This window comes from Thrips palmi, unplaced genomic scaffold (assembly GCF_012932325.1).
Source record: "Thrips palmi isolate BJ-2018 unplaced genomic scaffold, TpBJ-2018v1 HiC_scaffold_16, whole genome shotgun sequence".
NCBI lineage: Eukaryota > Metazoa > Arthropoda > Insecta > Thysanoptera > Thripidae > Thrips > Thrips palmi.
Window position 1 is genome coordinate 4702072 of NW_023144625.1, and position 140810 is coordinate 4842881.

General features: G+C 45.9%; 9 protein-coding genes and 2 long non-coding RNA genes across 19 annotated transcripts; 4 read left to right on the forward strand and 7 right to left on the reverse strand.

The window, feature by feature from the left end:
• Positions 1-6440: 6440 nt before the first annotated feature.
• LOC117642916 (antileukoproteinase) lies at positions 6441-10513 on the forward strand. Its single transcript, XM_034381553.1, has 4 exons — positions 6441-6548; positions 7121-7315; positions 9596-9713; positions 10362-10513. Exons 2-4 carry the CDS (start codon positions 7202-7204, stop codon positions 10511-10513), a joined length of 384 nt encoding a protein of 127 aa, XP_034237444.1. The 5' UTR covers positions 6441-6548; positions 7121-7201.
• A 978-nt stretch (positions 10514-11491) lies between these two features.
• Positions 11492-12140, forward strand: LOC117642614 (allergen Cr-PI-like). The gene is made up of 2 exons (XM_034380933.1): positions 11492-11563; positions 11655-12140. The coding sequence occupies exons 1-2, from the start codon at positions 11507-11509 to the stop codon at positions 12123-12125; spliced, it is 528 nt and encodes a 175-aa protein (XP_034236824.1). The 5' UTR covers positions 11492-11506; the 3' UTR covers positions 12126-12140.
• Positions 12141-12413: 273 nt separating this feature from the next.
• On the reverse strand, positions 12414-13539 carry LOC117642613 (cathepsin L1-like). The gene is made up of 2 exons (XM_034380932.1): positions 13089-13539; positions 12414-13011 (listed from the first exon to the last, which is right to left on the reverse strand). Exons 1-2 carry the CDS (start codon positions 13533-13535, stop codon positions 12451-12453), a joined length of 1008 nt encoding a protein of 335 aa, XP_034236823.1. The 5' UTR covers positions 13536-13539; the 3' UTR covers positions 12414-12450.
• Positions 13540-16281: 2742 nt separating this feature from the next.
• LOC117642256 (2-acylglycerol O-acyltransferase 1-like) lies at positions 16282-29070 on the reverse strand. 3 transcript variants are annotated; one of them, XM_034380247.1, is made up of 7 exons: positions 29008-29070; positions 26306-26501; positions 22816-22954; positions 18404-18533; positions 18035-18203; positions 17250-17428; positions 16282-16879 (listed from the first exon to the last, which is right to left on the reverse strand). In XM_034380247.1, the coding sequence occupies exons 1-7, from the start codon at positions 29036-29038 to the stop codon at positions 16725-16727; spliced, it is 999 nt and encodes a 332-aa protein (XP_034236138.1). In that variant the 5' UTR covers positions 29039-29070; the 3' UTR covers positions 16282-16724. The 3 variants fall into 3 exon arrangements, with proteins under 3 accessions (XP_034236138.1, XP_034236140.1, XP_034236139.1); XM_034380248.1 differs by having other exon boundaries at positions 16728-16879; positions 18013-18203; XM_034380249.1 differs by lacking the exon at positions 17250-17428 and having other exon boundaries at positions 18013-18203.
• Positions 29071-40799: 11729 nt separating this feature from the next.
• LOC117642917 (zinc finger BED domain-containing protein DAYSLEEPER-like) lies at positions 40800-43511 on the reverse strand. Its single transcript, XM_034381554.1, has 3 exons — positions 43377-43511; positions 42466-42740; positions 40800-42387 (listed from the first exon to the last, which is right to left on the reverse strand). Exons 1-3 carry the CDS (start codon positions 43509-43511, stop codon positions 40800-40802), a joined length of 1998 nt encoding a protein of 665 aa, XP_034237445.1.
• An 8668-nt stretch (positions 43512-52179) lies between these two features.
• Positions 52180-54023, reverse strand: LOC117642846. Its single transcript, XR_004587595.1, has 2 exons — positions 53973-54023; positions 52180-52394 (listed from the first exon to the last, which is right to left on the reverse strand). It is a non-coding gene; the product is annotated as an uncharacterized LOC117642846 (long non-coding RNA).
• A 13199-nt stretch (positions 54024-67222) lies between these two features.
• Positions 67223-79810, reverse strand: LOC117642546 (proclotting enzyme-like). The gene is made up of 9 exons (XM_034380814.1): positions 79632-79810; positions 78632-78790; positions 77776-78011; positions 76640-76838; positions 76103-76281; positions 74628-74798; positions 72105-72391; positions 69692-69845; positions 67223-67743 (listed from the first exon to the last, which is right to left on the reverse strand). The coding sequence occupies exons 1-9, from the start codon at positions 79646-79648 to the stop codon at positions 67544-67546; spliced, it is 1602 nt and encodes a 533-aa protein (XP_034236705.1). The 5' UTR covers positions 79649-79810; the 3' UTR covers positions 67223-67543.
• Positions 79811-95712: 15902 nt separating this feature from the next.
• Positions 95713-101553, reverse strand: LOC117642853 (zinc finger protein 383-like). 5 transcript variants are annotated; one of them, XM_034381449.1, is made up of 3 exons: positions 101392-101553; positions 99701-99758; positions 95713-97132 (listed from the first exon to the last, which is right to left on the reverse strand). In XM_034381449.1, exons 1-3 carry the CDS (start codon positions 101543-101545, stop codon positions 96610-96612), a joined length of 735 nt encoding a protein of 244 aa, XP_034237340.1. In that variant the 5' UTR covers positions 101546-101553; the 3' UTR covers positions 95713-96609. The 5 variants fall into 5 exon arrangements, with proteins under 5 accessions (XP_034237340.1, XP_034237341.1, XP_034237342.1 ...); XM_034381450.1 differs by lacking the exon at positions 101392-101553 and adding an exon at positions 101027-101069; XM_034381451.1 differs by lacking the exon at positions 101392-101553 and adding an exon at positions 100098-100167.
• A 94-nt stretch (positions 101554-101647) lies between these two features.
• LOC117642852 lies at positions 101648-104795 on the forward strand. Of its 2 annotated transcripts, none has more exons than XM_034381448.1 (4): positions 101648-101803; positions 102445-102735; positions 103129-103419; positions 104452-104795. In XM_034381448.1, the coding sequence occupies exons 1-4, from the start codon at positions 101753-101755 to the stop codon at positions 104719-104721; spliced, it is 903 nt and encodes a 300-aa protein (XP_034237339.1). In that variant the 5' UTR covers positions 101648-101752; the 3' UTR covers positions 104722-104795. The 2 variants fall into 2 exon arrangements, with proteins under 2 accessions (XP_034237339.1, XP_034237338.1); XM_034381447.1 differs by having other exon boundaries at positions 101722-101803; positions 102442-102735.
• Positions 104796-114018: 9223 nt separating this feature from the next.
• On the reverse strand, positions 114019-136947 carry LOC117642851. Of its 2 annotated transcripts, none has more exons than XM_034381445.1 (7): positions 136792-136947; positions 134930-135005; positions 121838-122004; positions 119770-120053; positions 117871-118043; positions 117097-117321; positions 114019-115690 (listed from the first exon to the last, which is right to left on the reverse strand). In XM_034381445.1, the coding sequence occupies exons 1-7, from the start codon at positions 136869-136871 to the stop codon at positions 115415-115417; spliced, it is 1281 nt and encodes a 426-aa protein (XP_034237336.1). In that variant the 5' UTR covers positions 136872-136947; the 3' UTR covers positions 114019-115414. The 2 variants fall into 2 exon arrangements, with proteins under 2 accessions (XP_034237336.1, XP_034237335.1); XM_034381444.1 differs by having other exon boundaries at positions 119770-120128.
• On the forward strand, positions 124629-126988 carry LOC117642854. The gene is made up of 6 exons (XR_004587596.1): positions 124629-124910; positions 125515-125772; positions 125877-126065; positions 126144-126319; positions 126401-126467; positions 126549-126988. It is a non-coding gene; the product is annotated as an uncharacterized LOC117642854 (long non-coding RNA).
• Positions 136948-140810: the final 3863 nt, after the last annotated feature.

The window sequence follows — 140810 nt, forward strand, 5'->3', positions numbered from 1 at the left end:
ACTAGAGAACCGCCTTTTGAAACAAGCCAAACAATTCAACGTCAGCAACAATGGCGGGGCAGTTTTAACGCGCGACTACTCGTGTTTTCGGCTTCGCTATTTTCGCAAGGGCGCAGTTGCCGAGAAGATTGTTGCCAACCCGCGAAAATTAATTTACTGCCTCCTTTCCCCCACGAACATTTTAATAATGATTGACTTCAAAGATGTTCCACTGTGGAATACGTTAGCATTGGAATTTTTCGAATTTTACGGCATTTTGATTTCTTTTTGTTGCCAAGTTTAAATTTTGACGGGTGGCACATCGACCACACTGGTACCACTGCCATTCGTAAGGGAGAGTGGGGTAATTCCGGACACGGGGTAATTCCGAACACTTCGATTTTCACTGGGTTTGAGTGAAGATAACCCAAAAGCCCGCCTAACAGACGAAGATAATAAGTTTAAAAGGAGAATTCCAAATCCAAAGTAAGTAGGAGGTCAAACCGTTTGCCTGTGGTCGCTTCACGAAATTTGAGTACCATCAAAAATAGGCAAAAGCTGCATCTTTCCCTCGTATTTCCATGTACTTATCGTACCTTACCGCCGTTTTCTTACAGTTGAACATCAAAGGTTTTCACTACCTGTGGGGTAAATCCGGACAATAAGGGTTATTTTCTTCAATTTCCCGCATAATGTTAAGGTAGTGGGTTCAAAATTGTGGACATGCATCCCCACCGTTAAGAAGGATAAAGAAAGAACGAAAAATAGCATTGCAGCTATGTTTAAGAGCTTTACTCAAGACAGTGTTGTCAATTTAGGGGTTTTGATAGAAATTATTCCTTCTAATATGCTTTGAGTAATAATCAAACACTTCAGTTCGCAGCAAATGTCCTTGAACGCCTTCTAAAAGCATGCCTCACATCAAAACAAGCGATAGTAAGCTCGAGTAGTGTCAAATTTTAAGGTCGTCCGGCATTGCCCCATAGGTCGTCCGGAATTACCCCAGGCTGGGGCAATTCCGGACACGTGCAGGGCTTTTGTTAGGCGCCTATATCTCCCTAACCGTTGCTGAGATTTGGCTTTCATGTATACCATTTTGAAGGTAAAGGTCCATAGTTTACTCTCCTGTCATAACATTTAACCCAAGAAGCATATTCAAGCTCAAAGACCAAAAAGAAAAAAAGCGTCCGGAATTACCCCACTCTCCCTTACCCAAACCACCCTCTATCCCTTTTACACAACTTTTTGGCCCGTCCCGTTTATTTTTTGTAAAAAAATGACGGAGGGACGGGCATATAGTATGACTCGCTTCGCTCGCTGGGGGGCTTCGCCCCCCAGACCCCCCGTGCGTGCCTTCGGCCCGCTGAGTGCGGTCTGGTTAGCGATAGTAGGACCTAGCCGCCTGTTAATCGGGCGGTGTACGCCGCGGTCAACAATTCCAGAAGCTGTCTGGTACACAATGTTTCGTGACGAGTGAGTCAAAAGGGGGTGGCATTGAGTCAAAGCGTCGAAAGTCGGGCTCCCCTGGAGTCGTTGTCCTGGCCGCAGTCAGCAGCTGATGTGAAATGACTTTGCCGTCTTCAAACCAGCAGCGCCTGTCATCTAGCCTGAATCGCACTGCTCACCAATTACAGCGAGGAGCTGTGATGGCTAGTGGGGTGACGAACGCAGCAGCCCTTCATTCATCAGCAGTGACAAAGTACAAATGGCCATCGTTCCTGAAGAGAAGATTTCTATTGAAGAATTTTTTATCTTGACAAACGAATTAATGCGTACCTGTCAAGCCGTATAGCTATGTATACAAACTATAAATGGACCCTGACTGTCATAAGCAGTGCCCTACAATCTAAAATTCTACCCAAAAAGTTTTCTGTTAAAAATGGGCTAGAAAGCAATAAAAGCGGGAATTCACCTTTGCCACCATGAAGACGGACCTTGTGTTTTAATTACGCTGTACTTAACCATTCCAAGATAGTTTGTTTTATTAAAAGTTGGAGCCCCTGGAAAGTAGGCAACCTCAAGGGGATTAAGTTATCAGGGCCGGTTCTCTAACACAAAAGTTGTAAAATCGGAGATGTTTGCTGTCCTTGATGGGGCCGTAAAAAGCGAAAAACCGACGACCTTGTGAAAAGGGGATCATAGTGTATTTGTCTCGAACATCAAGTGAGCGCCCCTGCAAAGAAGGCATCTTGAGGAAGCAAAATCTTGACAACCGTTGCGCCTAGAGACAGAAATAATCGCCCATTCCTTATTAAAAAGTAGAGTCATATAGAATTTTTCTGACCGCTCTGGAAAGCAGTCTTGTGAGAAATTAAATGCCCCTGCCAAGTAGGCAACCAGTGACAGCGGAAGGGAAGGAAAGTGGGTAAATTTAGAGAACTGATGGTTCTTGAGATGACGGTCGAAGAACCGAAACTATGTTTTAATAAAAGTTAAGTTATCATACCCAGCCGATAGAAGTCTCGCATGAGAAGGAAGAGCCCCCGCGAGGTAGGCAACCAGGGGGAGTCGCAATATCAAGAACCGTTCGTCCTACAGAAAAAGTAACAAAAGCAAAAATGTTCCTCGTAAAAAATAAGGGGTAGCGTACGCTTTGATGAGGTATCTCGGAAGTCGTCTTGTACTCCAAACCAGCCACGGAAAGAAAAAGTAGCGAAAATTCTGCCGCTTTTTAGGGAGGAAAAGGTCAAAGCTGGAGAACGGTGGGTCGCATCGAGACGGGACCAAGTTCAGCAGATAGAAAATTAAATTTGAGGGGTAGCGTACGCTTTGATGACCCATCTGAGACGCATCCTTCTAGGTGAAAGTGCGATCGGCGAGTCGCGGGTGCCGGCCGGGGGGCGCGGTATTTTCCCCCACCCCCTCACTGCAGGCCTTATGGGAAATGAGTTTTCCGCGTTTAGCAGGCAAAAGGTTGAGAAAAAGTAAATTATAATATTTTTTCGCTTCCCAATTATTGAAATAACGAATCGTTTGACTCTTAAACGAAGAAAATCGATCGGCCACTTTTCGCTGTGGTTAAAAGTTGTATGTCACTCAATCAGTCAGTCGTGGGGAGGGGGAGTATCTTTTTTGGATCCCTGCTGTGCGTCCGTTCGTTCGTTCGTCCGAGGACTTCCCGTGGTCCGATCTTGACCAAATTTGGTATGCAGCCTCCTTGGGTGACCCTAAGAACCGCCCGGTGGCAGCAAATCCGATCCGAGCCCCGGGGGCGCTGCTGCAGGTGCATCATGGTCTACAGGGGGTCGAGGAGGATTTCAGCAACGGATACAGCTAGGAGGGCATGTAGGTGTATTTTTGGAATCGGGGCCACGAAACAAAACCAACGGTGCCAGTTTCAAGCGAATCGGAGAAGTTTCGACCCGGGTTCAAATCCCAGTGGGGTATATTTTAGACATTCTTTTTATTCAAATTTTTGCATTGTTTCTGATGTTTTTGAGGGCGCTGATGACGAAAATACCATTTATTTTGACCCCAGACTCAGGTTCAAATCCCGTCAGGGTTAAACATAGGCGAAATTCGCACATTCCCTGATGAACGGGACGGGCCAAAGTTGCCGATGTATATCGCTACTTTTCCTGTTATTTCCTTTCTCCACACTCCTACACAATAACCATGTTGACTTCGGGACTCCTAGGATTTCTTGAAATCGTATTTTTTTTTTAAATTAATTTTGGGTCAGTTTTATTTTTAAATCTATATTTATAGAGCCCAGATTTTTAACTGGTGGTTTTAACTGGCGGTCAAAGTAGCTTCAAGGCGTTTTGATATGACCCCTTAACTACGTAACGAACCGCAGTGACCCCTTCCATCATCGTCTTATCGGCGTGAGTGGTATCTAATTCTGCTTCCCCAATTCAATTTTGGCCAAAACAGCATTTCTTTATAGCCGTAGCTCAGTAAATTAGGACAAAGAACACTCCGCTTCAAAACACAGTGAAGGGATCATATTTAAACGTCTCAACGTTATTTGGCCAGCACTTTAAAATTTAGAGTCGGCACAAATTAAAAATAAGTAAAACATTTTTTTTCTTTTCACATATTTTAACGTACTTCGAGCCACTTGAAGAAGGCAATGAAAAATAAACAACAAACACAAAGTTGTAAGTTTTAAAAAAACGTAGACAAACGACTTCTAAGAGAAGTATCGTAATTATTTGTGACGCGCGAGGAAGGTCCTAATTGTTTTCTCCACCTCGCGACTTCAGACACCTGTAGCTTTTGAACCAGTTGAGCGTTATATTTTGTCACGCACGCTTCAACGTACGATGTCACGCTCCTGGAATAAAAGTGCAACGTTCAAATTCAAGAGCGTCGTACACTTTTCAACTCGACAGATTCAACACAACAAACCCCTCTGCGATCCAGAGCGCCTGCGAACTTAGGGTAGGCCACCCGTCGAGATCGGCTGTGTTGCGGGCGGGCCTACCCTTCGTTTGCAGGCGCTTCGCTCGAAGTGGCAGGCCCGCAGTTCCTCACTTGCGTACAGTACCTTAAGATAGACAAGATACAGAGGCAACACTGTAAATCCAAAGGCAATACTTAAGTACCTTTTGTGGCGATACAATTGAGTATCGCCAATAAACGGCCGTACGGAAAAGTATTGCCTTCAAAACGGCGATACTCGAAAGTATCGCCAAAATTTGGCGATACTTTGGAGTATCGCCCTGATTTGGCAATAAACGTCGAACAAATCAAGGGGAGAAGACCTTGGTTTAATGCCGTGGTTTTCGCAATACCCAAAAGTATCGCCAAATTTTGGCGATACTTCTGTGTATCGCCGTTCTGAAGGCAATACTTTTCCGTAAGGCCGTTTATTGGCGATACTCAATTGCATCGCCAAAAAATGTACTTTTGTATTGCCTTTGCATTTGCAGTGAAAACAAGTCCCCGTCCCCTAATACACTATGAAGACCCTTGAAACGTACACACCATGTATGATCCAGGAAGCGGAAGAGGGTAATAACTTGACTCATCTCCAAATCGGGGTTTTATTTTATTGGTGAGCCTCAGGATGGTTTGCATCATTGCACAAAATTATTTGACTCAATTCTCAACTTGACCCCTTTTACTGTCTTTATTTCATCGGAAAATAGAGATAACTCAATCGAAGTCCACATGAATTCGTGAAGTAAATGGCAAGGAAGCCTCTATGAAGTGTCAATTCAACTTCACTCCCCTTTTATTATAGAAAACAAACATTGGGAGAAACAGGTAGCTCGTAAAATGTACCACAGCATACGCGGACCTCAGCTCCAATTCAATTATCTCCGAATTCCACCTCGTTTGGGGGAACCAATTGAACATTATTCCATTGATCCATTCGAACGCAAAATTTTCAGTTATTACTTACGCTTTTGACAAACATCAATTTGCATCATTTATTTTTTAAGTTTTAGTTTTCCTTTAAAAAAGTTCTTTTTGTTGATATGACGATAATGGTGATACTTGAGTAGTCCCCGTCTTCTGATTCATGGATCAAATTCCTACATAGTACAATTTGACTAGCTTACACAGAAAAGTGGACAATGAAGGTTCCGGGCGCTGTCAAGGGAGTCTTTCTTGAAGCTCCTCGCGGTGAGTAGTGGGTTCTTGTGCCGAGTAAGCGAAGGACAGAATTCGCACGCGTCGTCGGCCGTCCTCGAGGCACTTCCCCGCGACCAGTAACACGCTCGATGTTCCAGACAAGTCGATTGACCACTGAAGTTCCTCCGTTGACAGTTGCCTGTCAAATCAGGGCGCCAGTGCGGTGGTGATTGGAGCGTCTGAGGCTGTCCAATTCGAATGAGTCGTGAACTACTCAGTTGTCAATCCAACTCTTTTCAAACTTCTTTTTTCGGGACACTAACCGTTTTGCCAGTGATCTTATTTTCGGCTCTTCGCTCTCATCTTAGGAAGAAACCAAGGACATCGCACAAGCATGATACAAACTACAATTACTTCGTATTGCGAAGGTATATCTTTATATCTTGCAATGAGGATACAAAAAAATCGTTTTATATCAATAGAGATATTGCTTCCTATTAGACAGATGAAAATTCTGTCGTAACTTAGCGACACATTTATTGCTAATTTCTTTAGTCACGAGATTTGTTGTGGAACGAATAGCCTGCTAAACCCCTTCATTTATCTTCGAGCCATTGGGTAGTCAATGCGAGTCCATGATTGTGAAAAAATGGAGTTCTCTGGTCACAATATATGGTTGGGAATGCCTGAACCTTTAAAAGAAGAAATCAAATCACATGGAACGGCAGAAATCCAAGTAACACAACTTAGATCGATAATGACAATATTTCCTCGCATTGTCACCTCAACGAGTCACGTTTAAGTGGTCGCCAAAAGACGGCTTCTTGGACGCATCGTGCATCGACCTGGGTGAGGCTCCTTCCTGGCTGGAAGGGGGAGAGAGGGGGGAGCCGCGTTCCGGCAGCAAGGACACCAGTTAAGCACGTACAGTCCCGTCGCCGCCATCTCTCTGGTCGGACCCAGGTGCGCCCGGCGGTGTTGCAGTCGACTGTTTGTTTTTGTTGTTTGCCATTCGAGGTGGAACCGGGAGGTTACTGCCAGCGGTAAGTTTACTTGCTACATTTGAGTGGTCATCTGACATAAAAACTTAATGTTCACAGGGGATCCCATAGTAGATGCGCAGTTATGTCCGACAGCTACAGATTTGGCAAAGCCATTTTAAATGCCCAACATTGACGAGCTTGGCCCAGAATTACTCCCAAGCTTGCCACAATTTGGCAAGCTTATGAAGGTTTCGGGTCGAAGCTTGACTACTAATTTTGGCATTCAACATGGCTCGCCAAATTTGTGGCAAGCAAACTGACCTCTGGCTTTACAGTGATATCCGACATTGTTCAAACAAACGTGCACTCTACATGTTATGTACAATGTTGTACGAGACATCACTGTTTTTTGTGCACACGAACTTTTCGTACAAATTTTGTACGAAAAAATGCACATATTTGCACATTTATGTGCAAATTTGCGTACAAATTTGCACAAAAAGTTCGTGTGCACAAATGTCTGCCGGTGCACACACTGCAAAACTGTCCGCAGAAGTATAGGAACGTAAAAGGATTTCGTCAAAGACATGACCGTTTGTTCTTGTTTGTTGTTAATTCAAATTGAACTTAAGTTTACAGACGAGAGAACGGTTCTTATCGGCGGGTACTCCCTTTGCTTGGAACCCCATTCGTCCTGCAGCTCCGAGTCCAAGATGCGCTTCGGCGTCGTGCTGTGCTGCCTGCTGGTCGTTCCCGTCCGAGCGGCCTACATGTCCGGCTCCTGCCCGCCGGCAGTCGCCTTGCGGCAATGCGCGCCCACGTGTCAGGTAGGAAAAGGGGCAAAAGCAACCATGGAGTCGGGGCATTTTTTCAGAAACGCACTTCTTGGGTCGATTCGCTGCTTGCGTATTCGGAATGCCCTCTCAATTTTGCACTCAGTGATCAGGCACCGCTCCAGGGGGAGGGTATTGGAGATAATTACTCCAGTTGGGTACTAGCCAGGGCGCATGCTCTCAAAAAGTTGTGTTGTCAAGATTGTCTGTATATGGTGAAATTGTCTGGTGGTGCAGCTGAGATGATAACATAACATTGAGAACTCACTGTACCTCATAGATGGTTTCACGAATTTCGTTTGTATTATGGACAAAATCTTCACCATTATATGTTGGTCCAGCCTTCCACCATAATACATTTAGAGTGTGGAAGGAAGGCAAAATGTTCTTTGTCACTGCAAATGCACCAAATACACTATTTCACCCTCCCCTTATCCAAATTCTGGAGCCGCGCCTGTAAGGGGCATTATTTTAATATTATAATTCAATAGAAAAAATTCCTGAGCACCACAGTTACAAACAAAACAATCGGGCAAAACGACTTACGGAAAGCCGAATACTTTGATTGCTCAAAGTTTTCGTTACAATTGGCCTAGGGAGCTGAAATTTTGTCGCAGTACTAATGATAGATGGGTAATTCGGGCAAAAATTAAAGTAAAATAGTCAATGGCCAACTTCGACCTGCTAATCGGCGCGATGCCACCGTTAAGATTTATCTGATCCCTGTCCCTTGCACAGAATTGTCTAATACTCCTCTGGCCTCGTATTCGGGTATATCTGTAGCTTTTTTCATTCCTGCGAAAATATTTGAGAGTGGAGCTCCTGGAAGGTGCGGCTATGGGCGCGTGGATCGTCAGAACCGACTTTGCGAGTCATCGTGAAGCCTGACGTAGACTAGTCCACCTACACTGTAAATGTCTTACGGTGAAGGGCTGCACCAACATAATATGGTGGAGATTTTCTCCATAATACCAACGAAATTCGTCAAAATCTCTATAAGGTATAGTGAATTCTCAATGGTATGTTACGAAGTCAGCTGCACCACCATAATATGGAACATTTTCACCATAATATGGAGAATCTTCACTGTAGAACATTTAGAGTGTACACGGCCAATCCCAAGAGAACGCTTGTCTCATATAAAAGCATTAGCCCACCTCGCCTCACACGCCAAGTACGCCCCCTGTGAATAAATAGGCCTTCGCTTAAGGGGAGGTTCTGGTGAAAATGCTTTTTTCTCCTAAATAGGTCTCACTGTGAAAATTTGTTAAAAATTTGATGTCTTACCAAGTAATTATTAAAATTTTTCAATGGGGAGGCACATTATTTGCGCTGAACCCAGTCGCAGAGCCTTTTTCTCCTATTTAGGCTAGGCTGTAACTTTAAAAATCTTCTTGCGCATACTATTTTGTCGTAAAAGGTTGGCCTTGACATTTTTCACTTCTTCGATTTATTTTGAAAAGATGCCGGCATGCAGAACTCAAAGCGTTAATCACATTTTTATTCGCAAGCTTTCTAACCAAGCATTTCACTATAATTGACCAAAAATGTACAAAATAGACAAATTTTAGGGACTTTTCAGCTTAAAAAGCTCATAATTAATAATGTAATGGACATTTTGAGCTATGCATGCCGGCATCTTTTCAAAATGAATTGAAGAAGTGAAAAATGTCAAGGTCAACCTTTTACGACAAAATAGTATGCGCAAGAAGATTTTTTAAGATACAGCCAAAACAGGCTCAAAAAGACTCTTCGGCTGTGTTCAGAGCCTGGCATGTGCCTTCAAAAGTCTAATTTTAGTCTCCTCGAAGAAGGATTTTATATTCCGAACAAACTGAGACTGTGGGATCCATTTGGAAAATAGCAAGATTTTCACCAGAACCTCCCCGTAATTCGCAGAGGTGGAACAGCACAGTTTAAAACTAATAGCCGCGGTATATACGGTAAAAACGGAGCCTGGTTTTCCCAGGAAGCCCACACTGTAAAAAATTCCGTACTTTTGCACGGAAATGGTACAGGAAAATATAGTACGGAGGTACGGAGAAAAGTACGGAACGTTCCGTACTTGCTCCAAATGAACCCATGTAAATGGGTACGGAAAAAAGTACGGAACGTTTCGTAGTTGACAAGCACGGACGGTCTAGGCAAATTATTGACCAGACATGTTCCGTACTTTTTTCTCACAGTGCATAGGCGATTTCCAGGGGGTTCCTGAAAAACCAGGTTCCGTTTTTACCGTGTACAACACACAATGCATTGTAATGATTGTTGCAGGACCACGTGGAGTGCCCCGGCGCTCTCCTGTGCTGCGACACTGTTTGCGGGGGCACCGCGTGCGTGCGGCCAGTCACGAGTGTGCGAAAAGGGCAACGAGACCAGGGCAATGGACCAGGTGGGGCACAAACACGCTCCATTGGCGTTTATGTATAAGGTGTCCACACCCTTAAAACCTTACGAAGTATTTTGAGCATACATACGTACAAACTAATTTACCTTGTTATGCGACGAAATACAGTAGTTCGTAAATTACGAAGCATTTTCTTTGAAAGCTTATGTACGCTCAAAATAGTTGGGTCTAACAAACTGCTTTGCTTTGTAAGGCCTGAAATAGTTTGTAAGGTTTTCTCAGTGCAGGTCTGCAAACTGCACATTTCGAATCATAAAGCTTCATCTTCGTAGCTCATAACAAAGGCAGTCGAAAATAGATTCATAATTATTCATTTATTTAGTATTATGTTTGCACAATTATCGCAAGGTAGAGTAAGCTTTTGTTTGAAGCGCCGAAAAAAGTGTGTAAGCTTTTGAGTTTGTTTTTTGGGGTGCACAGTAAAAACTCTACGAAGAATCGCTTCGTAGTACGAAGGAAATGAAGGCATTGTTTGAAATGCTTCGTATTATGAAGCAAAATCCTTCGTAATACGAAGCATTTCTTCACAATATGGAGCAATTCTACAACGCCTTCATTTTCTTCGTAGTTATGAAGCAAATGCTTCGTAGGCCTTTAGGAGTGTGTGTGATGGCAGGGAGTGCTGTGTTTCAGAGTGCTGCCCGAAGCCCGGCCGCTGCCCCGACGTCGTGGAAGGCAGCTGGATGTGCAGCACGCGCTGCAGGGGCGACTTCGACTGCGACGGCCCGACCAAGTGCTGCCTCAGTCGCTGCGGTGCCATGGAGTGCGCCGCGCCTGTCCTCTGAGCCGAGTGTCGGGTATACTACACTCTAAATACGGAGGTGGTACACTCTCAGGGACTGAGGGATAATTTCACAACGACAAACTTGCAATAATGCACCAACAATTACACATCCGACAAGTATTGAAAGTCCAAAAGAAATTTTGTAATGTCAGCGACAATATTCATAGAGTACTTTTGTCGCTAAATTTAATTTGCATGTTTTTTTAAACAATAGTAATTTTCCTATGACTTAGAAGAACAAAATAGTAGATGCTTATTCATAATATGCTTTAATTGAGCAGATAATTGCAAAAGATGTTGCTTCCACACAAATTGTATCGTAAAGAGTGATAACAAGAATTTTGTTCTTCAACGACAAAATGTCGCTTACTAGACTCAACGACATTTGTTTCGCTTTGGTTCAAGATGAAATTCTATGTTTTGGAACGACTAAATTTTCACTCATCTGATTGTTTCCGTACAACCATTCGTCATGTGAAGTAAACCTCATTGAGAGTGAGCTGAGAGCAAGCGGCGCGGCGGTGGCTAAGGGCCTGTAAAGTTAGCGCCGCGCGTGAGAGCGGGCGTGCGGACGCGCGTGGACGAGAGCGTCGATCAGCGCTCACGGACAACGCCGGCTGCCCGGAGGGTCCCCGGGACTATTCGGGACCTGTTCGGGACCACCCGAATGGTCCCGAACGGACTCCGGGCAGCCGGCGTTGTCCGTGAGCGCTACGATCGACGCTCTCGTTCACGCGCGTCCGCGCGTCCACACGCCCGCTCTCACGCGCGGCGCTAACTTTACAGGCCCTAAGTCCGCCAGCGCAGGTCCACAAAGACACCACTGACCAAGTATAGATCCAACGTGATGTTTCTCTGGCCAAGTGGTATCGCTCCCGACTCCTGACTTGCAGGTCGGTGGGTCGAATGCCGCCTCCGGCGCGCGGCTTCGTTTTGCCGCGGCCCGACCGTCCCTTTAACCTGTCTTTTGGGTATCTTTTTTTTCGGCCAAAAAATGATAGATAAAAGGCCATTCAAAGACTCCTGGAAGACACCCACAAGATACATTAAGGTGACTTTTCTCTGTCTTCTGTGTATCTTTCAGCAGTCTTTTTGCCAACTTTTTCGAAAAGATAAAATAAAGATGAATTTAAGTGCTGCAGTTCTACGCGGGCAGCACCGTCGACCTGCAGTGCGGATTCCCCGACCGCCTCGTCCTGCCCATGGGCCACAAGGCCGGCATCCCCTACTCCCTCTTCGTCATGGTCAACCCCCACGGCGGCGCCGACGAGCACGACCACGCCGACTACTACCACTCTGAGAAGGTCAACTACCAGGCCGCCGTCAAGGACATCTACTCCTGCAACGGACTCATGACCGTCGTCGACAACCGCCCCCTCGGCTTCCCCTTCGACCGCCAGATCGACAACTTCGGCCGCTTCTACATGCCCAACATGTACTTCAAGGACGTCGTCATCTTCCACAAGGACTCCAGCGCCGACTCCGTCGTCTTCAAGAAGAACGTCAACGACTTCGACGCCGTCAACGCCCAGGCCGGCCGCAAGCACATCCCCAGCCACAGGCTGATGGACGAGATCCTCCGCGAGGACGACGACGTGCGTGCCTTCCTGTAAGCCGCGTCAAGCTGAAGCCGTGCCTGTGTCATCAGTCAATAAAAACACCTTGTCGCACACAATTTGCATTGTCTAGTGTTGGTTTCCTTCCCTGTCGCCTCCAATGACCACTCGTGCACTCGTGAAAGACATGCATGAGCTGCCAAGAAAGTACACCGACAACTAGGCGGTTATCTAGATTCCAAGAACTGTGGGTTGGGTTGGTGGGGTCGTAAGAAGACAATTGAACAATCGACCATTTCTTGTTTATGTTCAAAAAACCTAGATTTTATTTGGTCTTTTGTTTTTAATCAAGTTGCACTTGCAGAACAGTGAGCCTGGAACTTTAGGCCTTGGGGTAGCTAGCCTCGGAGGCGATACCGCAGTGGTTCTTCTTGTTGCGGGCCATCCTGATGTAACCCTTCTCACCCCAGGAGGTGCCCCAGGAGTTCTTGACGATCCAGTAGTCCTTGTTGCGGCCGTCGCTGCCGTAACCGACGGCGAGGACACCGTGGTCGAGGGAGGTGCTGGAGCAGGAGGGCTCGTAGTAGAGGCCGCTGCTGTAGAACTGGAAGGACCAGTTGCTGGCGTCGATGGCGACGGACACGGGGCCGACCTTCTTGACGGCGTCCTGGAGGTCGCTCTCAGAGAACTGCTTGATGTCGACGAAGCTGGATAGAGTGCCGGCGTTGTTGTCCTTGGAGAACTTGCAGGAACCGTCCACACCAGTGTAGGGGTAGGAGTCCTCGGTGTCGATACCGCCGTTGCTCTTGATGTAAGCGAAGGCGTAGTCCATCAGGCCACTGACGCAACCGTTATTCTCGGTGGAGCAGTCGACCAGGTTCTGCTCGGAGAGGGAGACGAGCTTCTTGTTCTTCTTGAAGAGAGCACCCTCGAGGGAGCCGGTCTGGAGAGCAAAGGAGGGATGGCGTTAGTGAGACTTGTTGGCCCGGGGCGAACCGCCGTTCAAATTGTGATACTTACGGTGGAGAAAGCCCAGCAGGAGCCGCACTGGCCCTGGTCCTTGACGTCGGTGACGTATCCCTTCTTCCTCCAGTCGACGCTCTTCTTCCAGGGCCAGGTGAAGGCCACGGGCTCGGACACGTTGTGCACGGCGCGGACGGGCTTGTTCACGGGGGAACGGTAGCCGTTGAGCCTCTCAGCAACCTCGTGGGTGTGCAGGTCAGCGTACTTGTTGATGGCGACGGTGAAGGTGACCTCACCGGCGTCGTAGCGAGCGTTGTGCTTGGCGACCTTGATGGCGTTCTCCTTGAAGATCTTCATGCGGTGAGTCTCCTCAAGCTCGTTGACGTAGTTCTTGCCGTGCTCGGCCTTGAACTTCTGCCAGTGGTTGGCGAGCTCATCTTCGGAGGGGATGGACCAGCAAGTGGCCACCGCCACGAAGGCAGCGAGGAAGATGAGGAACTTCATGGTGCTGAAACGGAGAGGGCAACACTGCGTTAGGCCGCCTAGGACGCGTCCGGCAACCGGGCTGGCTCAGCACCGCTCAGCACGTGCCCCAGATCCGTCGGTGGTCGTCCCTCTACAGGGGGTCGCTACTCACCAATCAAAAGCTGATGAGCTGAATGCTGCCCAGTTTGAGCGTCCTTTCCGCGGTCCTTTCCCTTTTATACTCGGCCTTCTCGCCTCGCCACCGTGCACGGGTCAAGTACACTTCACATGCTTGCAAAATGCCCTAATCTCATGTGCTTGCTGTAATTCATACTCAATCGTTTATCTTGTAGATTGGTGCTAGAAACACATGATAACGGGGCATCCCACGTCAAACCATCATGGTCCAGACAGGCCTCTTCAAAAAGGGCAAAGTAGGCCGGCCGCACTGGCCGAGCTCGGCCAGCGAAACATGACCAAAATAAGGCAAAATGTTTCAAATTTGAAGAAAAATAAAAATGGGCCTGGTGAAATAGCTTTTACAGCCTCTTCTAGACTGATATTTTCAAATTTGCCCACCCTATCTTTTCCCCATGCAATAATAGATATACTTGTCCGAATCTGAAGACTGGGTAGCAAATCATTTGTCATGAGGAGAATTTGGGAGAAACGACTAAGTTAACGTAAATATCCATAACTCAGAAACTAATAGGAGTTGGGGCTCCCAACTTTGGAAATAAATTCACCTGGTAGTGGTTGAATTTTGACCACAAAATGAACTTCCTGTGACAAATACTTTTAGGACATTCTAGTTTCACTTGACAGTATCCTAAATCTAGAGATGTTAGGTGGCCTTTGCAGTACCCTACTAAGTCATAAAATAAATAAATGTACAGAGCTAAAATCCTAGCGGCACGGGGTATCGCCGCACGCTTCACGGGGCATGATGGGTTGCCTACCCACTGGGCAGATTCCTGTTCCAGCGGAGCCCACCTAGCGTCAAAGACATCATCAATGATCGTCACAGACCCACTTTTCGGAAGACAATAGATTTTTTTCAACCTGGATACGGTGCGACGTCATAGTAAAAACGACAGCACTGTTAAATTAATCCAGAAACATCCTTAATAAATTAAACAAATGCTTCAAAATTGTAGCTTATTAAGCGACATAGAGGAAAATTTGAAACATAAATTACAAATATGTGAACGTAGGAGCCCTTTGCCTCAGCCTGAAGCGGTAGCTTTTCCTAGTATCGTTAATTTATTTGGTATTGTTTGCACATTTATTGCAAGACATGTTGAGTGTGCTTTTTGTTTGAAGCGCCAAAGTATGTAAGCTTTAGAGTTTGTGTTGTGTGTGAGTGTGAGTGTGTGATGGCAGAAAGTGCTGTGTTTCAGAGTGCTGCCCGAAGCCCGGCCGCTGCCCCGACGTCGTGGAGGGCAGCTGGATGTGCAGCACGCGCTGCAGGGGCGACTGCGACGGCCCGACCAAGTGCTGCCTCAGTCGCTGCGGCGCCATGGAGTGCGCCGCGCCTGTCCTCTGAGCCGAGTGTCGGGTATACTACACTCTAAATACGGAGGTGGTACACTCTCATTCCAGGAACGTGACATCGCGTTAAAACGAACGTGACAAAATGTCAGGTTCGTTTCAACGTGATGTCACGTTCCCGGAATGAGAGTGATACCGCAGTATTTATTGGCGATGTGCACATTGGCTATCGCCAGCAAACAGTCGTACTGAAACGTCTCTCCTTTCATGAGTCGATTAGCAAAAGAATCGCCGAATCCTTGGCGTTTGGTTTCCAACAAATCCAACAATTTTTCATAGTCCATGGGAACGCATAACAATTTGCAATTGGTTTTTTCAATAGGGTACTTCGGAGAAACCCTGGACCGGAAGTCAGCGACAGAACGGGAGAAACAAAAGAGCGCCGTGCAGCCGTGCTGAACGGTGGTGGGGGTCGAAATCGACGGAGTGGGGGTGAAGGTGGCGCGCGCATGCTACCCCCACTCTGCCCATTCCGGCCCCCACCACCGCTCAGCACGGCCGCGCGACGCTCTATTGTTTCTCCCGTTCTGTCGCTGACTTCCGGTCTAGGTTTCCTCCGAAGTACCCTATTCCTCTGCACAGTTTTTGCAAGTGGTCTCACACAATTTAACACACTTGTGGACAAAATTTCAGTCAAACTTCTGCCGAGTTTGAGTAAAAGTCGCACAAATAAATTTCACGTGCACAAAAGTGTACGAATCTATTTATGGTGTGGAGTTGCAACTTATATTGGGAAAAAAAATAAAATGAATACAAGGCCAGAAACGGCGAATATTTTACTGATAAAAATTTTGTTGTAACTTAGCGACACATTTATCGCTAACCTTTTTAGCGACAAGATTTGTTGTGGAACGAATAGCTTGTTAAACTGTAGTCGTATTGGAACTAAGGGATAATTTCACATCGACAAACTTGTAATAATGCACCAACAATACGACAAGTATTGAAAGTCCAAAAGAATTTTTGTAATGTCAGCGACAATATTCATAGAGTACTTTTGACGCTAAATTTATTTTGCATGGTTTTATTTAAACAATAGTAATTTTCCTATGACTGAGAAGAACAAAATAGTAGATGATTATTCATAATATGCTTTAATTGAGCAGATAATTGCAAAAGATGTTGCTTCCACACAAATTGTATCGTAAAGAGTGATAACAAGAATTTTGTTCTTCAACGACAAAATGTCGCTTACTAGACTCAACGACATTTGTTTCGCTTTGGTTCAAGATGAAATTCTATGTTTTGGAACGACTAAATTTTCACTCATCTGATTGTTTCTGTACAACCATTTTTTAACAGTGAATTGTTAAAAACCTAAACCGTTTCAGGTGAATGTGTCGCATCTCATTGGCTTGCCAGCCGACCTGGCAAGAACATGCTCACCACGTGTGGCTTCCTCATGGATGTCAGTGATCAAAACATCAAAGACAACCGCTCACCGCCCTGAAAAACCAAACGTGGTCTAGACAGACCACACCAACTGATGTGGTCAAAATGGCACCCATCTGACCACTCCAATTGTTGCGGTCTGGACCACGTTTGGGTTTTCAGTGCGGCACTTTTGAGCCCGATGGCATTTGTCGTGCGGTAGTAAAGCCAACTATCTGTCTATCACATCAAATCAAGAAGAAAAACTACAGATCATCTTGGCACGCAGTGTACAACAAATAGTTTTCAGCGTTCTATTATTAATGGCTGACTTCCTGGAAAAAACTTTGGACTGTATTCCTTGTACAGCCGCTCAATGGCTGCCGCGTGCTTCGCATGGAGGTCTTCAATCTGTGCCTTGGTGGGACTCCGGACCTTTTCAACGTGCAGAGGTGCGCCAACTGAAACAAATCCATGTCAAGTACATGCACATGACTGGGAGAATGGGTGAGAAGAGGAAGATAAAATTTCAAGTTGCTAATGATGCAATCTGAGCACACGAGCCACCTAATGTAACAAGGGAAGACCATTCTTGTCGTCAGCGAGTGAAAAAAAAAGGCCCAAAACAGGAAACGGCAGTGGAACGATAATCTTGCACACCCGTTAAAGAGTCTTCCAGAGCGTCACTCTTTCAACAGCAATTAAGCCTTACTCAAATACTTTTCAAAGGAAATAAACGTAATTGCCGACATTTCTCCTTTGAACCGGGCTACTCATGATCTGGTTTCGTGCTCTTTCTGATACTGAGTGCGGCAATCTTTAACGACTCACCAACAAAGGTGTGAGGCACTCTGTGAGGCAGGTACCCAATAATGGTCTCGAAGAGGCCCCGCCCCACTGGGAACATGACCCACCGCCCCGTCACGCGGTGCACCCAGTCCTGGAGCCACGACAGCGGCTGGCTGTAGGCTCTGTTCTTTCCGAGGATCAGGATGGGGAGGAGTGACGCTCTGGAACGCGAGAGGCAAATACAAGCATTGGTAAAGTGGTGTATGGCTGCAAAGGTTAGCATGCCTGTTTCACTCTCCTAAAAGGGAGAGTGTTGTTCGTGACACGAGGACAGCTCAGCTACTGATGATTGAGTGAAACCATTATCATTATGGTCGATATTCATGTCTATTTCAGAGAACGCCAAGATTTCGAGTGAACTCCATAAGACGTTTCCACTAAATTCGACGCCTCCTGATAGAATAATCCTGTCAGTGCTGGTGCAAGACAATCGTAACTGTCAGCGCAGATTGTACGACGTAAAAAGCTATTTTTTTTAATAAAATTCTGTGACGCCAACATGTTGCTTCAAATTTCTTGGCAATGGACTTGTTAAAAAGTATAAACCTTGCATATAAACGTGGAAGCTGTATTTCAGTGATATCATGATTCGCTGCTTTGGACTGAAAAGAGCTAATGAGCAGTTTTAGCCTCCTCTGAAACCTCTGAGCAGTTAAGATTGTCTCGGATCAGCACTGACAGTTAGGATTAATCTGTTAGGAGGCGTCGAATTCTTAAGTTTCTACGTAATACTTTTCTTGCGTACCAGAACCACCTTTGATGCGTACCCTTCTTGCAGTGCGAGACGGCAGAAGCCTCTCCGCTTGAGGTACACGTGGAAAACGTCTGGGCGCATCCGCAGCGTTTCATCGGCACTGCCACTGAACAACAGCACTGCAGTGCCCTGCTCGCGGCAAAGTACGTGCCGAATACTGCGCTCGGACACGGAAATCAAACCTAGACAAAACCGCGAATGCAGTAAAGACACTGTCAGAAGAAAAAACTGCAGCGGAAATCATGACTTATTCACACCCTGTAATTCAGGAACAGGATTAACTTTTATCTTGGACAGTCTCTCCCGTTCGCTAAAATGGTTCATATAAAGCCGATAACAAAGAGAAATATTTTTTCCCAGTGCTGCAACATGTTTGACGTACCCCAGGCCAGCGCCAACTCACGCACAACAGGGATCACGAAGTACGCGCGAACCGCGGCTGTCTTGAACGAGATGCCGGGAAACGCTTCGCCCAACGCGTCGCCGAACAAGGTGGCTGCCATTGTTGCAGTCTGTTAAAGTCACCCTAAATGTTACTGTCAAATAGTAGCAGATTCCGTGGACAACACGGATAAAACGGTTCATGGTTTTCCCGGAAAATTCCTGGAAATCCCCAGTGTCTCTACACTGAGAAAACAAATGCGGAGGATTCCGCACAATCTGGTGCGGTGTAATTTTCTATCAATTTGACCGCACTAACTGATGCGGAGAAGATTGACTTCATTTACTCATGCGGAGTGTGCCAAATTGATGCGGTCTCAGTTTTGACCGCATTAGTTTAGGTGGATTTCAAGATCCCACGATATCTACAGCAGTGGCAACTTCCCTTCCCAGTAGCGGTTACATTTACTTGGCCATCTCATTTACTTCTTAAACAATATTATTTGGGAAACCAGTACATACCTGTCATTCTGTCATGTAGATGTTTGTAACGCTGAGATGAGCGTAAAGTTAACAGCGATCAGCCTCATTAAAAAGCAGTAGTTTTTTTATAAAAACCAATGATTGAAACTGCATATTGTTAGCGATGAATTGTCACACAATTTGAAAACACAATTCAAAATTATTTTTATCTTTCAAGTCCTCGGCAATCTTCGGTGAGAACAGCACTGAGGTATCCAATGCTGTCCAGCCCAGGGCTAGGTTGAGGTTAAGTGACCGGGTTGCTTTGGCAGAAATATTTTCAATACTGCAATATAGAAGCATGTCAACACATGCGAAGCACTACAGTACAACTGTATTTTAGTAATATTCATAATTTTATGCTTTGAAACATCCACAACTATTGAAAATTCGTTTTTTTCACACAAAGAAAGTTCAAGACACACACTTTCATAGTGAACAACAAAACAAACCTAACAACAAGAAGATGGTAGGGCCAACCTAAGATCTTGAGAACGTGCTAGCGTTAAAGTAAAGCCAACTTTGGATGTATATTAGGGATTTTTAAGGGAATGGTATGTTTATTAAAGCTTAAAATTTGATGAACGACTCACACAAAAGAACAACTTTATAGTTTACTTTCTGACTCATATGATGTTATTTTCTTATGTTGGCACTCCTTTGTTTTTGTTATCTTATTTATTTTGTTGTTGATTGTGTGTGACAGTGTCAGAGTATGATTTGAAAGATTATTCCTTTAAAAACGTTCTTACAATGGTTTGGAATGACTCAGACCCTGAAATTATGAAATAACCTCAATCAAAGAAATGCTGTAGTGCGTCTTGTGCGTTGACTTGTTCAAATACAGCAGCACAGACAATTCTTCAGTCAAGCAGCCGGTGGGTTTAACCTTACCAGCATACAGCATAGCCTGGCTCATGGAAACTAGTAATGCTATCACCAAGAAGTTTGAGGCTAAATATAATTTAAAGTGATGAATAACAATAGTTTGATACTGCATTTGGAACAATATCCAGTGTCAATAACATTTTGTACAGACAAAATTATTATTCCGTGGCTTGCTGTTTCAAACACAGGATATTTACTCATCGCAGCGTTACAAAAATTAACGTCAAAGGTATGTGTTGGTTAGTCAATGATAAGCATCAGAAGTAAATGAGAAGGCACAGTTCATGCCATCCTTTTCTGGTTGTCCAGTAAGAGACGGAAAGTTGGTAGCAGCCGCTAGCTGTTTAGCTGTCATGAAATGTAGGACTCCGCATCAGTTCATGCGGTCAAAATGGAAACCGCATCAGGAAATGCGGTTAAATTTTACACTGCATGACTCCTGCGGTGAAATTGCATCAAAATCCTGGCTATTCAGGTGACCGCATCACTTCATGCGGTCACTTACTTAAACCGCATTTCAAATGCGGAATTCTCCGCATTTGTTTTTTCAGTGTAACTATAGGGTATCTGGCAAAACCAGGAACCATTTTAGCCGTGAAATTCAAACAGAAATAAACTAACCACATACGTGCAAATGGTAAAAACCGGAGCCTTTTAAAAACAAAAACTTTCTCAAGTTTGCTTTAAAATTTTAACATACAGGGTGAGTTTTTACAATGTGTCAATAATTTGTAGGTAGCTTGCGCACCTCAAGAGGATCTCTTTTCACCAATGAACTAGTGGGCACAAACGTCTAGGTACGGAGATAAATGATATTTAGAAATGGGCATTCGCACCTGCCAGATACACACCTGCGGCCACTGAGGATCTCAAGACCTCACGAGAAGATGTCGTGGGTCTAGCGGGGATGCAACGAAGGTCGCAGGGGTGCGGCGGACCTTTCAATTGACTTTTCAGAGGGGTTGCCGAGGGTCTCAGGTGACTGTCGTGGTGGCCTGCGTAACAGTGGATCTCGCGGCTGTCTTCGCGAGGGTGGCAGGACTCCACGGTTTCTCCGTGAAGACAGTGGCACTCCCTCGAGTACTGCGAGTCCCATGACACCCACACTGTAAGTCGTGGAGGTGTAAAGTGTCATTTTGCCACCCATCGCACCCTCATAGTACACCTTCTGGGGGTTAGAATGAAGTTGGAGGGGTCAAAATACAGCACGGAAAAAAAAGATTTCGCTAATCTAGCGAATTTTTTGCTATTTCAGCGAATTTTTGTCACCTGCTAATGGCGCAAAGAATTTGTTTGCTATTACAGCGAAAATTTTTCACCTACATTTTGTTTGCTGGGATAGGTAACAATTTTCGCTGATATAATGACCATGATTTCGTAGTCTTGTCACAAAAAGATGGTGGGAAGACGATTTAGAGCGGTCTTCCACCCTCAACCAGGATACAATTATCTTCTCTCGCCCACTCCGAGCTGGAATCGAACCTTCAACTTACAGGTTCTGAGATTCGTGCTGTACCCCCAGACCACCAAGACATACTGTGGGAATAGGCTAGAGTCCTCCTCTTGGCTTAGAAAGCCCCACAAGGTACAAAACACGCATGAATCCAATGTTGGCGAACACTTTTAGCATATCTAGCAAACATGTTCGTTGCGTTAGTAAGGAAAAACTTATCGGTAGAACAGCGAACAAGAGTTCGCTACATCAGAGTCCTAAATGCCCTGAAATAGCGAATTTGCTCGTTATTCCAGCGAATTTTCCTTCAGCAAACAGATGTTCGCTAAAATAGCGAAATATTTTTTTTCCGTGAGAGTGCCTCCATAAAGGTGCTGTTCTACACCCAATAGGGGGAGATCGCACTGCCCGGAGAAGACTTCACACCCTTCCTGGTGCACTTACGCACCCCAAGTTTTGCCCTCCTACGGGTGCTGTTTCTTTTACTTTTTAGAGGTGCGATGGGGTGTAATATCCATCCGCGGAAAGGTGTGCAGGGGTGTAAAGGGACTGAATGGAGATTGCCACTTTCTTGGAGTGAATACGCACCCCATGAGGTGTAAGTTGTTGCCTGGAGTGGGTGTAAAATGTATCCCTGTAAGGGTGTGCCCTTGCCCCCACAGAGGGGCACCCTGGAGCTGCGGCGGCGCGCTAATGTGTGCGTTGCGGCACGGCCTGTCCCTCAGAAAGTCCTGTAGTCTCGGGGTAAGCGTCCGCGCTACGATTCCACAGGATCGTGGTTCGATTCCTCATGGCTGCCGGCGCTTCGGCGCTTTCGGTCATTGAGGCATGGAAGGTGAGGACGGAAGGCGGAGTCCCGGTGGGCGGAGACCTCCTTCCATCTCAAACAAATCTTTCTTTTTACACCCTTCGTGGTGGGAAAAGACACCCTCTTGGGTAGACAAATCACACCCCTAGAGGGAGAGTTCTTACACCTTATGGGGTGTGTATGCGCCCTTGAATGGGTGCGTAAGTGTGCACCCACATAATGCCAAACAGCTTCTTTTGCCACCTTTTTTTGCACCTTTTGAAGGTCAGAATGAGACTTCACACCCTCGATTATGGGTGTGAAACTCAGGTAGGGTGGCAAACGGTGGTACACCACGAAGGTGTCACAAAATGACCCCTCCCAGGTTACAGTGCACTCGTGAGGTCCCACCACCCTCAGTGGCGGCGAGAGCCTACCTCGTGGGCGCGGAGGTAAATTACAAAACACTTATTATCTCAGTAACTAGACGTTTGCGCCCACTAGTTCACTAGCGAAAAATGATCCGCTAGGGGTAAATAAACTTCCTACAAATTATTGACACATCGAAAAAACTCACCCTGTATTCATTTAGTTTCCACTACTGTTCTGTGGAAATTGAGAGGTATGCCTATAAATTTACGAGACAGTATGAAATAGGTAGACAGCGCAGCTACCCTTTCCCCGTGGAGCACGCCCCTTCCTACCAAATGAAACTGGACGAACATACGTGAAATTCCTTTTATCACCAAACAGTTCAACGCACCTGGAACGGGCCATGTGGATGGGTATCGGCGATGTAGTTTCTCCTTGGATCGAGGGAGGCGCCGTCCGCCTTGACCACTTTCAACGGGAAGTAGTTCGTCACACAACGGCCGACAACCGAACCGCCATACTGGTACCACCTGAATGTGCATGAAAAAAAATGTATCTTGAAACCTTTTGAACTATTACAGGGGAGAGAAAAGTGCCAATTTTCACGAGCTATTTTAAACAAATTTTCAATGAAACACTTTGCACAATCAACGACGTTTTCTTCTTATAACAAGGCAGATAATTACTATATGTTTGCTTCGAATACTTCTCAATGTTAGAGCAGAAGCCCCAGTCAACAAAACATAGTCCCGGTCCGGGACGGACCATCGGACTATCCCTATAGTGGTCCCTGCATAGTCCCCTGGGAATGTCCCTCATGTACCTCCCAGGGATGTCCGCTCGGACCACCCGGCCGGTGCAATCGGCGGGTCCAGCCGACAGTAGACGTCCGCCAGAGGTCCGGCGGATGTCCCAGCGGGACCCGTCAAAGGTCGCGAAGGGCTAGTTCCGGCTGACGTCCCTGGGTCGTCCCAAGGACCTCCTTTCGGGACATGGCCCCGCGGTGCTTGGGCAAAACGCCGATGAACCAGTGGTCCGAGGCCTGTCCCGCCGGGCTAATCCCGGCGGATATCCTTTGCGGACGTCCCAAGGACGTCCTATTGGGACATGGCCCCTGGCGAGGCAACACGCCCGACTGCCAGTGGGGTCATTCCATCCTACTTTTACATCCCGTTACATCGACCCCCTCCGATTTGCTCCAAATTTTGGTCACATGTTACCTACCTATAGATAAGTCGTCCACCAAAAAATTAGACCTCTACGATGCATGGTTTGGCTAAAATCGCATTTTTTCATTTTGACCATTTTTTCTTATATTAGTGTAGGTTTTTACGAAAACGGCTATAACTTCCTTTCTAATCGCAAGACTCCGTTCAAACTTGGTGCTCCCACTCAAAATTGAACAAGGAATCCAAATCTGCCGTCGGAATCGACCTAGGGTCACCCAAAGTTGGTCAAATGTCCAAAATGCGAAAAAAATTGACATTTTTGCCAATATTTAGCTGCAACACTTACAGGGCTCCTGGACAGCTCAAAATCTTCAGAAAATTGCCCTCTTTAAGAATCTGAATGCAGAAGTCCCAGTATATGCTTCCTAAGGGTCAGTTTTTGACCAAAACGCGAAATACCGCCCAAAACCGCTTGTTTCACCCTCCCACGGACGCCACCTGGGCGGCACGGGTCCTTCCGCGTGTTTGAAGGACTAGCTGGGTCATTTTGGGGTGCAGGTGGGCACCCCGCACTGTAAAGTACTCTAGAACGAAGGCCCACGCGCCTCCAAGGTCACACAATTAGGCGAACATCACGTATTTTACCTAGATTCGGAATGAGCAGCGGAGCGCCTGGAGGTAGGCCATCCCGTCGACCTCTGCAGTGTTGTTGGTGGCCTGCCCAGGAAGAGTGCTTCTGCACTCTAAATGTCTTACAATGAAATTTGACCTATGTTATTCGTATGTAACAGTGAATTCGGCGCAAGCATAATACGTAGCAATATTCCTTCGTGATACGAATCTTTTTAGCTTTTTCATTGTAAGGTACAAAGAAAAACCTTCGTAATACGAAGAAAAACCACCTTCGTATTATGCTTGCGCCATTTCCTTCGTGAAATGGGAAATTTCTTCGTAAGACATTAAGAGTGTGGTCGCCGGTGAGAAGGCTGAGAAAAATTTGATGGGAAGGGTAATATTGAAGAACAGAGAAGTGTCTCTTTTGTTTTTTATAAATATTCAGATTAATTTTGTACACCCTCTATTTTCTACGCAGCAATTGTTGGCGGCTCCTGGCACGCAAATTTAAACTATGAACTACGAATGTTGGCAGTTCAAATTGAACATCATTTAACTCAATCAAGTTCACTTTACACAAAACTTCAGTGAAAGGTGCAACGTACTCCATATAATCAGAGGGCCAGCTAAATTTTGTCGATGGAAGGGATGGCAGTAAGAGAGCTAGATCCGAATTCCGAATCTAGGCAAAATACGTGATGTGCGCCTAATTGTGTGAGGAGGCGCGTGGGCCTTCGTTCTAGAGTACTTTACAGTGCGGGTTGCCCACCTGCACCCCAAAATGACCCAGCTAGTCCTTCAAACACGCGGAGGGTCCCGTGCCGCCCAGGTGGCGTCCGTGGGAGGGTGAAACAAGCGGTTTTGGGCGGTATTTCGCGTTTTGGTCAAAAACTGACCCTTAGGAAGCATATACTGGGACTTCTGCATTCAGATTCTTAAAGAGGGCAATTTTCTGAAGATTTTGAGCTGTCTAGGAGCCCTGTAAGTGTTGCAGCTGAATATTGGCAAAAATGTCAATTTTTTTCGCATTTTGGACATTTGACCAACTTTGGGTGACCCTAGGTCAATTCCGACGGCAGATTTGGATTCCTTGTTCAATTTTGAGTGGGAGCACCAAGTTTGAACGGAGTCTTGCGATTAGAAAGGAAGTTATAGCCGTTTTCGTAAAAACCTACACTAATATAAGAAAAAATGGTCAAAATGAAAAAATGCGATTTTAGCCAAACCATGCATCGTAGAGGTCTAATTTTTTGGTGGACGACTTATCTATAGGTAGGTAACATGTGACCAAAATTTGGAGCAAATCGGAGGGGGTCGATGTAACGGGATGTAAAAGTAGGATGGAATGACCCAGTGGTCCCCAGCTGGTCCTAGCGGGGTAGTCCCGGGGAAGGTCCCTTGAGGACGTCCCAGGTACATACTGTTCGGACATGGCCCTTCGATGAGATGACAACACTTTGAAGGAAAAGTCCAAAGTCATGTCTCACTTGGTGAAACGAGACATGCATATGGTCCCGGGCATGGTCCGCGCGGGACCTCCCAGGGACCTCCCCAGGACGTCCGACGGGGACATCGCTACGGTGGACGCGACGTATCATGTAGTCGAGACACTGCACGTCATGTTGCATGAGAGCGTCATGGCACAGTGGATAAGCGCGCTGCTTCACAACCTGAAGGTCGGAGGTTCGACTCTCCCCGAGTGCAACGAGTTTTCATCGCCCGAAGGGAAAGGTGAAGGGTAAGGATGGTCGGGAGTGGCAAATTGAGGTCAAGCTAGCACACTTGCGTTCAAATTTTTAACCAAAATTTTTAACGCTGAACATGGGACGTCCTTCGGTGGTCCGAGGGACGTCCGTCGGGATAGTCCTTACGGACGTTCTGCGGCGGACGTCCGCGGGACGTCCACCCGGGACGTCCGGTTCTGCCATCCGGACTAGCCCACGGGACGTCCGGCCGGGACGTCCCGGTGGTCCCTGTCGGACGTCCGTCGGACGTCCACGGGACTATGTTTTGTTGACTGGGGCTGTGCCTTTGACTCAACGTTCAGAATGCGTATTATTTTTGAAGCATTTGTTGATGCTAGGCGAGTGTTTGTACCTGCGGCCTCCAGTGCTGGAGGTGTGTCTGTCGTAGTAAGCCCAACAACACAACAGTAATGGTAACCAGGCTGTGTCCACTCGTAGGGCCAGAATGGGCAGAAGCAGGAGCACGAGCACGGCCAGGGGCAGGAAGAACCATATGGAGACGAGCCCCGCCATCGGGAGAACTTCCAACAGGCCCCACCACCACGTGCCTGCAAGGAATACAGAGTGAAAGAAATACTGCAAGAAATAACCACAGAAAAAGTATACAAATTCCTGACAAATTTTTTTATCAGGAATTAATTGTACTTTCCAAGTACAACAATTGTTGTACAAAGTACAATTGAACCGGCATGACGAGTGCTGTGCAGTCCAGGCCTCGCTGTGGTTTGTACACTTCTCGTTGCACTTTGAACAATCCCTGTTGCACTTTTACTGTACAGTATTTGTTATACTTTTGTTGTACTATTCACACTTTTTCTTGCAGTGCTCAGCGACTGGGGCATTCAAATTACAATCCACCGTCTAAATTTTTGGCTGAGCGATAGCGAAGCCCTTGCCGTGTTTGGGCGCTCCGAAAAGTGACTGGTCGTGCGTCTGTCTGTCTCTCTGTCTGTATGTAATCACTCACGTTTCTCAGCAACTACTGAACGAATAGTATCCAAATTTCACACCTGATGTCTCCTAAACATCCTACAGGGGGAGTTTATCTTAGATTAACAATTATCATCGTTTGAAATATTCAAAACATCATTTTGAACTTGGTAATTGGCGTGTTTAGGTTGGTAGCAGCGTGTGGCAGACCAATTTCTCATACCGGCTGCCGCGCTTGCAAGCCGTCTGCAAGACGGGACGGCACTTATGCAAATAAACAAACTAAAGAGCAAAGGGGTTCTCAAATAGGTACTGAGATAGTTTTTTAACATTCTAGAATGATTGAAACCCTTCCGGGGTGTCAACAGAGGAAAATATAGAAACTAAATGTGAGAATGGTTTACGTGTTTCGTTCCCCTCTTCCCCCTCCCCCGTCACAGGAGAACAGGTCAGTGCAGTGTAGTTGTGGATTGTAAATAGAATGTTTTCTTTGCCTTTGTGTGCATCTACTGATTTTATTCTCTCTGATACTATCCTAATTTTTAAATTTCATAGTAAATAAAATCAGGTAAATGCATGAATAACTTCTGTTGAAATTAGAAGACATGTTAATTGTCTTGGTTTGTCTCGGGGAAATGACACTCTATTGCAATGCTGCAAGCTAACATAAATATTCTAGTACTTACATCTATTGATTAAAAGAATCCATAAATAGATGTATTTTGTGCAATAAATAATCCATATATTTAGTGCTAACAGATTTTGAACTGATATTGGGTTCAATGAGACGATTCAGGTTTTGAGCGGTGGGTGACTTGGTAATTGCTTTTAATGGGACGATTCCTTTAACTTCACCAAAGCTTGTGTCCAACAGCTGGAACCAAGTATTGGTAATGATTTAAAAGCTGGCTTTCTTAATGTAAGCCCAATGTTAATGCTACACTGTATTCTTTTACTCTAAAGATAAAATATCACGAGGCATGAATAAGGTAAATTAAGTTGGCGTATTGAGCAACAAGTGGCCTCTGCATTTGACTTCATGAGACGATTCACTGAATTTGACACAACTTGTTCTCCGTCAAATGCTTCAGATCAGCCTGCCCTAAACTGAGTCACTTAATGAAAACTATGATTACATATTCCATTCTGTATTGTTTATTTCACTGGTTTTAAATGAAAGAATGACAAAAGGCTTCTCAAATATAACTAATAAATTTGTGAATTCATTAGTTTGAAGAAAAAGATGTATCGAATAGTGAGTCAAGCAGACGAGTAGCTAATTAAGCGATTCAATGCTGGCAATGGAATGTTACTCGACTGAAGGAATCGCATTGGTGTGGCATTAGGGTATTGGTGACGACAAAGGGTGATCCATGAAGACCAACCAAGACCCATTCTTTACCGATTATTGATCAATTTGATATCGATATTTTTCAATCGAATCTCATATTGCTTCTTGGAGTTTTTCGAGTGCTGATTATGAAAACCCCTTCCATTTCTACTCCAGACTTATATTTTCATCTCAAATTAGGTCATTTCGGACCAAAATTTTCAGGTCGAGTTTTATATTGTTTCCTGCAGTGTTTGATGAGCTGAACTCAAAAATAACTTCCAAATTTTTCCCAGACTCACGCTTTACCTAATTTTGACCAAATTTGGACCAAAATTTTTGAATTGAGTTTGATGTTGATCCCAACAGTTTTTTGTGTGCTGATAACGAAAATCACCTCCATTTCGACTCCAGACTTATATTTTCATCCCAAATTAGGTCATTTTGGACCAAAATTTTCAAATAAAGTTTTTTATTGTTTCCTGTAGTTTTTGGTGCGCTGAACTCAAAAATGACTTCCAAATTTTTCCCAGACTCACGCATTACCGAATTTGGACCAATTTTGGACCAATATTTTGGAATCGAGTTTGACGTTGATCCCAACAGTTTTTTGTGTGCTGATAACAAAAATCACTCCCATTTATACCCCAGACCTACATTTCACTCAATATGAGCCCACAAGCTGCAGTCCGAAGTGCACAAATTCGCATCGCTCAGCCACACTACGCGCCCACACAAAACGGCGCGTACCCCTAGTTAAATGAATGAGGGATTCTCAACCATTAACGCCTTACCGTACACCCCACAAGTATGCTGCGGGTTCATTGTAACTGGGCTGTCTGGCGGGGAGTGAGGAGGCCTCAGGACGCAAGCAGCGATAAAAGTCTTGTTTACACGCTGAAAGGCATCGTCTTGCCAGGTGTAAGCAGATACAGTCAAAGCGTAAATTAACTTTGACGGAAATACAATGCTTTATCTCACTGATACTTTGACATAGTGACAAATGTCCAAATTTTTGATACATTGAGAAGAAATACATTGAGAAGAGGCTGCTTTATAGAACTTTTGATTTACTATCGCCTGGTAAAAAGCATGTATCGATATCTGTACTAGATTCGGCGCAGGAAATTACTTCAAAATGACGAAAGTCCGCCGTACTTTGACAAAGACGAAAGTCCAACCGTAAGGGAGTATGGGGCAATTTGTAACAGGGGCGATTCGTAACAAATGCGTTTATTAATTTGAGTGGAGGGAGCAGAGGAAAATCTGAGTTTGGCCCCTCTTTCGCTTCAAGTACAGGGTCCTTGAACAATCGAAGCGGATGTGATCGGTGCTCAGGTATAGTTTTGGAGGGCGTCTGAAATATAGGGTACACCGAAATTTCGGCAAACAGGCAAATCTTTTATTTTGAGTTCTAGGAAGTTTCTGTCTGAGGCTCCCCAGGTATGAATCACCATCGAAGTACCGTTGGGGCCTTGAAGCGTGACCCCTTTACAATGTTAACACGTGGCATAAGTTGCTTTTACTTTGTCCAGTGATAGTTAGGGACGGATTTCTTGCGTATCAGGCATTTGGGGTGATTCGTAACAGACCCGTATAAAAACAAGAATGTAAGTAGTTTTTGCTGTTAAATGCTTGAATTATTTCTCGAATCATCTGCTGTTTTATTCCAATACATTAACACAGCTCGAAATGCATTTTAAAGCGAGTTATTCTATGATTTCCTCTAAAATTGAAAAAAGTGAGGTTAGGATCGACAAAGCCTATCAGTTAATGCTCAGGCGGGCAACGGCATCTTGTAATGTAGATTTTTAGACGTCCGCAGGACACCCGAAGAACAACTGGTGGAGGAGATACCATTCCCGACGATGTTTCATTTAATGTGTAGGATGTTATGAAAAGCCCCATGGCTGTTACAAATCACCCCATGCTGGGGCGATTCGTAACAGCATGCAAGGGTTTGGAAAACGTCTTAGATTTCAAAGATTACGGACTTCAGATTGATCCAATGGAGCTGCACAGTCTAGATGAAGGGCCAGACTGCTCAACTGGCACAAGTTTGACACCGATATGCAGAATGTTCTTAATTTTGTATAGGGAATTCCGAAATCTGTTACAAATCGCCCTATACTCCCTTACTTTGACAAAATGACGTCCCAACTGCAAAAACGGGTATAGTCTATCAGTGCGTACCCAATAAGAGGAATATACATGAGATCAGTGCCGGCATGAACATGGAACATGCCCGGGTTAAAAACTTCCATTTATTTTGTGTCATCAGTAAAGGTGAACTTTCGCCATTCTGTCGAATTGCTCATGGACTTTCGTCGTTTTGTCAAAGTACGTTTGGACTTTCGTCGTTTTGTCAAAGTATGGTTGGACTTTCGTCGTTTTGTCAAAGTGCGGTTGGACTTTCGTCCATTTGGCCTCATTTTCGTACGCTGAGACATGACGAATGTCCACATCTCGGGAACCAAGCTGCCGATTGCAACGGCTCTTGAACCCAAAGAACACTTATCCTTCAGGATTCTGTGGTATAAAATTCTACCATCAAATCCAATACCTCTATCTTGCAGCTCAATTTTTCGACTTAATTTGGCTCTCCTGAAAAATCAGATATTGTGGACATTCGTCACTGTGTCAAAGTACCAGTGATCTGTTGGGTCGTGAATTTGTAAATATTAGCGCCGTGCGAGGGGGGAAATGGGTGGGGAGGGGGAAGCTCCTGGACCAGGGTAAGAATTCCAGAAAAAGTAGCGATACAAATGAGTCCTTTCCCGTTCATTTCTTCATCAGAAGGCTGGCACTCCCGATCAAACATCAAACCAATTGGCAAGCAGCAGAAAGCGCTACAGTGGCAGTGGTCAAGTGACAGTTATTGCAGTGACAGCTAGTCTAATATTGAATTGACTTGAGGATGCTGCAGAGCGATTCTTACGTTTCGGGGTAGTTCTGGCGGATTTGCCGAAAGTGAGAAATATTCAATTAAGTTTTTCTGATTTTTGGGGTCCTGGATGATACTAGAGTTATGGCAATGGTATTTATAGTAAAGACCTTGTACTACCTTCCTAAAAACATGAGCCATAAGGTATTCCCATACGTTTTAGTGGGTGTTTTGATCACGGAAATTACGTTATCACGGAAGTTACACTGTTATTCAAACTGCGATAACCACTGTCTATATTTTGCAATAAAAAACTTATCACATTTTTTTGCTATGATGACAACTAAATATCTGCAATAAAAAAATTTATAGCTAAATTTTGCAATAAAGTATCACACTTTTGCGATAATGACAACAAAGAAAACGCAACAAAAAGTTATCGCAGAAAAAAATGTGATAAAAGTTACTACAAAACGCTCTATTATCGCAAAAATTATGGGGTGTTCATTGCAAAAAAAGTGCAATAAAAAAATTATCGCACTCCAGGATGCGATAAATCGTGGGAATCGCAAACTGGGGTATCCCCAACTGTCCACCAATCCAACTTCCCCCCAAGACAAACTATCCACCAATAAATCTGTTCCCCATTTAAAACGGATTATTTGACAATTTATTTAATTTTTGGTTCCTCCATTTAAAACTAAATAATAAGAATGAAAAATGCAAAATAAATGAGCTGAGCTCACTACTTTCCGTGTAAGTTGCCCTAAATAATTTTTAAAAATTATCAAATAATTATAAATAATTTCTAAAAATTATTTTAAAAACGTGGGGGCATAAATATGCTGCCGTAATGTCACTGTGGACACTATGAAAAATTTCCAAGGCTTAAAACCAGGTGACAGGCTGCCTCTAAGCTAGAGAGCCATCTAGGCTCCGTACTCTTGGCCGAAAGGTTCCGTCACTATGAAAAAGAGCGCAACCAGTCCCAGGCAGACCGCGCAGTCACGGTTACGGTGAGCTTGGCGTACTCCAGGTTGTGAGGCCCTTGAGTCGTTCAAGCACGCCGAATAGGCCGCGCCGCAGGTAGCGTACGGTTGAGGCGTGCTTGGCGGCCTCCAGGTTGTGAGGCCTTTGAGTGGCACTTGGCACTAGCACGCCGCCTAGGCCGCGCCGCAGCCAGCGTGTCCTCCAGGCGCGCCGCCACCACCGTTGAGGCGTGCTTGGCGTCCTCCAGGTTGTTGGGCCCTTTAATCACGCTAGCACGTCGCCTAGGCCGCGCCGCAGCCAGCGTGTCCTCCAGGCGCCCCTGTCATTCGTGCCGCATTCAGCCTCACCACCTGGGTGACGGCGTTCATGGCCTCCGATGGCATGCATAACCTTCAGTCGTGAAGCACGCCACCGCGGACGCGCCGCAGCCAGCCTAGCCTGTCCTCCATGCGCTACGCCACCACTGTTGAGGCGTGCTTTCTAATTGCCTAGTTTCTACCGAAACTGGCATGTTTTGTAATATTAAAAATGCATCCATGGGATGTGCGTCCGTGAGTCCACGTTCCTGCCTTTAGGGTAGTATAGAAAGAGTGAAATTTCAAAAAGATTTCAAAGATTCAACAGTGAACAGGGGAAAAGGAAGACGACTCAGCAATAAATGTTTTCAAAAGAACTTGCAACTCGTCGGGAACCCCTGCACCCCCTGTGCGTCGTCACTCCATCTCCCTCACACCCCCATGGAATGTCTCGCGAGTGCGAGAGAGACGGAGTGCCGATAGGCACTAGCGGGTGCAGCCGGCCCCGGCTGCTGCTGCGCGTCGTCGCGCGCATCTCAGCCGAGGCCGCCAGGTAGACAGGGAAGCATTTCAGATATCTGCAATGCGAACGGCGGTTTGTGCTACAAATTGGTAACCGGCCGTTTTAGACTAATTCGACCCCGCTGAACACGAATTGCCCGGTTACCAAGCTCGATTTTTTCATTTAAGCCCTTAAATCCAAGATGGCGGCCAAAATGGCGCCCAAAATGCCCGAATCGCAGTTCTAACGCGCTGTGAAGCCCACACTCACGAGTTGTTGGTTGGTTTTCAGTTAGATTACCATTCAAGTAACGTGATGGGAGATTTTAGAGCCATGGGCATGAGTGTTGGGGGCCCAAATGCGAAGATGGCGTCCGAAAACTTCAAAAATCGCTTAAAACGTCACATTTTGACCGTTTTTGCGATAATTTGCTGATTCTGTGATTGTTTTGGGTCTTCCTTCGACTAGATAAACCAGATTTGAAGTTTGCATGACGTGTTGTCACATATGCTAGGGGCCAACAGGCCAAGATGGCGTCCGACAACGTCAAAAATCGCTTAAAACATCTTATTTTGACCAATTTTGCGGTAATTTGCTGATTCTGTGAGTGTCTAAGGTCTTCCTTGGACTAGATAAACCAGATTGTAAGTTTGCATGACCTGTTGTCACATAAGCTAGGGGCCTAGAGGCCAAGATGGCGTCCGGAAACCTCCAAAATCGCTCCAAAGTACACTTTTCCTATTTTTGGCTATTCAGCACGTTCTGTATCTCCCGTATCTCCTCGATCCTAAAGCCTGAATGGATCAGGGTGGCATAAGGCGTATATGGAATGTCAAAACCAAATCAAATCGTAAAAACAAATCAATGTTCTATTTTCTAATGTTTTAGAAAAATAAGGTTTCAAATGAGTAGTTTGTTAAGTGTTCTAACAGCAACACTGGAGTTATAGTTTCATTACCTGAAATCGACAGTGACCCAAACGGCGACGTGTGATGATCCTCTTTTAAATTTCTTACTCCACTCTTAATGTCTTACGATGAAATTTTACCTATGTTATTTGTATGTTGCAGTTAACGAAGCGATATTCCTTCGTAATACGAATCTTCTTAGCTTTTTCGTTGTAAGATACGAAGAAAAACTTTCGTAATATGAAGAAAAACCACCATCGTATTATGGGAAATTTCTTCGTAAGACATTTAGAGTGATCCTTAATATTTTCTCTATTGATACTTCTGGATTTTATCTCCGTATCTCGAATGTTAAATTTTTTGTGACTTTCACTTCATTGGCTGAGCGATAGCGAAGCCTGTTACTCCAGTGGGGTTGAAAAGTTTTGTCTGTCTGTCGGTCTGTCTGTCCGCACTACTCCTCCTGAACGGCTCGGCCGATCTCGGTGAGATTTTGCACACTTCTTAGGTATGTCCTTGGCTCGGCACACGCGAAATTTCACCATCCTAGTATTTTCTCTATTGATACTTCTGGATTTTATCTCCGTATCTCCAATGTTAAATTTTTTGTGACTTTCACTTCATTGGCTGAGCGATAGCGAAGCCTGTTACTCCAGTGGGGTTGAAAAGTTTTGTCTGTCTGTCGGTCTGTCTGTCGGTCTGTCTGTCCGCACTACTCCTCCTGAACGGCTCGGCCGATCTCGGTGAGATTTTGCACACTTCTTAGGTATGTCCTTGGCTCGGCACACGCGAAATTTCACCATCCTAGCTCAACTGGTTCAGTTTTTATAGCCGAAAAACACCTAAAAAATGGCGAAAAATCGAGTTTTCTGCAGGCTGGTCACCTCTGTCTTGAAGGAGGGGGGGGTCTGGGGGGGCGGAGCCCCGCAGCCTCGACAAGTAAAACAGTTACAAGGGTCAAGATCGTGTTATCTGTAGATGAAGCAACTCTATCTAGAATGAAGGGGGGTCTGGAGCCCCCAGCATGCACCAAGTTAGGAGTAACCGATGATGGACAAGCCATTGCCTGCCGAAGACAGGCTAGCGCCGCAGGCCAAGGTAGGTACGCCAGGCGCGGATTGGAGGAACAGGCAGCGAGACATCGCGAAGCCTGTTACGACAAGACGCGGTCTGGCGTAAACCTACCTTGTCGGACATTAGAAGCGTGTCGAGCTTTAACAGGCTTACCAAATAAGTCTTCATTGGCTGAGCGATAGCGAAGCCTGTTACTCCAGTGGGGTTGAAAAATTTTTCCTGTCTGTCTGTCTGTGTGTGTGTGTGTGTGTCCGCACTACTCCTCCTGAACGGCTCGGCCGATCTCGGTGAGATTTGGCACACTTTTTGGGTATGTCCTTGGCTCGGCACACGCGAAATTTCACCATCCTGGCCCAACTGGTTCGGTTTTTATAGCCAAAAAACACTGAAAAAACGGCGAAAAATCGAGTTTTGTGTACGCAGATTGCTTCTGTCTTGAAGAAAGGGGGTCTGGGGGGCGGAGCCCCCCAGCCCGGACAAGTGAAAAAGTTACAAGGGTCAAGATCGAGTTATCTGCAGATGAAGCAACTCTACCTAGAATGGAGGGGGGTCTGGGGGGCATAGAGCCCCCCAGCACGCAACAAGTTAGGAAAATCGACGATGGAGAAGCCATTGCCTGCCGAAGGCAGGCTAGCGTCGCAGGCCAAGGTAGGTACGCCAGGCGCGGATTGGAGAAACAGGCAGCGAGACAACGCGAAGCCTGTTACGACAAGACGCGGTCTGGCGTAAACCTACCTTGTATACTTACTAACGAAGATTAACATGTTCAGCATTCAACGTTTGTAATCACTGTGTTACAAAGATTTTACCGCTGACGACAGTAGGAAAGGTGCCCGGCCACCTTTACTACTAACGACACTTTATAAAAGAAACCGAAATTTTAGGTATCCTTTGTCAAGGATTATTTTGTATTCCTAATCCATACCCTATCTAGTGACGACGTTTATCTGCCACTATCAGTAAAATAAATCGTCACCGGGTGATTCTGTGCGTAGGAGGTCATTTTGGCTGTAGCTAAAAATAAAAATAAGTTCACCTTTTTGAGACAGATTTGGTCTGGACAGTACTCCTCTGAGCGTGGCAACGCTAGTTGACTTTCATTTTCACACCCTATGAAATGCGGCGGAGCTTTCAGAAATCATGACGGAATTTACATATGACGGAACTTACAAAGCGAAGTGTTTAATCAGCTGACCCGCTGCGATACAAGATAGGCAAAAACTGTTGACGGTGTCTTTTCGAGCATCCGAAACATCGCTTTTTAGCGAAGGTTGTGGCAACTTTGTCTCTCGGAAGGAGGGAGCTATGGTCCGAAACGGAATTTACATCTATTTGTACACCCTACCCGTTAAACATTTCTGACGGGCTGGAAGCGTTGTTTGGCCGCCCCAGGTCCCACGGGCACGGGCTTCCGGTTGTGTTTCCTATGTTCTTTCGATTCCAAGCGGTCGGGGGGTTCTTAAACGAAAAGGAATCCCAGTGGAACGTCAGTCGTGAAATCAGCTTAGGTGACGTGGTGACACGCTTGATATTTTCCGAAAGGATGTTTCGAGTTCAACAAATGATGACACAAAGGTCACCTTCCGTAGTTTTGTGAAGAATAATAGTAACTACAGTATGGCAAAGTTGTTTAATAGGTGTTCCTGACCATGATGGGACTTACAAAACGACACTTTAGCAGGATACAAAAACTAGAAAAACAAAAGTTAGATCGATGTTGTCACTTGTCCACACGAGGACATGGTCCTCGTTCACTAAAACAGAATTGAATTGCCCAAGCTACCCATTCAACCTCAATTCAGACGCAAGGCCCGAATGACCTGAAATGACCGCCTATGCACGGAATCACACCACCTACATAATTCCTCCAGATTCACGGAAAATGAGGCACTAAATCCGCAGAAAGCGCAAGTTTTGACTCTTTCGGACGCCATCTTTGACTGTGGACCCTCAGTTCACGTGACAGAAGGTCATGCAAACTTACAATCTGGTTTATCTAGTCGAAGGAAGACCTTAGAAAATCACAGAATCAGCAAATTATCGCAAAAATGGTCAAAATGTGATGTTTCGAGCGATTTTTGACGTTTTCGGACGCCATCTTGGCCTGTTGGCCCCTAGCTTAGGTGACAACAGGTCATGCAAACTTAAAATCTGGTTTATCTAGTCGAAGGAAGACCTGAAACGGCCACAGAATCAGCAAATTATCGCAAAAACGGTCAAAATGTGACGTTATAAGCGATTTTTGACGTTTTCTGACGCCATCTTTGCATTTTGACCCCTAACACTCATGCCCATGGCTCTAAATTCACCCATCGCGTTACTTGAATGATAATCTAACTGAAAACCAACCAACAACTCGTGAGTGTGGGCTTCACAGCGCGTTAGAACTGCGATTCGGGCATTTTGGGCGCCATTTTGGCCGCCATCTTGGATTTGAGGGCTAAAATGAAAAAATCGAGCTTGGTAACCGGGCAATTCGTGTTCAGCGGGGTCGAATTAGTCTAGAACCGCCGGTTACCAATTTGTAGCGCGAAACGCCGCTCGCTTCGATTTAGAGAGCCTTTTTCAGAAATGCTTCCCTGTCTAAGGTGCCAAGGCCGCGAGGGCAGGGCCCGGTAACTTAACAAATGAGCGTTACGTTACAAGTTACACTGTGTCCCAAGGCAACTCGTTACCTCCCCAGTTACGTTACAGTACATGTAACGTAACATACCGTTTGATCTGAAACGTTACAGTTTTAAAACGGATTTAATGGTACTGCAAAGTGGTTACAATTGCAACGTTACAGGGAAGTTACAATGAGGAAACGTTACAAAAATTGTAACGTAACGAAAATTCTGCGACGTTTTGTTACAAATGGAACCGTTTCCTCCCCAAAATCTTGTGTTGTTCCGAATCGTAGCAGGTTATAGTAACGTCACACAAGTTAGAACGCACGAAACGTTACACATGTTACACGCTTCACGCGTGCAACGCAATAGCTGTTCGGTTAGTAAAAGTGAGTGTGAAAAAAACGTTAACGCTAACGCTAACGTGAAAGCAGATGATACTTATGAGAATGTTTATTGAAATGTATGAATGTGACATTTTGTCAATTTCTTTCAAAGAGTAAACACTCGGAACTTTTTTTTTTCACAAATTTCTAACACATGATAATTCATGTAAATGTCAATTTTAGTATAACTTTTGAATATCCTAACGTGCCATTGTTTTGTGTTAAACATTTTCGCAATGACGGTGGGACACTCATATGTCCGATACCACTTGTGTTGGGTATCATTTTCGTTGTTTCAACGTGAGGATGCACAATTTGGTGGCTAATCACATAAATACTCAATACCCGTAAAAGTTGTGTTCGGTACTAGGGCAAGGCGCCTTGCGGCACGCGGCGTGTCAGCCACATCTCCAAGCGGGGCCGGCCGGCCGGCGCGCCAACCGAACCCGACCTCAAGATAGATAAGCAAGAGTGGCGCACACCGCCGACTGCCGACGCGCCGCTTCTCGAGAGGAGCAGGGGTTCGGGGGGGGCGCTGCACTATGCGTTCTACGCACTCAAGGCTCAAGTGCGTGTGTGTGTAGACTGCTGCGGGGTGTGGCGGGGCGCGGCGGGACGTGGCGTCTCGGCAAGGGAATGGGCGAGGGGGGCAGCTACGCGATGCGTGCTAGCAGCGTCTCGTAACGACGCGCTACGCGAGGGACGCACTTCATGAGTACTAGAGAGCTGGGTGTCGAGGTTATACGCCGCGCGCGCAACCCGAGCCCCCGCAGGCGCCCCGATCCATGTGCGGCGCGCGGCGCGGCGCGGCGCGGCGCGACGGCGCGGCACGCTGCGGGCCCTCCGCTCATAATCTTCTAGGCAGGCCAGCCAGCCGCTGCCTTGCCAGCGAGGCGCTCGGCCTCTTCTAGGCTTGCTAGTCAGGCAACGAGGCAACTGCTGCCTGGCTAGCCGGAAACTCGGTACTCTCTGCACGAGAGTACAAGCACGCTGATACGTGAACGTATCATCTGCTAAAAAGAAGTGAGCCTCGGCTTGAGTTTTGCGGATTTCCCTCTGAGGACATGACATCGACAGAGCCAGTGGTATGCAAAGCAGAAGGATGAAGTCACCATCCTCCGTTGGCCCAGCCGAGCGATTCGGAAGAGTCGTTTCGTCGCTCTGTCTCTGTCGCACTCATGGGGCTCTGCATAAGGGTGCGAGTGGGTGCGAGAGAGACAATGTCAAACCGCTAATCGCTCGGCGCATCTCCGTGAGCATCAGCCTCCCCCCCCCCCCTCTTCCCTCCTCCCAAATCCGCTGGCCCCAGCGAGGCGGCGAGGAGCGGAGGCTGCCTTGTAGAGATGAGGGACAGGCAAGCTCAGCGCGAGCCCAGCCGCTGCCGACTGGCACGGAACCCAACCCAACTCGGCTTGCCCATGGGTTGGGCTGGACCGGCAAGCGGCTTGGGCGGCTTGCTCTCCGGCCCGCAGGTGAGTGTGAGAGAGAGACAGACAGCGTCGCTTTGACTGTGGCTGGCTGGCCGCTGGCTGGCCGACGGAGACGACAGCTAGCCGAACCGCCTTTGTCGTGGCGTGGCGTAGCGCGATCAGCCGAACGGCGTATGATGTCAAAGTTTGACTATTTATGCTATTCCGTATGTGTGCATACCCTCCCCGACTTTCTTTAATGTGTTGATTATTGTTTAATGAGGGCACCTGCCGTCGGTTGCACTATTCAAATCGAGCCAAACCGACTCTACGCACGCGCGTAACGGCAGATAGACAGACGCGGCTGCCGGCCGTCGCCGCCGTCGGTCGCCCGCCCAGCCGCCCAGCCAGCGCAGCGAGCGACCCGGAGCGCGCCGCTTTGCCCACTCCACCCACCCAGCCGGGCAGGCCAGGCAAGCCTTCCGAACCCATGGGTTCGGAAGCATTCGGGTGGACCCAGCACCTTCGGCAAAGAAGGTGCGCTACCGCCGCCGCCCGCTGCGGTAGCGGCGCTGGCTTGCTGGCTTGCCCGTCCCTCATCTCTACTGCCTTGCCTGCCCCTGCCACAGACGCCGCCGCCACCGCCGCTACCACCGCTGCTGCCACCGCCGCCGCTGTGGAAGCTTGCACGCCCGCCGAACCCATCACCCATCCCCGTCCTCCCGTCCCTCAGTATGTACAGCGTCCCAGCGTTCGCACACACACCTCCCGATTTTGAAACTCCCGCGCTCTCCTCGAGCCACGTCCGGTCCATCTCTGCCCGACACTCGGCCCGTTCTCGTTTCTCGTCCTCGCTTCTCTCTCCCCGGCGTCGTTGGCCGCGGGCCGCGGCACGTTTCCATGACGCTTATGTATTGTGGGATTGCTGATTTTTTTGGTACGAATGAAATGGATGTGAATTTTGACAGCCCAGTAATCTTCTTTCAAAGCTTTCTTTTTAAATTTCTAAGAATCAAGAAGTTTGTGTTAGAAATTCGCATTAGAGTCAGAAAGCAACAAATGTTCAGGAGAAATGCGAAGAGGTTATGTTACAACCGTAGGCTGCTTTTGAGTCTTTCTAGTTTTACTAGTCAATGAGATGCATCTCGGGGCTGCGAGGGGAGTCGAGGAACAGCAAATTATTCAGCATTTCACATTTTGAGGTATGAATCGTTTCTTTATTTATATTAATATTTAATATTAATATCTAGGATCTAAGTAAATATCACATTCAACAACATTGTGTTGTGACTCAGAGTAAATTTACCATTCAGTTACGAATAAGTCACCGGTTAACAATCAATACCTTAAATAAATGTCAATAATATTCTTTGTTGTAAATTAAAGGAACTTTGTAACCAAATCACAACAATACTTGTCTCAAACAATCAACGGTGCCTAAACTTAAAAATAATCTAACAATGTCAACATTTTTCTCTTGCAGCTACAACATTGAAGAAAATCACACATCACTATTGAGGTTCAGTGACTAAGCAGATCCTGAGTTGGAGGTGGAAGTGGACATGTCCATTTCTTCAAATTCATCATCGTCATCTGAAGCGACACTTTCAATCAGAGAAAGTACATCCTCCTTCATGAGGTTGGAATTGCTATGGATCAAAACTAGATCTTCAATCATGTCTGAAGACAGCCCTGAGCGTAAGTAATGCATGATGAATCTCAAAGCGGAAAATAGTCTTTCAACACTAACTTGAGTGGCGGGAATGGCATGCAGAACACAGGCAATAAGATACAATTCTGGGTATGCCAGTCTGTGCTTCTCCCACCAATTCAAGATGGAGGTTTTCCTGTCCTTGACACGGGCTGTTTCCCTGTAATACACTTCTAGCTGAGTTGATATGTTAACTCTACTCACAGAAGCTGTTGCGCTCCTTTCCAAGTCTTTAGCCCTCAACATAGCTTCAATTTCATCATCGCTGTCGTTATTCTCTTCATGAGGTTCCGCCTCTTCTTCAATTTCTAACTGTGGATTTCGTTTCTTCTCTACTGTCTTCCAGAGTTTCCGTATGAAGGCCTTGGCAGATACCACCTCACTATCATCAAGGCAGGAGAAATATCTTGGGTCAAGTAAGATGGCGGCCTCAAACCCTGGATATTCAAACAGGGCTGGTACCTTCTCTTGGCCAGCAAGTGCGCTTCTTGGGGCGTACACTTGACGCCTCTCCCTAAGCTCCATGTTTTCTACAATTTTCAATGACAAGGGTGAGTTGACTTTCTTGAGTTTAGCCTTGCATTCAAGCCAAATACCAAACATGTCTCCCAGAGTAAGCTGTTCTGATTGAAGAGCTTTTGTTGCAATCATGGCAGGTTCAAGTGACTTCATTAGATGCTGCATGTTAGACCAATCTTCCTTAGAAATAATTTCTTCTGTTTCCAGGAAATTTTCTATCCGCTGCAAAGAAGCTAGCATGGCATATGAAGTGTTCCATCTCGTGGCATTGTCAAGAACAGGAACTGCCAGGAACTCTCTCTTCAATCTTTTCCGGTAAGTTTCTGTTCTCAATAACTTAACCGCATCTCGAGCTTTCTTCAGTAGTTCCACTTCAACTGGTGATTTTTTCAGGCTGTCGTCCATCACCGCAAGCTGAAGCGTGTGGGCAGCACACTTAACACTTGAAAGCTTCAGAGAGTCATCTTCATCGTCCCTTAGTTCCAAGTCCAAATCCATCTGAATTTCATCACAGAGGTCTTGAGCTTCAACTTGTTCTTCTTTTAAAAGATCTGCAGCACGAAGCATGTTTGCCCCATTGTCACAGGTAAACGACACCAGGCTAGACACTTCTATGTCATACTCCCGCAGGATCGTCATTATTTCATTCTTTAAATTCTCTGCTGTTTGTGACAAAAAGAGACGCTTAACTGCGAGGGTCCTTAGCTGTGTTGTTCCATCTTTGGAAAATTGGATGTTGACTCCAAAGTAGGGTTCACCATTCTTGGTAGTAGAGTCCACCTTCAGAGAAACTACCTTTCCCTTGATTTCATTCTTAATGAAGTTTCTTAGCTCCTTAGCAGAATCTTTAATCATGTTGCGTACTGAATAGTCGTTGATAGCAAACCTGCAAAGATAAAAAAAATGTTAGAACTAATTGAATATTTTCGATATTTTATAAAAAGTGTTTTTATAACTCTCTTACCTTTCCCTTGCAGGCATGGCGTCTATCATGGGACGTACGATGTCTTGAAAAGCTGGATCATTCATCATTTCTATGGGCCGCCCATGCACTGCTATCAGGCGCACACAAGCTAGTTTTAGCTTACGAGCAGACATAGCGACATGGAGTAACCGTGTCTTCTTTGATGGTTTTTTCTTGCGTCGCCCATTCCACTCTGAGAGATCACTTTCAAGAGATGGAATCTTGTCCTTGTGCTTACGCCTCAAGTGCTTTTCCAAGTTTCCAAGGTGGTTGCCCTGAAATAAAAATAAAGGTAAGAAAATATCCATAATAAATCAAAACAAAAAAAGAATCCTATTATTTATGTTCCTCTCACTATGCTTTACGAGTCAATTTTCACATGAACAAACATGTAAACATTTCAAGTTATTGAGAAAGGGGGCCAGGTACTGGCCCCGCCCCTGTAGAGTCAGAATCGTATTTCTACTCTGCATTGTTACAGCCTTGGTGGCAACAGTCAGAACGGGCGAGGGCGCGCTCGTAAGCATTATGCTGTCAGATTTAGAAGAAATTCAACAACCAAGTAGCACAGTCAGGAAATATGTAGTGATGGTCAGCACATGGTCGGCTAGCCCATACGAACTTTGCATAAGGGACACACTGTTGCTCGCACACACGTGGTCCCTGGCTCCACGTGGTCCCGGGCCACACGTGGCCAGTCAAACCAAATCACCTTACCACTATAACCGCTGCCCTAGCGCCAGAGTGCTAGTGCTTGTACATTGATCAAATTGCTAACTTATGCACTAATAAAGTTGCTAACTCATATGGAGGTCAAAACAAAAGCGCTGCCCTCAAATTTAGGTTTAACAAATGGTGGCATGGAAACTTAACAGCTGTCGTAAAACTATCCATCAATTCATCTTACTTACGGGAACTTTCTTCCTTTGGCAGGTGGCGATAACACATCGAGACTCATCCAGTACAGAGTCGTAGTTAAAATACTTCCGCACTGGGTGCTCTGGCTTCTGGGGGCCCGTCGGCGCAGCACCTGCACCATTCTCCATGGTCGTTGACTAGCAGCTTGTTCTCGTGAACGGTTTGGAGCAAGTGGCTGACTGTGCTTCACTGTTACCTTCTCTTCCCCCTTCCCTGCCTTCTGTTGCAGTGTTGCCAACCATTTCTTTTTATGTGTATTTTACCTTATTTTATTAAAAGTTATCAAAACTCAGTGCTATCAATTCACGCTTAAAAGTTTACAATTAGATGAACTTTTCTTTGAGTCACTTTGTATTTTTTTAACCAAAATTTTGTTGTTGAGTAGCATGCTTCATGTTCTGAACAGGTGGTAACAGTTCTTTTATTTTTTTGTCCTTTTTTTCTCCAGTTGTATATAAAATTTACAATAAAATAAAATGTATTTGAACCATGCAATTCGTTACTCTTTTTTGTGGCAAGAAAAAATTCATTGTTTGTTCATTTCTTTCAAGAAGTGTGCGTTTCACAAACCTGAGTCTAAGTCCCAATTTGAAATACCCGCCAAGCCCTGCGCGCGCACTGGGCCCGAACGCCTGTGAACACGAGGGTAGGCAAACCCGCAAAACTTGCAGTCCAGTGTGATGCCTACCTTACAGGCGGGGTGGGCGGACGGCGCGGCCCCTCTTTTCCTGTTCCTTCTAATGGTTAAAAAGGGTTTGGTAACGTTACTTTTTCGTTGAAACTGTAACCTGTTTGAGTTATTGTCACAATTAAATCGTTACGCACGTAACGTTACCATGTGACGTAACTCTAATGAGTACCATAGCGCACAGTACCGTTCTTAGCGTACAGTAACCACAAGCCTAATGTTAGACGCCTCCGTTCTCTGAGGAACGTTACATTAGTAACGTTACAGCAACCTTTACCCAGTTGTAACGGTACTGAGTAACGGAACGGAATTCGGTTTGTAACAGGTATTTGTTCCTCTCGAGTAACGTTCCGTTGCCGGTAACATTAGGATGGAACGTATGTTTCGGTACACGGAAAGTAACGTTATCACTTCATTCTCGTTCCACACTACAGTTCCACGTACCGTAACAAATAACGTGAAGCTAGTAACGGTCATTTTGTTAAGTTACCGGGCCCTGCGCGAGGGTGGCGATGGTGCTGAACTCAGAAAATCGGAGCACACGCTGCACAGTAAAAAAAGATTCGCTGTTTTGGTGGTCGTTCTATATCCAATCTCACCGAAACGGGTACCCCCACAAACCCGGCGACAGTCCGTCACCAAAACGGTGACCTGCGTCACCAGGTGGTGTTCCGCCAGAGAGGTTAGGATGACCACAACAACTGTTTTTGAGCTGTCTGTGCATATTTGTGCGTGCCCGCCGGCAATGTTACGCTTTGATGAGTCACGCGAATGATTACTGACAGCCCCTGACTTGTTTTGTGTCCTATTTCACATTGATACGACGATCAAAAGTCGCTGGCAGGAGGGTGACTGCAGTGCCGTTCTGGTGAGGTGGCTGCTCCGGAACGGACCGAGCGCCACCGAAACTAGACCGAGCGTCGCCGAAACGAACAGAGGGCCGCCAGAACAGTTTGAGGGTGTCGCTGTTCTTGTAATATTCTCGTTTTGGCGCCCAGACGTCACCGAATCGGCGAATCTTTTTTTACTGTGTGGCTGCGGCGCGGCCTAGGCGACGTGCTAGCGTGATTCAAGGGCCCAACAACCTGGAGGACGCCAAGCACGCCTCAAGCGCCCCCGTCATTCGTGCGTCACGCAGCCTCGCCACCAGGGCGTCGGCGTGCTTGGCCGCCGGCATGCAGAGCCCTTCAGTCGCGCACGACGCCGCGTACACTCTACCAAAAATGTCCTGTCAATGCCGTTAATTTATTACCAGTTTCCACTGTAGGTCAATTCACAGCGTTTACTGTGATCTGGTCACGCGATTCACTGTGATCTTGCTCGCGGTGTTCACTGTGATCTGGTTTACAGCAAACACTGTGAGTTTGACGCCGCTGAGAACCGAAGTGCTGCAAATCAGGCTCCAATTCACGGCGTTTACTGTGGCCAGATCACAGTGAACACTGTAACCGAGATCACAGTGAACGCTGTGATCTAGTTCACAGCAAACGCCGTGAATTGCATAACAGCAAACATTGGTAATAAATCAACGGCGTTGACAGGACATTTTTTGTAGAGTGTAGGCCACGTGTCGTTGAGGCGTGCTTGGCGTCCTCCAGGTTGTGGGCCTTTGAGTCACGCAAGCACGCCGCCTAGGCCGCGCCGCAGCCAGCGTGTCCTCCAGGCGCGCCGCCACCACCGTTCACGCTGGCTGCGGCGCGGCTTAGGCGGCGTGCTAGTGCCACTCAAAGGCCCACAACCTGGAGGACGCCAAGCACGCCTCAACCGTACGCTACCTGCGGCGCGGCCTATTCGGCGTGCTTGAACGACTCAAGGGCCTCACAACCTGGAGTACGCCAAGCTCACCGCAACCGTGACTACGCGGTCTGCCTGGGACTGGTTGCGCACTTTTTCATAGTGACGGAACCTTTCGGCCAAGAGCACAGAGCCTAGATGGCTCTCTAGCTTAGAGGCAGCCTGTCACCTGGTTTTAAGCCTTCGAAGTTTTTCATAGCGTCCACAGTGACATCACGGCAGCATATTTATGCCCCACGTTTTTAAAATAATTTTTAGAAATTATTTATAATTGTTTGATAATTTTTAAAAATTATTTAGGGCAACTTACACGGGAAGTAGTGAGCTCAGCTCATTTATTTTGCATTTTTCATCCTTATTATTTAGCTTCAAATGGAGCAACCAAAAATTAAATAAATTGTCAAATAATCCGTTTTAAATGGGGGACAGATTTATTGGTGGATAGTTTGTCTTGGGGGGAAGTTGGATTGGTGGACAGTTGGGGATACCCCGTCTAGGGAATTGTACATATAGCATAGACCTTTTATTCGTGGCATATGAACAAATTTCTAAGTATTATTGTTGCGTAAAAAAATTCATATGCTACTTAGGAAATGTTGCTGCTGCTATGAACAAAAAGTCAATATGGCTCTGAGTCTGAGAGTGTAGTTTCTGATTAATTGAAGTTTATGTAACAAATTAAGTCGTTGGCCCTAAGTCTCCTTGCAAAGAACCAAAAGTTGTCGAGACCCAAATATTTTTTTTACAAGTTCTTACCAAATACCTGCATACCAAACACACTATTTGCTACCCCAAATTTACACAGTGTGTCCCAAAATACCATAACAGGTTATTGGCTGAGCGATAGCGAAGCCCGTTACTCCAGTGCGGTTGAAAAGTTTTGTCTGTCTGTCTGTGCACTGTTAGAAATTAGCTCCGAAATTTTGTGGAGAAAAACCCTATAATCACGTACATGGAGACTCCATTCATTTTCCATTTTTTTTCAGAGAGATTTTCCCAGGGCTTAAACAGATGTTCTTCGGAGCATTACTTGGGTCCTGATGGGAGGTAAAATGCATGTCTTTTCTCAGAATGGTTAAAGAGGGCTTCGCTGAAGCGTTCTTTAGTCTGAAATGGTCAAAGAAGGGACAATCTTTTTCGAGATCATTTGACTTATATCCTGTAGCTTACCCTTAATATTATGAAAACTGAGGTAAACAAGTAGGGGTTTACCTTTCCCTCATTTTTTAACTGGTTGCAAACCTTTTTTCGTGATTTCGTGATAGTGAAGCATGCATTTATGTTCAAAATTCCGAAAATTTTCGGGAAAAGCCCGGAATTTGCATTTATGGAGAGCTCCATGCAAAAGTTTCGGAAAAACTCCATGATTTTTCCATTTTTTTTCGGAATTTTCTGACAGTGTGTGTCCGTGTGTGTGTGTGTGTGTGTACACTACTCCTCCTGAACGGCTCGGCCGATCTGGCTGAGATTTTGCAGGCTTATTAGGTATGTTCTTGGCTCGGCACACGCGAAATTTCACTGTCCTAGCTCAACCGGTTCAGTTTTTATAGCCGAAAAACACCTAAAAAACGGCGAAAAATCGAGTTTTTTTTGCAGGTAGATCACCTCTGTCTTGAAGAAAGGGGGTCTGGGGGGCGGAGCCCCCCAGCCTAGACAAGTTAAAAAGTTACAACGGTCAAGATCGTGTTATCTGTAGATTAAGCAACTCTTTCTAGAATTAAGGGGGGTCTGGGGGGCGGAGCCCCACAGCATGCAACACGTAAGAAGAAACCGACGATGGACAAGCCAATGCCTGCCGAAGGCAGGCTAGCGCCGCAGGCCAAGGTAGGTACGCCAGGCGCGGATTGGAGGAACAGGCCGCGAGACATCGCGAAGCCTGTTACGACAAGACGCGGTCTGGCGTAAACCTACCTTGTTTTACATTACATTGTGGCATAATGAGCACCATGTCTATTGCTGGAGCAATAGAGCAGCCCAACTCCTTTTGACGGAAGCAAATTAATTTTGTTCACCTACTTGTGAAGGATGAATTGTTTTTATCAAATTAGACAGGAGCTTTCAGTGACAAATAGGGAAATTAATAAAGAACTTGTAAAAAAATATTCAGGTCTGGACAACTTTTGGTTCTTTTGCAAGGAGACTTAGGGCCAACGACTGAATCAAGAACCTATATAGCCCCAATCCGACTGACTCACTGACTGACTGACTCACTCACTCACTCACTCATAGAAATGTTTGGGGTCAAGGAGTGGTCGTAGAGACATGCGGTTTTTTCCATTCGATTCCAAATTTTATGGGAAAATTGGGAAAAATCCCAAAAGTTGAAAATTCCTAACCGTTTCCGAGCAAACCTACTTAATCTTCAAAAAAGCGGACTAAATTCCTCACAGTTTCCGAGCAAACCCACTCAATCATCGAAAAAGGGGACCGACCGACTAAAAATTTTTATTCGCCCCATCGGTAGGTCTGGTCGAGACATTTCCGAAACTGTGCCGCAATCGGGTCCCCGTCACCGGCAACATCCCAAAAAACGATATTAAAAAAATATAAAAATAGGCCTAAATTCAACAAAATCCACTCAATCTTCAAAAAAGGGGACCGACCGACTGAAAATTTTTATTCGCCCTATCGGTAGGTCTGGTCGAGACATTTCCGAAACTGTGTCGCAATCGGGTCCCCGTCACCGGCAACACCCTCAAAACGATTAAATAGGCCCAAATTCAACGAAATCCACTCAATCTTCAAAAAAGGGGACCGACCGACTGAAAATTTTTATTCGCCTAATCGGTAGGTCTGGTCGAGACATTTCCGAAACTGTGCCGCAATCGGGTCCCCGTCACCGGCAACACCCTCAAAACGATTAATTAGGCCTAAATTCAACAAAATCCACTCAATCTTCAAAAAAGGGGACCGACCGACTGAAAATTTTTATTCGCCCTATCGATAGGTCAAGTCGAGACATTTCTGAAACTATGCCGCAATCGGGTCCCCGTCACCGGCAACGTCCTCAAAATCATCAATCAAGAACCTACATAGCCCCTAAATCCGACTGAGTCCCTCACTCACTTTTTTTGGGGTCAAGGAATAGTCGTAGAGACTTAAGGTTCTATCCATTCGATTCCAAATTTTATGGGAAAATGGGATAAAATCCCAACAGTTGAAAATTCCTCACCGTTTCCGAGCAAACCTACTCAATCTTCTAAAAAGGGGACCGACTGACTAAAAATTTTTATTCGCCCCATCGGTAGGTCTGGTCGAGAATTTCCGAAACTGTGCCGCAGTCGGGTCCCCGCCACCGGCAATGGGGTAAATAATCATCAATCATCAAGAGCCTATATAGCCCCAATCCGACTGACTGACTCACTGACGCACTCACTCACTCACTCATAGAAATGTTTAGGGTCAAGGGGTGGTCGTAGAGACTTCCATTCACCTCTATCCTTGTCAAAGTAGTCTTAAATATTTTCCGGACCTTGTATGCACCCATTGACTGCCACAGTAGCCAAAGCAATACAAGCTATCTATTTGGGCAGTAAAAGTATAGCTTAATTATATGGTCAAAAGTTGTTAAATAGACCTTTCAAAGAAGCAGTACATTTACTTCCTTGGAAAATTTGCCTTTGGTCACCTTGGACGTACTGAAAATACTTCGGCACGCGCCCCACACATGCGGGGGTCTGGGGGCGGAGCCCCCAGCGAGCAGCGCGAGTTTGTTAAGTAAACTTCAATTTTTCAGATACTAAAGGGAATACAATCATGATGCCGCAATTATTTTGGAAAATGATATTTCGCATTTTTTTTCACCTGACATGACATTTTATGATATTTTGGGACACAGTGTGTAAATTTGGGGAACCAAATAGTGTATTTGATACGCACGGAGGTTCACAAAGTTAAAACATCTTCAGTTTGACTCGGAGGAATAGCCAGCAGTGCGCGGCATGCTGAAATTCTCATACTGTTCTGGAGCCAGGAGGGTTTGGAAATACGCGGCCCCGAGCTCACGAAAAGCTGGCGATCTGCTCCGTGCGGCCCAGGCCGAGCCCCGTGTCGGGGTGTCATTCACCCGCACTCCGGCAGGCCGGCCATAAACAGCCGGCCGAGGGTGCATTGTCTGCGAACCAGGTCTACGGGGCATCGGGACCCCGGCCTCAGACAACTGCGGATGCACCCGAAAACGCTCTCGGATGCTACCATTCTCAGAGTAGTCACCCGCTCCTACGCCCTTAAGATTTGCGAAACAGTTGAAACTTTGGAATGACTGCCTCAAATTTCTTCTTTGATGAAAGTATTATATTCACGCTAAAACTAACCGATCTAACGTTTGTAGTCTGAATTTCGGAGCCAATAACCTTGTTACATAATAAACAAGTGAACTTAAAATAAAATAAACATGAGCCCTCTAGTCAAGGCAGCAAGAGTCGAAATGTCAAGGCAATGATAGAAAGCGGCAAGTTAAAGCCACTTGATAGCTGCATCCCTTGCCGTTGTGTGTCAGCGCAGCGGCAGCGTGAGTCACCGGCTCGCTGGCCGGAGAGAGACACGGCTTCCCGCTCCACTGTCTCGCAGAGCGATGCCGTGGTGTAATGGATAAAGGGCAATGGCAGTGATCAAAAAAACTCGGTTCGAGGCTCGTCTCGGCGACCTTTTTTGACGGCGGTCGCACTTAGTTCGCACCAAAGTCGCACCAGGTGGAGGGCGGAAATCGATGCGAAAAATGAAACCTTTTCCTATCAACTTCGCACTGCCGAACCAGTGCGAAAGAAGGTTGATAAGAGTGCGACCGGACTCACTAAAATCTCACTTCCATTTTTGGTAAGGGCAAACAACTCCTACAGCATTTCTACAGCAGAACTCCAGAGAATTCGTCTTATTGCAGAAATAAAACGTAAAAATCTCCGAAAGAAATAAAAAATCTGAAAATGGCCTTGGCATAGTTGAATTATAGTACTTAATGTACCTCAACGACCACTACGAACTGCCTGCGCCGCTTCAAATCTCTTACCCTCCCCATGCCCCAGCCTGTGACCCCCTACCCCTTTTCCCCCCGCCTGTAACATCTCTGTAACATCGCGGCTGTCATCGACGCGCACCCGAGTGCTAAGAGAGCCCGCCGCGGCCAGGCTAGGCCTCGAACACCGTCGATGGCCGGCCTTACCTGGACGGGATGGCCGCGGGTAAAGAGGGGGGCAGGGGGAGAGAGAGAGAGAGAGAGAGAGAGAGAGAGAGAGAGAGAGAGAGAGAGAGAGAGAGACTGCCATAGCTGGCCGACCGAAGGGGCCCGAGCGCCTGTGAAGTAGGCAAGACCGGTCGGCGCACGGGCGAGCCATTTGGGTTGCAGGCGTTCCCAGCTTTCGTTTTTCGTGGATCCAGGACACTTGTTCGAACAATATCGATTGCATTGTTCAAATGGGGAACCTTAAATCTTCAACCAAGGCCAAAAAGGGGTATCTGAACAATGCTACCCATGCCGTGTGGAGCCTGTTCAATAAAAAACTGCCCGCGTGCACTTTGGCCAAAAACAGAATTTGACCTATTTTTATGAATTTTCAAGTCGCTGCAGCTCCGAAACTAGACCCACACCCAACAATTCCGAGATCGTAGCGTGTTTGGGCATGGTATGGACTACTATTTCCGCTATTCGGTTTGGATTTTCACGATATGGGCATAGGCCGGAAAACTCACTGAAAATTGGTCCAAAAAAACAAATTTTCTCCGATTTTTCACACTTTTCACCACCTTTACCTAGGCGCATCTCAAATCCAAGTACATTTTCTGAATCCTCACAGTATTCCCTATCAGAAACCGTGCTGGGAATCATCGTAGCTTGAATAGTGACGGAGTTATCGGCCAAAACGTGAAAAAGTGCGAATTTGCTCAAACCACCTAAATGAAGTTTTGACTAAAACTTTGAGGGCGCTTTCCTCAGGAACTACTGGACCGATCTGGCTGAGATTTTGCACAGAATGTTTTTTTGATAAGGTCTACCTACCAAAAAATTTTCATCATGATCCGAAATGGTGACCTACAAAAGTGGCCGATTTGGGATGGAATGCCCCTATTTGATTAGTCCGCACCCCAAGACTGGGCGTCAAAGGTACCCAGAAACTGGCCGACATTTGACACCCTAAAAAGTGGGGCGGGCGACAAAGGCGCCCAGTTTCTGGGCACCCCATATGTAGAGTGTAGGCGATGAACGGGGAGTTCGGAGGAAAAAAGGAACAGTTTTCGCCAAGTGGGTGCCGGTTGCAAAAGTATTTCGATTAATTTTTTTTCAGAAAGACGGGCAACGGTGGAGACAAAGAAAGTAAGTATTTCACCTAGAAGATTTTGTTTATTGAGGACATGGTATGAAGTGCCGAGTCACACGGAAGCTTTAGCCACGACTCTTGGCGCTGAACGACGACTTGGGTGATCCCTTCGATGACCCGGAGCTTGAGCAAGCTGGTGAGCTGACGCCAGAACCGGAGGAGTGGTACGACCCCTGTGGAGTCATGACCCTCTGCCTTGAGAGGCAGGGCCCCGCCATCTGAAAGGGTTCAAGACGTGCCTTCCGTTATCGTTGCAAAGTTTTTACTGAAAATGGGTGCACTGGAGAGAGGGAGCCCACTGAGAGAAAAAAGTACAGAGAAGTACAGAACATGTCTGGTCAATAAATTGCGTGGACTGTCTGTACCTGTCCAACTATACTGAATTTGTGTTTCTTTTCGGTACCCGATTACATTACTTTATATGGCACTAGTCTGGACGTTCCGTACTCTTTTCTTTACTTCCGTACCGTAAATGCGGGTAATGTGGACCACCCCTGGAATTCTTCTAATTGTTCGGTTCGAGCCAAGGTACTTATTAGTTCGGATGCCAGTGGCCGAAACAGTTTTTGATGCCAACGGTAGGCGGCATCACCGATCATATAGTGTTTTAGGGGTGGTCCACATTACCCGCTTTCACGGTACTATATTCTTCTGAATATTTTCCGTAAGGGAAGGTGGGGCTCAATGGGACGGATTTTTTCTTGGCGCTCTACGTCAGAGGGCTTTCGAGCTATAATGGTCGGGGCAGGCCTAAATTGTGCATTGACATCTAGCCTATCATATCCTGAAGCATTCAAACTTATTTCGATACGTTTTTAGGCAGGAGAGATATTTTTCGTAGAGTCTGCACTTGTCCCAATGTGGACAGTACCGGGGCACATTGGGACAGATCCGGGGCACATTGGGACAGCAATGAAAAAAATGTGGATCTAAGTCGTGCATATTTTTTCGGACCGCCAAGTTGTAGAAAAAGTTATGCTGAATACAATGAGCGCAGACTCGGATCTCTGAATCCAAGCGTTCGGAAGATACGCTGCTTTCAATGGAATAGTACTATTTTTCGTGTTTTTTCGCCCTCCCTACTCGAGAAAACCCTGAAGTAATGACTTTAGAGACCACATGCATAAGATATCTTTTATTTGTTTGGACGAGACAAGACAATTACGATTCATGTATTTTTGGTATCCACATGGCCCAGTAGCCTCACCCTGTCCCAATGTGAACTGAGCCATTTTAAAACGTCAACTCGGTCTGTGGCCCTTGACCTCAAGACCAAGCTGCGCGCGTTGACCCTTTTTGACGCCCATTGCACCAGGGAAGACATTGCTAACCTCGGTACAATCATCCGACGTGCATTTCAGACGCTAAAAAGAAAACAAAATTCAAAAATCGTGCTACTTTTTCATCGTTTTTCGTGGAATCGAACTTCCAACCCACGTTTCTCATTCAGAAAGCGCCCAGTTCTGTCCCCTAGTTGTGAAAACAGTAAACCAAATAACGCTCTATCATGGTCAATTTTTCGGAGAACCTGACATAACTGGAAGTTGGAAATATTGAAGGTGTCCCAATGTACCCGGTGTCCCATTGTACCCCACCTTCCCTTACAAAAGTACGGAATGTTTAACAGTGGGAGAGAGAATCTTTTTTAAACGGTCTTTACCGATTGCAATCGAAGGTTTTTCCTTAAATCTTCAATGAAAATCCAAGAAAGATCCGTAGCAGAACCCTTCGTCTTGTGCGTGCGCTGAAGCCGTGGTAACATTGAAACAATGCCATCGTATTCAGAGTGTACTCACCGCCCAAGAGAAGAGCGTCAGCAAGGCCACCAGAAAGAGGCACGTCCTCATTAGACAGGGAAGCATTTCTGAAAAAGGCTCTCTAAATCGAAGCGAGCGGCGTTTCGCGCTACAAATTGGTAACCGGCGGTTCTAGACTAATTCGACCCCGCTGAACACGAATTGCCCGGTTACCAAGCTCGATTTTTTCATTTTAGCCCTCAAATCCAAGATGGCGGCCAAAATGGCGCCCAAAATGCCCGAATCGCAGTTCTAACGCGCTGTGAAGCCCACACTCACGAGTTGTTGGTTGGTTTTCAGTTAGATTATCATTCAAGTAACGCGATGGGTGAATTTAGAGCCATGGGCATGAGTGTTAGGGGTCAAAATGCAAAGATGGCGTCAGAAAACGTCAAAAATCGCTTATAACGTCACATTTTGACCGTTTTTGCGATAATTTGCTGATTCTGTGGCCGTTTCAGGTCTTCCTTCGACTAGATAAACCAGATTTTAAGTTTGCATGACCTGTTGTCACCTAAGCTAGGGGCCAACAGGCCAAGATGGCGTCCGAAAACGTCAAAAATCGCTCGAAACATCACATTTTGACCATTTTTGCGATAATTTGCTGATTCTGTGATTTTCTAAGGTCTTCCTTCGACTAGATAAACCAGATTGTAAGTTTGCATGACCTTCTGTCACGTGAACTGAGGGTCCACAGTCAAAGATGGCGTCCGAAAGAGTCAAAACTTGCGCTTTCTGCGGATTTAGTGCCTCATTTTCCGTGAATCTGGAGGAATTATGTAGGTGGTGTGATTCCGTGCATAGGCGGTCATTTCAGGTCATTCGGGCCTTGCGTCTGAATTGAGGTTGAATGGGTAGCTTGGGCAATTCAATTCTGTTTTAGTGAACGAGGACCATGTCCTCGTGTGGACAAGTGACAACATCGATCTAACTTTTGTTTTTCTAGTTTTTGTATCCTGCTAAAGTGTCGTTTTGTAAGTCCCATCATGGTCAGGAACACCTATTAAACAACTTTGCCATACTGTAGTTACTATTATTCTTCACAAAACTACGGAAGGTGACCTTTGTGTCATCATTTGTTGAACTCGAAACATCCTTTCGGAAAATATCAAGCGTGTCACCACGTCACCTAAGCTGATTTCACAACTGACGTTCCACTGGGATTCCTTTTCGTTTAAGAACCCCCCGACCGCTTGGAATCGACAGAACATAGGAAACACAACCGGAAGCCCGTGCCCGTGGGACCTGGGGCGGCCAAACAACGCTTCCAGCCCGTCAGAAATGTTTAACGGGTAGGGTGTACAAATAGATGTAAATTCCGTTTCGGACCATAGCTCCCTCCTTCCGAGAGACAAAGTTGCCACAACCTTCGCTAAAAAGCGATGTTTCGGATGCTCGAAAAGACACCGTCAACAGTTTTTGCCTATCTTGTATCGCAGCGGGTCAGCTGATTAAACACTTCGCTTTGTAAGTTCCGTCATATGTAAATTCCGTCATGATTTCTGAAAGCTCCGCCGCATTTCATAGGGTGTGAAAATGAAAGTCAACTAGCGTTGCCACGCTCAGAGGAGTACTGTCCAGACCAAATCTGTCTCAAAAAGGTGAACTTATTTTTATTTTTAGCTACAGCCAAAATGACCTCCTACGCACAGAATCACCCGGTGACGATTTATTTTACTGATAGTGGCAGATAAACGTCGTCACTAGATAGGGTATGGATTAGGAATACAAAATAATCCTTGACAAAGGATACCTAAAATTTCGGTTTCTTTTATAAAGTGTCGTTAGTAGTAAAGGTGGCCGGGCACCTTTCCTACTGTCGTCAGCGGTAAAATCTTTGTAACACAGTGATTACAAACGTTGAATGCTGAACATGTTAATCTTCGTTAGTAAGTATACAAGGTAGGTTTACGCCAGACCGCGTCTTGTCGTAACAGGCTTCGCGTTGTCTCGCTGCCTGTTTCTCCAATCCGCGCCTGGCGTACCTACCTTGGCCTGCGACGCTAGCCTGCCTTCGGCAGGCAATGGCTTCTCCATCGTCGATTTTCCTAACTTGTTGCGTGCTGGGGGGCTCTATGCCCCCCAGACCCCCCTCCATTCTAGGTAGAGTTGCTTCATCTGCAGATAACTCGATCTTGACCCTTGTAACTTTTTCACTTGTCCGGGCTGGGGGGCTCCGCCCCCCAGACCCCCTTTCTTCAAGACAGAAGCAATCTGCGTACACAAAACTCGATTTTTCGCCGTTTTTTCAGTGTTTTTTGGCTATAAAAACCGAACCAGTTGGGCCAGGATGGTGAAATTTCGCGTGTGCCGAGCCAAGGACATACCCAAAAAGTGTGCCAAATCTCACCGAGATCGGCCGAGCCGTTCAGGAGGAGTAGTGCGGACACACACACACACACACAGACAGACAGACAGGAAAAATTTTTCAACCCCACTGGAGTAACAGGCTTCGCTATCGCTCAGCCAATGAAGACTTATTTGGTAAGCCTGTTAAAGCTCGACACGCTTCTAATGTCCGACAAGGTAGGTTTACGCCAGACCGCGTCTTGTCGTAACAGGCTTCGCGATGTCTCGCTGCCTGTTCCTCCAATCCGCGCCTGGCGTACCTACCTTGGCCTGCGGCGCTAGCCTGTCTTCGGCAGGCAATGGCTTGTCCATCATCGGTTACTCCTAACTTGGTGCATGCTGGGGGCTCCAGACCCCCCTTCATTCTAGATAGAGTTGCTTCATCTACAGATAACACGATCTTGACCCTTGTAACTGTTTTACTTGTCGAGGCTGCGGGGCTCCGCCCCCCCAGACCCCCCCTCCTTCAAGACAGAGGTGACCAGCCTGCAGAAAACTCGATTTTTCGCCATTTTTTAGGTGTTTTTCGGCTATAAAAACTGAACCAGTTGAGCTAGGATGGTGAAATTTCGCGTGTGCCGAGCCAAGGACATACCTAAGAAGTGTGCAAAATCTCACCGAGATCGGCCGAGCCGTTCAGGAGGAGTAGTGCGGACAGACAGACCGACAGACAGACCGACAGACAGACAAAACTTTTCAACCCCACTGGAGTAACAGGCTTCGCTATCGCTCAGCCAATGAAGTGAAAGTCACAAAAAATTTAACATTGGAGATACGGAGATAAAATCCAGAAGTATCAATAGAGAAAATACTAGGATGGTGAAATTTCGCGTGTGCCGAGCCAAGGACATACCTAAGAAGTGTGCAAAATCTCACCGAGATCGGCCGAGCCGTTCAGGAGGAGTAGTGCGGACAGACAGACCGACAGACAGACAAAACTTTTCAACCCCACTGGAGTAACAGGCTTCGCTATCGCTCAGCCAATGAAGTGAAAGTCACAAAAAATTTAACATTCGAGATACGGAGATAAAATCCAGAAGTATCAATAGAGAAAATATTAAGGATCACTCTAAATGTCTTACGAAGAAATTTCCCATAATACGATGGTGGTTTTTCTTCATATTACGAAAGTTTTTCTTCGTATCTTACAACGAAAAAGCTAAGAAGATTCGTATTACGAAGGAATATCGCTTCGTTAACTGCAACATACAAATAACATAGGTAAAATTTCATCGTAAGACATTAAGAGTGGAGTAAGAAATTTAAAAGAGGATCATCACACGTCGCCGTTTGGGTCACTGTCGATTTCAGGTAATGAAACTATAACTCCAGTGTTGCTGTTAGAACACTTAACAAACTACTCATTTGAAACCTTATTTTTCTAAAACATTAGAAAATAGAACATTGATTTGTTTTTACGATTTGATTTGGTTTTGACATTCCATATACGCCTTATGCCACCCTGATCCATTCAGGCTTTAGGATCGAGGAGATACGGGAGATACAGAACGTGCTGAATAGCCAAAAATAGGAAAAGTGTACTTTGGAGCGATTTTGGAGGTTTCCGGACGCCATCTTGGCCTCTAGGCCCCTAGCTTATGTGACAACAGGTCATGCAAACTTACAATCTGGTTTATCTAGTCCAAGGAAGACCTTAGACACTCACAGAATCAGCAAATTACCGCAAAATTGGTCAAAATAAGATGTTTTAAGCGATTTTTGACGTTGTCGGACGCCATCTTGGCCTGTTGGCCCCTAGCATATGTGACAACACGTCATGCAAACTTCAAATCTGGTTTATCTAGTCGAAGGAAGACCCAAAACAATCACAGAATCAGCAAATTATCGCAAAAACGGTCAAAATGTGACGTTTTAAGCGATTTTTGAAGTTTTCGGACGCCATCTTCGCATTTGGGCCCCCAACACTCATGCCCATGGCTCTAAAATCTCCCATCACGTTACTTGAATGGTAATCTAACTGAAAACCAACCAACAACTCGTGAGTGTGGGCTTCACAGCGCGTTAGAACTGCGATTCGGGCATTTTGGGCGCCATTTTGGCCGCCATCTTGGATTTAAGGGCTTAAATGAAAAAATCGAGCTTGGTAACCGGGCAATTCGTGTTCAGCGGGGTCGAATTAGTCTAAAACGGCCGGTTACCAATTTGTAGCACAAACCGCCGTTCGCATTGCAGATATCTGAAATGCTTCCCTGTCTACATGGCGGTGCCGTTGCGGAATGGTTTACAGAGAAACCGCTGCGCTGCCTTTGTGACTGTTGTTCTGACTTGCCCTTTTAAGGCCCTCACTTCTAGCGCGACACGATTCCTATTCGGTTGTGTTTGACGTCAAAGACGATGACTCACTGTTAAAAACTAGGAGTAAGGGAGTATGGGGCGATTTGTAACAGATTTCGGAATTCCCTATACAAAATTAAGAACATTCTGCATATCGGTGTCAAACTTGTGCCAGTTGAGCAGTCTGGCCCTTCATCTAGACTGTGCAGCTCCATTGGATCAATCTGAAGTCCGTAATCTTTGAAATCTAAGACGTTTTCCAAACCCTTGCATGCTGTTACGAATCGCCCCAGCATGGGGTGATTTGTAACAGCCATGGGGCTTTTCATAACATCCTACACATTAAATGAAACATCGTCGGGAATGGTATCTCCTCCACCAGTTGTTCTTCGGGTGTCCTGCGGACGTCTAAAAATCTACATTACAAGATGCCGTTGCCCGCCTGAGCATTAACTGATAGGCTTTGTCGATCCTAACCTCACTTTTTTCAATTTTAGAGGAAATCATAGAATAACTCGCTTTAAAATGCATTTCGAGCTGTGTTAATGTATTGGAATAAAACAGCAGATGATTCGAGAAATAATTCAAGCATTTAACAGCAAAAACTACTTACATTCTTGTTTTTATACGGGTCTGTTACGAATCACCCCAAATGCCTGATACGCAAGAAATCCGTCCCTAACTATCACTGGACAAAGTAAAAGCAACTTATGCCACGTGTTAACATTGTAAAGGGGTCACGCTTCAAGGCCCCAACGGTACTTCGATGGTGATTCATACCTGGGGAGCCTCAGACAGAAACTTCCTAGAACTCAAAATAAAAGATTTGCCTGTTTGCCGAAATTTCGGTGTACCCTATATTTCAGACGCCCTCCAAAACTATACCTGAGCACCGATCACATCCGCTTCGATTGTTCAAGGACCCTGTACTTGAAGCGAAAGAGGGGCCAAACTCAGATTTTCCTCTGCTCCCTCCACTCAAATTAATAAACGCATTTGTTACGAATCGCCCCTGTTACAAATTGCCCCATACTCCCTTACGCGCCGTTTTGTTTGGGCGCGTAGTAGGCGAGCGATGCGTCTGTATTCTTGTAGAAGATGGTGAAGAATATATGCAAAGTAAGGCCAATACAGGGTCAATGTGAAACTCAATTTTAAAAGTTTGGTCACAAATTGGTAAATTTTGGGGAAAGTAAAGGTCTGGGATGAAATTGGAAGTCATTTTCGTGATCAGCACACCAAAATCTGCAGGAAACTATGTAAAACTCGATGTAAAAATTTTGGTCCGAAATTGGTAAATATTTGGAAAAGTATAGGTCTGAGATGAAATTGGAAGTCATTTTCGTGATCAGCACACCACAAACTGTAGGAAACTATGTAAAACTCAATGTAAAAATTTTGCTCCGAAATTGGTAAATATTTGGAAAAGTAAAGGTCTGGGATGACATTGGAAGTCATTTTCGTGATCAGCACACCAAAAACTGTAGGAAACTATGTAAAACTCGATGTAAAAATTTTGCTCCGAAATTGGTAAATATTTGGAAAAGTAAAGGTCTGGGATGACATTGGAAGTCATTTTCGTGATCAGCACACCAAAAACTGCAGGAAACTATGTAAAACTCGATGTAAAAATTTTGGTCCAAAATTGGTAAATATTTGGAAAAGTAAAGGTCTGAGATGAAATTGGAAGTCATTTTCGTGATCAGCACACCAAAAACTGCAGGAAACTATGTAAAACTCGATGTAAAAATTTTGGTCCAAAATTGGTAAATATTTGGAAAAGTAAAGGTCTGTGATGAAATTGGAAGTCATTTTTGTGATCAGCACACCAAATACTGCAGGAAGCAATGAAACACCGAGGAAATCTTGGTCCTAAATCATGTAATTCTAGTTGAAAGTATGGGTCTTAAGTTGTTAGGTTTTTTAAGAGCGTTTCCTGTTCATGGTGTCATGCCATGAACCCTGACCCTGTTACTCAGTCGAGTAACATTTAACAGCCAGCATTGAATTGCTTAATACGATTCACAAATACTTCAATTACCATTCGATATCTCCTTGTTACTGAACTTATGAATACGCAATGTTATTAGTAATACCTAAAAAGCCTTTCTCCCTTTTAGTTTAAACTAGTGGATTTAACTATATTGATTTATCTGCATTAATTAAAAAGAGACATATTTACAGGCAGGCTGATTTCAACTACTGTACGGAGAAGACCTTCTGTCAGATCCAATGAATTGTTTCATAGAATCCAATGTCGAGGCCACTTATTGCTAAACGCAAGTTTATCTCATTCATAATGATAGTCATGGTGTGTTATTTAATCTTTGAAACAGTTTAGCAAAAGTATTTACCTAAAATTCTGAGTAAATTAAAAAAAAAAGCCAACTCAAACCATGACCAACACAAATTACCAGTTGTCGCAGACAATGTATGATTAAGTTAAAATTAAGAATCGTCTCATGAAATCATATGACCAAGTCAGTGAATCGTCTCATTGAATCTGATGTCAATGTCAAACCTTGAATGCGCTACACTCACTCATCATATGGTTTTCTTTAAGGTTAGTACTATAGTAAACTCACAGCATTGCAATGAAGCCTTTTCCCAGAATCAGTGCCAAGAGTCAGCAAAGACTATTTATTTTGGCAAGATTAGCATCTGGTTTGTACTCATAGAATGTATAAATATATTTTCTAACTGTTATTGAGCAAAGCAAACAACTAAAAAATAAAGTGTCTGAGAATATAAATGGAAATACACTCACAAAGGTTAAAAAGACCAAATCATTCTTGCAATTATCAAACACACTCCACTGACTAAAACATTTCCCCTGTAGCGGGGGAGGGGAGGGGGTGGACGGACGGACGAAACGCGTAATAATTGTCACTTTCATTTTCCGTATTTCACTGAGTTGACACTCCGGAGGGGTTTCAATCATTCTTAAATATCGAAAAACTATGACCGTACTCACTTCTAAGCCCTTCTGCTCTTTAGTTTGTTTTATTTGCCAATGTTTTGCCAGGTCCCGTATTAGAGAGTCGCGGCCGCAAGTATGAAAAATTGCTACGACCTGCCAACCACTGCCAACCTAACCACGCTAAGAACCTAATTCAAAAAGATGTTTTGAATATTTCAAACTATAGTAATCGTGAATATAAGACAAGGTAGGTTTATGCCAGACCGCGTCTTGTCGTAACAGGCTTCGCGATGTCTCGCTGCCTGTTCCTCCAATCCACGCCTGGCGTACCTACCTTGGCCTGCGGCGCTAGCCTGCCTGCGGCAGGCAATGGCTTGTCCGTTGTCGGTTATTTTTTAACTTGTTGAATACTGGGGGGCTCCGCCCCTCAGACCCCCCTACATTGTAAATAGAGTTGTTTTATCTACAGATAACACGATCTTGACCCTTGTCACTTTTTAACTTGTCGAGGCTGGGGGGCCCCGCCCCCCAGACCCCCCTTTCTTCAAGACAGAAATGGTCTATCTGCAGAAATCTCTATTTTTCGCCGTTTTTTAGGTGTTTTTCGCCTATAAAAACTGAACCAGTTGAGCTAGGATGGTGAAATTTCGCGTGTGCCGAGCCAAGGACATACCCAAGAAGTGTGCAAAATCTCACCGAGATCGGCCGAGCCGTTCAGGAGGAGTAGTGCGGACAGACAGACAGACCGACAGACAGACAGACAGACCGACAGACAGACAGACAGACAAAACTTTCAACCCCACTGGAGTAACAGGCTTCGCTATCGCTCAGCCAATAAACTCCCCCTGGGGGAGATTTAGGAGCCTTCCGGTGCGAAATTTTGAAACTATTTGTGCGGTAGTTGCTGAGAAACGTGAGTGAGTTACAGACAGACAGACAGACAGACGCACGACCAGTCACTTTTTGGTACCCCCAAACACGGCATGGGCTCGCTATCGCTCGCCAAAAAGTCGTGTTTTGGGCCGATTTTAAGCAGCTACTGCGTCCGATCTGAGGCGGGCCTTCGTATTTTCTCAACGGTCATTTGATCTTTGGACCTTCCTTTCGCATGCCTTTGTTGTGGAGTGCGATTATATGCCTTAGTTTGGGAGCAGTATTGTCTCAAAGTTGATCAGAACGGTCAAAAACGCCTTTGATAAATCGTGTTTTGGGCCGACTTTAAGCAGCCACTGCGTCTGACCCGAGGCGGGCCTTCGTACTTTTTCAACGGGCAGTTCGTCTTTGGACCTTCCTCTAGCATGCCTTTGTTACGGAGTGCGATTATCCGCCTTAGATTGGGTGCATTATTGGCTAAAAGTTGATCAAAACGGCCAAAAATGCCTTTAAAATCGGTTCTGATCAACTTTGAGCCAATACTGCACCCAAACTAAGGCGGATAATCGCACTCCGTAACAAAGGCATGCTAAAGGAAGGTCCAAAGACCAACTGCCCGTTGAAAAAGTACGAAGGCCCGCCTCGGGTCAGACGCAGTGGTGAGTGGCTGCTTAAAGTCGGCCCAAAACACGATTTATCAAAGGCATTTTTGACCGTTCTGATCAACTTTGAACCAACACTGCTCCCAAACTAAGGCGGATATTCGCACAGGGAGGACAAAATACCGCCTCGGATCAGACGCAGTAGATGCTTAAAGTCGGCCCAAAACACGATTTTTCACGGACATTTGTGACCGTTTTGATCAACTTTGCGGCAGTATTGCTCCCAAACTAAGGCAGATAATCGCTTTCCGTAACAAAGGCACGCAAAAGGAAGGTCCAAAGACCAATTGCCCGTTGAGGGAGGACGAAATACCGCCTCATTCCCCTTTAGGGCCTTTAGGACTCTAGCTCGCTGTCATGCGCATCACAGATTTTCATACCTGTCGACCCATACGGACCCGCGAGCCCGCGAACCATTTAAATTTCTACCGGAATCGCGAGAAAATCTTGTCGGAATCACGTGGGAATCATTGAAATCACGTGGGAATCATGGAATCAGATGGGAATCTCTGAAATTACAGGAATCATTCTGGAATCTTCAGGAATCTTCAGGAATCTGGGAATCATTTTGGAATCTTGGGAATCTTGAAATTGGGAATCGTGTGTACGCGAAAATCGGGAGTGGGTAACCCCTCGAATCGGGGCAACAAGACAAAGGCAACGGTGCTAGTTTGGAGCGTATTTCTAGTGTTTGGGCGAGTCGATCAAGTTCCCCCCGACTTGCCCCCGAGTTACCCCTGAGTTACCCCCAACTTGCCCCCGAGTTACCCCCAACTTGCCCCCGAGTTCCCCCGGACTTCCCCCGGACTTCCCCCCGAGTTCCCCCGGACTTCCCCCCGGACTTCCCCCCGGACTTCCCCCCGGACTTCCCCCCGGACTTCCCCCCGGACTTCCCCCCGGACTTCCCCCGGACTTCCCCCCGGACTTCCCCCCGGACTTCCCCCCGGACTTCCCCCCGGACTTCCCCCCGGACTTCCCCCCGGACTTCCCCCCGGACTTCCCCCGGACTTCCCCCCGGACTTCCCCCCGGACTTCCCCCCGGACTTCCCCCGACTTCCCCCCGAGTTCCCCCCGAGTTACCCCCCGAGTTACCCCCGAGTTACCCCCGAGTTACCCCCGAGTTACCCCCGACTTCCCCCCGACTTTCCCCCGAGTTACCCCTGAGTTGACCTGGCCCTCAGTTTGTCAGGGGTGTTCAATAAAAAACTGCCCGCGTGCACTTTGGCCAAAAACAGAATTTGACCTATTTTTATGAATTTTCAAGTCGCTGCAGCTCCGAAACTAGACCCACACCCAACAATTCCGAGATCGTAGCGTGTTTGGGCATGGTATGGACTACTATTTCCGCTATTCGGTTTGGATTTTCACGATATGGGCATAGGCCGGAAAACTCACTGAAAATTGGTCCAAAAAAACAAATTTTCTCCGATTTTTCACACTTTTCACCACCTTTACCTAGTCGCATCTCAAATCCAAGTACATTTTCTGAATCCTCACAGTATTCCCTATCAGAAACCGTGCTGGGAATCATCGTAGCTTGAATGGTGACGGAGGTATCGGCCAAAACGTGAAAAAGTGCGAATTTGCTCAAACCACCTAAATGAAGTTTTGACTAAAACTTTGAGGGCGCTTTTCTCAGGAACTACTGGACCGATCTGTCTGAGATTTTGCACAGAATGTTTTTTTGATAAGGTCTACCTACAAAAAAATTTTCATCATGATCCGAAATGGTGACCTACAAAAGTGGCCGATTTGGGATGGAATGCCCCAATAGTGACTGGCCCTCTCCCATGGTAGAGCATGCACAGGTGTCTACTTCCTGGGCGACTAAGCTGCCTAGATTCTGGGCATCTTTGGCACCTAAGGCGCTGCTGAGCCATGGGTGAAGGCGGTCCCTTGATGGTTTATTTCCCCCTCGAGAGTAGGCGAAAAAGGTGCCTAGAAACTGGGAGACATTTGGCACCCCCAAAATTGGGGCGGGCGACAAAGGCGCCCAGTTTCTGAGCACTCCAACTTTAGCGTGTATGTCTGTACTAGGCTACCTGAGGAAACCCGCATCGGTTTTTACCGTAAAAATTTTCGAATACTTGAGCCTTTCTCAGTTTTACTTGGAGAGTGTTCACTCGTACGTGCACCTGTCTGCGGCGTCAGCACAGCATGAAGCACGATGTGGCAGCTCGTGCTACACTTCAGCGAGAAACGCCTATAAAGAATGAACCACAGCACCACGCAGTAGTCTGAGGCCAACATGCGACTTCTCCTTGTCCTGTCCCTGGTTGCGCTCCTCGCGGTAAGCGCAATTTCCAAGGACCTGGACCGGGTTCTGTTCTATGATCGTAAACTCACTGAAAATCAAATACCGTGTAGTGCCGCTTTCTACGGCCTACATTTGTATCATGCTTTCGCCGTTTCCTTCATACTAAGGGAATTGTTTTCGTAAGACACTTAGAGTGTAGTCGCAACGGTAGTCAATGGAAAGCGAATCGTTTTGCAACCTGATTTTTGTCGCAGGCGGCGGTCGTTGCGACCGGGACCCCCGCAGCGGCAGTAGGAGCGGACGCCGCGAACAACGGCGAAGGCGATGGCTCCGAGACCAGCGGACCGTCGTTTACAGTGAACCCCACGCACCCCGACCCTCGCCTTAAGAAGCTGTATCAGAACGCCAAGAAAAAGCTCCACAAGGTTTTATCCATCTTCCATGGTTGAACATTGCCCACCAAATACAAACACAACAGATTAAAAAGGATATGCTGAGTCGTTCGTGTACTTTTTCCGTGCATCGGCGTGGGCGATAGGGGAGGTTTGAGTAGTTCGTAAGAAACGCCCAAAATTATGCAATGGAGCCAAGGGAAAACTGTGGCCAAATTTGTACAATACTCACCAGACAGTAGAAATATACTAAAATTTATTGGAACTTTTCTTCCAAAAATTCAGTTGTTTTTGCCCGAAAATCAAAATCAAGTGAAATTCCATTAGATTTGTACACTGAAAGTCACAATCATTTCCCCTTAAATTGGGCCTCTCCAAGGTAATATGAGTATGAATCGTCTTCTATCGTGAGGGTCCTTTAGATTTACAACCGACACGGTCGTGACAGGTGCAGTTCAAAGGCCTTAAGGGGAGGTTCTACTGAAAATCTTACTTTCTTCAAATTGAGTCCCATTATCAATATTCATTGTAAATTTAAAGTATTTCATAGTAAATAGTTAAATTTGAAGTTTGGAGAGCAATACCTAGCCCCCAACCCAGTCGAAGAGGAATTTTGTGCTATTTCCAGTCGTAACTTGAAAAATTCTCCTACGCAAAGTATTTCAACGTAAACTGATGTTCTGGGCATTTTTCACTTCTTTGGTTCATAATTGATAAACCGTGGCATTAGTAAGATACTGGGACCATTACAAAACCATAAGCTGTGTTTTTAAGACAGCATGTCAATAAAATTTCAAGAAAATGTTAAAATTTCTGATATTTTAGTGACTTTTTTTCTGAAAAGCAACGACAAAATAAATTTGTTGGGTCCCATGTCTTGGTGATGCCACGCTTTATTGCATATGAGCCAAAGAAGTGAAAAATGTCCAGAACATCAGTTTACGTTGAAATGCTTTGCGTAGGAGAATTTTTTAAGATATTGCTACAATAGGCTGAAAAAACCTCTTCAACTAGATTTGGAGGGAGGTATTGGGCTCTAAATTTCATGTTTGACCATTAACTATGTATTACTACACATCTGCAACAAATTTTTACACTGGGTCTCAATTTGAAAAATGCAATATTTTCAGTAGAACCTCCCCTTAAAAGGGTGGAACTTTCCACTTCTGTTACGAACTGCCCCCAGAACTGCCCCGCCCTTCCTTACGTTTTTTACACGCTGGCAAAAGTGGAGACGCTGTCCACGTCGCAGCGGCGCAACACATGCGCCTTGAAGTAGGCTTCCCTTCCGGCGCCTGTTGGGCTGCCTATCGTCAGGCGTATCTCATGACTCGGTGGAAGCTAGCCTCGGAGTTGGAGCCCAAACGACTCGTTTCTTAGCAGTATGTGACCCTTGGTATATCGCACCTGATTTCTGAGGTCCGATTTCGGACGACTGGTGCTGTTTAAACCAAGGTTTCAACCCACAGCTGTCCCAGAGGGGTAGAAGTACTCATGCAGGCATCAATATTGGTCGGTTTTTATTGATAACAAAAACAGAGTCTTACACAGAGGTCTTCACTTCAAGTTTAAAGCATTTTCCTGCAGCAACCACCGTTCACCGTTTATACATAGTATACGTCACCGGTTCACCACAACTGTAACGAATTTGGAAGTCACACGACAATTTCAAGGCTTATTTTTCCTCACAAGGATGTTATAAAACGTGTTGATGACGTCGTTGTCACGCTCATGCCTAAGCGTAGGGGCTGGGATGAAATCAGCATGAATTTAAAGTGATGAAAAGATCATCTTCAATTTCGTCATGAAGTGACAACCCATCTTTACAGTGTGGGGTGCATCTCGTCGTAGAGCCAGGGCAGGAACTTGGACACGTCCGTGAACACGGCATAGTTGTACGAGTCGCAGCTTTGCTCGTTGACGCTGAACATGGACACGGAGACGATGCCCCGGATGCGCCAGCGACCGTCTGGCTCCTTGACGAACAAGCCGCCGCCGGAGTCCCCGTTGCAGACGCTGGTGCCTGCGCGGAAGTAGCCGGATCGATTAGTCCGTTGAACAACAGTACAGGGTGAGTTTTCTCAATGTGTCAATAATTTGTAGGTAGTTTGGGCACCCCAAGGCGATCATTTTCAACCAATAAACTAGTGGGCGCAAACCTCTAAGTACGGAGATAATTTGTGTTTTATAATTGGCCTTCGCGCCTGCGAGGTAGGCACCCGCTGCCACTGATGGTCGCAGGACCTCGCGTGGGGGTGTCGCGGGTCTAGGAGGGGTGCTTCGAGTCTCGTGCGGCGGACCTTGCAAATGTCTTTCGGGAGGGGTTGCCGCGGGTCTGAAGAGGCTGTCATGGTGGCCCCCGTTACAGTGGATCTCACGGCTGTCTTTGCGAGGGTGGCGGGATTCCTCGGATACTTCCGCGAGGTCAGTGGCACTCCCGCGAGTACTGCTAGTCCCGCGACACCACCTCGACAGGTCCTGCCGCCCTCAGTGGCACCGGGTGCCTACCTCGTAGGCGCAAAATCCAATTACAAAACAGCAATCATCTCCATACCTAGACGTTTGCCCCCACTAGTTCATTGGCGAAAAATGGTCCCCTAGGGATGCCCAAACTGCCTGCAATTATTGACACATTGAGGAAACTCACCCTGTATACCGAGGGGGTAAACACTTGCGTTATACCCTGTACACAAAAGTCGGGTATTACGCCGTAATGCGCGTAATAGTAATACATTTTGGGACCAAAAGTATTTAAAAAATGTCATTTTTCAATGAAATCGAAGCGTAACATGCGTAATACAAGTGTAATACCCCGTAATAGGGAGTAGTCTGCACAAGGTTCACCGAAGTGTTTACCCCCTCGCTGTATACACACTAAATTACTATGTAGGTTTTTCTGCGCGCCAATGCACGAAATTAAACATGCACTTCGTAACGCACAAATTTGTGCGTTACGAAGTGCATGTTTAATTTCATGCATTGGCCTTCATGCATGCCAGAAAAACCTACATAGTTATTAAGTGTGCAACAACGTGTAACCAAGTTACAGAAAAAATTTGTACCCATCGTGATACAAATGAGTGATCATGCGGACAGAACAACGAATCATCATAGGGAATCCCACAGTAGATAAACTGTTATGTGCGAATGCCACACAAATTTCTATAACATTATTGAAAAAGCTGCGTTACCATGTTACAAAAATCTGTACTGATCTTTTTAAGAGTGTGGCATGCCCAGTATACTGTTATTCAACGAATGTGACGCCATGCGGTAGAGTGTGAAGTTTGTCACGTTTGTTTGAATGCGACGTCACATTCTTTGGAACGTGACACGACCGTTAAAATGTGACGTCACATTCGTTGGAACGGGATCATTATTCAAAGAAATACGGCATTACATTCAAACGAACGTGACAAACACATTCTAACGAGTCACGGTCGTTGAGTTACAGTGTAAAAATCGGAATAACTACCCGTCTCCTGGGGGGCAACCACTCAAGAAATCCTGTGCCCGCTTTAGAACCTGAAATCTCTGGCAATCTAAAATCTTCCCCTAGAAAGGAAAAAACACAATCGAATTTTAGGTTTAAAATAGATCGCAATCTTGCGAAATTCGACGAAATCTCTTCCAATCAGAAATTCTCTGTCCCCCACTGAGATTCCAAACGCTAAGAGTATAGCACGTATGGTGCAATGCAGCTGAGATATCGCACCATACGTGCAATGCGATAGCCATTGCACCTTACGTGCGATGCGTACCGAAAATGCCCTATGCTAATGCATGGGAATGGGGAGGTATTGCACTTCATGTGCAATGCTTTTGCATCGCACCAATTGACGCTATACACATAGCGTTTGGATTCCCAGTGCACATCAAAAGAAGTAGCCCCCTCGCGCCTCCTAGTCCACTGACAATCTTCCCAATGGAGTAAAGTGGTGAGAATAATGGAGAGCCGAATATGGCCTCACCATTTCGAAATCCGGCACAAAATGTCGTGTTGGAGGTGAAGGACAGGTAGAATACGTTCGACCGCAGACACGTTTCCTGCGACACGACAGGCATGTTGGCCACGCGGATCTCATTCGAGATGGCGCCGCTGTCGTCTTTGCCCCAGCCCGGCACCTGGAATTGGAAGCAAAAAACACCTTCATTAGTTTTTGCAATTTTTTGCAAATTTTCTCGGTTGATAATCATGCTTTTTTATACTAATACATGTCTATCTGCATCATTCATTTGGTTAGTTATAGATCAAATACTAAAGTAAGTTTTTTTACTCAAAAAGAAATATGGGACACGCCCTTATAAAAATTATTTGCTCCGAGATCCGTCCGAGCGGGGTTCCAGCCCGAAAGAGGTCCGTCGGGCTAGTCCGACGAAGCTCCAGAATGTTCCCAAATCGGCAACTTTACGGATGTGTCCGAAAACCGAAATGCGGGCTGGTTTCGGACTGTCCGAGTCTCGGTTCCGAAAAAAACCCGACGGCGGTAAGCCAGAGGCTAGCCGTATTCGAACCCTCGCTTCCCGCCTTCCTCTCTTTCTTTGCACACCAGTGCTGACGTCGGAGCCAACTGAGCTAGCCCGACAGATGAGGACTGGGAGCTCCGGTGAGCCTCTTCACTGACTCTGCGCTGCGCTCTCCGCTCCGCTCCTTCCTCTGGGCGCTAGGAGGCGCGATTTTCAAGATAGAAGAGTGGGGATTTCTCAGGGGGACCTCGAATTTAAAATATTTTACGTCAAACACGTTTTCTTATGCATACCTGTATTTAAAGTTTCATGTTTCTACGGTTGTACGAAACAATTTAAATTAATTGACTGAATGCATTCTTGCAATTTTAACCACGTTCTGTGGTATTTGTTTCGGCACATACTCAGAAACGACAAAAAATTGCTGTATTTCCAATAATTTTTTTATTCTTTTCCTTACGAAAGGCGAATGTTTGAGATTGAACATTGCGGAATCACTTGGACATACCTCAACTGTAGCTGCGTTAGAGGAATATTTGTCTAAGTTCCAAAGCGAGGGGGAAACGGCACAGAATTACGAAAACAGTCCGGAGGGGAGACCCTCGGACGTATTCCGGGTAAGTCCGCTGCCCCGGACTCCCGGCGGACCGACCCGGACTTTCCAGGGAGTCCCGGGCACATATCGGTCTGGCCCGTCCGAACAGCGGCCCTTTCGCGGACTAACCACGGAATCGTCCGAGGGCATTCGGACGCTTCTGGGAACAGCCCGAGGTGGCGGGGGCTCTTTCGGACGGCTGGCGGCAGGATTTCGGAACAATTCGTTTTTACACGGGCGATTAAAGTTTTTCATGAGAGGTGGTAAGAACAAAACCGAGTATGCTGTACTTTTGATGAACCAGTTTCCAATGTTGCACAGCAATAGTTCGAAAACGCATTCGCCGTGGCAGGGTCTACCAAGTTCACACTTCCAAATGCATGCTTTCAAGTACACACTTACAAATGCATATGCGTAGCATGGAGTTATACGGCGCAAAGCATGCAATTGTCAGTGTGTACTTTGTACTTGGCCAAGTTTGCGTTTGTAATCGTGTACTTGCAAGCATGCATTTGTAATTGCGTACCTAAAGAGGTTTGAAGTGCGAGACGAAGCAGAATATAGCTCTTCCCCGAAGTACCTCATTTGCAAACGGTTTGCGCGACGCAACCAAAAAAATTCCTCATTCTAAATGCTGTACAGTCAAGATTCTCCATATTATGGTGAAAATGTTCCATATTATGGTGGCGCAGCTGACTTCATAACGTACCATTGAGAATTCACCGTACACTGCAGGAAATAACCACAACAAAAGTACACAAATTTCTGGCAAATTTTTTATTAGGAATTTAGTGTACTTTTCAAGTACAACAATTGTTGTACAAAGAACAATGGAACCGGCATGAGGAGTGCTGTGCGGTCTAGGCCTCGTTGTGGTTTGTTCAATTCTCGTTGTACTTTCTACAATCCCTGTTGTACTTTTATTGTACAGTTTCTGTTGTACATTTGTTACACTATCTACACTTTTTCTTGCAGTGTACCTTATAGATATTTTGACGACTTTCGTTGGTATTATGGACAAAATCTCCACCATAATATGTCACTGCAAGAAAAAGTGTGAAAAGTACAACAAAAACTGTACAATAAAAGTACAACCGGGTTGTACAAAGTACAACGAGGATTGTACGAACTACATCGAGGCCTGAACTGCCCGGCACTCATGCCGGTTCCATTGTTCTTTGTACAACAATTGTTGTACTTTGAAAGTATAGTAAATACCGGATAAAAAATTTGCCAGAAATTTGTGTACTTTTGTTGTGGTTTTTTCTTGCGTGACGTTGGTGCAGCAATTCACCGTAAGACATGTACAGTCCTCAACTTACGGCGCCGATCTTGCCGACGAGAGAGTCGGTGTCCGCGCCGGCAGACTCCCAGAGGCAGACGGGCCGGATGTGCCTGGTGGGCTCCACGGGGTCGGCCAGCACCAGGAGGGCGATGTCGTTGGCGTAGGCAGTGTCGCGGCCGTACTGCGGGTGCATGCGCACCGAGGCCACCTCGGCCGTCTGCTGGCCCGGCTCGGTGTACGACAGCAGGTCGTGCTTGCCCAGGTACACCACCAGCACGGCCGCGTCCACGGGCCGGCCGCGTCGGGACTCCACGCAGTGGGCCGCTGCGGTCAAGAATGCACTAAGATTTCCAAGGCCAAGAGAAAATAACTGAAAACTTCAGTGCACCAATTGCTGAATTTAGGATGCATTTCACACTGAGATTCCAAACGCTATGAGTAGGGGTAGGTTGGGTAAGAAAAGTACACTCGAGGCTTGGGTAAGAAAAGTACACCCGTTATATCTCCGAACTGAAACTACACTGAACCATCACATTAGTGGTTTTAGAAAGATTGGTCATCCCGCTGACAAAAAATAAATTTAGCACAGTTCTACATCTAATATTCAGAATCAAACTGCGCGTTTAAAAAAAAACATTAAAAATAACTATGAAAATCTTTTTTTTTAATGTTTGTACTTTGAAGTACAGCTTCCTGCAGAATCAGCCGACAGTCCAATGTAAGGTACCACCTCATAGCTTAGACCATAATCTTTGAAAAACAGTGCCGTTCGATGCTCTTAGGCTTCAGCACAATTTTTTATAAGTGTAAAAATGAAATGGGGAAGAAAAGTACAGTCAGCTGGGGAAGAAAAGTACAGGCATTGGAGAAGAAAAAAACACCCTCTAAGAAACTAAAAGCGGGATGAAAATTGAATTGATCACGGAAATAGATTTGATTAGGCGAGACAAGCAAAAAATGTCAACACAAGTTATAGAATTAGACTTGAAACAAACAAGTTATTGGGCATTTACGTGAAAAGGGGAAGAAAAGTATGCTGTACCCACTTACCTCTGAGAAAAAGCTTTTTGGACCTTCTGTGATGAGTCTACGTAGAATCAGAACCAATTGACCGATTTTGACGAAACTTGAACTAAAGGCAAGTGAAAGCTCTCCACTTAAGGGGTAAACCTGTATTGAGCCAAGATTGGTGGTTTCCTGGTTCGAAATAGCAATTCTTTTCGATGTACTTTTCTTACCCGGTGGTGTACTTTTCTTACCCTTTTCGAGGAGTTCCGAAATCACATACATTTTGGCATGTTGTGCGTAATGTGGGGAACTATAATCAATGAACAGTGATCCATTTCATTAGGAAGGCATTGGATTACAAGATCACGAGAGCAGAATAGTTGAATCCTCATTTGGAACTTCTGTACAGTGCAAAGTACGCGTTTTGTACTTTTCTTCCCCAACCTACCCCTATAGCACGTATGGTGCAATGCAATCGCACCATACGTGCAATGCCTCAGTCATATTGCACCTTACATGCAATGCGTCCCGAAAATGCCCTATGCTTATGCATGGGAATGGGAAGCATTGCACTTCATGTGCAATGCTTTTGCATTGCACCAACACTGTTAAAAAATGGTTGTATAGAAACAATCAGATGAGTGGAAATTTAGTCGTTCCAAATCAAAGAAGACCAACAACATTTGTTGTTGGTCAACGACTTGTATTTGAAAGTAGACTGCTAATGTGTTATTACAAGTTAGTCGTTGTGAAATTATCCTTTAGTTCCAGTACGAGTTTGGTTTAACAAGCTATTCGTTCCACAACAAATCTTGTCGTTAAAAAAATTAGCGATAAATGTGTCGCTAAGTTACGACAAAATTTTTGTCAGTGAATTGACGCTATACTCAGCGTTTGGATTCTCAGTGCAGACAAATTGCCATGAATTTCGACGCAGTGTGGGGCGGCGATCAAGAATGCACTGCGATTCTAACGGCTGGCTATAAACATACCACGTGAGCACCAAAATGCAATGCCACAGTCCAGCGCTCCTTGTCCGCGATGGGTCCGAAAATTTCCCTAAGGCACGGGATGGCATTGCCCTTCACGTACGATGCAAAAGCATTGCTGATTGGACTACACTACCAAAATCAAAAATTGGAACGAATTGGGAGTGAGTCAACCTGAATGTGTTTCCGCGACAGTGTGCGAGTCCAAACACAACCACGTCTTTTCCGCGAGAAAGCAACGCTTTGGCAGTGGCGCCAAGTGCGCAGTAAAAGGCCGCGTGTCGAATTCGGATCGTGAAGGGCGACGCGGGCCACCAGGGAAGTATGTCGATGAATCACGCCACGTTCGTTTCAACGTGAATCGTGTCCGTTCGCGTGAAAAATTCGAAGCTCTCACTTCTTTTCACCTTAAAGGCGATCGAAGTCTCGCTAAAATTTAGTCGTACAAAAAGTCTTTACCGTTATTACCCTGTGTGATAGGAAGAAACACTACACGTTCGTATTGCGCGGCTACGCCGTTTCCTCCGAAAATTTCTTCGTAAGGAATTTCGGGTGTGGCTCACCTGTGATAACGTGCTTCTTGGACACGAGCGTGGCCCCACACTCGAAGTTGAGGCCCAGCTGGTCGCGGCGTCCCAGCTTCTTGAAGAGCGCCACGAGCCAGGGCCAGCGTCCGCGTGCAGCGGCCGCGCCGCGGGTCACCAAGGGGTTGGCCCCCCACGCTCGCCCGCATGCTACCAAAAGCCAGAGGGTCAAATATTCCACTAAACTGTCATTAAATATTTTCCCCCAGGAGGGAATTTCTTTGTAATTTACTTAGAATACGGTAATGTCCCAGTTATAAGAAATTGCTAAGTAATACTGACAAAAAAAACGTTAACGCTAACGCTAACGTGAAAGCAGATGATACTTATGAGAATGTTTATTGAAATGTATGAATGTGACATTTTGTCAATTTATTTCAAAGAGTAAACACTCGGAACTCTTTTTTTGACAAATTTCTTACACATGGTAATTCATGAAAATGTCAATTTTATTATAAATTTTGAATATCCTAACGTGCCATTGTTTTGTGTTAAACATGTTCGCAATGACGGTGGGACACTCATATGTCCGATACCACTTGTGTTGGGTATCATTTTCGTTGTCTCAACGCGAGGATGCACAATTTGGTGGCTAATCACATAAATACTCAATACCCGTAAAAGTTGTGTTCGGTACTAGGGCAAGGCGCGTTGCGGCACGCGGCGTGTCAGCCACATCTCCAAGCGGGGCCGGCCGGCCGGCGCGCCACCCGAACCCGACCTCAAGATAGATAAACAAGAGTGGCGCACACTGCCGACTGCCGACGCGCCGCTTCTCGAGAGGGGCAGGGGTTCGGGGGGGCGCTGCACTATGCGTTCTACGCACTCAAGGCTCAGGTGCGTGTGTGTGTAGACTGCTGCGGGGTGTGGCGGGGCGCGGTGGGACGTGGCGTCTCGGCAAGGGAATGGGCGAGGGGGGCAGCTACGCGATGCGTGCTAGCAGCGTCTCGTAACGACGCGCAACGCGAGGGACGCACTTCATGAGTACTAGAGAGCTGGGTGTCGAGGTTATACACCGCGCGCGCAACCCGAGCCCCCGCAGGCGCCCCGATTCCATGAGCGGCGCGCGGTACGGCGCGGCGCGGTGCGGCACGCTGAGGGCCCTCCGCTCATAATCTTCTAGGCAGGCCAGCCAGCCGCTGCCTTGCCAGCGAGGCGCTCGGCCTCTTCTAGGCTTGCTAGTCAGGCAACGAGGCAACTGCTGCCTGGCTAGCCGGAAACTCGGTACTCTCTGCACGAGAGTACAAGCACGCTGATACGTGAACGTATCATCTGCTAAAAAGTAATGGTTGCTTACAGAAATGCGTCTGCTAATGAGAAATTGTCAGTACAAGGCTAAGAGTGCACGAGTGTCCAGGAACCAGCCACCTCACTTTCAACCCGCCCCAATACAACTCGAACTGACCTGACAGTCACCGAAAAAGATACTTCCCGTTTGTTGCTGAGAAACCTACCATCGGTGGGGCTCGGCTGCACGAAACCCTCTGCTGAGTGGTGAGGGGGCGGCGCCGGCGGTTCTGGAGGAGGCATGGAGGTGGATGGAGGCGGAGGGGGCGGCCTGAACAGCGGCAGGCCGGGTGGCACTCTGCTGACGGCCGGCAGGTTGATGACAGAGGGGCTCGGGCCCGGCGCACTGCGCCAGAAAAAGGCTCAGTAAATCAGGGGTTTGAGTTTTACACATCCAATTTCTGCACGGTTAAAAAAAATTTAATTACATTTTCATTACATGGAAATGTAATGAAACTATAATCATTACAATGTAATCAAAGTTTTCATTACATATAAGTTATTAAAATTTTCGAAATGTTTCACACATTTTCAAGCTACGCGCTTTTCCTGCAGGTTTTCCCCAGATTTCGGCGAAGTCAGTACATTCTACAGTTGCACGAAATAAATGTATCACTTGTTCAACAATTTCAAAGGACCCAACGAAATTTGTGTGACAGCGAACAAAAGAACCAAATTTGTACTGTATTTATACTGTTACTGACGTATTTTCAGGTGCCTCGCTGGGGCTGGAGTCGTGGGGTGGTGCCGCAGGCATGCAGACTCGTGCCGGCTCGCTTTGGCCAGACCAGACCTTGCTGCCTTCCGGGGCGATTCCGAAGTCCTCGTCGCCCGGTGCCGCTCGGTCGAACCCCGTCTCCAGGTCCGCTTCCAGGGAGATGGTGCTTTTGGTGTCGGCAGGCTCTTGAATCAATCAATTATTTCGCTTAGCAACGCGAGGGTTTCAGAACTCAAAAACGCACCGCCCAGAGAAATGCTGCAGTCACAAAACTAGCTTTCATATAGCCACTGTATGGTCAAAATCATCAGCGTTCATTGTGACGAGAAATTCTTGACATGGAAGCAAGTCGAACAAGATACTCTGGGAAGACGAAGGCTGAAAAATAAGCCCTAAAGTGAGAAACGAACGTACTTCCAAAGGGAGAAAATATTTTGGGACCAAAATAAATTCTTTACAGAAGAGCGTTAAAATTAAATGCCGTTAAAAAATGGCTCCAAGGTGTGAAGCATTAAGTTCAAGGCATTAACTTGACAGTTAATACTATACGCTATTTGATACGAAGGTACACAAGTACTTTTCCTACAAAAAAACGCGCCCCCCAATTTTGTGCAAAATCGCGTTCAAATTTGTGCGAAAAGTTAATTTGCACAAGAAAACTGTGACGTCATCTGGAACAAAATTTGTACAGCATTTGAACGCTTGAAACCTTACGAAGTATTTTGAGCATTATGTAAGGTAAAATCTATTTAGTTTGTGTGCAAATAAATGGTTCGTAAATTACATGAGCTTTGTAACCGTACGTACACTGGTGAAACAAAGGGATTAAAATCATGCCCTTTAAGGGCGTATACAATTTGCGCCCCTCGAGCGGCGTGAATTGTTTATGCGTTTTGGAAGGGCATTAAAACTTTGCTTAAAATTCCTATACGATTCTCTTCCTTTGCAAAGGCATGAAACGCGTAAAGAGTATTTATGCTCTTAAGGGTGAAATTGTTATGCCTTTGTTTCACCAGTGTATGGTCAAAATACTTAGTTGTACCAAGATCCTTCACTTCGTAAGACTTAAAAAGTTCGTAAGGTTTTCAGAGTGAGTGTGTGTGGGTGGCTTTGAACCCTTACCTGCCGCGGCCGAGCAGAAGACTCGACCGTTGGCGGTGACGTTGAGCAGGGCGGGCACCATGACGGTGGCGCAGGGGAACTCGGCTACGAACTCCAGCGGCGCGCGGCGGCCCTGCTGCGTGGCGCGGATGACGGCGCGCGCCGCCGCCACGCCCCCGCGCAGCGACAGCGTGCCGGGCTCGCCGGGGAGGTGCTGGCGGGCGGCGAGGTGGACGCTCAGGTGCAGCGCGGAGAACCTGCGCGGCACGCACGGTAAAAACGGTTCCTGGTTTTCCCAGGAACCTCCTGGAAATCGCCTATACCTTCACCATTGGCTTCCTGGGAAAACCAGGTTCCGTTTTTACCGTGCGATCAACTCCTTGGTCCACTCTCAGCCTTGTATTGACAGTTTTGTCAATTGACGTTAGACACTCTCATCCCAGGAACGTGGCATCACGTTGAAACGAATGTGACAAAATGTCACGTTCCTTTGAGTTTGAGCATTGTGTCACATTTGGGTGGACGTGAATCGGCCATTAATTAGCTTATTCACGTTGAAACGAATGTGACATAATGCTCAAAGAAGCGTGACATTTTGTCACATTCGTTTCAAACGTGATGTCATGTTCCTGGAATATGAGAGTACCTCCTGTTTAAATTATTTTCTGCAGACGGACTGGTTTCTTTAATCTTTCATCTTAAAGTTCACGTGAATTAAATTACGAGTTACTTTGATTTGTAGCCTGTCTCAAAGGATCAAACTTAGCGAAACTTGCTTGCGTTTCGGTTTCGGATAAGATAGTTCCTACGGAAACGACCAGACAAGATCTTTTGAATGAAACCCTTCGAAATATGCCAATTGGCAGTTTGAACTTACTTGGGGGGCGCTAGCAGGCGAACCACTCCGATCCAGCCGGTGGCGGCCGTCGGGCTGGGCTCATATCGGAACACCAGCGGGCAGGGCGAAGATGGGGGGATGAGGTGGCCGGGGCCGTTGTGGGCGACCGCGATGGTCGCTAGGAACAGGACTAGGCAGCTAGAAACAACCACAAGAAAACCTTCTGTCAGAAAAAGAGAAGAGGTAGTGCAAGGAACGTCCCCGCGACGTTGTCCTTAAGACTGAACACAGTTTTGATGGGTGCAGGGCGGATATCATGAATGAAGCCACATGCAGATAAATAAAGAAAGACCTGCTCAATCCAATTCCAGAATGACTGCCAGTCACATTTTAAGTGATTCCCAGATTCCCAGGGGGGGATTGTCGTTTACACCCAGTTACACTCTCATCCTTTCAGTCATTTTGTTATTTATTCATTAACGAATGGGTACATTTAAAACATTAGACTAGAAAAAAGGCAGTAAGTTATTGATGAAAACATACTCCAATGACTTTGAAAATCGTCAATACGTTGCTAGTGAAACAATCAGTGCGAGTCTAAGACTGTGAGCATAATATACACGCCTCTTTATTGTACACTCTTAAAGTCGTGTACACTCTAAAATTCTCTCTATTATGGTGAAAATTCTAAATTATGTTGCCGCAGCTGACTTTTTAACATACCTTAGAGAACTCATGGTACCTTACAGGTATTTTGACGAATATCGTTTGCATTATGGCGAAAATTTTCGCCATAATATGTTGCTTTAAGAAAACCTTACAAATTTGTTGACTATTTTAAGCCTTACAAAGAAAAGCAGCCTGTTATAACAAAGTGTTCTGAGCATACATAAGCTTTCAAAGAAAAAACTTCATAATTTACGAACTATTTCTTCGTATAACAAGTGAATTAGTTTGTACTGTGTATGCTCAAAATACTTCGTAAGGTTTTAAGCGTGTGGTGCTGCCTTTCACCGTAAAACACTCTGAGTGTACTCACCATCCCGGTAACCCCATCCTGGCTAGGGCAGGGTGCAGACAGACTCCACGCACTTCACGACGTCAAAAGCGCGAATTCTTCCGCAGCGGTATTGCTGGCGTTGCCCATGTCGGCCTCACTGCCGGCACCTCCTCAGCCTTGCGCGTGCGCCGGCCCGACTGGCTGGACGCGCAGGCACGGCACTGTGAGAAAATAAAGCTGCAAAACAAGGCGCCGAGTGCGTCATCGCCGCCGGCCAGCCACCTCCAGGATCGCTCTGTCTCTCTCGCGCCCGTGCGGAACGTCGCACGAGTGCGAGAGAGACGGAACGATCACCTTTCGGAATGGGGCGACAGGAATTAGACTGGAGGGGGCCTCCGTGTTTTGCATCTTGAGCCGCAGCATCACCTGCCGCGGGATTTGAACCGTCGTTGACCGCGTTCGGCGTCGCCTCACCCAGTGGGGGCACGCAGAGGCGACCGCTGGACCACCTTCACCACACTGAAAGACCAAACGTGGTCTAGAGCACGTTTGGTGCGTTTGGTGTGGTCATTGCGTGGAAAGACAACACCAAACGTGGCCAGAAGTGGTCAAGACCCACCAACTGATGCGGTCAAAATGGCACCCATTTGACCACACCAGTGGTGCGGTCTAGACCACGTTCGGTTTTTCAGTGCAGCGCCTACCGTTTTCGCCTTGCGCGGAGCTCTCAGAAAGCCTCCAAATCGAACACGAAATTACTATGCAGTTAAATTGTGTACAGCTTTCGCACGGAATTGAGCATGCGCCTGCAATGCACGAATTCATGCGCAACATCGCACACTTTCGCGATTAGTTACGCGAAAATTTGTGCATTTTAAACGTATGCTCAGTTTTGTGAAAAGCTTCGGCACAAAAAAATTACATAGTAAATGAGTGTGAAGTACTGCATGCACAAATTGAAACATGGCAAACTGGCGCTTTGACTATGCACTAACTAGTGCACACACACGTTTACTGGACCAAGCATCTAGTGCAACAGTGATCCCTCGTTTGTTCGCACACTAATAGTTTCATAACTATTGCCATATGTACCTACCTATGCACAATTTAATAAATAAATTACAGAAATTATTTTCATTGTGCTTCATTATTTACAATAAAAAAATCTAACCTATGCACAAAGTTTCTACACAACTTACACGTGCACAAATATGGCACACGAATGGTAAAAAATTCCGGGATATCTAGCGTGCGGTTTCGTCCCTCTACGTTTACCCAAGTGTCATCCTCACCAGCTTGGCTCCGACCAGGCCCTGCCGGCCGGTAGGCGGCACAGATCCAACACTGAAAATAGGAAGGTCGGACTTTTGACCCTTTAAACGGTCTTACTGAAATGTGCGACCGAAAAAGGGTCATACTTCGATAAATGACCGAAAAACGGTCATACTTTATAATGTATCACAGGTAAAGGCTGATATATCCCCAAGCTAAACAATAGCCAGTCTCGCTGATGTCTGACCTTGTTTTGGTCACATTTAAGTAAGGGAGGGTGGGGAACCATGACCACTTTTTTTTGTGCCTCCCTCTACTCCACCGTGTGGTTCGAAAAGTTAAGTTTCCAGCATGAGGGGATTCATTGGACCTCCAAGGACCTCTTCCATCCATTGGAACTTGTCTGCAATGCACGGCAGGCTCACAGAACACTTTGGAAAATAAAACGCAAAGTGGTCATGGCGCCCCACCTATGGGGCACCATGACCACCCCGTGGGGCACCATGACCATAGTAATTTTTTGGCCCAAAAAAGTGTACTTTCTACCAGTATTCTCATTGAAATTGTTTATATCGCTGTCCTTACCATCAGGCCAGTCATCTTAACTAAAAAACACTGTAAAAACCTTCGAAGTATCAAACGTTCTAAAATGCCTTGGACGGTTTAAAACGGTTAACGCTCTGAGGCTTTCAAATTTCACATCCAAAGCTATGACATGCGTTAACATTTTATGTTTGTCTTGCTAAGACGAATCCACATTCGTATGCAGATTTCAATTTGGTAAATTTTAAGAAAATTATCGCGGTTACTACACTGCAAACAAGTGAATTAAATGCTGTTTCTCATAATGCCAGAGCCATCTTGGTGCAAAGTAGCCACGGATCGCCTTCGCGGCCAACTTTTGCGGTTTGGAGCTCATTTAGTGCAAGAGAAACTCATTTCAAGTCTCAGTTTCAGAACCATTCTTAATAATCCTGGTGATTCACGATTTGTGGTAAAACTATCTATTCTGCAGCAATTATTCAACCTTTATACATTTTCAGAAGCAAAAAGCAAATTTTCGACGAAAATAAATCATTATCAGGCCAAAATGTGAGAAACACTCAAATATGTATGGTCATGGTGCCCCACTAAAAAGTGGTCATGGCTCCCCACAATGCCGTTTACGACTCTAAGGCTCCCCGAGCAAGCAAAAGGCTACTTAGAATTAAATGTGATGTTGGATATTTTGCCGGAGAGCCGACATTTTGAGAAAAACCTAAGACATCGAACTTATCTCCTCAAATGTGAGAGTGAGAAAAAATATATCAGATTTGAAAAACGCCCAATTTAGCCAAAACGCTGTAACAAAAATTTCGGCGGGGTGCTATGGTCGTACCCTTGAAGCTAGAAGGTAGGGCTCTGGCTGAAAATAGTTAGAATTCTATTCTCTCGAAAGTCCGGTTGACCGGTTGCCGTCGGCAAAGTAGTTCCCGAGAGCGAGGGGGGTGGTCATGGTGCCCCAGTTGTCATGGTGCCCCACCCTCCCTTATGACCGTTTTTCGGTCATCCATTTGTGTATGACCGTTTTTCGGTCATACTTTTTGTAACACCGAAAATCGGTCAGATGTCTCACCCTTCGAATTTCAGTGAATCGCACTTTTCGTGACGAATGTGTGCGCAAATGTATGGCATTCGTACAATAACAGCGTTGGGGTTCCCTACGATGATACATTGTTCTGTCAGATGATCACTCGAATCGCACGGTGTGTACTCGGTACACTCCTCCAGTCGCGTGCCTACAAGCATGCACTTCGAGGCGTGTACTTGCCTAAGCCCGCACCTCAAGTGTGTATTTGAATGGATACACACTGTACTCAATCAAGTACACGCCTCGAAGTGCATGCTTGTAAGCACGCGACTGGAGGAGTGTACTGAGTAGACACACAGGTTTTGTGCGTACCAAACGAGAAATGTTGAAAGCTTGCGCTACAGGGGATTGAGGCCTGCAGACCCGAAGTAGAGGCCCTAACACGGGGAAAGTCGGATGAGCAGTTTTCGTACAGGGACCGAAACATCCGTCATCTCTTATCCGTAAGATCCGTCATTATTTTGATATTTTTTATGGGGGTGAAAAGTGAAAATGAACTTGACGCGATCCCAAGCTTGGAGGGTTTTCTTACTCTAGATGCATTTCAGACCAAAATTGGCCTCGATATAAAAGATTCGTCCATACGCGCGGAGACCCGACTATTGACTATCTAAGATTCTCTCTCTCTCTCTCTCTCTCTCTCTCTCTCTCTCTCACTCTCACTCTCACTCTCTCTCTCTCTCTCTCTCTCTCTCTCTCTCTCTCTCTCGTCAAAAAGTTGTCGGGCAGGATCGTCAGCGCGGATCACCTCTGCACAGCCGGAGCGCCGGGAGGGTAGGCCACCAAACTGACTGCCGTGTTGGGAGTGCAGCTACTTGACTTAAGTGGCTAGACCACAACTCACCGTCTGCCATTTCGGGCCCCGCACTGCAAAGTTTGCATTGCACAAGCGAGGACCTGTCCGTACAAAGGGGACTGGTTTATGGTGGGCCAGGGCACTAGGCGCACCGCACCCAATGGGCGACGCGAGCAGCCTTTTGGACCTTTCGACGCCAAGGGGAAACAACTCCGAAAAATTTGCATACCAGCATTCATGGTCTGACTTTGAATTGTGATAAAATTTATTGAAAAATCCTAAAATACATTCAAAATTCATAGAATTTTTTTTTAAATCAGTGAAGTTTATCCTGAAATTGACGGGAAATTGGCTGCAATTGAAATTCCAGGATTCGTATTCCGAGATTTAATGTTGTTTCTCCTCGTTCGACACCGCCAATTAGAACCGAGTCAAGCACCCAACTTGATCACCCCGTTCGCACAAGGGCCATCTTCCGTACGTTTTGGGCTGCAATCGCTTCACCCACTTCAACCCTTGCGACCTTTTCCGAGAGACCCTTACTAGGCTTCAGATGCTGCCTCACTTGAAGCGTTCCGACGAAATCTTTTCTCTTAAGAAATCTTGTGTCTTCCCAAATGTGATTGCTGAGCGAAGCGAAGCACCCTGTTTGGGATTTTGAATAGCTCATATGTCCGCCCCCCCCCCCCGATACCTTTAGTTTACAAGAGGTATCTTCCTTTTTACTATATTCATATGCGTATACATAGTCCAAGCTCTATAGTCCAAGCCCTATAGTCCAAGCCCTATAGTCCAAGCTCTATAGTCCAAGCTCTATAGTCCAAGCTCTATAGTCCAAGCTCTATAGTCCAAGCTCTATAGTCCAAGCTCTATAGACCAAGCTCTATAGTCCAAGCTCTATAGTCCAAGCTCTATAGTCCAAGCTCTATAGTCCAAGCTCTATAGTCCAAGCTCTACAGTCCAAGCTCTACAGTCCAAGCTCTATAGTCCAAGCTCTATAGTCCAAGCTCTATAGTCCAAGCTCTATAGTCCAAGCTCTATAGTCCAAGCTCTATAGTCCAAGCTCTATAGTCCAAGCTCTATAGTCCAAGCTCTATAGTCCAAGCTCTATAGTCCAAGCTCTATAGTCCAAGCTCTATAGTCCAAGCTCTATAGTCCAAGCTCCATAGTCCAAACTCTAAGGTTAAGTTAGGTTAGGTTGGGATAGGTTAGGTTACGTTAGGTTAGGTTTCAGTTTGATAATAAGATCTGTCGCGAGTAGAGTAAGATCTGTCACGAGCCCGTTAGGTTTGGTTAGGATTGGTTGGACCATTTAGTTTGAGAATATGATCTGTCGAGAGTGTGGAAAGATTTGTCACGAGTAGAGTAAGATCTGTCACGAGCCCGTTAGGTTTGGTTAGGATTGGTTGGACCATTTAGTTTGAGAATATGATCTGTCGAGAGTAGGGAAAGATCTGTCAAGAGTAGAGTAAGATCTGTCACGAGCCCGTTAGGTTAGGTAAGGTTTGGTTAGACCATTTAGTTTGAGAATAAGATCTATCGAGAGTAGGGCGAAAGATCTCTCACGAGTAGAATAAGATCTGTCACGAGCCCGTTAGGTTAGGATTGGTTGGACAATTTAGTTTTAGATCATTAAATACCCTTCCTTCGATTTAAGGAGAAACCAACCATTGTCGAATCACAATCCTTCGTGCAAATGCATACTTCCTGGCTATCACCCCCGAAAAAGAAAAGAGACCCATTTTCAAAATAAACACATCCAAATTTACTACTGATGAAAATGCATTTCCATCTCCAGCAGAATCCAGCTCAGCATCGAAGCCGAAGGCCTTCCCCTGGCTAGTAAGTGGCCCTGCTGACTGGAGGGCCTGAAGGCCAAGGAGTGGAATGCATCGCGGACCCCTTACCCCCCCCCCCCTCCCCCAATTTTCCTCCGGGGATGTCCCCCCGGTCCCTTTCTCTTTCACGGCGTTGTGTCGCACGGTCTCGACCTTGCCGAGGCTGGTCATTCGCCGTTACTTTTCAGGCGACGGCACGTGCACTGGGGCGTGGCTGCGTCGTTTAGTCAATCAGCAAATTACTCGGCGCGATTGGTCGATGGCACACACACACACTCACACTCGCGCGCGCGCACACACACACACACACACACACGACGGGCGCGACTTCCTCCTACCCTTCACGCATCGGCGAAGCGATGAAGGCTAGGCTTGTCGATCCAACAAGTGTTGTGTCAGACGTGTCTAGCCCGACCCGACACCTTTCCGATGTGGCCGAACGCCTGGCCCAGGCTTGCTGTCTTGCTGCACCTGTGTGTGTCGAGTGTTAACGTGTCCCTCGTACCTGTGGAGCCAAGGTATACCGTACGGCGAAGAGACGGCTAGTAAATCAAACACTTCAAATCTGGTGACAAGTTTGCTTGCAGTCGCGACTCCCTACCGAGAAACAACGTGCAGTCTTACTGAGCTAATTATCTGTGCCTTTCGACAGAGATCTTCGTACTATCGTATTACTGAGAAATTTGTCCACACACTAATATGATGAAAGTGGTCATAAATTACTAAGAACCCTTCACCGAAGGTTTCTACCTTCGCTTGTGAAGATGTCACAATACTAAACTCTTTGTTCGCGCATTATACGATGAAAAAGCTGGGCGGGATCTTGAGAGTGTGCCACAAAACTGGCAAGCTGTTTTCAATGCCAAAATAATGGCACGCCTTGACCTGAAATCATCACCAGCTTGCCAATATTTGACGCCTGCCATGCCTAATTTTCTAAAGCAGGGGTATTTCAGGGCCAAGCTTGACAAGTTTTGGCATTCAAACGGCTTGTCAATTTAGTGGCAGCAAATTTGCCAACAGCTTTGCAGTGAAGTGGGAAGGCATCAAAACGACGGTCCTAAGGGCTGCAAGCGCGGATCCAGGGGTGTGTGTGTGTAGGGAGGGGGGAGGGGGGGGAGAGGATTGAGCCCCATGTCGACTAGAAGGTAGGCAAAAAGCAACACTTTACCCGACTTTATCCCTGTAAAAAGGCAAAAAGCGATACCTCCCCCTTTTTTGGGCTGACTCTGGATCCACCACTGGAAGGGTTTAACAGTCCTGAAAGCTCTAATTGGGGGGGGGGATAACGAATAAGGCCTTTGGAATGTCATTGAAATTTTGCCGCGAAATCCTTGAGGCACAACTTTACGCATGAGGGCAGAACCGATTCAGGACGCTCAGGGCGTTATTCGACAACGCCCTTTTGAGGCATGATTTTCATGCCCTTGTTGAAAGTAGGGTCCAAAATGCTTCATCTCGATGTCGCGTTTGTCGTCTGCAGGTCTTCCGACGCCCAATTCGCAGAGTTCCTCGGCGTCCTGGCGAGGCGCTATTTCGTGCCTCCCAGAAGCCAGGGCGCTCTCATCGTGTGCCTCATCGACGAAGGCACTGCCTTGCCGTGGTTGCGAAGGAATCTCAACCATGTACCGATCATAAACACGTGTCCGGGCTCCGTGCTGCCTTCCGGCAGGGTACTGAAAAACCAAACGTGGTCTAGACGACACCAACTGGTGTGGTCAAATGGGTGCCATTTCGACCGCATCAGTTGGTGTCGTCTAGACCACGTTTGGTGCGTTTGGTGTGGTCATTGCATGGAGAGACAACACCAAACGTGGTCCAGACTGATGTGGTCAAAATGGCACCCATTTGACCACACCAGTGGTGCGGTCTCTAGACCACGTTTGGTTTTTCAGTGCGGTAGAGTCCTGGATGTGTGGCCCCTGGTTCGCCATCTCGAAACGAACCGGAGAATGTCACTCCCTCGTTACCCGAGGAAGGCTAAGGGAGGGTTGTAGGTCTCTGGCCAACACTGAGATCCCAAACGCTATGAGTATAGCACGTGTGGTGCAATGCATTGAGGTATTGCACCATACGAGCAATGCCATGGCCATATTGCACCTTACGTGCAATGTGTCCGGAAAACGCCCTATGCTAATGCATGGGAAGGCATTGCACCAGTTGGTGCAATGAAAACGTCTTCAAATGCATTGCACCAATTGGCGCTATACTCATAGCGTTTGGATTCTCAGTGAAGCTACAATCGGCTCGCTTACTCTTCCCCCCTAGCTTCAACGGGTTGGAGGCCAAGAGCAAAACACACCCTTGAAACCTTACGTCGTATTTTGAGCATACATAGTACAAACTAATCATTTTTTTATACAAAGAAATTGTTCGTAAATTACAAGGTATTTTCTTAGTAAGCTTATATGTATGCTCAAAATACTTTGTTATCACCAGCTGCTATTCTCTGTAAGGCCTGAGGCCTGAAATAGTTAGCAAGGTTTTCTCACAGCACCGCTCCGCCAATTCATTTCTCAAAATGACGGACTAGAAGCCACTCTGCGTTCCTCTAACACATCTTGGACACCAGGTAGCGGGCGCCATGGTTGTGTCCAGTGCACAGCGAGTTCTCGACGCCGTGTCCCGGTGGCGTCCCGCCTCTGACTCGTCTCACTGGCACACCGACATGATGATCGTCGTCCGCGCAGTGGAGGGCCGCGCCACCAACTCCACTGGTAAAACAAACACGTTTAAATCTCCGCCCTTACAGAGCGTGAACCGATTTAAGCCTGTAGCACGGCGTGAATCGGCTTACGCCAAGGTGCTTTGATTAGTATGGCACTTCAAGCCAAAATTGTAAAACTCTTTATAAAGCATTAAGGGTAAGTTACTGAGACAAGTGCAGGGTAAGAAAAGTACCCCCATAGCAGACAAAACCCGTTCGCCAATGGGTTCTAACCCATTTAAGGGGGGCACACCAGTAAATCGTCAAATTTTCGACATGATTTCAATAGCATCTTACCTCCTTATACTTGGCGTCCAGCGCCAAACGTTTGGTTTGTGACGTCCAATTAACCTTCTTAAAAGAAATAACAAAACGTCTAGTCTGAGTTTGGACACTTTCCAATGCGTCAGACCCATTATGACGGGTCAGATCCAATTAAATAGATGCATGACAAGTGCCCATTTCCATGAGTTCTTTGTATTGCGAAGGTTTTTTATTTTCTTGCCTTAGACTTGCCCCCAACAAGTCCTTTAAGGGGGGACCCTAGTGAAAAAATCGCCAAAATTCCGAAAAATGGTATTTTCCAAGTTCATCGATAAAAATGTGCATACAAGGTTTCAGATTCAACAGGTTGAACACCTTTAAGCTAAGTGGGTAGTTTCTTTATCATTTGGAAGGAAACAGCATTGAGATCAGTTGTCGTTGGCTTCTACGCTCAACTTCACAGCTTTGCTCAGTCGACAAAAAATTTTGTCGTAGAAAGACTTTCTGCGTTCCTGGTTGACACCTACATGAGTCGTCTTGCATGGACTCTATTCATTGATGACTTGTTGACAAATTTTAGTGACGGAATCTTGATATCAGCCCTACTTTTTTTTTGCAAACACCTTAAAGTTTTTTAAAAAAGGGGGAAAAATCACATTTTTTAAATGTTAAAATTTGAAAACTCATATCTCAGGACAGAAGTTTAATTTGAAAATTCCGTCACTAAAATCTCTTCTATACATCTTTAGGATAACCCAAAAAAATTTTCAAGACTTTCCGTCCCAATGAAAGACGCAGGAAGATTTTTCCCCAACGCTCCAAAAAACACTAAAAAGCTACTTTTCTCAGAGACCGTTCAACATTTTGGATTGAATTTTGTTTTGGGAACCCACCATAATGAACCTAATAATTAAGCAAAGTTTAAACTTCCTGGGATTAATTTGAAGCCTACTTGAAAGTTTCACCAGGGTCCCCCCTTAAGGGCGCGAAAGACTATCATACACTCGCCGCACTTTTCATGCCTTTCTTTTAGCAGAGTCGCTGGAGCCTTTGGTGCAGGAACTGGCGGCAACGGCCTGGTCGCGGTCATCGGTGCACACCGCAGTGGCGGTGGCGGGGCGCGAGTCTGCCACACTGTACGCCTTGGTGCCCTTCGCCAACGCGTCCGGGGTGTGTGGCAGCCAGCGGCCTGCCGTCGTGCCCGTCGCCACGGTCGCACTGGTAAAACAAAGGCATAGAAAATGCGCCGCTAGAACCTTAAAAATCTTTCACGGCCCTCTCAGGGTGTCATGACTCAATGCCTTTCTTTGGAAGGACATTCAAATTTTGCCCAGAAGTCCTGCACTGATTCACGCCCCTCCCAAGGGCATAAACCATGCGTGAAACGATTCGCGCTTTTCCACGGGCGTCAATCGTTTACAGAAAAACAGTCCACGAAGCATTGCTTCGGAAGGCAAATGCTTCGGATTATGAAGCACAATCGTGCGCAAGAAGAGGCATTTTTTCACAACACCAAGTATCTTCACTGCCTTCATTTACGACGCACTCTGCAATCTCCGGTGTGTGCCGAGCACGCACCACATAGAGTCAACCCAAGGCATGCACTTCTTGGTGCTTGCCTGCAGGCACACACTTCTTTTCTGCTTGCCTCAGGCACACACTTGCCGTCGCAACAATGCATGCATACAAGCAAGTGTGTGCCTGAGGCATGCACCAAGAAGTGTGTGCCTGCCAGGCATGCACCAAGAAGTACATGCCTGACACACACTTGAGTTTGCAGAGCAGATGCGTTCTAGGCTTTTTGAGTGTGCCCTTCGTTCAACAGCGCGGCCCCGGCCGGGCCTCATTCGGCCCCCTGCCGGCGAGGCTCTGGGGCGGCGTCGTGCCGAAGGACCTCGGGGGCTGCGTGCTGCGCGCCAGCCTCCTCGTCAGGCCGAGGCGCCACTGCGAGGGCACCGTGCAAACAGAGCTGTCCATCGAGACGAAGATCGTCCAGGACATCGTCTTGTCCTTTGCGCGGAACAGGAACGTCAAGGTCCAATAGACACGAACGTCGTATTTTTTAGCAGATGATACCTTCACCACACTTGCAACATACTTAAAAATACTATACACATGAAGGTGTCAGCGTGCTTTTACTCTCGAGTCCAGAAACCAAGCGCGTATCCTAACAATATAATAGGGGCTGGCCGGCGGGGCGGGCTGGTGTGTCTGGCTGGCGGTGAGGCGCAGCCTGCGCGGACAATGGCACCCCCTACCCCCTCCTCGCGTGCGACGGCCCGCGCGCAACATTGACAATCCCTCTCCGCCTGCCACGTCTCAAAGGGTGACTCGGGCAGGCCTCGGCTCTGCTCAGCTCGTGCCGACTTCGGCGCCAGTTCGGCCTCGTTCAGATGTTCGTTGAATGAGATTTTAAGTACTATCTTTGGAATGAGCTCATACTACCCCGCAGAAGAAAACCAAACGAGTATCATCTGCTTTCATTAACGTTCGTTGAATGAGATTTTTTCATGAATTTTTGATGCAGTGAATTTCAGTGATTTCTCGTGCATTTCGAGAAATTTTAATCTGAGTTACAGCGAATTTTCACGGTCTATCGAAAATTTGCATGACTTTCTGAATTTTTAAGGACTTGTGATAATGTTCATGAGCAATGACTTTTTGTTAGCTCACTCATGGAAATTTTGCAAAATGTTACATAAACTTCGACGAATTTCACCAAACTTTCGCACGAATTTCGATCAATTCCCATAATTTTCGCAGAAGCTTCACAACTTTGAATTGCAATGAAAAAACGTTCTTGATCCCACTATTTTTCACCGGTCCTCAAGGTGGAGTGGCGGCACTTCTTCGACGACAAGCACTTGGACCTGGACAACGGCACCTTGTCCGGCCCTCTGCGCGACCTTGCGAACCGGGACACCGACGTGGTGCTGGGCGCCCTGGTGCTCACGTCGGCCAGGATGAGGCACTTCCGGGCCACGGCGCCGTTCTTGCACACGCCGGTCTTGGTGACGGGCCGCTGCCCCGACGTGCGCGTGGCCTGGCCGCGCGTCTGGGAGGTGGTGCTCCGCAACCTGTGGGGCTCGGGGCTGCTCACCTTCACGGTGCTCGGCGCCGCGGCCACCGTGGCCCTGCGTGTGGCCGTCGCCCGCGTGCACCGGTAAAACACACACTGCCAGAAAAATTGTGAATGGTACGACAAATGTACAACAAAAACTGTGAAATAAAAGTACATCATGGAATGTAGAAAGTACAACGAGACTTGTACAAACCACAACGAGGCCTGGACTGCACAGCACTCCTTATGCCGGTTCCATTGTACTGTGTACAACAATTGTTGCACTTTGAAAGTACAATAAATTCCTGATAAAAAAATTGCCAGAAATTTGTGTACTTTTGTTGTGGTTTTTTCTTGCAATGCAGGCACAAAAACTCGACCCCTCTTTATGTGCCGCGCGAGACAGACTCGACTTACTTTCTCCAGCTTGCGACTAGACACAGTTGACTATAGACTTTAGTCTGTAGTTTTGGAACCAGTTGAGTTGTTCTTACCAAAGATTTACAAAAATGTGCCAAACGTTCGTCAGAACGAAGCGGCAAGTCAAAGTGGTCTGTGTCGCGATCTTTCTCACGGAGCACAAACAGTCAGGATCTTTCTCACGCGACACAAATAGTCACAGTATTTCTCAGAGTCGAATTTACGCCCCTGGAACGACGTGAATCCTTTCGTGCACTCGGAAGAGGCGTGAATAAGCACGGGACTTCTAGGCCAAAATTAAATGCCCTTTCGCAGGCATTACGTCACTCCGCTCTTGGAGGGCGTATTAACTTGTGTCCCCAGAAACTCAAGAGAGTGCATGGCATGCTCCACCTGGGAGTAAACTACAAAGCATCCTACAACCTGGAGAGTGCTTGTCATGAATGCTCCAGGTGAGAGTGTGGTTTCCTCCCAGGTAGAGCGAGCTTGCAAGCACTCTTAAGCGTGCTTTGTGGTGGAGGTGGAGCATGCCATGCACTCTCTGGAATTTTAAGAGTAACGCCGTAGTTTGAATGCCCGTTTCCACCAGTGTGTCAGGTGGAGCTGCGCCGGGCTGGTGGCTGCAGGTGGTTGCCGAGGCCGTGCTGGACCACTGGGCCAAGGCGTTCGAAGTCCCTGCTCCGGTGTGCCGGCTCTGCCCGGACGTCTGGTCCGCCCGCGTGCTCGGCGGCGCGTGGCTGCTGTACTTCCTCAACACCAACGTGGCCGTCAAGGGGCTGCTCTTCACCGAGAGCGCCGCGCCCCAGTGGACGCCCTTCCCGCAGACCGTCCAGGAACTGGTGGACAGCGTGCCCGGCCTCACCGTGGCGGTCGCGTCCGAGACCTCGCGCGCCATCCTGGAGGAGGCGGGCGTGCCGCCGCGTCAGATCATCACCTGCGAGACGCCACTCGAAGTGACTCGCTGCGAGGACCGCTTCGCCGAGGAGCACAGCTTTGCGGTGGCCACGTCCGCCCAGACCTCGCGCTTCAACTGCATGCGGGGGTGTCGCTACCAGTTGCCCGTACAGGTGTGCTGGGCCGCGACGATGGGGCCTATGAACAAAGACCGATGTCCTTTGGGTCGCTCGAACAAAGACCGATCTCCATTTCCTAACCTCTCAACGCGTTCATTTTTAAGTCCCAGAACAATCTCGACGTTTCGATTCCCCACAAATGAGTTTTAGATAATCATCCTCTAATATGTTTGAAACATAACCTGCAAACTAGTGTTAGACTTGGATGTCTGTTGCGAGAAATACTAGGTAAAGAAGCGGTGAATGCAGAAACGGCCGAAGTGGAGATCAGTCTTTGTTCGAGCGGCCCGAAAGACACCGGTCTTTGTTTATAGGACCCTCCAATCATTATGCTAGGAGCACTGCAAAGTGTGGGACAGTGTCACATTATTTTGTTTCAGTCAACCGCAATGTAACGTATTTATCCAAGTGTAAACCACGTTTGTCCCACGCTTGCAAGTGTGCGACACGACACGGTTTGTCCCTCACTGGTCCAATGCTTGCCATGCTTGCAAGTGTGAGTGCAAACCGTGTCTCACTAGTAAGTCTCAGACATCCGAGGGGTGAATCACTCAGGGTTCTGGTGTACACATGAGTACACCTTCCTTTCCTCATAAATTTTACATTTGTAAACAATTAAAGGCTTAATTTAGCATTTTAAACGACACGACGCCAAATCGGTCGAAAAACTAGTGAATTTCGCCCTTTTTAACCTTGCGAGTACACTGAGTACGGGCAAATTTGTACACATGAGTACACTAGTGATTCACCCCTCGCAGACATCAGTGTCTCACACTGGAAACCAACGAATGTGTCGTCATATTCGTTCGAATGTTAATTTTGTCACGTTCGTTTGAATATGATGTCACATTCATTTGAATATTGATCAACATTCAAACGAATGTGACACCCTACTTAAACGGCCTAGTCACGTTCAAACGAATGTGACATCATATTCAAACTAACCTGACAAAATTCACACTCCAACGAATATGACGTCACATTCGTTGGCTACCAGTGCACCCTTGTAAGCGCGAGACATTTTGGCTCACGGCATATAAGTGAATGAGAGACTGCCGTCTGTCCCACACTTGGAATTTGCAGTGAGAGGCGCACTTCGTTGAAACGCCTTTCTTCACCATGCATCTAGATTGGAGTAATAGTGTGGTTACGCCCCTATAGGCTTCAGGGAGAACGTAAGTGCTAGTACACTTGAAGAAAGGTACATTATGCTTGAGTTTTCTGTGCGTACAGCGAGGGACCCGGGCGGAAGGATCTGTAGTCTGAACAGCACTTCTTCACTTGCGTTTTACTTAACTTAACTTAATGTTTTAAGTAACTTTGAATTATAAGAAAAGTGGAAGAAAAGCCAAGAATTTTCTGTGTTTAAACTATTCTGTAACCGTAATTTTCTACAAAAAGACTATAGAATTTTATACAAAAAGTGTAGAAAAACTGCAGAAAAAGTACCAGTTTTTTCGCCCAACTGCAGTTTTGACTACAGTTTAAACCAATTGTAAACTGCAGTGAATGTACTTATTAAACATAGTTACACCTACAGAATTCACTTAAAAAACGAATGCAGTTAAAGTGTAGTGTTAAAAGTACGTGTTTAAAAAATGAATTTGAACGTTCAATTTTCCTACTTCTGTTACATTCTGTTGCCCCCTTCGACCTTCCATGGTCAACTTCCTTCTTGTCTGATGATGAAATCAGATACTTTGCAGGGAATCGAACCTCGCATCTTTTGGTTGCGGACCAAGTGCCTTATCCACTGGTCTACGCCACCTGCCTGGGAGGGACATCCACCCAACGTGATCACATAATAAGGCCTGGTGCCGCTGGCATTAGCAGGGAAACTCAGTTAAAACTGCAGTTTTTCTTCAGATTCTTCTGCACTCTCTAACCACGACACTACCATGCAGTCTAACTGCCTAAGAACTAGTCATCAACTGCACTTACTTCTGTACTTCTTATCTATTGTAGTGACTATAATTTAAACTAAGTCAAAACTGAAATCTTTCTGTAGAGGCGCTCTGTAATAAGGCTGAAGACCAGGAGAGCAATTTATTATTAGTTTAAAGTCAGTGATAAATGCACATAAATAGAAGTTTTCAACTCTAATACTTTTGCAGTTACTTTTGAATCCATAGTACTGTTCCAATACTGCAGTTTTTCCAATGAGTTCAAACTACACTTGAACTGCAGATCCTTCCACCCGGGGAGGAACAGCTTCCCACATTCATTTTGCAAAACTTACAACACATTCCACACTCAGGTCGCAAAATTGCCTGTGTGGCGAATGTGTGCCTGAAATCTTGTACACTCTTCCACATTACAATCATGGGTACGCAAAATTTTACAGTGGGTCACCTCTCGGCGTGCAGCTGTTCCAGGCCAGCTACTTCAACTACGTGAGGAAGTCGTTCCCGCTGGCTGACCTGCTGGACACGACCATACATCGACTCCAGAGCGGGGGCGTCATCGGGAGGGTGCTGCACTTGGACATGGCCAGGAAGAGGCACACCGCCGCCAGGAGCCTGATGAGGCACTTAGACGCACAGCGCCCGTCCACAGGGCAGGCCATGGTCGCAGACTTCCTGCATCTGCTCTCGGCGGGGCTGCTCGCGTCGACGGCGGCGTTTCTGGCCGAGATGGCGTCACACAGATTGTCACAAAGATTGTGACTTCAAATGCGTAAAATGAGTACTTATTATCTGCGGTTGTTAATAAATTGAGTAGTGGTTGTCGGCTTTCGTTATTGGTATTCTGTTTATAGTGTTTACGGCAAGGCTGAGGTGATATCAGCATTTACTAGAATCCATGATTTTTATAAGCAGTTGCAGTGGCAAAGGTCTGACTAGCAAGCTTGAGAACCAAAATCCGGGATGTTTAGTGTCGTCACGTTCTTTGCAAGAAGGCACAAGATTCTATTCATTTCAGACGCGCCTTCCCTGCTGACATCCTGCGTCAAACATGTCAAGTGAATTGCCCCGGTGCGCTGTAATGTCTGACAGAGAGAGATCTAATGCCGCCTACCGATGTGTTCGGAGAAGAGGGTTACTGAAATCGAAGTCACGTGGTCTGCCTCCGATAATTTAATTAGCCATTTCACATAACTTTACAAGATCCTTCTTAACAGGAATATACAAAATAAGAGAAACGTGAGTAACACACACACACAGCAACTAGAATATAGCAAAAGGCACGCACACCTGTAAGAACGCAAGGGTTGCAAAAAACAATGGAAAAGAAATGTTAACAAAACAAGAGGCCGGTAATTCCAAGATTGAAAATGGAGGGAGTGCTTCAGCCTAGGGCGCGGCCCTCCACCAGAAACGGTGACTTCCAGTGCACAATGTCGTGCACGACACGACCTGAGAGAGGAAAAGAAGTTGTTGCGGCATGGAACCGGCTTCAAATATAACAAATGCACAAAAAAATCAAGAACCTGACCAAGTTAAAATATAACAAATGCAAAAAAAAATCAAGAACCTGACCAAGTTAATATATAACAAATGCAAAAAAAAAAATCAAGAACCTGACCAAGTTAAAATGTAACAAATGCAAAAAAAAAATCAAGAACATGATCAAGCCAAAATATAACATGTGCAAAGCGTGCATTAACTAAAAATATCAACAAATAACATATAAAAGATATATTCATAAATATAAATAACAGGAACATCGCAGGCAGTCGCGTAGGAAAGAAGACATTATGTTAACATACTGGTCATGAAAAAGAGAACAAAGAAGAAAACAACACGAACAAAACGAACAGTTTCGTGAGCTACAATAACTTGACGAAGACTTTTCTTCGGCCAGGGTTTATTTTTCTACGCTTCACTTTTCTTCAACGAACGTTTGAACAGAAACCGGCAAATCACCAATATGTACTACGTAAGTATAACCTTAAGAACCAACACCAAATTGACAACGGAAAAACAATTTTCCGTTCAGAGGACACGTAAAAGACGTCATTCAACAGTTATGACCTCTATGACCTTGTCCTGGGTGTGGTAAGCTCGGCCATGAGCTCGAAGATTGCTAGCGTCCCGAAAAGCCTTACAACAAATATTACATACGAAGGGCTTCTCTCCAGAATGGATTCTAGAATGATTTCGGAGAGAGACAGATTGCGTGAAAGCTGTGCCGCACGTTTTGCATTTGTATGGTTTCTCTCCTGTGTGGATTCGGACATGTTTTGATAGGTCCGAGCCATGTGCAAACGCCTTATGGCAATACACGCACTTGTAAGGCTTGTCCCCTGTGTGGGTTCGAAGGTGCGATGAAAGTTGCGTTTGCTGAATAAACTCCATTTCACAGACAGGGCATTGGAAAGGCTTCTCCCCGGTGTGGGTTCGATGATGGTTCCTCAGATCATGGTGGTGTGTGAAAGCTTTATCGCAAATCCTGCACGACCAAGGCCTGGGCCTCGAGCTCGTTTGACGTGCCACGAAACTGCTCGCGAAGTCCATAGCGCTGCCTCGTTGATACGACCTGTTGAACAATTTTGTGTCAGTTAATGGTCAAAACAAGTAAACAATTCCGTAAAGTCCCAAACAGACGTTAATTTAGTGGACATTTTAAGTGATTTTAAGAAGCTAACGATGTACTCTCAAAAAACCTTACAAACTATTTCAGGCCTTACAAAGCAAAGCAGTTTGTTAGAACAAAGCATTTTGAGCATACATAAGCTTACAAAGAGAATACTTGGTAAATTACGAACTATTTCGTATAACAAAGAAAAAAGGTTTCACGTAAGTATGCTCAAAATACTTCTTAAGGTTTTAAAGGTGTACGTAAATATTCATCCAACACCCAACATCAGGTATCACCTAAAGCAAAAAGGAACGGAATCTTAAGTGAATAAAGGTTCAGGAAAATATATTGGCTGAGCGATGACGAAGGGGCCTTCCAGGGCCGATTGACAGTGACATTTTCCATCATGCAAAAATGAAGAACAAGAAGTAAATAAACCGGAAACTGATCACTGAGAATGAGATTCATTGCCATTGCCCTTTCATTGGGTGACGCACGTACCGCCGCCCACTTGTGGGTTACAAGTCAGTGGTGACTTAATGTTGGACAAGTCAAAAACTCATCGCCCGACTTTGGGAAGCGGACACATGGGGGCATCATGTAGGGCTCCGTGCGTGAGGACGTCCTAGGGGACGTCACAACGTAACCGACGACGTCACTCAAAATTGGGCAACAATTAGCGCGGTACCAAATTTCGGGTGATAAATTTTTTGATACTCTCCATTGGGCACCAAAAGTTGTATCGCCCATTTGAAAGGTGATGGTGGTGGCTAATTCATTCTCAGTGCAATGAGCCATTTTAGTTTTTTGCACTGTAAATAATTCTGTACTTTTGTACGGACATGTACAGACGAGAATGGTACGGAAGTACGGAAAAAAGTACGCAACGTCCGTACTTGTCCCACAAGAACTCATGTAATCAGGTACGGAATAATAGTACGGACGGTTTAGGCAAATTGTTGACCAGACACGTTCCGTACTTTTTCTGTCCTTCTTTCTCGCAGTGCCAGAGTATATGTTATAACCAATCATGTAAGATTTCTTGGGTACTTGAATTCAGGTGCTCGCCTCGCGAGTCGCCTCGGTAGCTGGGCCGGAACTCAGAATGGACACTCATCATCAGTTAATTAGCGATCATTTGGGAATTGTTTCCGACCTATGTTCTTGATCTCTCTGGGTTCTGCTTCACTGGTAAAAAGGTATTACCCTCCGTTTTCAAGCGTAGTCAGTTTATGCTAGAAATCAAGCGCAACAGGTTCGTCCGCCAAGATTTCCCCTATCTATTGTCCAAGCGTAACTTTATACTTGACACAAGCATGGAGTTACGCTTTAGTTTTACCAGTGAAGAGGCGTCTGTGAAATCGACGTTAAACAGCTGTCATAGACGGACTTGCGGGTTTCCAGGCATGCCTTTCAAAGACGAAAAAATCACGAATGGCTTCATTCGAAACTTGGAAGCCAATATCAAGAAAAACATGTCCATCATTTTTACTACTGAATTAAGTATACTTAATACAATGCTCAAATACAATGCGAGGGGCAAACAACTTCGTCAAAATTTGTACACCGTTATTTCAAACTCACGTTATTTCACGTTATTTCATTGTTATTCCAACGTTATTTCAAGGGTATTTCAACGTTATTTCGCGTTATTTCGTGTAATTTCACGTTATTTCGCGCTATTTCACCGTTATTTCACGCTATTTCACGCTTATTTTGGCGTTATTTCAACGTTATTTCACCGTTATTTCACGGAAAATGTACACCTAAATTCAAGTTGTTTGCCCCTCGATACAATGCTATCTATGAATTTGAATGCTGCGTACTTGAGGCACTTTCTAATAAAAAAATATAGGGTGGCATCTGATCTTCACTATTTTACGAAGAGAGAAATTTCTTTGCAAGTCTGCACAAAATGTCACTGGATTCAGAAACAAGGCATTTAACCATGGAGACAACCTTGCCTCCACCATTAAACGAAGAGTTAACTGAAGTACTCAAATGAAAAGGCGTCTGTGCCGCTAAGAGGAGCGCCGCCGCCTTTCGGCCCTCGGCTGCGGCCCCCCACTTCGGCTCGGCTCCCGAGTGCCATCGTCCTGCGCGTATCCATTCGTGAAAAATATCTTTGGGTCCCCGACATTAAAGTACGGTTGTCCAAGTTCTAAAACACACTACTAATTAAGAAAAGTAATGAGTTGTGACGCATGTTTCATTGTGACTCATTTGAACTGTCGCAATGGCACTCGAGCATCATCAGCCAGCTATCTGTCGCAGCTGCACTTGCGTAAAAGATATTGAGGTCCGTGAGTTGCGGCACATTCTACCTGTTCACGGAAGTTTTTGCACCGCACATGAGTTGGTTAACGAGGTTCAAATTACAGTGGTGGTGGTGGGGCAGTGCACTGCTCGCCACCCTTTGGGCTCGGCAATGATACAATTCACAAGAAAAGTGATGTTTTACATCAAGGGAGTGAGAGAATTCTATACCATCTGATAACGTTTAAAAGCTATGCTTAGGAGACTTACCGAAGATATAGCTGAAGCAGATGTAGAATCCTCGTGACTAGATCTTGAGGATGGTAGACTGTGAGAAACAACGACAATGAGTCCTATTACTTTGAATGCCAGGCAAGCAACTCCTCGCCGTAAGTTCGTCAGTAAACTTTTCTGGCGGATGAGCCTGCTCAGGCCCGTGTGAAAGGGCTACCGACAGGAGAGGCGACACCTGCCCCCCCCCCCCCCTATTTCCAAGAACGTGATGAAATGTATAGCTCGTTTGAGCATTGTGCCATATTCGTTTGGATGTGAATCGGCCAAAAATTAGCTTCTTCACATTGAAACGAATGTGACACAATGCTCAAGCGGACATGACATTCTGTCACGTTCGTTTCAACATGATGTCACGTTGCTGAAATGAGAGTACCTGACGAAGTATTTTGCGCATACATACAACAAACTAATTTACTTTGTTATACGAAGAAATAGTTTGTAAACAAGGTAGGTGTACGCCAGACCGTGTCTTGTCGTAACAGGCTTCGCGATGCTACGCCAGTTACGACAATCCACGCCTGGCGTTACACCTACCTTGGCCTGCGGCGCTTGCCTGCCTTCGGCAGGCTAGGTTTCTTCTCCAGGCATCCGCATACCAATTTGCGTGATTGAAGGTCAATACAGCATTTGATTTCGTGCCTAGGGCTGCATTGGCCTGACTTTTTAACTTGTCGAAGCTGGGGGGCTAGACCTCCCATAGGGTACTTTCGTAGATCCCTGAACCGGAAGCACACAGACGCCATGTTGGCGGAAGTAGATCCAAAATTTGACATGGGAAAGAGACGTTCGTCAAACGTATCGGCCACACTTGAACATAAACAGTTGTTTGATACTTTTTTGCAGTGCATATGTGTTTCGCGAGCAATATTTGTACGCTCGGCTATAGTTTTGGATCCGAAGAGAGGTTAGTTTCCGGCCAATTTGGCGTCTGCTGGTCTGCTTGCTTCCGGTTAAGGATCCTACGAAAGTACCCTATTGGCCTGACTTTTTAACTTGTCGAGGCTGAGGGGCTCCGCTCCCCAGACCCCCCTTTCTTCAAGACAGAAGTGGTCTGCATGCAGAAAACTCGATTTTTCGCCGTTTTTAGGTGTTTTTCGGCTATAAAAACCGAACCAGTTGAGCTAGGATAGTGAAATTTCGCGTGTGCCGAGCCAAGGACATACCCAAAAAGTGTGCAAAATCTCACCGAGATCGGCCGAGCCGGTCAGGAGAAGTAGCGCGGACACACACACACACACGCAGACAGGAAAAATTTTTCAACCCCACCTGAGTAACAGGCTTCGCTATCGCTCAGCCAATTACCACGTATTTTCTTTGTAAGCTCATGCATGCTCAAAATACTTTGTTATAACAAACTATGACCGCGCCTAAACTGTTACGCACACTGTGCGAAAAAAACCACAGTGAATCCCGTTAATTTTTTTGCCGGGATTTTCTGTAGTTTAGAACACAGGATCTACTGTGCCTGGCGACAGTATTTACTGTACCTGGTACAGGATATTCCGTACTCCACTCCTGTGTTACAGTAAATCCCGTACAAAGTACAGTAGATCCTGTCAAAAAAGTACAGTAAATCCTGTACTCGGGACTACAGTGACAGCTGTACTTATCACTACAGGATTTACTGTGATTTTTTCCCAGAGTGCAGTAGATAGTGCCATGAGTACATAATTGGAGCGGTCGCCGGGTTAGCGTAGCAGTCCAGGTCCACCCACATGGACTTTTGTTCAACCGCACTCGAGTGACTCGCTTGAAACACACAGTTCCACGTGCGGTTTGGTGCCCAACAACGAGCCCTACAGCATGTGTATCTGCGTACATTTTGCACCGTCAGTTGGTCTGCCCGAAACAGCATAATGTACGAACGCTTTCGTGGTTCACTTGAAAACGCAAAGGGATTCTCCCAATCATGCCAGCTGCCGTGGCAGAAGACACTTCGACCGAAGTGGCCTGCCGGTCCCGAGTCTCTTAAATAGCGATGAGGACCTCTCCTTGCTTCAGTCTTAGCGCTGACGACACTGCCGCAGCATGGCCCGCGTCCTCCTCCTCGTCCTGGCCCTCGTGGCGGCCGCCTCGGCTGTAAGTTTAACCCACGCCCACACTACAAGATCAAATGTGTGCTTGGTACACAGCTATGGGAGCGTACTTGCAATCACACATCTATTGCTTTATGCTTGGACAAGCACACAGCTACAGGTGTATGCTTGGCAAGTAAGTACACATCTTGTCCAAGCATACACCTATAGTTGTGTGCTTGCAAGTACGCTCCCACAGCTGTGTACTAAGCACACATTTGATCTTGTAGTGCACGCTTTACCACTAGACTAAATGTCGATAATAATCTTAACAAATGCTGACGCAAACGGGGCATCTGTATTATCATGATCAAGATGGCAAATAAAATGCAATGGAACAGGTTTCAGATAATATTTAGCTTGCTTGGTGTGAAGGATTTAACGGGCCAAATTTATTCACTGGCATCGCCCTCCTCCCTCTTGTTTTTGTTTATAGTAGTAGGTTGCATGTGGCTGCGTGTAGTTCTTGCATAGAAGCATGGTTCTTATGGTGGATATTGACAGTCCTGCTCTTGCACTCCAGTAATAACTGCAACCATATTTAGAACGTACCACGGCCTCTGATTGAAATCTCCTCTAAAACCGGGCCCATTTTTTCCGATTTTTTCCAATATTCAACTTTTTCTTTTGAATTTCTGGAAGCAGGGCAGGTACACTCGCGCCCAGCTTGCCGAGTTGTACGGTCGCATCGACGTGTGCTTGGAGCCCGTGCCCCAGAGCGGCTTCAACAACCAGCCCGCCAACATCTGCAAGTACGACGCCAAGGAGGAACTGCTGCGTGGTTACACCAAGGAGTCCCAGGTTGACCGCATCACCGCTTGCCTCAAGAGGTACGAGGTCCCCGTCGCTGATGAGGTTGTGGCCGCCGCCGAGGAGTGCCTCAGGGAGTCCCTGACCAAGCCCGTCGCTGCCAGGGTTGCGCGCCAGCTCCAGAGGGTGAGTGAAACACGGTGGAGGTTCATAGAAGCCGGGTGATCAATGAAGGCTCCGCGGTGGGGCTTAACTTTCAGTGAATATAACGAACCAAATCTGACATAGATAATGAGGAGATAGTGCTTTTTATTGCCGTGTGAAAAACTCTTTAACAAAAGATGAAATGTCAATAGCTGTCTCAGTGAACGTAAATAGTACGCCACGTTCTGATTCTCTTGTTGGCTTGTTGTCTGAAATTGAGCATTCTTTCTGGAATGTGCGTTGTATAGACAATATGTAGGTAGAATAAAGATTGAATGTTTTCTCCCAACCCGGGTGCGCACGCCACTGTGAGTTCCTACTGAGAGCTGTTTCATTAATTACAATACTAAACCTTCTTTTTCATTTTTGATGAAGGCTCAGTACACCCGCGCCCAGCTTGCCGAGCTGAACGGTCGCATCGACGTGTGCTTGGAGCCCGTGCCCCAGAGCGGCTTCAACAACCAGCCCGCCAACATCTGCAAGTACGACGCCAAGGAGGAGCTGCTCCGGGGCTACACCAAGGAGTCTCAGATTGACCGCATCACCGCTTGCCTCAAGAGGTACGAGGTCCCCGTCGCCGCCGACATCGTGGCCGCCGCCGAGGAGTGCCTCAGGGAGTCCCTGACCAAGCCCGTCGCTGCCGAGGTTGCGCGCCAGCTCCAGAGGGTGAGTGAAACACGCTGGAATGGTTCAAGTCAGGTGATCAATTAATGCGGTTCCGTGGAGATCTTTGAGAGTCAATTGTATCCGTGACCCCAAGCACTAGCAGGGGGTGGCAACGGCCTAGAAAGAGCGTGAAGCGATGCTCGCGCCGTCAGTGCAGAGGTTGCGCACTTGTTCGAGATTATGAAAACTAGACTGTGTTTTTCAAAACGCTTTGCACCGATGGAAAGGGCTTGAAATTTGGGGTGCATTAGGCTAATTGCTCTTCTCAAAACTCCCCCCTTACCTGACATTAAGGTGCAGTGAAAACACCAAAAAACACGAGAAATCATCAAATTTAGGAAAAAACTCGAATGCGCCATGTTGATGTAAATGATTCCGCCCTTGTGTTCGGTTGAATTGGAAGTATCGGGCAGTCTACTAGGCCTAATGCACCTCAAATTTTGTGCACTTTTGATCTGTGCAAAGTGATTTGCAATCAACGGCCTAGATCTTACAATCGAAGCAAAATAAGTAACCCCTGCACCTCACTCGCGCATGGCTTCACGCGCTTGCTAGGCCGTTGCCGCCCCCTGGCACTAGTCAGACGAGAGTAGAAAGCACACAATGGGAAGCGTTAGAAACTCACAAGATCGGAACAAAGGAAAGTTCCTTTCTAGATCATGCGTGAACTGAATTCAAACTTGATTCAAATCGAAGCCCAGCCATCAACTTTGATGAAGTAGAAGTGAGAGATAAGCCAAGACAGTTTTTAGACATTTATCTAATCACAGTCGGTAATTCGAAAAGTAATGCTGCGAGTTAAGCAGTCTTCAAGTTATTAGATCAATTGTAAATAGTACGCCACGTTCTGATTCTCTTCTTATGGTTTGCTGTCGGAAATTGACCATTTTTTCTGGAATGTGCGTTCTACAGAATGTAGAAGAGGCTGAGTTTTTTTCACCCAACCCGGGTGCGCACGCCACTTCTGAGTTCCTTCTGAAAGCTGTTTCATTGTTTCCAATATTGAACCTTCTCTTTTTATTTTTGATGTAGGCTGAGTACACTCGTGCCCAGCTTCGCGAGTTGTACGGTCGCATCGACGTGTGCTTGGAGCCCGTGCCCCAGGACGGCCTCAGCAACCAGCCCGCCAACATCTGCTCCTACGACGCCAAGGAGGAGCTGCTGCGTGGTTACACCAAGGAGTCCCAGGTTGAGCGCATCACCGACTGCCTCAAGAGGTACGAGGTCCCCGTCGCCGCCGACGTTGTCGCCGCCGCTGAGCAGTGCCTCAAGGAGTCCCTGCCCAAGCCCGTCACTGCCTAGTCCGTCCAAAAAAACAATATTAACTATCTTTTAAGAGTTGCAATAAATAAAATTATAGCAAGCAAACACGAGAAGGATTATTTGTTTTATACCTATTCGATTGTTCAGTTTTTCCTTCCCTGGCAACAGAAAACTGAAAAAAATGCGCAATCCCTTGTCGCTTTGTAGACTATTTTGGCCCCCATGTTCGAAGCAGCTGAGTACACATCGAAATCCACATTCTAATTGCTTATAGTGGCGCAGCACGAGCAGATTGCACAACATGTGTCTTAGACTACACAAAGCCTCAGCATGTTCCCGGAAATCAAATGAGCGTTTCTTTCCAAGATCTGCAATTGCAGTGTTTCCTTGAATATAAGAGGACACCATTCCAAATGGAAAAGTCTCGTAAATAGGCCATGAAAAGTCGGCACGAGATATTTAAATCAAAGATTTTTCACGTGGAACAACATGGCAACGAGCAAACGTCTTGGAAAACATGCTTTTTACCTTGTTTCAAAACAAACGGCTGAATCGTTCGGGCTACGATTATGACATTTCATGTCAGCATTCCAGGAGCACGGGTGGAAAGTAGATCAAAATTTTCCATTTTGAGGGGTTTGTTGGGGGAGAGGTGGCATATAATCGGTAGTCTCACTCTAATGTGTGTTTTTTATTGTAATATATATTTTTTGCGCATAAACATTTCTTCGGTAAAAGCCCATGTCCACCACCGGCAGTTGCCTCCGGCCCTGAAGCAATGATGGGCTTCGCAGGCTTTGTACATGGCTAGGGGCGTGCCCATGTGTTGATCGATTCCGGCACGCCTGAGGGTCAGTCAAACCTACGAGCCACCGGGCAGGAGACAGTTTCTTTCTTGTTGTGACCGCGCAGAGGTAAAGAAATAATTTTTAGAAGAAGCACCCTCAGCCATCACAAGTTTCAGCGGGCAATCAAGAATCAAGTGGATCCAAAAAATTCGGGAACAGTTTACACGTCAACGATTTAACAGAAAACAGCTTTATCATCTCCCCACCACTCTGCTTACAAGCTTACATCAAATTCTCGGAAACAAATGCATAAATCTTGGGCACACACCGGTCCAATGTGGCTCCGTTGTTTGCATGGAATCCTTGATCAATGTCTCCTGCTCTGGTGGCTGTGCACAATGCCCTCTTCATTTTCTCCATTTTGCAGTAATCAGATGTCGCTGGAAGTGGCCTCGATGTATCCGCTGCCCCCGTGGCACGTTCTACAGGCAACTCGAATTTTTGGCCGGGTGCGGAGCGTGTCTGGAGAACTCCAGGTAATAGATTCCTATCTGATAAAGTAGAACAGGCATGGGACTTTGATGCGGTGAAACATATCCCTGTTTTTGACACACTGAGAAAACCTTACAAACTATTTTTGGCCTTACAAAGAAAATCAGCTTGTTATAACAAAGTATTTTGAACATAAGCTTCGCACACAGAAAATACTTCGTAATTTACGAACTATTTCTTCGCATAACAAAGTAAATTAATTTGTACTGTGTATGCTCAAAATACTTAGTAAGGTTTTAAGCGTGCGGCTCCTCGGCCGGGTCTGGGTCGGGTGGGGGCTTCGTTGGAGTCTAGGGTTCGCCTACTTGCATAGCAGGCGCGGGGCGGCTTTAAGATGATCTTCATTTTCAGGAGATGGAAAAATGCATATGCCCTTGTAAGGGTCAAACTCCCACAGCAAGAAAAAACCACAACAAAAGTACACAAATTACTGGCAATTTTTTTTTATCAGGAATTTATTGTACTTTCAAAGTACAACAATCGCTGTACGAAGTGCAATGGAACCGGCATGACTAGTGCTGGGTAGTCCAGACCTCGTTGTGGTTTGTGCGATTCTCGTTGAACTTAATACAATCCGTGTTGTACTTTTATTGCACAGCTTTTGTTGCACTATTATTGCACAGCTTTTGTTGTACTTTCGTTGTACTATTCACACTTTTTCTCGCAGTGCCGACCAAGTGGGTGGTCAATCTCGATGCCTGGGTACCAACGGAAGGACATTTCGCCTCACTTTGAAACCATTTTAAGCCCAAAATTCGTTGAATGTTCGCCTTTTGGAAGGAAGATTTCGGACGTGACGGGATTTCTGGCGCTCTTGCAGCTGGATGAGGATTTGACGGAGTTTTGTCGACTCCGTAGACTCAGACGTCCCCTGATGCAGGTCTCCCTGCGGTGGATGCTGCCCATCTCCGTGGTGGTGCCCGTGGCCCTGGCGATGCACGGCCTGCAGGAGGTGACGTACGCCCCCAACTACAGCGCCTCGTCGTACGGCGTCACCCGCCTGCTGACGGCCGTCCCCCTGTTCGTCGACTCCGGCGTGCGCACCTTCTCCGTCGCGACGTGGGGCTGGGGCTTCTGCGGCGGGGGCGGCCTCTACGACATCCTGAGGGCTCCCGAGGTGCTCCGGGACACGGCCAGGTAGCATCGTCTGCAATTCCCGCAACAGAGCGGTGGCCAAGTAGGCGAATTTCTAGAGAAAACTCGGAACCGTTTTTCGCGAAAATTAGGAAATTAGTCATACTTACTTAGAAAATACTGAGTATTATTGCCGTTTATACGAATACGTAATTAATGAGGAAAAAGTCAGTGACGTGGTGAGAGTGTTGCCTACACTGGCGAAACAAAGGCATAAATGCCGTGCCCTTGCAGGCGCAGTCACCGGTTCCTGCGGGTGATCGCCGTGCACGGCCTGCTGTCCGTTGTCTATTGGGTGGCCTTCTATGCAATTCGGGTTCCATTGGAGGAAGAGTGGAACGCGTACCTCATGATCGGGACGAGTGTTCACGACTGGCTGGCTGCAATCCATCTGGAGCTATTCACTGAATTGGTGGATCTGGTGCGCGACAGGTAAGCAAACACTGCACGGTAAAAGCGGAACCTGGTTTTCCCAGGAAGCCAAGGTGAAGGCATAGGTGATTTCCAGGGAGTTCCTGGGAAAACCAGGAACCGTTTTTACCGTGTGCTCGTCCAAGTATGAGACAGACTTTGGTGTGAACCACAGTGTCTCATGCCATGTGGTGTGAATCACGATGTCTCACGTTTGCAAGTGTGATAAGGGAGGGTGGGGCACCTAGTGACAGGGGCACCTAGTGACAGGGGCACCTAGTGATACAGGGGTGCCCTGGCCACCCTATGGAACTTTCAGACATCTTGAGGTGGCTAATCTAAAGGTCTTGTGCTGTGGAATCATGTTCAAGTGAGAGTGAGACTCCGAACAAAATATTTTAGCACCTAGAATAAAACCAGGAAAATAATTACCCAAAATCACAGATTTTACGACTTTTTTACAAAATGTTTTGTCACCATTCTTCCAGTAAACGGCACTGCCGATCGTTCTGACGCTTTAAATCAATAATAAGGACCTTCAGTAAGTTGTTTTCGCTGAACCAGCTCAAACATATGATTTCATTTCCTTCATATCAAATTTTGAACGTAAATGAGCCCCCGGGGCAGGTAGTGACAGACACACTCTACTTACCGTATTTCAACGATTTAAACGTTTCAAAACATCCATTTGGCAACCGCGAAGTAAATTGTCACCGATTGTCACACAACGAAACATAAATGAGACTAATTTGTACGACAATTTCGTAGAACATAGAATTCGATTGGCAATGTAGTAAAATGCAGTTTCTTGGGAAAAAATGGCGCCGTTCAGAATGGTTTGATATTAAAAAAGCTTAAAAAGCCTAAAACGGATAATTTTCATGTAGCTGGAGCGTCGCACGGTAAAAGCGGAACCTGGTTTTCCAAGGAAGCCAATGGTGAAGGCATAGGTGATTTCCAGGGAGTTCCTGGGAAAACCAGGAACCGTTTTTACCGTGCGCCCTTTGCTGGTAATGTGAGTTATATGACCTGTCACTAGGTGCCCCAGGCTGGGGCACCAAGTGACAAGTGCAGAGGTCTGCGGGAAGCTATGTAAATAATAGAAATAGGCGTTGTCAAAACGCCACACCATGTATTTGCGATCAAGGAAGGATCAAAGCAACCTTCTGAAGTGTAAGCAGATTCATTTCTCGCACAGTATCGGAGTGAGTGCCAAAATCCGAAAAGTGTTACTAGGTGCCCCACCCTCCCTTACACTTGCAAACGTGAGACACGGTTTATGATACACTTGCAAGCGTGGGACAATACGCGCCTATTGTCTCCCTCAGTTAGCGCATGCCTGTCAAGCATGCTCGAATTAGTGCATTATTGACATGCATGAGCGTGCGTGTAAGCACAGCATGCTCCAGTTCACTGCAAAAAATTCCGTGGTTTGGTACGGAAAATGTACGGAAAAATGGGGTACAGACGGGTACGGAAAAGGCACGGACCTTCTGTACTGGTTCTCTGTGGTCCCCATAAGGATCTCATGTAAATGGGTACAGAAAACATGTACAGAACCTCCGTGGTTGGCAAGGTACGGACGGTCCAGGTAAAAAATTGACCAGACATATTCCGTGAAATTTCTGTACTTTTTTCTATCAGTGTCCAGTTCTCCATGCTCTAAAAGGAACGCTTTTCGATTTGTAGAGCGCCCTCAGTGCACCATTAAAACCTTACGAAGTAATTGGAGCATACATACGAACAAACTAGTTTACTTTGTTATACGAAGACAGTTCGTAAATTACGTAGTATTTTCTTTGTAAGCACATGTATGCTCAAAATACTTTGTTCTAACAAACTGCTTTGCTTTGTAAGGCCTTAAATTGTTTGTAAGGTTTTCTCAGGGTGCGCCCAAGGCTGAGACGAAAAACAAAAATTTTCAATGAAACATTTTGCAATTGCAGGATTGGATGAAAAACGGTTTGTTCAGCCATTGGCTGCAGTAAATGCATTAGAAGGCGCGTCTATCACTTCAAGAACTCTCTGCTGGCTGCGGATATTTGCGATTCTGGACACGAAACACAACTACGCGGACGCCCCTTTGTCGCCAGGTTCAAGGAGCTGAATGGACGAATTCACGAGTCCTTGCACAGTGCATCTTCGCCTTCATGCGTGCGGCGCTTCTTCGATGGGCTCGACAAGCACTGTAAGTCCTGGCTGTGTCAGTGCGGGCGTGAAGCGACACTGAAGTACCGCCGTTCTCTGCCGAGACACCTTTCAGACAAACCAGTCAATGTTCGATAGCTTGCTTACTTCAATGAGCCCCGGCATCAAAGGTGCCTTCCATGGAATCACCTTCGCAAGCCATTGAAGCCACATAAGAGGTGTTCGGTGCCAGAGTGCCTTGTCACTGGTGACGAGCTTTGCCATGGCAAGCAAAGGTGTTCCCTAGAAGCGGTTTTCAAGAGGATGCAACTGACGAAGGTGCTTTTCTGGGAACACTCCAGAACGAGAGTGTAGTCGCTATTTAAGAATACTCGGGATCAGCGTAGTCGTCTACCACGGCATCTGGCATGATTGGTAGAATCCCTTGGTTTTGCTCGTGACCCGCGAAAGCGTTCACAATAAATTACTATGTAGTTTTTTTGTGCATCGACTGAGAATATAGCGTCAATTGGTGCAATGCTTTCACTCTCATTCCAGGAACGTGACATCACGCTAACACGAACGTGACAAAATGTCACGTTCGTTTGAGCATTATGCCACGTGCGTTTGAATGTGAACAAGCTGATTTTTGGCCAATTCACACCCAAACGAATGTGACACAATGCTCAATGCACAATGCTCCTGGAATGAGAGTGTTTGTATTGCACGTGAAGTGCAATGCCTTCCTCTTCCCATGCATTAGCAAGCGCCTTTTCGGGACTGCACGAAGGTGCAATATGGCTATGGCATAGCACGTATGGTGCGACATCTCAGTACACTCGCCCTTACGTGCTATATTCATAGCGTTTGGAATCCCAGTGTAAGCTTCGCACAAAATTATGCACCCGTTTTCAAATATACACGAATTTGTTCGTAACTATTGCACTGAGAATCCAAATGCTATGAGTATAGCGTCAATTGGTGCAAGCAAAAGCATTGCACATGAAGGGCAATGCCTCCCCATTCCCATGCATTATCATAGGGCATCTTCGGGACACATTGCACGTAAGGTGCAATATGACTGAGGCATTGCACGTATGGCGCAATATCTTACTGCAACCATACGTGCAATGTTCATAGCGTTCATAGCGTTTGGAATCTCAGTGTAATCACACTGAAAACATATGTATTATGAATAAATATTGCCTCGTAAGATGTTTAACCCGAATTCACTGTAACATAGCTCGGATTTCACTGTAAGACATTAAAAGCGCATGATCACAACGTGAGAAAAGAACCGTGACTCAACAGGTTCGGTCACTGGAAACGACATAGCGAAGCTGCGTCACCAACACAAGAACGCAAGTTTGTTGCTGGGGAGAATCTGCAGGGCATTCAACGGCCACATCCTGTGGCGGTGCCTCTGCCTTGCTCTCTGCGGAGTCAACTGCCCGCACTTCCATCTACGGGCTCTGATCCATCACCGACTTTGGGAAGTGTAATGGCAACTTCTAATTTAAAGCACATGTTTTTTTGGTGATGAATCAGTTGAATCCCTACAAAACTTAAGAACTACGGAGACTCGACCAGGGCATTTGACCTATTGGCGATCATTTGAGAATTTCGTGTAATGGTAATCTAACACGAAGCCATAGTCTTGCGTTGAGACTTTGATCGGTCAAGCTAAGTCACCGGTTCCCAACCTTTATTGGCTCGTAACCGCAAAAAGGCTAACAATTTTTTTTTTGGATTTTTTATTTTTTTTATTGTTTTTTGTAGAACCTTTTAACGAGGTATGTAATACCATTTCATCTGGTGTGTGATGTCATGTCTGTAGCAGCTGTAGTACCTAGAATTTCATGTTTTACTTTGTGCTTCCAATTTTACCCCACGACCCCTGGCGACCCAAGGCACCACGCCCCCCCCCCCCCCCCCCAAAAAAAAAAAAAACGACCCAAAATGGAGTTGGGACCCCGAGGTTGGGAATCGCTGAAGTAAGTGCAGAACTTCTACTGATTGCAGACGATTGAGTACCATATATGGAGTGGCACGAACTGTCACTATATTAATCGGCGTGTGGAGAGCCATGAGTGCAGCAACTATGGTAACAAAGGAGGTAAAGTAAATAGTTTATTAACACCGAATATCAGCCACAATACGGCAGGTAGGCCCGCCCATTCATGAGACTTTCCGCGAGTTAATTTTACTTTTCGAAAGGTAACGAGCATTTTCCGCAAAGTCCTCCTATTTACTTGCGCATGCCTTATTATCTGTTAGTTGTCCAGATCCTTTTTTGGATTGTAGTCTGAAAAAGATACTCCGACGCCTCCTAGAATAACCCTAACTGTCAGCGTTGATCCAAGACAATCCTAACTGCCAGAGCAGATCCAAGACAATCCTAACTGCCAGAGCAGATCCAAGACAATCCTAACTGTCAGTGCCGATTCAGAACTATCCTAACACCCAAGCGGTCTTTACTCCAAGTCCGTGACGCCCACACTCTTCATAAATTTCGGAAATTTTTTGCTGAAGGACTTGTTAAAATTTTGCAATGTTACATAACAACTTGGACATTGTGTGTCAGGGATGTTAGCGATTACCTGATTTGCAGCGAGGAAACTACGTGAGCACTTTTAGCCACCTCTGCAGTTAGGATTGTTCTCAATCCGCACTAGCAATACGGATTGTCTTGGGTCAGCTCTGGCAGTTAGGATTGACTTGCATCTGGACCAACAGTTAGGATTGTTCTATTAGGACTTGTTAGCCTAGATTTTGTGGTGCAAAGTGACAGGGTAAAGGTTTGCGGTTGATTTCCAGGGCAATAGTACAGTGGACATCATTCATCAAGGACAAAATATGAATCACCTCCTTCAGGTTCAAAGAAATGAGGTAAATTTAGGGGGCATTTCCGCGGTGGTTATTTTTCTGCCTCTCCATGAATGAATCTTGCTTTGTGTTAAGGGCAGGTTCTACCTTATTGACTCCATTGACTATTTATAATAATACGGCTTCAAACTATTTTGATACTTTACATTATAGTTGCCACTATAAGGGGCCTTTCCCGCTGTCTGTTTCTAAATTGCTGATAAAATTTTTGTGTTTGCGAAAAATTTTTCAGAAAGATTTACGTTAATTTTTGGTGCGAACATTCTCTTTCGTGCTGAGATCTAAAAAGCTGACAGCTCTATAGGCTGTACACATTCAAATGCACAGTATAGGGCTTTATCGATAAATCATCAAGCAAACCATTGGTTTGATTGTGTGTCCTTCGTTCTCCCTCAGCTCAGGATATTCGCGCTTCAGCTGCACCAGCGTCCAGTCACCGTTCGGATGATGAGAACCATTGAGTTTAACTTGCACCTATTCGCCAGTGTAAGTAGAATGGAAACTTAGGAACTTTTCGACCCACTTATTGATAAATAATATATAAATATTTATATAAACTTATATTTGAGATATGGGCAACTTTGATCGAAAAGCCCAGAAATGACATGTGTAACCATCACTCAAAAAACCTTGCAAAGTATTCTCCGGCATTGTATTGCAAACTCTCATACAAACTATTTGCTTCGTATTGCGAAGTATTTCGTTGCAACTTGCAAAGAAAATGCTTTGCAACGTTACAAACCAATACTTTTTTCTTCGCAACTTATGAACTATTTCTTTGCAATGCGAAGGAAAAAGTTCGCAAGGGAGTTTGAAATACAATGCCGGAGAATACTTTGTACTGCAAAGTACTTTTCTTTGCAAGCTTTTCTGAGTGCACTCCATAAAATAAAGGCGCCAATTCCAAATAACACAAAACATCATTTTTCAGTACAGGACTTTCTTGTCTATCGCTTTGACCTTCAACAGCCTGCCAGATCATTTCTTGGACTGTCTTATGAGTATTAAAAGATTCCCTAAACGCCTGATAGCGGCAACCCGCATCACATGTCCCTGTAGTAAGGGAAAATACGAAATCGCCCCTGCGGTTCTTGCCCACCTCCAGGAGTCGGAGTATCCAAACGCTCCAGGTGTTTTCGTTCTGCTGCTTGATTTTGGAAATGAATCCATTGTTTTAACCACTTATGATCTCGAATTACAGGCAGCTGGCACCATCGCCGGTTACGTGGTGGTTTTAGTTTCATTCGAGTAACTGTACTCCGCTCTTCAACTCGAGAGGAGAGAATAAATACTCACCAGTTGACTCGATTTGTGCACCTTAAAATCTGCGAGCCTTTATTTGTGAACCCTTAAGTTACGTGTGTGAAGCCAACCCAAGGCTGCTAGTTGGAACCCCTAACTTGAAACTTGCATGTCACTCATATGGTAATAAACGAAATTCGCACTATTTTCCCCTTGTTTTATTAGTATTCCTTCAATGTAAGAAATAAATTGAGCGTTCACACTAAATGTTTATGTAAAATTTTGTACGTGGTGATGCATAATTGATCCAGGAAGCGGAAGAAGGGGGTAAGTCGAGTTGAAACCGTGCACTTTTGCAAGGCCTTAACCTTGCAGGTGGGAGAACAGGTGGGGAATGTCATCTAAAAATAGATGCAAGAGGATGGGACTTATCGCACCACACTTATATTTGGACCAAATTTTCACTGATGTTTACTTGATAGACTGTTAAGAGGTCACTGAATCAACTCGACTTAAACCCTTCTTCCGCTTCCTGGATCAATTGTAAACCTGTGTACCGTCGTGCACAAAATTGTGCGTGAATTTGCATAAATTTATGCATCTTTACGCATGGTTTTATGCAAATTTCACGCATGCACAAAATCGTGCTAGTTGCACGTACAAAATCCTACCTAAACGTTTAGTGGCACTCAAGAAAGAATTGGCAAAGGTTGAAGTTGCCAAATGTGCCTTCGTCAGTTCACAAAAATTCTTCGTAGTTGACGATGAACTTTCTTGAATGTTCCAATAGTTAAGCCGAAAGATTCCAAAAGATCCTTCCGCAACATTCTTTCCGGATGCATTTTCCTACACTGGCAAAACTAAGGCGTAGTTCTAGGCCTTATTTTTATTTCAACTTCTTCAACTACGCTTGAAGACCTACCGCCCTTCTTGAAGCGTACAACTACTTCATACAACATTTCCCACATTGCACGAAGGAAATAGCGCAAGTACAACACAAAAGGTAGTTTCCTTCCATACTGCACTCTCAGACTCGTATTAACTTTTTTCTCTCCATTATTTACTTTTTATCCTTGCGTAGTTTTTTACGCAGCAATAATATGTAGTATTTGCTAAGTAACCATGTACATGTACAATGATGTTCACTATAAAGACTAAATCGTCATCGATAAGCGACTTTTTTTTAAAAAGTCATTTGCGTATTGACTGTTTCTCAATTAATTCGACAATTAATTTGTCAGTATAACGAGCAAAATCTTACATAGATATTGAGGAAATAATACCTTCTGTTAAAGTGTAAAATACTCTTTAACAAAAGAAAAAATGTCAATAACAGTCTGACAGTGTGCGAAGGTTTTCAACTTTATCATAGGATAAAAATACTTAAAAGATTCGTATTATGAAGAAACATTTTCTCGCATGCTTCCGCCGAATTCACTGTAGAAGGCTGATAGACATTAAAGTGCGTATCGCCGTGCATAAAGAAGGAGCGCATGAGCGCTGACAGGTTCAAGAAGGACGTGCAGACAGAACGCCTTACGAAAGGCGCAAAGCCTTATAGTTCCACCAGTGTACAGTCCGGAGGTCGAGTTTCACAGTGTAGCGTTGACGTGGGCCGCATGGGCTGCCACTCGTCGGTCCACCTCCTCCTCGGACGGCAGCCACCCCCACCGCACCACGTCCTCCACGAGGCCCTCCATGCGCGACTTGAACGTGGGCGTCACTCGGATCGGGAACGTCTTGGTCTTGTTCTCCGGGATGTTGAAGAAGTCTCGGACCTCGCTCACCACCTCAGGGCCCGCGAATACGCCGCAGTGGTAGAGCGGAGTCATGCACAGGCCGTACGTCGAGGCCGTAACCAGTTGGTCCTGCAGCATTCAATGCGTTTGCTCAAATTTAGCAGCTGCGAGCCATTTCAAGAAAAAGAAGTACGGTGTACTGAGTGCACTGTTATTCCAAACGCTAGGAATGTAGCACGTATACGCATGGTGCAATGCAGCTGAGATATCGCAACCTATTACGTGCAATGCCTCTGCACCTTACGTGCAATGCGTCCCGAAAATGCCTTATGCTAATGCATGGGCATGGGAAGGCATTGCACTTCATGTGCTATGAATGCTTTTGCATTGCACCGATTGACCCTGTATTCATAGCGTTTGGATTCTCAGTGTGCGCCTCCACGCTCCAAAAGCTATCCTTCATTTAGATCAGCACTGTGAAAATATTGGTTGTCGCTTAACACGATGACAAGACTTATTTCCTTTGAAAGAACGTCATGAGTGGACTTGACATAGTCGTGACGTCCCCGCCACTGGTGTAGGACCTTTGCTGACATTGTCATTAATTCGTAACATTTCAACGTCAGGCAAATTTCATCCACTACTATCACGGTGAAAACGGCTCCCGGTTTTCCTGGGTAGAGGTTATGTCCAGTGACTTCCCGAGAAAACCGGAAACCGCACTGGTATTTCTAATGAGACAAGTTTCGTACAATTTGCTGCGATTAAAGGGCTAATGTGTCTCCTCCCAATTATCGCATATGTGGCAGGAATAAAAAATTATTGCATTAAAAATGCAATAGGTCTCTTAGGTTTTGGCCGGTCTGGGCCCAGATTGTCACAGTTTTGGTGCGATAAAATGATAACTACGCTAATAAAGCGATAAATGCGCTAATGCAATGCAATAATTAATGCACTACAGTATTCTCCCGCATTAGGTCGGTTCGCAATAAGTCGTTTTGATGTGACGGCCCCCGCTTACGCACGGGGGTTTATGGCCCGGCGAGCTCGACCCTCGGGGATGATTGACAGGGGTCCTCCGTGCCGCCAGGTCAAAAACGCGCGAACCCGGGCGCTGACGGGACCCCGAACCGCAGTGCCGACCTGGCCAGGTAGCGTACACCCGTAAGGCGCCGGTCGGCACTGCGTTTCGGGCCACTCCAGTGTAGGACCCAAGGGCCGGCTAATTGTTTTATGGCCTCCCCGAGCTCGGAGCACTGCCGGAGCCCGGCCTTCGCACCATGTGCTGTTCGGTTTTCGTGTTCGTTATAGTCCGAGATCCGGTCCCGAGCCGTCGACCTATTGCGGGAGAATACTGTAATACAATAACTTTTTCATGGCGCTATTAATGCAATAAAAATGTTATTCCTTTTTAAATAAGTTCATTATTACACTTAAAAAATCAGTGCGGAAACCTTTTTTTTCTGTGTTGTCATAGAATGAGGACAAATGCCTGCTGGTGACCAATGCCGAAATGAAAATGATTTAGACCGCACCTGCAGCAGCTGCCACGGGTACACGGCGTCGGGGTCGGGGACGCCACACGCTTTGAGCACGGCCTGCACTTCGTCGTGGTAGCCTCGCAGCAGGGCGTCCCAGTGCTTGTCCCGCATGGGCTTGTCGGTGCAGACGAACAGGACGAGGACCACGTCGATGGCGGGGTTGCCGTGGAACACCATCTGGAAGTCGATGAGACGGCACTGCTTGACCGCGCCCGAGGCCTGCGAAAAAAAACAATAAAAACACATTTACTGCACTGTGAAAATTTGTTGTCACTTCATGACAAAAACTTCGATGACATTTTTCATCACTTTGAAATGATGACAATCTCGTCACAATTTGATGACATGTCCATCAAAGCTCCCATACTTATTACATGGGCGTGACAACAATGTCATCAATTGATTTGATAACATTGTTGTAAGGAAAATAAGCCTTGAAATTGTCATCAAGTGACGACTCAAATTTTCAGTGTTTACAGAAAAGAGAAGACACGAAACAATGAGCCATATTTGAACCGGTACACTGGTAAAACTAAAGCACTACACCGCCTCTGTTTTTCAAGCGTTATCCGTCCACGCTCCGAATCTTCCAAATCCACTTAATTGAGAACTTTTTCCCATATTCTACTTAAGCACCTATAAAAGTGTGCCTAATTCCTGTACAAATTGTGTCGGACGAAGACGGCGTCGCGAAATTTTCCATAATACGAAGGATTCGCTGTCACAACAATTCGTCGTAAGTCACTCAGAGTGATGACCTGTGCGTACCTTGTCGTACTGGAACAGCATGTTGTTGACGTGGCAGTCGGAGTGGATGAGGGTAAAGCCAGGTCCAGCGACAGGATCCATGAAAGCCCCGTTGTTAGACTCAAACGCGTCGAAGAGTTTCACAAGCCTCTTGTTGACTTCTGAACCCACGGGGAATTTGTCTTGAACCACATCTGCATTGAAAGAGAAACGGAGAAAGGATTACATCAACAATCGAGTGATGTTAGCAGCCACAAACTCAAAGCACTGCTAGGGAAATTGTACATTAGTTGTAGATGCTGAAATCTTTTTAAAATATGAAGCGAGAAGGTGAAAAATTAACCGGCCAACCTTATACAGGGTAAGAGAAGTGTACTTTTATACTTTTATATACTTTTTTATACATATATACTTTATATATACTTTGTATCATATATATATCTCCTTTATATCACTTATATACTTTATATACTTTATACTTATATACTTTTTTTATACTTTTATACTTTTTATACTTTTATAAAAGTCAAGACATCAGCTCCATAAGGGTTGTACTTTTCTTACCCAGTACTTTTCTTCCCCAACCTACCCCTATGCGCAAGAAGATCTTTGAAGAACAGTCAATTAAGTCTAAAGATGGTTCTTCGATTGGGTTCAGAAGGTGGCATGAGTCAAGTCTTCTCACGGTAAAAACGAAACCTGGGATTCTCAGGAGCCCTGTGTTATAAGGTATAGGAGTTTCCAGGAAACCTGGGATTCTCAGGAGCCCTGTGTTATAAGGTATAGGAGTGTCCAGGAGATTCCTGGGATTCCCAGGAAGCTGTCTGCGTGTCTGTGCGTGTCTGTGCGCACTACTCCTCCTGAACGGCTCGGCCGATCTGCCTGAGATTTTGCAGGGTCATTAGGTATGTTCTTGGCTCGCCACACACCAAAATTCAGCTTCCTATATCAATCCATTCAGTCATATTAGCAAAGAAAAACCACTTCAAAACGGCAGAAAAAAGGACAATTTTTAAGCAGTTTCAACTTTTTGTCAAGTTTCATGTCGTTTCCTATGTTTTTGAGGCTGCTGATGACGAAAATAGAACCCATTCGGACCCCCGACCCAAAGTTAAGTCCCATTACTGTAGATTTTCATGACCAAATGCTAATTTTTGAGGGGATCACGCCCATTTCTACGGTATGTCTAGCAAAGCAGCCTGCCAAAGGCAGGCTAGCGCCGCACACTGTTAAAAATCCACAATCACCTACAGTAATGCTGTTAAATAACAACAGTATTGTTTTGTGCCCGAACGGGAAACAGCACTTTCGTGGGTTACAAGGGTCTTGTTTGATAACAGCACGATGAAATCAACACAGATGTTGTGAAGACATCGTCGAAGACTCCAAAGAAGTATTTGTTTTCTTACAATCGAACTGTCAGAAAACAGCACCGAGGGCTACAACATGCTTGTAATTAAACAAGTCGTGTCGCTATCAAACTTAAAAGCATAAGTGCTGTTAATTTACAGCACTTTTTTAACAGTGAAGGGCCAAGGTAAGTGTATACGCCAGGCGTGGATTGTCGAAACTGGCGCAGCATCGCGAAGCCTGTTACGACAAGACACGGTCTGGCGTACACCTACCTTGTATTTCCAAGGTTTTTTTTTTCAGTGGAACCCATTTTGAAGAACGTAAGGTTTTCACCAGAACCTCCCCTCAAAACGCGTGGAAAGAAAGTTACTTGGGACCGCACGCTGAAAACCTTACGAAATATTTTAGCCTTTCGAAATAAAGTAGCTTAACAAAGTTTTTTTGAGCCTACCTGAGCTCAAAAAGAAAAAAGCTCGTAATTTACGAACTATTTCTTAGCATAACAAAGAAAATTAGTTTGTACGATGCATGTTCAAAATACTTTGGTAAGGTTTTAAGCGTGCTTACCTGGCGTTATTTTGATGCCTTTATAGAAGGGCATGACGCGCTCCCTGCTCTCCTCCGTGGGCCACGGGTTGTGCAGGCCCTTCCGCATGGCCTCGAAGGCGTCGGGCCGCAGCGCCTGCAGGGCCAGGCCCGCGCCGTGGAAGCGGGCGAGCTGCGCGAGGGCGAGGCGGCAGTGCGCCTCGTCCATCCGCACCGAGCGGTCCGCCACCACGAAGCCCTCGGGGCCCAGGTCCCCCAGCGTCACCATATCGGGGGACGTGCCGGGCTCGGACGTGTAATAGCACCTGCAAGCCACGGACCGATCCAAAACTTTGGGACTGAGGACAGGCGCGTCAGGGAACGGGCCGCTTCGGCGGCCACTGGAAGTTAATGATAGTAGGCAACCCGCATTACATTCCCCTATAGGTAGACAAAATAAACAATACCCTTCCCCCCTCGAGGGCCCCTTAAACAGCGCTTGATTGAAGAGAGAACAAGGTTGACTCTAACTCAGAGTGGGATTGCACTCTCATCTCAGGAACGTTACATCACGTGAGCATTGTGTCACCTTCGCTTGGATATGAATCGGCCAAAAATTAGCGTGTTCGCATTCAAACGAATGCGACATTTTGTCACGTTCGTTCCGACGTGATGTCACGTTCCTGTAATGAGTGTGTAGGAGAACAAAACCACCGTCGTTCTAAACACTGTTGATTACTCTACACACTGAAGTGTGTACTCAGTATTCGTCTACAGATGCATACTTGCAAGTACACACCTACAGATGCATACAGTACTTAGCTGAGTACACACTCTCAGCACGTTACTGACGTTATGCTCATTTTGTCAGTATTAAGGGGGGAGACTCGTCTTTAACACCATAATTTTAGCAAATTTCAGGCTTACATGAAAACTATTTCCAATAGATTTGAGGGTCAGTGGGGTTTTCCAATAAAAAGCTGGTTCTTTAAGGTTCATTTTGGAAAAAAAAGTTTGACTCTAGGCCTCATAACCTAGGATCTGTAATCTTTCTGCCAAACCTCGAAAATACGACAAAAATTCACTGCGCGCATGATTTTTGGAGAATGAGGCATCATATCATAAATGTCTTTGTTGCTCCTTCAAAAGGACTCCCGGCACTCTAGATTGAACTAGGATAATTGAAATAGGTGGTTCCTAAGTGCCTGAAACTTACATTTTAAGGTGTACGAAAGAAAGCATTCAAATTTAAACATTTCCATAACCGTTTTCGGCCACTTCCGCTTGTCCGATTGAAGATATCCTAGTTCAGACTGACGGCCTTATGGAGGTGAAACATTGGAAAAATTATGAAGTCAATACAATCAACGGTCTGGCTTAAATCGTGCGCGCAAGACCCAAAATATTGCAATTGAGTAAAATGGCTCCAAAGTTTGAACGGTCTAACCTATCCTGTGGAAAATAAATTACAAAATGTCGTCCTTTGGCCAAACGGTTTTGAATTTCAAAACCAGCCAGCCACCCAATTCAAGGGTTTGACACAAAGAATTCAAAAAACTCAAAAACAAAAATCTGATTTTTTGAAGGAGAATGACGAGTCTCCCCCCTTAATGCAAGTAATTTCGCAACTATAATACGTACTTTACCTTTTTTAGAGAACTACTTAGGAAATATTAAGTAATGTACTGGCAATTTGGTTTTGTACATAATTTTACCAAGGAAATTAGTCAATTATAAAAAAATACTAAGTATTATTGCTGTTTATACGAATACGTAATTAATGAGGGAAAAGTCAGTAACGTGCTGAGAGTGCACATCTACAGATGCATACTCAGCTATGCAGATGCATACTTGGATGAGTTGCAAGTAGGCATCTGTAGGCGCATACTGAGTACACACTTCAGTTTGTAGAATTTTTCCCGGCCTCATCTTGGCCTTATTCAGTGTGATGAGAGATTCCTTCCAAAATGCGCTGCAGGGGTAAGTTGGGGAAGAAAAGTACAAGTTAATCTTATATACAGAGCTTATATAAAGAGCTACAACTTGACTTTGAGCTATCCCTCTACCCGTGATTTCAACTTGAAAGACGCGCCATTCTGTCTTGGCTTACCTTGGCCAGGGCAAAGGGTCGCTGAATCCAGCTATTTTCGTCATGGCGGGGAGCACTGTTTTGTACATGTGACCTTCGGTGGCGTAGAACTGGCTATTCAGATCACCCGCCAAGACATCTATGGATGTTTTGCTGATGACAGAGAGACTCGGCTTCTGACGGTCTTCCTGCAAACCAAGCGGACCTTAACGCTTATTACACTCCATTAGATCAGGGTAAAGCGGAAGAAGGGAGTAAGGGAGGGTGGGGAACCATGACCACTTTTTTTTTGTGCCTCCCTCTACTCCACCGTGTGGTTCGAAAAGTTAAGTTTCCAGCATGAGGGGATTCATTGGACCTCCAAGGACCTCTTCCATCCATTGGAACTTGTCTGCAATGCACGCCAGGCTCAGAACACTTTGGAAAATAAAACGCAAAGTGGTCATGGCGCCCCACCTATGGGGTACCATGACCACCCCGTGGGGCACCATGACCATAGTAATTTTTTGGCCCAAAAAAGTGTACTTTCTACCAGTATTCTCATTGAAATTGTTTATATCGCTGCACTGTTTGCTCGTGGCGTTACATCTGTAATGACAAGTCGTTTGCCCCAGCGGAATGACTAGCCGTACGTCGGATCTGTACGGCGCACCATCCCTCCAGGGTGCACGGTTCGCTTGCCGTACGCTAGGGTATGACTTTTTCCCGACCCCCTCCACTGCCGACGCCAACCCCCCACCACTCTTCGATACTCCCCTGCAACAAGCAGCTATCTACGCTCACTGTCTCGATAACCGACTATCTACGCGCGCTCTCCCGACAACCGGCTATCTACACGGGCTGTCTGGATAACCGACTATCTGCTTTCTCCACCTCGCGAGATTGAATGCTTTTATTTATCCAACCAATTAAGTTGCCCTCGCAAAACCTTTACCAAAACTTGTCAAAAGTTTGTCAAAGCAAGATTAAGTATGGTTTAAACGGGTCGCTTTAAGTATCATGGAGAAAAATACTTCGTTATCCGACAACCCTAACCTCGCTACGATGTTGGATAGTCGGTTATCCAGACAGCCCATGTAGATAGCCGGTTGTCGGGAGAGCGCCCGTAGATAGTCGGTTATCGAGACAGTGAGCGTAGATAGCTGCTTGTTGCAGGGGGGTATCGTCTTGTCCTTACGTCTCAACCGTATGACCATACGTCTGAAACGTACGGTCTCTGGCAAAGGTCCGCAAAAGCTAACTCCATGCCCCCACGGGGTCTCGAACCCGTCACCTGCGGCCCGTGAGCCGCGCCGCCTGACCACCAGACCAACACGCTCCGTGAGGGGAGGCGACTCGGTTGTCTACCACACCCCGCTAGGGCGGCGGGTCCGGCGACGAGGCGCGGGCTCCGGGGAGGCGGGGCTAACCCCCACTCCGACCACGCCGCCCCCTCACCCTGCCCCTCTCCCCCCTGAGTCATACCGAGGCGTACGATCATACGCCAAAGCCATACGCCACCAGCCAGGGTATGACCATACATCTGAGACGCCTTACCCGCCGTACACGAGGGCCAAGGGTATGGCCATGCAAAATTTTGCGATAGAGGGTCATTACAAAAAAGTCATACCTTCCGGGCTCTGTAACGCTACAGATCTACAGTGTGTCCTTACCATCAGGCCAGTCATCTTAACTAAAAAACACTGTAAAAACCTTCGAAGTATCAAACGTTCTAAAATGCCTTAAAATGGACGGTTTAAAACAGTTAACGCTCTGAGGCTTTCAAATTTCACATCCAAAGCTATGACATGCGTTAACATTTTATGTTTGTCTTGCTAAGACGAATCCACATTCGTATGCAGATTTCAATTTGGTAAATTTTAAGAAAATTATCGCGGTTACTACACTGCAAACAAGTGAATTAAATGCTGTTTCTCATAATGCCAGAGCCATCTTGGTGCAAAGTAGCCACGGATCGCCTTCGCGGCCAACTTTTGCGGTTTGGAGCTCATTTAGTGCAAGAGAAACTACCATTTCAAGTCTCAGTTTCAGAACCATTCTTAATAATCCTGGTGATTCACGATTTGTGGTAAAACTATCTATTCTGCAGCAATTATTCAACCTTTATACATTTTCAGAAGCAAAAAGCAAATTTTCGACGAAAATAAATCATTATCAGGCCAAAATGTGAGAAACACTCAAATATGTATGGTCATGGTGCCCCACTAAAAAGTGGTCATGGCTCCCCACAATGCAGTTTACGACTCTAAGGCTCCCCGAGCAAGCAAAAAGCTACTTAGAATTAAATGTGATGTTGGATATTTTGCCGGAGAGCCGACATTTTGAGAAAAACCTAAGACATCGAACTTATCTCCTCAAATGTGAGAGTGAGAAAAAATATCTCAGATTTGAAAAACGCCCAATTTAGCCAAAACGCTGTAACAAAAATTTCGGCGGGGTGCTATGGTCGTACCCTTGAAGCTAGAAGGTAGGGCTCTGGCTGAAAATAGTTAGAGTTCTATTCTCTCGAAAGTCCGGTCCACTCAAAATACGCGCCTGGGACAGCGCGATGTCGCAGAGTTTTTGTCTGCGAGATTCGGATGTCGCAGGTCTCGCGCAGGTCGTGCTGCGCCCCGAGTCGCAGGCTCTGCCTGCGACGCACCTCGCAGGCAATCCTGGTAGAATGAGGGGAGCGGTAGCGAACCTAGCGGGCAGGGCTGGAACTATGGCCCCGTCCTTCCCCTCGCCCCCCGCCGCTACGCTCCGCCACGCCGAGGTAGGCACCCCACCGTACCCCCTACCCCTCAGCAGCCCTCAGCCGCGCCGCGCCACCGCATGGCTCCCCCTCCCCCGTAACGTCACGAGCGACTCGAGGGTCCTGCGCCCTGGCGGCCGGGTGCAGAACTTCCCCGCCGGGACGCACCGCACCGACACCGACGCGGACGCCTGCAAGACGGAAAAGAAGACGGACGCGCGTGTTGTATCCCAAAAGCGTTTAATCTGATTCTTTTTCCAAAATTGAAGAGCCGCAAAATCGTATTATTTGTGTTGTGATCATGGACGAACTGACCCGGCACAACTTGGGGTATGGAGAAATGTATTCCACTGTTCGCAGGTACGTAAAATTGGCGTCTCGGGGGCTACATAACCTCTGTGTGCGCTGGGCCCATGAGACCCGCTTGAGACGTTTGTGCAAATGTCTTGATTTTATGCTTGCTCATTGCTCTGGAGTACTCGTGTTCAACTCTGTGTGTAAATGTGCGCCTCGCAGAGCGGAGGGCTTTCCACGGGGATCGAGACGGGGATGGTGGATGGTGGCCGCGAACTGGTACTTGGGGCCGCGCCGAGCCGGCTCAGCGTGTGGAGTGTGGCGGCAGGCTGCTGCGACTGCGACGAGCCGAGTGCTCCGCGCGCCGAGCGCAGCCGAAGCCGGCCCGAGCCAAGGCAGGCCTGAGCCGAAGCAGGAGGCTCCAGTCTGATTCCGAGAAGCCCTTCTCGTCGCGCTGTCTCTCTCGCACCTATGCGAGGCGCCCATGAGTGGGAGAGAGACAGCGCGACGGAAACAAATCTTGGAATCGGTCTGCTGCCGTTCGTCGCTCTGTCTCTCTCGCACCTTTGCGAGTCACCGCATGCGTACGCGAGAGAAACGGAGTGACGAACCCAACTCTTTCGGCTGCAATTCTACTTAAGATGCTAATTTAAAATTAAATTTTCCACAGGAATCTGATCCGGATGGTTCTGAGACCCAAGGCCAGAGTGGTTCTGAGACCCAATTTTCTGACGCCCACAGCCAGAGGAGTTCTGAGAGCCAGTCTTCTGGGGCCCAAGACGAGGAAACTAGTGGCCCAGACATAAGTTCCCGGAACATTGAAGGAACCGAAGACAGCAACCCACTTTGAGTAAACAATAGAAAGAGGAAGGCTGCTCAGTCATTAGACGAAAACACAAGAGGTCCGGAAACATCACCTACGTCGAATGTAAGTTGATGCCTTTTTATCTGTCAATTTTGTTTTAAATTTCTCATTTTCCTGCCGTACTTAGGGCAATATGACTTGAAAGCTTGTTTCTTTTTTTCGTTCAGTCACAATCTTCGTTTGTGGAGCAGGTCCTCAATTGGGACAAGAGCAGAGGTGACAGGGTCACAGCCAACTATTTTGGGCCTAACGGAAAGAGAAAACCACAGAGCAATCAGTTCCTGGATGCCACTCGTCAAAACATCCCTGTGGATTTGATCATTCGTTATGAGTTTAGGGGGGGACTGCAATGCTGAGTAAGTAAAATAAATGCTAACATACTGCTTTAAAGCGCAATTGAAGTATTATTTTATGTCTGTTTACTTTCCTCGCAGCTTGTCTCCACACAGACTGATCCAAATCGCTGACTGCATTTTCGAGCATTTTACAAACGAAAAAAAGGGAAAGAGAGAACCACCGAGCTAACAGTTTCCTGGATGCCACTCCACTCGTCAAAACATCCCTGTGGATTTGATCATTCGTTATGAGTTTAGGGGGACTGCAATGCTTAGTGAGTAAAATAAATACTAACATACTGCTTTTAAGCGCAATTGAAGCACTATTGTTTTATGTCTATTTACTTTCCTTGCAGCTTGTCTCCAAACTGACTGATTTAATTTGCTGGCTGCATTTTGGAGCATTTTCCAAACGAAAAAAGGGTACGTCCAACACCACATTGCTCTTTGTTGACCTAAAATTTCTGCTATGTGGAGTTTATAATTTTGCACTTGTCGGAACAGGGTGATTACTACATTCCCTACAAAGCCATCAGAGTGGACAATATAGTGTTTCGGAAGAATCCTGCAAATCGCAAACTGCATCATAAGTACCAGAATCACGTGAAAGATGTGATCTCAGATGGAACTCGAGACAGACGCAGAAATAATAATAACTGAAGTACATTTTTGAAATGAATTGTTTTTAAATGTGTTACGTGTGTGTTTGTCATTACTGTTTCTTACGTGTTAAATTTGTTCATAATTTACATAAGTTCCTGCGTTACCATTATCTTATTTGTATAATTTTTCTCATAGCGTGTAGGATGTAGATCTTGAATGATAATCTTTCATTTTTTAAAAGAGTTCCTGTGTGTTCATCATAATTATTTCTTTTGTATTCAAATTGTACATAATTTCCACAAGTTCGCACGTTGCCATTGTCTTATTTGTATGAATATTCTCATGTAGGATGTAGGTTTTGATTGATGTACTTTCAAGCTTCCTTTGTACGTATTATCTGTGCGGGGTATAGGTCTTGAAACAATGCTTCTATTTCTAAATAAATTATTTTCAATAATTTGAGACATTTTTGGTTTGAAGGGTACCCTTTCCAGGGTGCCCTACCCAGCAGCACTGCCTGCCAATAATCCCAGCTGAAGCTGCTACACAAACGCAGCAGTACCTGAGAGAACGGGCAGAGTGACCTGTGCCGATGACGAAGCGTTGCCTGCGCGCTCTTGCAGAATAGGGTGCGACGCGCGCACAGCTTCACCTGCGAAACGGCGCAGGCCTTGCTGCAGGCAGAGCGCCGACGCGGCCCACTAGCAAGGATCCCATTGGCCGGCGGGAGCGGGCGCGGCGCACAGATCAAGTGATCCTATTGGCCGGCGGGAGCGGTGGTGGGGGGACTGCGCCGCCGGAGGTGGTGGGGACAGAGGCGGCTCTGTCGCAGCCTGGTCTGCGAGCGTCCTGCCTCGCAGGCCATGCCTGCGACAGAGTCGCAGGGGGTACCTGCGAGTTTGGGTCCGGGCAACACCTGCGACTTTTCGCAGGCCCAATTTTACAGTGTCGACCGGTTGCCGTCGGCAAAGTAGTTCCCGAGAGCGAGGGGGGTGATCATGGTGCCCCAGTGGTCATGGTGCCCCACCCTCCCTTATGTCGCTAATCCCCAATTTGAGATTATATTATTGGCTGAGCGATAGCGAAGCCTGTTACTCCAGTGCGGTTGAAAAGTTTTGTCTGTCTGTCGGTCTGTCTGTCTGCGTGTGTGTGTGCACTACTCCTCCTGAACGGCTCGGCCGATCTGGCTGAGATTTTGCAGGCTTATTAGGTATATTCTTGGCTCAGCACACGCGAAATTTCACTTCTGCTACGAATATTTTAATAATTGGCTGAGCGATAGCGAAGCCTGTTACTCCAGTGCGGTTGATAAGTTTTGTCTGTCTGTCTGTGTGTCTGTCTGTCTGTCTGTGTGTGTGTGTACACTACTCCTCCTGAACGGCTCGGCCGATCTAGCTGAGATTTCGCAGGGTTATTAGGTATATTCTTGGCTCAGCACACGCGAAATTTCACTCTCCTAGCTCAACTAGTTCAGTTTTTATAGCCGAAAAACACCTAAAAAACGGCGAAAATTCGAGTTTTCTGCAGGTAGATCACCTCTGTCTTGAAGAAAGGGTGGAGCCCCCCAGCCTCGACAAGTTAAAAAGCTACAAGGGTCAAGATCGTGTTATCTGTAGATGAAGCAACTCTTTCTAGAATTAAGGGGGGTCTGGGGGGCGGAGGCCCCCCCCCCCCCCCCAGCATGCAACACGTAAGAAGTAACCGACGATGGACAAGCCAATGCCTGCCGAAGGCAGGCTAGCGCCGTAAGGTAGGTACGCCAGGCGCGGATTGGAGGAACAGGCCGCGAGATATCGCGAAGCCTGTTACGACAAGACGCGGTCTGGCGTAAACCTACCTTGTACTATCATGGTGGGTGCCTGAGAATGGTTTGAACCATCACACTCTCTGGAATATAGGTAAACCTCGAGCAGTTTAAAAGATATCAACACAGGAAAAGGATATTATTCCATTGCCTTCAACATTCTGAGAGAGCCCCAACGCGACAAAATTGAACACAGTGGATTTTATAAGGTGGTCACGTGGATCTTCCCGTGTCATCACTGCCAGCGTTTTAAAAACAGAAAAATTAGATTTTAGGGGACACAAACAGGCTCTGCAAACTGAAGTGTTTACTCATTCATCTGCAGATGCATACTTGGAAGTAGGCCTACACACCTTCCGATACATACTTTGGCTGAGTACACACCTATAACGCAAGTATCTGTGGGTGTGTACTCAGCAGTATTCATCTGGAGATGTGTTCACTGAGAATCCAAACGCTATGAATAAAGCGACAATTGGTGCAATGCTTTTGCGTTGCACTTAAATCACAAAGCCTTCCCTTTCCCATGCATTAGCATAGGGTATTTGTCACGTTCGTTTGAGCATTGTGTCACATTCATTTGGCTGTGAATCAGCCAAAAATCAGCTTGACGTGACATTTTGTCACGTTCGTATCAACGTATTGTCACGTTTCTGGAATGGGAATGCGTATGGTGGATATCTCAGTGCATTGCACCATACGTGCAATATTCATGGCGTTTGGAATCTCAGTGTACTCAGCTAGTATGCATCTGGAGTTGTCTGACCAAAGCGAAAAAAAATGTCGTTGATCGACATTTTGCGACAATTTGCTGTAGAAGAACAAAATTCTTGTTGTGACCATTAACGATACAATTTGTATGCAAACAACATCTTTCGCCTTAATTAAAATAAACGATGAAAAACATTTCGAATCATCATCTAGTATTTTGCTATTTGAAGTCATAGATAAATTACCACTGTTACAAGTAGAACCATGAAAATTAAATCTAGCGACAAAAGTACTTGATCAATATTTGTCGCAGACAATACAAAATCTGTTTTGACTTACAATACTTGTTGGTTGACTAACAACAGGGGATTTTTCGCACGGTTCTCGGAACTCTCACAACATAGTTTCTAGACACGTGCCTGAGATAAGATTCCTACTCCTGTTTACCCACCCAATCGAGTGATATCATTCTAAAAATACAGATGGTCGTCATGAGTTATATTTAAACCACAACCGGTATCGCCAAGAAAGATCCTCATCGCAATTGCACAAGAATACCACGAAACAAGAGCACTTCAGCTCACGGTGTCTCACTCCAACCCTGCGCTAAGTCCTTTTATCTCATTTCGTTAGAAAATCCTATATCTCCGGCGACGAAAGAGAAGCAACTTTTTTCTTTGCTTTACCAATCATGTACCCGGACGACGAAGCGGTTCACTGTGGAAAGTATGTAGTCAAAAGGCGAACAGAAAGGGAGTTTTAATTATATAATGTTGAAACGAATGTGACAAAATCACTCCCATAAGTGAACCAGCCATAAATTACCTTACTCGCGCTGCTCGCTGGGGGCTCCGCCCCCAGACCCCCGCATATGTGGAGCGCGTGCCGAAGTATTTTCAGTAAGTCCGTGGTGACCGAAGGCAAATTTTCTAAGGAAGTAAATGTCCTGCTTCTTTGAAAGGTCTATTTAACCGCTTTTGACCATATAATAAGGCTACTTTAAATGCCCAAATAGATAGCTTGTATTGCATTGGCTACTGTGGCAGTCAATGGGTGCATACACACTGAAAAAAAAGTCTAGTAACGATAACCAGAATTCTGGTACCAAATACCAGACTGTCTGATAGAAGATAACTCAACTAGAATTCTGGTAAAAAATACTAAACTGTCTACTTAGCCTCAGTCTGGTAAACCGTACCAGGTTTATAGTTACCCTTACAATGCCGCCGGGTCCCCTTCTGGTAGTTTTTACCAAACATCCTGGTTAGTTCATGTGCTTGCAAAACTGAAGGAAGAAGTCCAAAATTTAAAAAAAAATATTTTTGTAGCATTGAAACCTGATGTGATGACGACTTCCTTCAAGAATCACCTCTAAATCGATTTTCCCCTCCTTCTCTCCTCCGGATTCGAACCGGGATCTCACACTTGTGAGCTGAGCACGTTACCACTGGGCCACCACGTCGCCTGTGGGTCGAGGGGATCCGCACCTGGTGACTCTCTTCGTGTCTGGCTCAGGGAAATACTCCCAGTGTTTCTTCCGGATTTAAGACTCCGAAAATAACGAAACCGGTTGCAGTTAACTTTTTGACACGCTAACATTTCAATTGAACCAAATGTTTCGAAGTTTTACGTATGGCGCCAATTACTGAACAGTCTAGTAAAATTTACTAGGATTATTAACCAGACACCTGGTAAATGTCACAACACCCGATCTGGTTACTTCAACTGATCATCTGGTAAGAGTTACTAGGATTCTCGTATGCGTAACTAATACTCGTTTAACTAGGATTGGTCTGGTACTTATAACCAGACTTTTTTTTCAGTGCAAGGTCCGGAAAATATTGAAGACTGCTTTGACAAGGATAGAGGTGAAAGGAAAAAACCCTTGGGTCTCTACGACCACTCCTTGACCCCAAACATTTCTTTGAGTGAGTAAGTGAGTGAGTGAGTCAGTCAGTCGGATTGGGGCTGTATAGATTCTTGATGATGATTGCCCAATTGCCGGTGGTGGGGTCCCGATTACGGCACAGTTTCGGAAATTCTCGACCAGACCTACCGATGAGGCGAATAAGAATTATTAGTCATTCGGTCTCCTTTTTAGAAGATTGAGTAGGTTTGCTCGGAAACAGTGAGAAATTTTCAACTTTTGAGATTTTTCTCAATTTTCCCATAAAATTTGGAATCGAATGGAAAAAACCGCAAGTCTCTACGACCACTCCACCCCAAACATTTCTATTAGTGAGTGAGTGAGTGAGTCAGTGAGTGAGTCAGTGAGTCAGTCGGATTGGGGCTTTATAGGTTCTTGATTGATGAGTGAGGGAGTCAGTCAGTCGGATTTTGGGGCTTTATAGCTTCTTGATTCTTGATGATGACAATTGATGATTGATTTTGAGTATGTTGCCGGTGACGGGGACCCGATTGCGGCACAGTTTCGGAAATATCTCGACCAGACCTACCGATGGGGCGAATAAAAATTTTCAGTCGGTCTGTCCCCTTTTTTGAAGATTGAGTGGATTTTGTTGAATTTAGGCCTATTTAATCGTTTTTGAGGATGTTGCCGGTGACGGGGACCCGATTGCGGCACAGTTTTGGAAATGTCTCGACCAGACCTACCGATGGGACGAATAAAAATTTTTAGTCGGTTGGTCCCTATTTTTGAAGATTGAGTGGACTTTGTTGAATTTAGGCCTATTTTTATATCGTTTGAGGATGTTGCCGGTGACGGGGACCCGATTGCGGCACAGTTTCGGAAATGTCTTGACCAGACCTACCGATGGGGCGAATAAAAATTTTTAGTCGGTCGGTCCCCTTTTTTGAAGATTGAGTGGATTTTGTTGAATTTAGGCCTATTTAATCGTTTTGAGGATGTTGCCGGTGACGGGGACCCGATTGCGGCACAGTTTCGGAAATGTCTCGACCAAACCTACCGGTGGGACGAATAAAAATTTTTAGTCGGTTGGTCCCTATTTTTGAAGATTGAGTGGATTTTGTTGAATTTAGGCATATTTTTATATCGTTTTGAGGATGTTGCCGGTGACGGGGACCCGATTGCGGCACAGTTTCGGAAATGTCTCGACCAGACCTACCGATGGGGCGAATAAAAATTTTTAGTCGGTCGGTCCCCTTTTTTGAAGATTGAATGGATTTTGTTGAATTTAGGCCTATTTAATCTTTTTTGAGTATGTTGCCGGTGACGGGGACCCGATTGCGGCACAGTTTCGGAAATGTCTCGACCAGACTTACCGATAAGGCGAATAAAAAATTTCAGTCGGTCGGTCCCCTTTTTTGAAGATTGAGTGGGTTTTGTTGAAATTTAGGCCTATTTAATCGTTTTGAGGATGTTGCCGGTGACGGGGACCCGATTGCGGCACAGTTTCGGAAATGTCTCGACCAGACCTACCGATGGGGCGAATAAAAATTTTTAGTCGGTCGGTCCCCTTTTTCGATGATTGAGTGGGTTTGCTCGGAAACTGTGAGGAATTTGGTCCGCTTTTTTAAAGATTAAGTAAGTTTGCTCGGAAACGGTTAAGAATTTTCAACTTTTGGGATTTTTCCCAATTTTCCCATAAAATATGGAATCGAATGGAAAAAACCGCATGTCTCTACGACCACTCCTTGACCCCAAACATTTCTATGAGTGAGTGAGTGAGTCAGTCAGTGAGTCAGTCGGATTGGGGCTATATAGGTTCTTGATTGATGATTTTGAGGACGTTGCCGGTGACGGGGACCCGATTGCGGCACAGTTTCGGAAATGTCTCGACCAGACCTACTGAGAGGGCGAATAAAAATTTTCAGTCGATCGGTCCCCTTTTTTGAAGATTGAGTGGATTTTGTTGAATTTAGGCCTATTTTATAGTTTTTGAGGATGTTGCCGGTGACGGGGACCTGATTGCGGCACAGTTTCGGATATGGCTCGACCAGACCTACCGATGGGGCGAATAAAAATTTTTAGTCGGTCGGTCCCCTTTTTTGAAGATTGAGTAGGTTTGCTCGGAAACGGTGAGAAATTCGTTCCCCTCTTCTGAAGATAAAGTAGGTTTGCTCGGAAACGGTGAGGAATTTTCAACTTTTGGGATTTTTCCCAATCTAACCATAAAATTTGGAATCGAATGGAAAAAACCGCAAGTCTCTACGACCACTCCTTGACCCCAAACATTTCTATGAGTGAGTCAGTGAGTGAGTGAGTCAGTCGGATTGGGGCTTTATAGGTTCTTGATAGGTTCTTGATGAGTGAGTGAGTCAGTCGGATTGGGGCTTTATAGGTTCTTGATTGATGATTTTGAGGACGTTGCCGGTGACGGGGACCCGATTGCGGCACAGTTTAGGAAATGTCTCGACCAGACCTACCGATAGGGCGAATAAAAATTTTCAGTTGGTCGGTCCCCTTTTTTGAAAATTGAGTGGATTTTGTTGAATTTAGGCCTACTTTATAGTTTTTGGGGATGTTGCCGGTGACGGGGACCCGATTGCGGCACAGTTTCGGAAATGTCTCGACCAGACCTACCGATGGGGCGAATAAAAATTTTTAGTCGGTCCCCTTTTTTGAAGATTGAGTAGGTTTTCTCGGAAACGGTGAGAAATTTGTTCCCCTTTTCTGAAGATAAAGAAGGTTTGCTCGGAAACGGTGAGGAATTTTCATCTTTTGGGATTTTTCCCAATCTAACCATAAAATTTGGAATCGAATGGAAAAAACCGCAAGTCTCTACGACCACTCCACCCCAAACATTTCTATTAGTGAGTGAGTGAGTGAGTCAGTGAGTGAGTCAGTGAGTCAGTCGGATTGGGGCTTTATAGGTTCTTGATTGATGAGTGAGGGAGTCAGTCAGTCGGATTTTGGGGCTTTATAGCTTCTTGATTCTTGATGATGACAATTGATGATTGATTTTGAGTATGTTGCCGGTGACGGGGACCCGATTGCGGCACAGTTTCGGAAATGTCTCGACCAGACCTACCGATGGGGCGAATAAAAATTTTTAGTCGGTCAGTCCCCTTTTTTGAAGATTGAGTGGATTTTGTTGAATTTAGGCCTATTTAATCGTTTCTTGAGGATGTTGCCAGTGACGGAGACCGGATTGCGGCACAGATTCGGAAATGTCTCGACCAGACCTACCGATGGGGTGAATAAAAATTTCTAGTCGGTCGGTCCCCTTTTTTGAAGATTGAGTAGGTTTGCTCGGAAACGGTGAGAAATTTGTTCCCCTTTTTTGTAGATAAAGTAGGTTTTCTCGGAAACGGTAAGGAAGTTTCGACTTTTGGGATTTTTCCCAATTTTCCCATAAAATTTGGAATCGAATGGAAAAAACCGCAAGTCTCTACGACCACTCCTTCACCCCAAACATTTCTATGAGTCAGTGAGTCAGTGAGTCAGTCAGTGAGTCAGTCGGATTGGGGCTTTATAGGTTCTTGATTCACATTAAAATGAATATATCACATTTTAAAGAAACGTAACATTTCGTCAACGTGATGTAACGCTCCTGCGATAAAGTGTGATCAACTATCGAGAAACTTTTACATTCGATAAAGCGTTTTGATTCGTTAGCTTTGATTATATCGGCAAATTTTGAACAGTCGGAATTTTATCGGTGCCATTCATGAAGTCAGAAATAATGGGATTACGATTGGTACGCATTTTTGACCCTTACTGTCAACACACCGCCAAAAACTATGGGGCACGTGTATTTCTTGCGCATATCGCATAAGAGCGTCAACTTAGACACCAGCACACTTGCGTCTTCCTGAAATTTTTCCTTTACCATGGGGTACTTACCTTGTCCGTGATGGTTACGCGATGTACGAGGCTTGTAAATCCGTCTGGTGGAGTGTCATCTGAGTCAAAATGGAACCTGAAAATGTAAAAGTTGTTTGTTTTCACCGGTTATTCAGGTAGCTATGTCAATGTTTCAACGTGACTGTGAAATGAACTAGAGCCATGAATATAGGTCAATTACAAGATAGAAATTTCATTAAGACACTTTTAGGAACTGGCAAAAAATTTAAATCTCGTTTTCTTTTTTTTTAAATTAACTGTAGTTACAATGGATCTATGATCATGGTTGTAGTTCATTCCATAGCGCGTTAAATTTACTACATTTTGGCGGGGATTTGCGATTTCTCCATTTAAGCGCGCAGTGCGACATTCGGTAGTTTCATTTACGACGAAACGTTGTTTGGCAACTGCTCCGCTTGGCGCCATTGTTGACTGAAAATGCTTCTATTGTTGCGCACTTTACACTTTAAAGTTTGAACGTGCAACTTTTCGGTTACAAGCAATCGCGTTTTTAGGTTTTTTTTTTTTTTCAGTTTCTGTCACTGGTCACATAAAGGCATAAAAAGAACGCCCTTAGGTTGTGAATTGGTATAGGACCTCCAGGCAAAATTTTAATGCCCATTCGAAGGAGGGGTGTGAATCGTTTACGCCCTTCGGGGCGTACACAATGGCATTGCATAATTGTAATGCCCTTGTTTCACAACCGGTGTTGAGGTCCTTGTGTATCGAATGAATACACTGATAAAAATTTTGTTGTAACTTAGCGACACATTTATCGCTAACTTTTTTAGCGACAAGATTTGTTGTGGAACGAATAGCTTGTTAAACCGTAGTCGTATTGGAACTAAGAGATAATTTCACAAAGACTAACTTGCAATAACGCACCAACAATAATACATCTACGACAAGTATTGAAAGTCCAAAAGAAATTTTGCTATGTCTGCGACAAAATTCATAGAGTACTTTTGTCGCTTAATTTATCTTGCATGGTTTTTTTTAACAATAGTAATTTCCCTATGACTTAGAACAACAAAATAGATGATTATTCATAATATGCTTTAATTGAGCAGATAATTGCAAAAGATTTTGTTTCCACACAAATTGTATCGTAAAGAGGGGTAAGAAGAATTTTCTTCTTCAACGACAAAATGTCGCTTACTAGACTCAACGACATTTGTTTCGCTTTGGTTCATGATGAAATTCTATGTTTTAGAACGACTAAATTATCACTCATCTGATTGTTTCTGTACAACCATTTTTTAACAGTGTAGTCTTAAAGAAGTGTGACCGCTGGAACGCTGATCATACTGTTTTGATTGTATCAATCCAAGGTTTGCCTGGATCTCTGTTGAAGTGCGCAAGCCTGGGAATAAAAGTTTTCATCCCAAGAATCAATCATTTTCCTAACCAAGCTTTATGTTTACTCTTTTAGACGGAAGCAATCTTTATTTGACAACAGTCCTTGACTGACTACAATTTACCGTTATGCGCAGAAGCGCTCGATGAAACAAACACGCTCCCAACCGAAAACGAGGTTATTCTTACTGAAAATTTTAGTTGTTCCTTGACGACCATTCATGGTCTCTCCTATGGAATGAGTGAAGGAACTTGGATGAAAATACCACCAAATTCTGATGAAACTATCATCATTTGTAAGTGAAGAAAATGCTATGGACTTTCTCGTAATAGAGCGACGTGAAATTTTCACAGTGTGTGATGACTTATTAATACTTTATTCGTGATTCTTGCAGTAACAATCGCTAAGAACGCCGGTGTTTCGAGCGTTTTTTTCGAAAGGGGCCGTAACAAAGAATAACTCAATCGGACCTGCACCAAATTCGGGGAACACTTTTGAATCTTACCCAGGCTTTTTAAAGCCCTCATTTGCGGCGATTTCCGCGAGGGCTTTGTTGAGAGCGACTGTCACTGCTGCTGCCGACATGGTTGTGAGCCTACTGCCTCGAGCTCATACCGCTCCGCCCTATATGTGCTTTACGTTTCAGCGCTTTACTATCGAGACACTATTATCAGGATTCGTATTTTTCCCGGCTGTATTTCGCTCTGGTTGCACCACGGAACGGGTCAGGGTCAGGCCCCGCTTTTATCAGATCTAATCTCATGCCTTTAACTCGTACTTCCCGGGATAGAAACAGTGATAACACACTCCTGAGCGCAGGCAGAGAAGGGCAGGGTCGACATGCCCGCGAAATTGGTTTGATCACTTGGCGGACAAGCTTAAGGTGCACACAGTGGCTCTGAGTTAAGAGGAGCCATGCAGGGGCAAAATGCGATGTTTTGCCTCCGTCACCGCCCTGCATGCGCGCCTGTGCTTTGAGCAAGGTACGAACTACACTGAGATTCCAAACGCTATGGATATAGAACGTATGGTGCAATGCAGTGAGATATAGCACCTTACGTGCAGTGCGTCCCGAAAAAGTCCAAATGCTGATGCGTAGAATGGAATTTGAGGGAGGGGGGCTGCACTTCATGTGCAATGCTTTTGCATTGCATCAATTGACGCAATATTCATGGCGTTTGAATTCTCAGTGTTTTCATAGTTTGGTGTACAAGGAAATAGTTACACGAAGCATTTTCTTTGAAAGCTTTTAATCAGAACAGGGCTTTTCGCTTCTTCATGAATGGAAACCCGTTGCAGTGGATGTAAAGAGCAATGGAGGGCGTGTTGGGCCCGAAGAACATTCTCGGGCCGATTCTGGATCCGCCCCTAGCCGACCAGCTCGTCTTAGTGGCCCTTTGGGTTCAGGCAGTCCACGAGGGCCTCGGCCTCCCTGATGGTGGCCGGGTCGCGAGTCGCTCTGGCGCAGTTCAGGAAGTCGGCGTCACGGTTGGCTGGGGGCAAGAACAGGGCAGCCAAATTAAGCCACACTGGTATAACTAAAGCGTAACTCTCTGCTTGAGTCAAGCATAAAGTTACGCTTGAAGACATTACGCTTGAAATGAAGCTTACTCACGAGATTCCCCTATGCATTTAGATAGGGGGAAACTTGGCGGCTGAGCCTGTTACGCTTGAAAACAGTGGGTATTACCACGCTTCAGTTCTAACAGTGTAAGTCTCGCACTCTGCAAACTTCAGTGCATAGTTGCAAGCCCACACTTTTCGGGCTGAGCGACAGCAATAGGGTATGCCGATAGGGTACTGCAATGAATCTTGAAACGGGAGAAAAAGAACGAAGGTAAGCCCCAAAAACTGCTTCTGCGCATGTGCAGACGTTCCCCCCACCACCCGGTGCGCATGCGCAGAAGCTGTTTTTATGGATTACTTTTGTTACCTTCTTCCATTTTAAGATTCATTGGGAAACCCTGTGAATCTAGAAACGGAAGAAGGGACACCTGAAGCAGTTTTAAGGGCTTACCTTCGTTCTTTTTCATCCTTTCCAAGATTCATTGCAGTACCCTATTCCCTTCCTTCAGTCCTGCCGAAAAACTGCACACCGTGTCTTGTAACAGGCTTTGCTATGCTGCGTCAGTTACGTTAATCCACCCCTGGCGTGTACACCTACTCTGGCCTGCGGCGCTTCCTGCTAAGATTTGATACAATTCGCTCACTTTTTGGACTTCGTGATACTGACATCTGACTTTGATACATCCAAACTACCTTATGATTTGCCTTGAGATCACACTGCAAATCCAAGTGTAGGACAGGTCGACACTTTAAAGCGTAGACCAGTTTGTCCTACGCTTGCAAGTGTCGACCAGTTGTGTCCGACGCTTCGAAGTGTCGACCACACTGTGTCCGACGCCTGCATGTGTAGGACACTGTTTGTCCTACGGCAAATGACACTGAGTTTCCTATTGTGACCCCACACTTCAGCCGTCGGACATTCTGTGGTCGACACTTGCAGGTGTCGGACAGTGTGTGGTCGACACTTCAAAGCGTCGGACACAACTGGTCGACACTTGCAAGCGTAGGACAAACTGGTCTACGCTTTTAAGTGTCGACCTGTCCTACACTTGGATTTGCAGTGCAAATGCATATGGACTCTTGGTACGCAACTGTTGCCTTATTTTCGCAGTAGTAAGTTATGGACAAATTCGTTCAGTTACAGTCTTGAATAAACCGAAGCACAGTGTAGAGTGTTCATTATCGTGTCACATTGCTAAAAGCTAGCTTATTGCCTACATACATGGATTATGGCAATACTTGTGGAAAAGTTCATAAACGTTTAGTGTGTACAAGAAATATATCTTGTGTGATTTCACTTATAGGGCGAATCCAGGTCAACTTGAACGGGGTTTGACCCCGACCCCCTCAGAACTTGCTCCAAACAGTCTTAATTCATTGGTCTTTACCTAAAACCACCCCCAAAAAAATTTGGTTGAAAAATATTAACATTTGGCTGAGCTGTGGCACTTTTTGTTTTTTGGTCAATTTTAGTGAAATTAGTACAATGAAAATTTGAAAAAACAATTTTTTCTCGAAATGGGGATTTTTGAGGCCTGGTTTGTTTGATATGAGTTGTCTTATGATAGACCAATGCAATTCCGGTCATAGACTCCACCTCACTCAATTTGCACTGGAGGCTGAAGAATTTATAGTAATTTTAGCTAAAAATCGAAATATTAAACCTTGCCCCACCTTTCAAAATTCATTTCTATGCATGAAAATCTACCTTAGGGCCCTGGCAATAACATATAAAAAATCTGGGATGGATTTTTTTATTTTAAGGAAATCGTTACAGAAAGCGCTACTTTTGACTTGTCGATTTAGCTAAAACGCATGAAATTTCACCAAATGTAAAGTACGATGAGGTCAATCTTGCTATTTTAGTCTCTTTATGCAGTATCAGAGGCAAATGGAGTTTGAGGGGAGTAAAAAAGAACATAAATACAATTTGCAAATGTACTACAAACACCAACTTTTGACAGCTTCTTAATAGGAAGTCCAAGAAAATATAATACGTAATAATCAAGTGGATCTGGCGTAATTGTTAATCGATTTTCACCTTTTACTTCTGCTGTCTGTCTCATTTTTGTCCACTTCTGTCCTGTCTTTTGTGTCTGGAGGGAATGCCGATTCTTATTGTTGAGCCTCCAAATCAATTTGGTGATGGAACCCAAACGGCCAACTCAACTCGAGACGGAACCAACCATAGAGAGTAATTCCAGCCCATGGTGGAACAAAATCCGGGTTTGGGTCACGGAATCGGTTCAAGATTTGTTGGGTCAATAGGTACCAGTAGGACATATCAACCCTAGGTTAGGGTGATTAAATTTTAAGAAATTGCTTTAGATTTTCCATTTCCGATCGAAAATAGGTGCATTACCTGTGTGAAATTACCTGTGTGAAACCTGTGTGAAATTTGGTTTCGGTAGCTCAAGTCCTAAGCGAGGCACAGGGGGTCTAAAGATTTGGCTATTTTGAACGGCGCGCGCGACACGGCTTCCGGTGTTGGCGCGCCGTACGCATGCGCGTAGCTGCGTAGGTTATGGGTTATGTTCGTTTGTGTTATTCGCATCTTACATTTAGACTCGTCTAGGTGTTCTAGTTAATTGCCGTGTATTTTACGACCTATGTGCCCCGAAATATGAGACGAGATTGGCAACAAACACACCACAGCAACGCCTAAACACCTCTGCGCATGCCCGCTGCGCTTCGCTACCGGAACCCATGCCGCGCGCGCCGTTCAAAATAGCCAAATCTTTCGGCGCTCTGTGCCTCGCTTTAGCCTTAAACTATCGAAACCAGATTTTGCACACGTTCTAATGAGGCCTCAATGCAACTATTTTCGATCGGAAATGGAAGAAGTCCGAAACCCCTAATCACCCTACCCTAGGTGCAAAGTGGGCTAGCTCAAAGGTCACTTGAGATGTCAGACAGCAGAAGTAAAAGGTGAAAATCGATTTACAATTACGCCAGATC

Bases quoted from the DNA above. Each gene is read 5' to 3' on its own strand.
- LOC117642916 (XM_034381553.1), top strand. From the start codon at position 7,202: ATGCGCTTCGGCGTCGTGCTGTGCTGCCTGCTGGTCGTTCCCGTCCGA. The intron at 7,316-9,595 runs GTAGGAAAAGGG...TGATTGTTGCAG, and splicing joins AATGCGCGCCCACGTGTCAG to GACCACGTGGAGTGCCCCGG. The intron at 9,714-10,361 runs GTGGGGCACAAA...GCTGTGTTTCAG, and splicing joins AGACCAGGGCAATGGACCAG to AGTGCTGCCCGAAGCCCGGC.
- LOC117642614 (XM_034380933.1), top strand. From the start codon at position 11,507: ATGATAGATAAAAGGCCATTCAAAGACTCCTGGAAGACACCCACAAGA. The intron at 11,564-11,654 runs GTGACTTTTCTC...TAAGTGCTGCAG, and splicing joins CACCCACAAGATACATTAAG to TTCTACGCGGGCAGCACCGT.
- LOC117642613 (XM_034380932.1), bottom strand. From the start codon at position 13,535: ATGAAGTTCCTCATCTTCCTCGCTGCCTTCGTGGCGGTGGCCACTTGC. The intron at 13,012-13,088 runs GTAAGTATCACA...TTTGCTCTCCAG, and splicing joins CCTGCTGGGCTTTCTCCACC to ACCGGCTCCCTCGAGGGTGC.
- LOC117642256 (XM_034380247.1), bottom strand. From the start codon at position 29,038: ATGAACCCGCAGCATACTTGTGGGGTGTACG. The intron at 17,429-18,034 runs GTACGCATCAAA...CTCGCGTTCCAG, and splicing joins CGTCTCGCACTGCAAGAAGG to AGCGTCACTCCTCCCCATCC. The intron at 16,880-17,249 runs GTGAGTCGTTAA...GATTTGTTTCAG, and splicing joins AGTGCCTCACACCTTTGTTG to TTGGCGCACCTCTGCACGTT.
- LOC117642917 (XM_034381554.1), bottom strand. From the start codon at position 43,511: ATGGAGAATGGTGCAGGTGCTGCGCCGACGGGCCCCCAGAAGCCAGAG. The intron at 42,741-43,376 runs GTAAGTAAGATG...TTTTTATTTCAG, and splicing joins GCCAAAGGAAGAAAGTTCCC to GGCAACCACCTTGGAAACTT. The intron at 42,388-42,465 runs GTAAGAGAGTTA...TTATCTTTGCAG, and splicing joins GCCATGCCTGCAAGGGAAAG to GTTTGCTATCAACGACTATT.
- LOC117642546 (XM_034380814.1), bottom strand. The intron at 78,012-78,631 runs GTAAGTTCAAAC...CGTGCCGCGCAG, and splicing joins CGCCTGCTAGCGCCCCCCAA to GTTCTCCGCGCTGCACCTGA. The intron at 76,839-77,775 runs GTAAGGGTTCAA...GATTGATTCAAG, and splicing joins CTTCTGCTCGGCCGCGGCAG to AGCCTGCCGACACCAAAAGC.
- LOC117642853 (XM_034381449.1), bottom strand. From the start codon at position 101,545: ATGTACGCAGATACACATGCTGTAGGGCTCGTTGTTGGGCACCAAACC. The intron at 99,759-101,391 runs GTACTCATGGCA...TGTTTCTCACAG, and splicing joins CCGGCGACCGCTCCAATTAT to TCTACCATCCTCAAGATCTA. The intron at 97,133-99,700 runs GTAAGTCTCCTA...ATTGTTCAACAG, and splicing joins CTGCTTCAGCTATATCTTCG to GTCGTATCAACGAGGCAGCG.
- LOC117642852 (XM_034381447.1), top strand. From the start codon at position 101,753: ATGGCCCGCGTCCTCCTCCTCGTCCTGGCCCTCGTGGCGGCCGCCTCG. The intron at 101,804-102,441 runs GTAAGTTTAACC...AATTTCTGGAAG, and splicing joins TCGTGGCGGCCGCCTCGGCT to CAGGGCAGGTACACTCGCGC. The intron at 102,736-103,128 runs GTGAGTGAAACA...TTTTTGATGAAG, and splicing joins TTGCGCGCCAGCTCCAGAGG to GCTCAGTACACCCGCGCCCA.
- LOC117642851 (XM_034381444.1), bottom strand. From the start codon at position 136,871: ATGTCGGCAGCAGCAGTGACAGTCGCTCTCAACAAAGCCCTCGCGGAA. The intron at 120,129-121,837 runs GTAAGCCAAGAC...ATTAACTTCCAG, and splicing joins GACCCTTTGCCCTGGCCAAG to TGGCCGCCGAAGCGGCCCGT. The intron at 115,691-117,096 runs GTGCGGTCTAAA...TGAATGCTGCAG, and splicing joins ACCCGTGGCAGCTGCTGCAG to GACCAACTGGTTACGGCCTC.